The following is a 144,179-nucleotide window of genomic DNA, read 5'->3' on the forward strand; positions in this document are numbered from 1 at the left end:
ACGCTCCTTTTTCGCTACAAATAGCGACCTGTCACTTGATAACAAAATCCTGCTCTACAAATCTATGATAAGGCCTGTTCTTACATATGCGTGTCTCATCTGGGGCCCATCTGCACTGACTAAGAGAAAACATGTTCAAATTTTTCAATCCAAAATGCTTCGGCAAATTTTAAAAGCTCCGTGGTTCGTACGGAACGAAGAGATTCATAATGACTTCAAAATTATGCCCATTAATCGTTATATACAGCGACTTTCGGAAAAATTTTTCAAAAATATTCAACATGTTGCTAATCCTGTGCTTCATATGCTACCCGTATATGATCCTGCTGTTGCTTCTTCCCGGAAAAGACCCCGAGCGGTTCTTAACCAGGAATATTCAGCTCTCCCATTTAAACGGGCTAGATATGAGCACACTGACGGCCATGTGAATAACTACCTCTTGTTCCTTAATCCCCCCCCGCCTCTAAAGTTCTTTAATGCACACAGCATTAACCCGAGGAACCCACTTTAACGTTTCTTTAATAAGAAACTCCACAGTCTAAAAGGAATGAATCAAATTATTTTAAACTTTTGAAATACCTTAAACTGAAAAAGATTTTTTAAATACAGCACCTTTCTTCCTTTAAAAAGGAACTTTCTCAGGTGTTTAACAACGTCATTTTCGGCCTTTAAATACTGCATTGAATAGCGGACAAAAAACGAAACTTCTCCCTCCTAGCTGATCACTGGCAGAACTACTTTTTCGACCTGTAAACAGGTTCCCCCTCCCTCCCACCCCTGAAGGACGCTAATCGGAATTTCCCTGCGTATTCTTCGCTTCTGACGTATGCAAAACACGATTATCAAGGTTCAAGGAAACTTCACTTTTTATTTATCTAGTCAAAATTTTATAATGATTGCCCCAATCTAAATTATTCTGGCCCTTTTTCGGCACAAAATTAAGACTTTCTGAGTTTTTTGCCTTTTTTTGACTCAGTATGAAGGCACTTATTCCAAGTCATTCGGTATCTCAAAATTTTTACCCTATTAGACAATCCCCTCTTTTTTGATGATGTAAATTGCTTTTGAAGATGTGGAGGTAAAGGCGTAATTGCCTATGAACTCCGTAAATTGCACTTCCTTGATCCTTGGTTTCTCATTGGAGGAGCAGGATCCGCGTCCGTCACCTCGTGGTAATGGGATTCTTCCTGTGGTTTAGGCACATTTTGGGCTGCGTCCTGCGGTTTGGGCATAGGTAGTAGAGCTGGCTTGGTCTTGGGTTTCATTTTAATTTTTGGCGATGACGAGGGAGGCTCCCCTGAGTTTCCTTCATTGCTGGGATAGTCTGGGTCATCAGAGACTTGTTCCAGGATAGCAAATTTGTTGTATGTGTCCGGTTCCGGAGTTCTTGGTCGTTTTCCACTTGCGGTAGTTGTCATGGCAATCTGCTGCTGGTTTTCAGTTGGAGGGTGACTTCCAACTCCGGAAAGGTAGTGGAGAAGAGTGTTTTAAGCTGCCTTAAGTCATTCAGATGTTTTATGTCTGAGTCAAAAAGTTCAGCTTTTCTGGACGTCGTTTCCAGCTCCTTGATGGCGTGGTTGATGAAATCAGACATCATCTTTGATGTTAGCCATCTCAAAATCAGTATAGTACAGCAACGAAAAATCACGCTACTACAAAGTAAAGCAAGAGTAAATATTCGCTGACCGCCTACGGGACTGGGTCAACACCGCACTTCTTATTCCAAGAGATAGCCGAGTGTCTCGTTTTTCGTTAGTATTGTCTAGTTTCGTTAGTAGCACGGTTTATGCTTCACGCATGAGCAATGACAAGCTTCGTTAGCGTTATTGGCTGGCGTCCGCTATACAGACTTGGCAACGTATCATGGAGATTGGCAACTAAAGACATACTGCTATTTCATTAAATTTTGTCACTTTGCAGAAATTAAACCTGAATAAGAAGCTTGAAGCTTTGAACAAGTTAAGCTGTTACTGATTTCCTATATCTAGCGTGATTAGTATGGAAGGTAATTTTGTATGTTTGGAATGTTCGAAGACCTATTTTGGATTATCTTTTAGATTACCACTAAGGTAAAATAATATAATCAAGAATATGAAAAGAAAGGACCCATTTATGTTATTTTGCTGAATGCCTGTTCAAAGATGAACTCTTATGTTAACTGTAAATATGAAATAAAAATCGAATTTGTAAAATGAGGTTAAATTAATTGATTATGTTAAGCTTTCAAGAATTATTTGCCTAGGATGAGACATAACTTTGTGGAAAGCATGAATTTGAAAAGAAATTTTATGACATCAGTAAATATAAGATGAAATATCAAACAAAAACACATTTGAAAATAAATGTAAAATACGGTTAAGTTAAATGATTATTGCACGTTACAAAAACATATGATATTAATTTAAGCAGCTCATAAACATCAACACGAGTTAAAAAAAATAAAAACGTCTATTTCTCCATACGCTTTTTCAAGTCCCAAGTAAAAAATGGATCCCCAATTATATTCAAATCAAATCTAATCAAAAACCTGCCAGTCGTGTTTCAAGAATTCTGTTAAATTGCAAGCTTGCCTTACTTCGGTACATCATAAGGGATACACGTCAACAATTATCCAAAATTCAACATGAGCTCTATACGTTTCATCTGGAACTCGCTAATTCATATCCAAAATTCACTGCCCTTGAACAAAAGTCTTGGTCTAGAACGGAGAATGCAGTTAACCGTCATAAAACCACACTTGCAGTTAAATTCGAAAAACTTCTTTTACAGTCTTCCAGTTCAAGTAGTTCAAAAAATCTTCCCATCGTAAACATTAAGCCAATAGTTAATATTTCTAATAATAGTCTTTCAGAAGAACAAGAGAGAATTCTAAAATATAATTTTAACTTCTCACAAACCTGTAAACCCTCGATTACAAAGATTTTGGCTCCTATCGAAAAAGCTTTCAAGTTCAGTAAAGTTTCATGTTCACAGAAAAAAATGATTAGGCATCTTATCGCTCATAATGTGAAATTCAATAATAAACCTTTGAAACTAAATTTAACTGTGAGAGAAAGAGCTACAACGCGCGAAATTCATTCTAACCCGGATATTATCATTTCAAAGGCCGACAAAGGTGGCCAGATAGTCGTCATGGATAAGAACACTTGCATCGATGGTGTCACTAAACTCTTAAACGAAGGACCATATAATCCGATCTCTAAAGATCCTTCACCTTCGGACCTGTCAAAAATAAAAACTGCCATCAAATCTTCACAAATCATTTCAAGCAACTTAAAACATTCGCTTATCCCATCTGTTGCGAATTGTGCCAGATTATATGCTCTTCCCAAAATTCATAAAAGTGGTGTTCCTTTCCGCCCTATTGTATCAAATTTAGGTAATGCTTCGTATCCATTAGCTAAATATTTAGTTTCTAGATTTTCAAATCTATTAGACAATAACATTTATACCATAAAAAATTCAATAGAGTTTGTAAAAAAGGTTAAAAACATTTTCCCTAGAAATTTACTCATGGTTTCTTTTGATCTAAAATCATTATTCACCAATGTTCCAGTGGAGGGTGCATTAAGATATCTAGAAACCAGACTTCGCGAATTTCATTTCTCTTGCATCGAAATTGATGAGCTAATTTCTCTCAACCAACTCTGTTTAAAACAAACACATTTTGTTCTCCAAAATAAATATTACAAGCAAACTGAGGGATTAGCATGGGATCCCCCTCAGTCCCATCCTGGCTGATATCTACATGTATTATTATGAATCAAAATTGTTTTAAACTTTAAACTTCCCGGCATGGTTCCGTTACGTAGACGATACTTTTACCCTGTTTGAAGGTAATAAAGATGATTTAAATAAAGTTCTTTCAACAATGAATTCTATTGATCCTGCTATTCAGTTCACTTTTGAACTTGAGACTTGCGATTCTCTTCCGTTTCTCGACATTCTGGTCACACGTAACACATCCAACTTCAGTACTACGGTTTACCGTAAACCTTCATCGGTTTGCCTTCCACCACACTTTAAATCATGTCATACGACTAAACAAAAGTTAGCTTCATTTTATTCCTATGTTTTTCGTGCTCTTCAAGTTTGCTCCTCACAACTATCCCTTGAGGAAGAACTAAATTATTTAAAAGCAATAGCTATTGGCAGGGGCTTTTCACCCAACATCAAACAGTTAAAAAATTCTCTTCTCAACACACTAAAAGACACACTCTTGTTTTAGGAGATTATAAAAATTCTGTTGGCATTCCCTTCTTTCCATCAATTAGCTATAAAGTTGCACATAGTTTGCAGAAATTTAATTTTCGGATTGTTTATTCTCCCATCAATAAAATTCCGAGTTCCCTACTCAAGGACCCCATTCCGGATATGAATACCTGGGGTATTTATAGGATTCCTTGCCAGTGTGGTTTAATTTACATTGGCCAAACTAAGAGAGCCTTAAAATTTCACGTCAAGGAACATGAGGCATATGTTAGAAAATAGGAAACACAGAAGTCTTCTGTTGCTCAACATTGTTGGTCCGAAAATCACACGTTCAATTTTTCTGCTGCCAAAATTATTCAAAAAACATCTTCCATTGGAGAATTGGATTTTCTAGAGGCATTTCACATAAAAAAAAATCTTTCTGTTCTAGTTACCGATCCTAATTCCAATCCATCTTTACCTTCGGCTTTTAAAGAAATTATGTTTTAGTTCTGGTTTCATCAACAGATGGCGCCACTTGCTTATTCTTGTCCAGGCTTTCTTATTTTATCTAATCATTATTTCCTATCTTGTTCATTTGCGGTTTTGCAGCTGAGGATGGTGGTTCGGTAAAACCATCGAAACGAGTCCTGTGAAAATTTTGAAAATATAACGCTGATTTTTGTTTTTAGACTTCTGAATTAGTATTTGTTCGGCGTGTTATTATGTCTTACTGATAGATATCTTGTACAGAATTATAGTGGAGCACTTGACTATAATTTTGACTTCGGTTCTGCGAAAATTTTCCAGGAAACTTCTTCATTTGGTGAACTGAATTTCCTTGGAGACTTTCCAGATTTACAAGGCATTTTTTTTTCTGCTAGAAGAAATGGACCTGGGTCATATTCCCTCTAAATCAATAGAGTTTTCAACAAAATATACACCAATCAAAGTTTTTACCCCCGAAAGAACTGTAAGTCTCGAAACACGATTTTTCGTTGATTCATTTTAAATGTCGTCCTCTGTAAATGTGTTGTTTTACTTTTCATTCAATTCGTTGCCATTTGGTAAAATCTGAGATATATATTTTCAGACTGACTCTGTATACTATTGACTAATTGAAATCCCTGAAAACGATAGATGTAGTTCTTAAGAATATCATTTTTAAAAATAAAAATGCATTTAATTCATGATGCATCTGTCAATTAAAAATGTTACATATCTTTACAAAATTTGTTACATGGATGACGTTTCATACGTTTTCGCTTTTCAAATACACAGAAGATATATAACATTTCCATGTTAGTTTAAATGTCTCTTCATCAAGTATCATATAAAATGTTTCGCTGTTCCACTTGGACAGTTTTTATTCATAATCTCTACTGATGAACCATATTAAACTTTAAAGAATCCCTTTTGAACGACCGTAAACAACTGCACCTTTCCAAAATTTTTATTCGTTATGTTTTTATTTGCCTAGTTTTAAATGCACAAAAAAGTAAGCACTAGAAATCTTACCACAAAAGCACACAATATCGTAATTACATGCCACAAGTAATTAATTGTCATCTTGTACGCTTTTTGCTGGATATTTTTCCTGGTGTACTGTTGGGCCCAATAGCGGCCGAGTGGTAAAGTCACTGAATACTGGTAATTTGACCTGGGATCGATTCCAGGCGAACAAGCTGGCTGCATGGATGTTTTCGTTGTTTTTGTTGTGAAATCAAAACAAGCCCCACTATATTCATCGTGGCAAGAAGTGTAAAATTGCACCTGTCGCTGGCAATAGATGACAGTAGCACTTTGCTCAGTTTCACCCCTAATTTTGAAGGAGAGCATCCCGGGGGGGGCTGGGTCCGAGCGTCTCCTACCCCTCTTTCCCTACCACCAACCTCTCGAGAGGACTTTCGGCTCCCCGCATATTCAAAGTGCTCCCATGCAGCATTGACAATATTCATTTACAAACATCCATGCCTTCTCCGAGATTCGAACCGAGGCTCTTCGTTACGGCAGTTAATGTCGCTAAACACTATCCCGGTCGGGAGGCGATCGGTTCGTGGTTTTCCTCAAGTGTAACTTGTATACGATCCAGTTTTCGGTAAAAATTCCTCCACGAAGGCATCTCTCCTGTTAGGCAGATAGTCCTCGCGTTCTTTACCATAATCAAATAAACCAATCCAAATCTGATATATTTGATATTTTTCGGGTCATAGATTTTGGCTATAGCATTTGCTATTGCGATTGAAATTTAAACAGTGTATGTGTTTTCTTCGCATATATAGTGACGTAAAAAGCAAAACAACTTTACAGAGTTCATAGAATGCTGTCAGTATCAAAAGCCGAAAGCGGAGTTGTGAGGCACTGGCGCCCTCTATGAAGAAGAAAGACTCCAACGCCAGCGAAATGCAAGGAAGGGGGGAAAAAAAAAAAAAAAAAAAAAAAAAAAAAACCAGTAAATTGGACTACGCGAAACGATTACGATTATTTATATATTGTACTTCAAAATAGATCACGCGCTGAATGGTTTAAAAACTAAACAAATATCTTGAAAACAGTTTTATAAGTTACCTAAACGATGTAGTTGTACTGGATTACTCTGAATAAAAACATTTAAAAAGCAATAGTTTATTTGTTGTTTGACGCCGAAAAATAAAAGAACCCGCAATCGGTCACGACACCACTCGACAGGATTTTCGGGTTGCCGTATATTTAGCGTGCCTTCATGCCGCACAGACACTATTCATTTACAAACATCCATGCCTTCTCCGGTACTCGAACCCGGTCCCTTCGGTATCCGTCGCTAACCACTATCCCAGTTGGGCGGTTTTCCTCATGTGTAACGTGTATATGAGCCAGTTTCCTGTAAAAATTCCTCCATGAAGGCATGTCTCCTCTTAGACAGATAGCTCTAGCATTCTTTGCCGTAATCAAATAAACCAAACCAAACCTGATATATTTGATTTTTTTTAGGGTCATTGTTTTTGGTTATTGCATTTGCTACTGTGCTAGAAATTTAAACTGTGTATGTGTTTTCTTCGCATATGTAGTGATGTAACAACCAAAACAACTTTACAGAGCCCATAGAATGCTGTTAAAAACAAAAGCAGAGAACGGAGTCAGAGAATTAACAGGGAAATAATTAAGTCAAAGGACAAGAGGTACTAATTACTAGTGAGAAAAGGGTAACTTATTATAACTAAATTCTTACGCAAAAAGGAAATAAAAATAAAATATTGGGATCTAGAAATGAAAATAACGAAAATTGAATTTCTTCAAGTTTATTAAGGAAAATCCAAACTGACAGTAGACAGAACAGACACTAGTCTGTTAAGTAAAAAGTGAAAAATTATTCTGTAGCTTATATCAAGTAGGATGCAAAATGCTTTAGGCTTTACTCAGACAAAAAAAATCAAAGAAGAAATAAAATTGAATTAAATTTATGAATTAAAATTATAAATAAAATTAAAAAAATTAAAATGAATTCCCCTTTAAATGCATCATTAATTTTATTAGGATTTATCTAATTTAAGAAATACTCCAAAATCTAATCCTTCTTCTAAGTGCATTCATTCTGTATGTGTGGAGCGAAAAAAAAATGGGTCTGCGGCATAAAATTCTCGATTTTAAAAAATTGCTAATCAGTTATAGATAACTGAATTTATAAATTTCGTGTATCAAAGAGAAATGCTTTGCAGTTAAAAGAATTGTTATGCTAGGGTTTTGTCAGAGCTGGGCATGTTTTTAGTATTTTAATAAGGCGATGAAATGTTGGAAAATGGTGGCGCCATCTATTAAGTGCTGAATGTAACATTTGTTAAACTTTTAACACGAATTCATTCACGGCGGGAAAGTGAAAGTGAGAAACACTGACATCAGGTCCATTGAAAATTCAGGAATCAAAGCCCAGTGAAAACAAAACGTAATAATACATGTTTCTGTTAAAAATAAAAATCGTATTTTGATTCTTGTAATTTAAAATAATCACTGAGTTAAAACTGATACACGTGTACCTGAATCCGAAACACATCTATTAAAATATTGAGTTCTTTAGCTATCGATCTGTGAGATAAATAAAATATTCCTTTAAATCGCTCAAATAATTTGAAAGCTTACCAGATTAAACAAAATTCTTTTGGGCCATATTTTAAAAATCTTTTTTCCCTTCTCAGTTTTACAAGAATTGAAACTTTCATTTGAATTTCCCCTAAAACATTTATACTTTAAAATTAAAATACGCAAATTTAAATTTAATGCGCAGAATTAAAAAAAAAAAAAAAAAAAAAAAATGGTTCATGAAAATGACGTTAGCTAGACTTACATTACGTATAAAAAATTGCGTTAGCTAAGCGTCAAAAATATTTCTTTCACAATTTCTCCGTCCCTCCCCACTCCCATCTCATAACGTTCACTTCAATTCAGAAAAGAGAAATTTCTTTGAAGATGTCAAATCTGGGGAATAAGGTAGGTGGTTTAAAAACGTGATTTTTTAGTAGCAATTGTTTAATGGGAAGGGAATTTAGCGACTGTACACTGTTATGTAGTATAAACCAGTTATTCGATTGAGCTTTTTTAATCGTACTGTGCTGAATTCGGCTATTCCGTCTTTATTAAATATGAAGCAAATCACTTTTTGAACGGACGTTACTCGAGATTTCTGAAACCGAAGCTATGGTGAACTTCTCTAACCCAAGCTAACTAATGTTTTCTCTGAAGATAATACGCAAAGTACCAAGTTACGCCTCCAATCCCAGCATGTTTGAAAAATAAGTTGTAATGTCTACCATTTTATAACATCATTGCATAAAGAAGTTTGGTTTTCTTTCTGTTTTTTAGCAAAGCGTTGGAAAGACACTAGGAATTTTTGGAAGCAAGAGAGATTGAAAAATGAGCAACCGCCTTCGGCGGGAATCGAACCACGGACCTACGAACAAAGAAAGTCTACGCAAAGAAGGAAAGGCTCCATAGACGTAATGTAAACTAGTTTGTCTTCTACGCCGCTAGAAAGAAGAGGGACAATTCGCCAAGGGATTTGGCGACGGAACCTGTCGGCGAGAATTTCCCCCTTTGTGATGTACCTGGCCGAGATTTTCCACCTCCGCCACGTGTACGGAAATTGAGGAACACGGGTTAAGATGAATCGTTCTTTGACTTTTCGCGATAATTTAGACTCGAATTTTAGTGCTTTTTTGCTTTACTAGTTGAACTTGTATTATCCATATCGCAGTTTGATGTCTGATTTTATATCTATCAATATGTAGGGAAAAAAAGGGAGTCACAAAACTTTTGATAAACGTGACCGTCGAACCTGTTCGAACTTCATCAGCTTCGAGCTTTGGCCCTTTTCGGCGACAGATATTTCAAGTATGCGCAGTTGTGTTCCTTTTCGTTCGGAGGGAGCCACTCTTGCTGCTTCGAAGCTTTCCTTCTTAACAATTCATATTCATTGCTATGAAATACCGGCTCTGTGTGCTGATTACGACACCACGAAGGCACGCTAGGAAGGCGGGAGAACTACCTTAGTAGATAGAAAATGACAGTTCTGCGACAGGTGGGTCAGTGGGTCAGGGGGCGTGGTCAATGACATCACAGAGGGCGGGGCCAAAGGCAACGTCATCACACTAGAGGGGCGTGGTCTCGAGTTGAGTTGAGTTGTTATTAGACTGCTGGTTGAGTTGTAGACCTCCCGCTTTTCATTTAAAGTTAGTTTTTTTATATTGGCAACGGGAAATATTTTCTGCATCTTAATTTTGATGAAATGGCGATGCTGCCCTCTATTAATGAAAAAGTGAATGATATGTTTTAGAAATATATTTTTACGTCTGGTGTTAAAATTATTCAATGCACGACTCTGAAAACAATGTAAAAGAAACAAATATAAAAAAAGACTTTCCTTTAATGAAACTACAAAATAATTTTTTTTTATTACTCAATTTTATTCTGATGCTTTTATTCTTTCTAGTTTTTCCATGAAACTTTAACTTATTTCTCAGGTTTTCTGTTCATAATAACATATTCATTTACTGTCATATTTTTTTAATACTTAACGTTTCTAATTTGTAATATTTTATTTAATTTCCACATACTAGTTTTTTTTCATACCTTTCATACCATTTCAGCATACCCTGATTTTTAACTTATATATTATATTTCACAAACGTTCCCGCACATGCTGTTTATTTGTTACACTACTTAATTTTAGATGTAATTTCACACTTTTTTTAACGTTATAATGTTCAATATATTCTGAATTTTAACTTCATTTACTTTTTTTAAACCATTCTAGTATTCTATACACACTTTAACTTAGTGGTTTGAAATTCTATTTAAAAAGAAACGTTTATTTTTCGTGATCTTAGTTCTTTTACTAAATTTTCTACAGAATTTCTAATTTCTTTTACATGTTTAACAATATCTTCCTTACATTACCGAATATTTTTTTTAAAAAACTTAAGTCTATAACTGCTAATTGCTTTTCTTACGTTCATGATTTCCCTTCTGTGTTTATATTTCTTAATTCTTATTTAACTTATTTATTATAATGTTTTTATTTCCGTCTCATCACTCGTAATTCCAACATTTTATCCCTTTTTATTCATTTTAACGATATGGATTGTTTTCATTTACTCCATATTCAAATATTTGTTTTCCAGATGGGAATTACCAGTATTCTTTGGTTTTACTCTGTTACATCTTTTTAAATTTTAACATCTTACTTTTAATTCTAACGTACATCTTTTAAACAGTTTTTTCTTTTAATGATAGCCTTACCTTATTTGTTCAAATTAATTCTTTCATTCACCTTCTTTACTACCTTTCAGTACCTTCATAATTCACTATGCAAACGCAATGTCTTTCACTGACATTCTGTTTAATAATACCACAAGTTTCCTTAATTGACAAAAAGCGAATTATTTTTCATTTCAAAATAGAACTACTATATTTTTGCACAAACATTACCTTTATCCATTCAAGCCACCCCTTAACCTGTAACTGACGTAGCGATAGGAAAGGAGATTCTTATCATATGCTCTTTCGACATTTGAGGTTTCTAGAACTTCTTTGACAAGTATATCAATACCATCAGAAAATATACTTAACACTTTTACCCAGTTTAAAGGCAACATACTGTTATAAGAATGGTTTTAGTTAAATTTATAACACAAAAAAACGCATTTTGTGCTAAATAGGCATAAACATTTAGATTCAGAATATTTCTTTTTAATCCGATTTAAGACTTGAATTTCATTCATGATACGGATTGTCTCTTGATTTTCTTTTTGTTTACCTTACACTAATAGAAAATTTTTATTTTACAAGTTCAGCTTTTAATGAAATAGAAATAAAAACTACGATACACCTGCTGTTTTTAAGAAAAGCAACTTTGATATATTTCTGGAAATGTAAATGCTTTTAGAGTTTTCTTTCAATAACGTTGATTTTCATTACTTTACTAACTTCAATAATTCTCTTATTAGCTAATATGAATGAAAGAAGATTGTCAAAAATGTGACACAGTATAATTCTTACGAACATACATACCTTTACCAGCATACAGATATTACCGATTGAAATGAAGAAAGATACAGATATTTTACTCCAATCTACATTAAATTAAAAAAAATATTTAAACTTTCATACATTCCAAAGAATAAACGAAAACTCAATAGATATTGTCATGTTTGTATATATGAGATAAAAGTTTTATGAATGGTATTTAAAGTAATGCTTAGAACTTCATAAAAGCGAACATTCACTATGTTAATACACATATCATCAGTTATTTACATTAATCAATATAATATTAATCATTACATATACTATATGCATATATATTTAAAGTTTAATTTTCTTACAATTGAATAATTAACTATTGAGAGAAAGAGGTTCATATCTTACACTATTTAATTCACATGGAACAAATTTTTCCATCAACCACATTGAACCACGTTTATTAAATTCGCCAAAGCTCTTTTATTTCTGCATTTTCACACTCACGACACATTTTAAATGTAACTATTGATTACCATTTGAAACACCGATATCATAACTCAGTGTAAAACTACATCATAACTCATTTTTTCCCTACTAACTACAATTTTATATGTTCAAGAAGTACATCTAAGACATGATCATTTTCTATGTTCTAGCAAATCGATTCAATTGCGAACATACTATTAAGACTTGCGATTTTAGAAGACTTGCATGTATTAACGATGTCAACGTTTCTTCGTTTTTGTAAGATTCGCATCAAATCATGTCGCATTCGAATGTGGTGTAAGAGATCACTTTTTCTTTTAAACACTTGTAAACAATGGATGCAATTTATAAGAAGAGAAGTATCATGCTGTTTCAAAACATCATCATCAGCATATTTCTGTTTCTTTTGACACCGGCAACATTTAAAAAAAACAGTTTCGTGAGATATTCTTCAAATTCTGTTTTACTTGAAAAAATGTCCGAACTTTCAATACGATGTAAAGTTTCATATTGTTTTAAATTCTTATGCTCACTAAATATTTTTTATCACGATTTACTCTTAAAAGTAACTTTATAAGTTTTCATATCCTTTTTACATGAAAAGAACTTGTGATTATTCACTACAAAATTCTAAGGCGACTTTTCAAACTACAAACTTAAATTTCTTAGGACATACACTACATCTGATGTTTCTTTCATGAGATTTCAAATATCTCTTCAGATTACTCGTATTCAAGAAACCTTACAAATATATCACATAAGTTCAGCGAATAATCGCTTCATAAACTCTTAAATTTTCAACACGAATGAATCACTTGAAGCATATACTGCACTGTAAACATACAATACTTAAAAAAAATGTTATAAAAAATAAAAATACATTCATTTCACCAAGAAGCTTTTCTATTTAAATACATTTATTTATTTCCAAAGAACAAGTTTCTGTATTATACATAAAATATACTTAGAATTTTCTTTCATTAGTTAATATCAAATTAACAAAAATATTTATTTACTGATATTTGATATACATGTTTGCTTTAAAATTAAAACTAATATTTCAATATATTTCTATTAAAAAAAACATAATGGAAAAAAAAATACTCATAACATCAACCAAAGACAGAAATTTAAATAGAATAGCTGTACTTATATTAGTGCATTTTTATAATCTTTATAACATTTCGATTCAAAAAACCTATTACAAAATAAATGAAACATTTTTTTCTACCTTAAAGAATCTCTTATATTTTTAAAATTAATACATAAAAATATATCTTCACCAATATATTTAATTCTGTCCTCAACACTTATTATAATGCAATCATGTCTTGTTTGTGAAGGATGATTTACAATGCAACCTTCGCATTTATATAGCTTTTTTATCACTGAATTTAATTCAGTTTTGATAGAGTTTATGAGTTATTTAAAAAGTTCATCATCACTTACCATATCCGAACAATTGTTTTTACATTTGATTTGCAACGGTAAAATAATTTCAAAAATACTTTTATATAAAGTATTAGATACATCAGGAATAATTTCATTCAATTTTTTTAAAATATCACAGTTTACTTTTAGGTATGTAGGTTTCAGTTTAAAAGAATTTTCATCTTGTTTAAAAACTTGTTGAAAAATACACTCACCTTCTTTGTTGAAAACTACCAACTCATTATTGCAAATGATGCTGGCAGTCGTATAGACAAGATTAAATTCATATATTTTTGAGGAAAATTCTTGCCATGTTGCAGGAGTTATAACAACACCGCGTGTAGTAGGGTATAATATTTTATTTTGTTCCACACATTCACGTAGATGAATGTTCATTCTGTTTTCAAACTGATTTATGGACACAAAATATCCCCAACCAAGAGTCCACTGTGCAATCAACTTCGAACTTTCTTTTTCCTGTTCTCGATTATTCGGCATGAAGATATTTTCAGGAACAGACTTCATATAGTGGGCAAACCAGTCATCCTCTGAAAGTTCATCCTCATTATCTTCCAAGCGTCGTTTTTTAATTTTCGAAATTTTTATGTTTCGGAATGTGATACTAATTCTAGGATCTTTAACGTCAGGTTGAGAGGGTATTCCGTGCATCCAAAATTGATTCGTTGGGTGTTTCATTACAAGAAGAGTTCCATGAGTTAAGTCCACGCTTCGAGATGTGAAATTTCGCCTGGTAAATACCATTTGACGTTTTGCACCTAAACTGATGATAGGTATATCACTTTCAGGTTCGAGACAAGTTTCATTGTCTTTATGCGTTGAAATTTTCGCCACTCCGTCAGGATAATAGTTCAATAAAGCAAAATTATATTTTTTGCCAGTTATCGTTTCAACATAATCTTTTACATTTAGAAGAGTTTGAGTCCATGGTTCTGCACAAATGCTCGTTCCAGAGAATTCGTAACTAAGTCCTTCATCACCAAAACCGAGTACTTTTCTTCGTGGAACATACTGAGTCCCATTAATTTCAAAACTAATATTTTTAAAATAATAATTTGATAGTTCATCTAGCAAAATATCAGCTTCATTTCGTGAATAAAATTCTTCGTATAATTCCACATTTAACTCTGTATCACATATATTCCTCATATTCGCTTTTGAATCTAACGACAATTCTGAATGATATAGAAATACGTAGCATTCTTAAATAGCAAAAATTATCTAAAACATACATTAACGAAATGATTTCATCAACACTTATCGTAATACATTCTTGTCATGTCTTGTTTGTGAAGCCAGTCTTTCCGGCGTCATATGTGTAAAAATAATCATGATAGGATAGTGGGAAAGAGTTATAGTGTCCTAATGTTGTTATTCTGAACCTCGATATTACATATATGCATAAGGAGAATCTTAAAAGCATCATCCACTTATCATGATAGAGTAATGGAAAATTTCTAAAACTCTGATAATCATACGCGAAAGAATGTATTATCTTAAGGTTGTTGTTGCTATTCCAAATTTGACAGTACATACAGAAGTGAAGGAAGATCCTTGATAAGCGCTGTAGACTTCACGTTATCATGATAACGTGCAGCACTCATCAAGGGTCTTCCTTCACTTCTGTATGTATTGTCAAACTTGGAATAGCAACAATAACCTTAAGATAATACATTCTTTCGCTTATGATTATCAGAGTTTTAGAAATTTTCCATTACTCTATCATGATAAGTGGATGATGCTTTTAAGATTCTCCTTATGCATATATGTAATATCGAGGTTCAGAATAACAACATTAGGACAGTATAACTCTTTCCCACTATCCTATCATGATTATTTTTACACATATGACGCCGGAAAGACTGGCTTCACAAACAAGACATGACAAGAATGTATTACGATAAGTGTTGATGAAATCATTTCGTTAATGTATGTTTTAGATAATTTTTGCTATTTAAGAATGCTACGTATTTCTATATCATTCAGAATTGTCGTTAGATTCAAAAGCGAATATGAGGAATATATGTGATACAGAGTTAAATGTGGAATTATACGAAGAATTTTATTCACGAAATGAAGCTGATATTTTGCTAGATGAACTATCAAATTATGATTTTAAAAATATTAGTTTTGAAATTAATGGGACTCAGTATGTTCCACGAAGAAAAGTACTCGGTTTTGGTGATGAAGGACTTAGTTACGAATTCTCTGGAACGAGCATTTGTGCAGAACCATGGACTCAAACTCTTCTAAATGTAAAAGATTATGTTGAAACGATAACTGGCAAAAAATATAATTTTGCTTTATTGAACTATTATCCTGACGGAGTGGCGAAAATTTCAACGCATAAAGACAATGAAACTTGTCTCGAACCTGAAAGTGATATACCTATCATCAGTTTAGGTGCAAAACGTCAAATGGTATTTACCAGGCGAAATTTCACATCTCGAAGCGTGGACTTAACTCATGGAACTCTTCTTGTAATGAAACACCCAACGAATCAATTTTGGATGCACGGAATACCCTCTCAACCTGACGTTAAAGATCCTAGAATTAGTATCACATTCCGAAACATAAAAATTTCGAAAATTAAAAAACGACGCTTGGAAGATAATGAGGATGAACTTTCAGAGGATGACTGGTTTGCCCACTGTATGAAGTCTGTTCCTGAAAATATCTTCATGCCGAATAATCGAGAACAGGAAAAAGAAAGTTCGAAGTTGATTGCACAGTGGACTCTTGGTTGGGGATATTTTGTGTCCATAAATCAGTTTGAAAACAGAATGAACATTCATCTACGTGAATGTGTGGAACAAAATAAAATATTATACCCTACTACACGCGGTGTTGTTATAACTCCTGCAACATGGCAAGAATTTTCCTCAAAAATATATGAATTTAATCTTGTCTATATGAGTGCCAGCATCATTTGCAATAATGAGTTGGTAGTTTTCAACAAAGAAGGTGAGTGTATTTTTCAACAAGTTTTTAAACAAGATGAAAATTCTTTTAAACTAAAACCTACATACCTAAAAGTAAACTGTGATAATTTAAAAAAATTGAAAGAAATTATTCCTGATGTATCTAATACTTTATATAAAAGTATTTTTGAAATTATTTTACCGTTGCAAATCAAATGTAAAAACAATTGTTCGGATATGGTAAGTGATGATGATGAACTTTTTAAAGAACTCATAAACTCTATCAAAACTGAATTAAATTCAGTGATAAAAAAGCTATATAAATGCGAAGGTTGCATTGTAAATCATCCTTCACAAACAAGACATGATTGCATTATAATAAGTGTTGAGGACAGAATTAAATATATTGGTGAAGATATATTTTTATGTATTAATTTTAAAAATATAAGAGATTCTTTAAGGTAGAAAAAAATGTTTCATTTATTTTGTAATAGGTTTTTTGAATCGAAATGTTATGAAGATTATAAAAATGCACTAATATAAGTACAGCTATTCTATTTAAATTTCTGTCTTTGGTTGATGTTATGAGTATTTTTTTTTCCATTATGTTTTTTTTAATAGAAATATATTGAAATATTAGTTTTAATTTTAAAGCAAACATGTATATCAAATATCAGTAAATAAATATTTTTGTTAATTTGATATTAACTAATGAAAGAAAATTCTAAGTATATTTTATGTATAATACAGAAACTTGTTCTTTGGAAATAAATAAATGTATTTAAATAGAAAAGCTTCTTGGTGAAATGAATGTATTTTTATTTTTTATAACATTTTTTTTAAGTATTGTATGTTTACAGTGCAGTATATGCTTCAAGTGATTCATTCGTGTTGAAAATTTAAGAGTTTATGAAGCGATTATTCGCTGAACTTATGTGATATATTTGTAAGGTTTCTTGAATACGAGTAATCTGAAGAGATATTTGAAATCTCATGAAAGAAACATCAGATGTAGTGTATGTCCTAAGAAATTTAAGTTTGTAGTTTGAAAAGTCGCCTTAGAATTTTGTAGTGAATAATCACAAGTTCTTTTCATGTAAAAAGGATATGAAAACTTATAAAGTTACTTTTAAGAGTAAATCGTGATAAAAAATATTTAGTGAGCATAAGAATTTAAAACAATATGAAACTTTACATCGTATTGAAAGTTCGGACATTTTTTCAAGTAAAACAGAATTTGAAGAATATCTCACGAAACTGTTTTTTTTAAATGTTGCCGGTGTCAAAAGAAACAGAAATATGCTGATGATGATGTTTTGAAACAGCATGATACTTCTCTTCTTATAAATTGCATCCATTGTTTACAAGTGTTTAAAAGAAAAAGTGATCTCTTACACCACATTCGAATGCGACATGATTTGATGCGAATCTTACAAAAACGAAGAAACGTTGACATCGTTAATACATGCAAGTCTTCTAAAATCGCAAGTCTTAATAGTATGTTCGCAATTGAATCGATTTGCTAGAACATAGAAAATGATCATGTCTTAGATGTACTTCTTGAACATATAAAATTGTAGTTAGTAGGGAAAAAATGAGTTATGATGTAGTTTTACACTGAGTTATGATATCGGTGTTTCAAATGGTAATCAATAGTTACATTTAAAATGTGTCGTGAGTGTGAAAATGCAGAAATAAAAGAGCTTTGGCGAATTTAATAAACGTGGTTCAATGTGGTTGATGGAAAAATTTGTTCCATGTGAATTAAATAGTGTAAGATATGAACCTCTTTCTCTCAATAGTTAATTATTCAATTGTAAGAAAATTAAACTTTAAATATATATGCATATAGTATATGTAATGATTAATATTATATTGATTAATGTAAATAACTGATGATATGTGTATTAACATAGTGAATGTTCGCTTTTATGAAGTTCTAAGCATTACTTTAAATACCATTCATAAAACTTTTATCTCATATATACAAACATGACAATATCTATTGAGTTTTCGTTTATTCTTTGGAATGTATGAAAGTTTAAATATTTTTTTTAATTTAATGTAGATTGGAGTAAAATATCTGTATCTTTCTTCATTTCAATCGGTAATATCTGTATGCTGGTAAAGGTATGTATGTTCGTAAGAATTATACTGTGTCACATTTTTGACAATCTTCTTTCATTCATATTAGCTAATAAGAGAATTATTGAAGTTAGTAAAGTAATGAAAATCAACGTTATTGAAAGAAAACTCTAAAAGCATTTACATTTCCAGAAATATATCAAAGTTGCTTTTCTTAAAAACAGCAGGTGTATCGTAGTTTTTATTTCTATTTCATTAAAAGCTGAACTTGTAAAATAAAAATTTTCTATTAGTGTAAGGTAAACAAAAAGAAAATCAAGAGACAATCCGTATCATGAATGAAATTCAAGTCTTAAATCGGATTAAAAAGAAATATTCTGAATCTAAATGTTTATGCCTATTTAGCACAAAATGCGTTTTTTTGTGTTATAAATTTAACTAAAACCATTCTTATAACAGTATGTTGCCTTTAAACTGGGTAAAAGTGTTAAGTATATTTTCTGATGGTATTGATATACTTGTCAAAGAAGTTCTAGAAACCTCAAATGTCGAAAGAGCATATGATAAGAATCTCCTTTCCTATCGCTACGTCAGTTACAGGTTAAGGGGTGGCTTGAATGGATAAAGGTAATGTTTGTGCAAAAATATAGTAGTTCTATTTTGAAATGAAAAATAATTCGCTTTTTGTCAATTAAGGAAACTTGTGGTATTATTAAACAGAATGTCAGTGAAAGACATTGCGTTTGCATAGTGAATTATGAAGGTACTGAAAGGTAGTAAAGAAGGTGAATGAAAGAATTAATTTGAACAAATAAGGTAAGGCTATCATTAAAAGAAAAAACTGTTTAAAAGATGTACGTTAGAATTAAAAGTAAGATGTTAAAATTTAAAAAGATGTAACAGAGTAAAACCAAAGAATACTGGTAATTCCCATCTGGAAAACAAATATTTGAATATGGAGTAAATGAAAACAATCCATATCGTTAAAATGAATAAAAAGGGATAAAATGTTGGAATTACGAGTGATGAGACGGAAATAAAAACATTATAATAAATAAGTTAAATAAGAATTAAGAAATATAAACACAGAAGGGAAATCATGAACGTAAGAAAAGCAATTAGCAGTTATAGACTTAAGTTTTTTAAAAAAAATATTCGGTAATGTAAGGAAGATATTGTTAAACATGTAAAAGAAATTAGAAATTCTGTAGAAAATTTAGTAAAAGAACTAAGATCACGAAAAATAAACGTTTCTTTTTAAATAGAATTTCAAACCACTAAGTTAAAGTGTGTATAGAATACTAGAATGGTTTAAAAAAAGTAAATGAAGTTAAAATTCAGAATATATTGAACATTATAACGTTAAAAAAAGTGTGAAATTACATCTAAAATTAAGTAGTGTAACAAATAAACAGCATGTGCGGGAACGTTTGTGAAATATAATATATAAGTTAAAAATCAGGGTATGCTGAAATGGTATGAAAGGTATGAAAAAAAACTAGTATGTGGAAATTAAATAAAATATTACAAATTAGAAACGTTAAGTATTAAAAAAATATGACAGTAAATAAATATGTTATTATGAACAGAAAACCTGAGAAATAAGTTAAAGTTTCATGGAAAACTAGAAAGAATAAAAGTATCAGAATAAAATTGAGTAATAAAAAAAAAAATATCTTGTAGTTTCATTAAAGGAAAGTCTTTTTTTTTTATTTGTTTCTTTTACATTGTTTTCAGAGTCGCACAATGAATAATTTTAACACCAGACTTAAAAAATATATTTCTAAAACATATCATTCACTTTTTCGTCAAGAGAGGGCAGCATCGACATTTCATCAAAATTAAGATGCAGAAAATATTTCCCGTTGCCAATTTAAAAAAAACTAACTTTAAATGAAAAGCAGGAGGTCTACAACTCAACCAGCAATCTATCAACAACTCAACTCCACTCGAAACCACGCCTCCTAGTGTAATGACGTTGCCTTTGGCCCCGCCCTCTGTGATGTCATTGACCACGCCCCCTGACCCACTGACCCGCCTGTCGCAGAACTGTCATTTTCTATCTACTTACCTTATATACTCCCCCTTTTAAAGGGTTAACCAATTCTGGGTGAGAAGAACCATCATCCAACACCCATTTAGTTCGGGCGCCACTGTAGAGACATTAGGATTTTTTGGAAACAGGAGAGATTAAAAAATGAGCAACCGCCTTCGCCGGGATTCGAACCCCGGACCTCTGAAATACCGGCTCATTGTGGTGACTGCTACACCACGAAGGCACGCTAGGAAGGCGGTAGAAATACCTTACAGCGTAATGGTAAAAAAGAGGACAAACATTTTTTTCAAGATGCTCCATGACAGTTTAGTGAGAAGTGTCTAGATTTAAACTTACGAATACTCAGAAGTAGTAGATGATATTTTTTTTAGCAACAACTGTCAAACATTTTAGATTTTCTCATCCATTCAAGACTGAAAGGCAACCACTCCTTGATTCATTGCGAACCCATTAGCATCCATCAAGAAATCGCTACTAACTTTGGATTGTGTTGAACCTAGTATGCTTCATACAGCATTTTAAATATCTCCGTTGCTGTGTTTTCTGCTTGTAAGTAAACATTCTTGCTATTCTTTGTTCAGCTTTCGAATCTATCACAACAGATGTTCATTGGCTGACAATTAACTGCATAGAAAATTCTGTCCCTAAGCAGACAGTAGTTTACGCATAAGGCACTTTCTGCCTGCTTTCCGCATGCCTTCGTCTGATGATTGGAAGCATACTCAACGAATATTCGAGACGCCCAGGCTTCGAGTTCCGGCGAAAGCTTTCAGATTTTATATTACGTCTAGAGGGTCATTTTTTGACGTTTTATGAGTTACCTTTTTTATTAAATAGCATGTTCTTCGCACTTAAACCATAAAATTCAATTCAAAAGCAATATCGCAAAATAATTTTAAAATGAGCGTATCTTTAGAATTTCCGATACAGAAACTCACGCGCTGGAAATAATTTTTTTTTTCTTTCCCCGTAGATTGGTGCCACATAGTGGTAACGCAGGGCGATAATATTTAGTAACAACAATTTAAAAATATAACCAACGTTTATAGTGAATCAACGCAAAGTGCCAAAGCGAAATTAATAGTCCTTCGGGGCAAACTGCCCGTTTGAACTAAAACTAATGACTCTACAGTGGTTTTTGAAGAAAAAGGTGGTGGACCACACTTTATCACCACCAGGACTTGTCGATTGGGTTCCCTCGTCCGTAGTCGCGCTTTTAAAGGAAGTACATAAGGTATTTTCTCTCTTTTTCCGCATGCCTTTGTGGTGTAATTGGAAGCATACACGACGCGTATTCAATAGATATAAGGTTCGAGCCCTGGCGAGGGCATTGTCCACTTTTCACGTCTCCTGCTTCAATAACTCTACATAGGAAATAATAGCTCTACATAGATAATAACTCTACATAGGAAAAACATCGTAGACATGCGTTTTTCATCGCATAATGATATGTGAGCGCAAGATGGAAAGAAGGATAATTTTTACTTTCATATTTTTTGTAAAAGTAAGAAGGAAACTTAAGCATAGAAAATTCATGCAACTTACAGCACTTAATACAATTTTAAACTGGCATAGTTAACTAACAAAGTTCATTAATAAATTATTTTTATAAAGTTTTACTGGTAATTTTTCATGAAAAGTATAATCTAAAAAGAATACAAAAAGAAAGATAAGTAACTGCATGACCTTATTTATAAAAAAATTGCTAAGTTAATAATGAGATTATTTTCTCCACTTTTGTTAATCTGATACTCTTATAGTGAAAATTATTTCCGGTTTTGTTTAAATTTCTTGTTCTGTTTTTAAAAATTTATTAGTTAATAAAAATAATGAAAGTAAAAATTAACCTCCTATCCATCTTGCGCTCACAAATCATTATGCGAATATCCATTTACAATTATTAAAGAAAAGCGCATGTGTGCGATGTTATTGTCAGCGCTGATTTGTACTGTTGCGTTTTTCCTTTCTGACACCAGTTGTTACGTTATTTTCTTCCTTCACGTTCGTAAATAATAAAGCAAATAGAAAACATCGTAGTTCTAAAACATCGTGGTACAATCGTAGATTTGGAGTGAATAACGACGACACTCGATAAAGTATTGAAATAAACTTTATTTAGCCAATATTAATCAGGACAGTTCCAATAACACTTTTTACAGTCATCGAAAATCTACTCTAAACACGCTGGAACAATCAGTGACACAGCCTTCACACTGTCAGGCAATAACGGTGGAGGCAGCTTCACTGCAAAGCTCCTGACTCTCGGTCGTTCTCGGAACTTCACGTACTCTCGAGACTCTCCACGCTACAACGATGTCGTCTACAACTACGTCGATGCACTCGTACGCTACAACTACGTCGATGCACTCGACGACACACGAGCACAACTCCCGACTCTTCGGTTCAGTCGTTCCCGGAGCTCAACACGATGCACGACACGATCTCGACGATGCACTAACCGCGATATACTACGAGACCCTTGCGGTGCACTCGACGACTCACTCGGCACTCGCTGCCTGGCCATCAACTCGATCCACTCCGCAGGAACTGACTCGCTAGACGAGACACACACACTCGATACTAACTCACTCTCCGCATACCAGCAGGGTTTATATAGCTTTTGGCTGGTGTTCGAGAACATTCTAGGCTAAACCGGTAAGAAAGCGTTCCAGAAAGTTCTCCATCCGTCCATGGCATATCGCCAATTTTGTCGCCAAATATCGCCAAATGGGCGATTTCTCGGCAAATGTGGCAACCCTGCCTTCCTTTGCCATTTTATGGAAACCCTAAAACTGCTTTGCGGGGAAGCCATATTACCGCGTCTGTACATTTCGTAACAGTACTTTATTTTTTACCTCGATATCTTCGAGGACGAAGTTTTTGAACCACTTAAAGTTTCGACGACGATATTTTGTACCACGATGTTTTAAAACTACGATGTTTTCTGTTTGCTTTATTTTCTCCCGCGATGTTTTGTACCACGATGTTTTAGAACTACGATGTTTTCTGTTTGCTTTATTTTCTCCCGCGATGTTTTGTACCACGACGTTTTCGCCTTGCGTTGTTTTCTCTTCGACGTTTTCGTCCGCGATGTTTTCGGCTCTGACCCACATTAGGAAGAAAATTTCTTTGCAGTCTGCCTTTAAGTTCACCTTTGAGAATATAAATGAACTTCATTGTGGTAAAATATATAAAATAGCCTGTTACATGAGTTAATATAATAGTAAGTATTTTTACGTATCTTGTAGGATTTCTTGCGTTCCCCCTGCTCTTGTGGTGTAAGTGATTGACGCATACATCTGACAGTATGAAGATCCATGGTTCGAATCCTGTCGAGGACAGTTTGTTTATCATGTTTCTTGATTCGAAAAGTCTAATAGAAGATTCTTCACAGTGACATGTGAACATAATGCGCAGCGGATGTAAGTCTTTACCATACGCAGCGGATATGAGTTGACTAAATCTAGTGCTTCTCTATACTCCCTCATAATCGCATTCCTCCGTGAGTGTTTTCGCTTTGTAAGTGGTTAATACATCCAACTGTCAATTGGAAGTCCCATGTTTCGAATCTCGGTTTGGGAATGACTCATTTCTCATACTTTCTGTTTGAGAACCATAATAATCACTATTATATTGCATAATCCTGTTTATACAGTATTATTAATAATATAATTTTACTTATATTTGCCTTACATATCTATCCCTACTCTATTATGTTTTGCGGTGTGAAATGGATATTATAAGTTTATGTAAATTTTTCTTAAATATATATTTAACTGTTCTATTAGATTCCGGCACGAAATTTTGTATAATAAACTTGTATATCTTTGTATTATTTATCTAATTATTCTATTATTTTTTAAGTAAGAAACTGTAAATTAAAAATTTGTGTATTTTTTATTTAAGTAACTGTTTTTTATGTTTTGGTGTACGAAATTTGATATTAAAAATTTCTCTAACGTATAAAATTGTTTTATTATACTCTGGGGAAAGAAATCTAATATTATAAATTTGTATATATATGCCTGATATACATATCTATCTACCTATTTGATTATTCTACTATATTTAGGGGTTAGAAATTTTAAACATAAATTTATGGTGTGTGTCTGTTCTATTATGATTTGGGGCTCAATTGCGAAATTTAATATTATAAATTTCTCTTTTATATATAATTGTCCTATAATGATTTGAAATACGAAACTACATACAATAGAATAATAGAATATAATAGAAGATTATATATATAAGATAACAAATTTATCTTATATATATAATCTTCTATTAGATTTTGGGATTAGAAATTCAACGTTATAAATTTATGTACATCTATCTTACATACATGTAATTGTTCTATTATGTTTTGGAGTATGAAACTGTATATTATAAATTTGTGTACATACTCCTTATATGTTGTTAATTGTTCTGTTACGTTTCGAAGTAAGAAATTTACTGTTATAAATTTCCGTATGTTTGTCTTACATATTTATATATATCATACACAAAATTTAAAATAGAATAATTTTTCTAGATCACAAGTGCATGGTACGGACGAAACGCGATGTCTGAACAATTGGGGAAAGAGTAAGATAAGCTAATTTACCCGGAAGAGTCGACATTATCAGTGACTTTTCAGTTGTTTATTTTTCTAAAACTTTCATTTTTCTAAAATTTTTATTTAAATTGCATTTCCTTTTCTAATACTATTAGCTGTTGCTTGACAAACAATTTTTCTTTACCTATTTACGTCTATTCTTCACTTCATTTATTTTTCTTTTCAAAAATTTTATTTCCTTTTGTAAAAATTATTTAAAAAATTATTAATCTTTTAAAATTTGCATTTAATTTTTTAGCCCAAAGGGGCAGTTTGCCCAGAAGGGTTATTAATTTTGTTTTGTCATTTTGCGTTGGTTCACTGTAAAAGTGTGAATAACTTTTCAAATTGTTGCCACCAAATATTACTGCCCTGCACTTGTGTTTCTCTCACTATGAAAAAACAACGGTATTTAGAGACATCAAATTTTGAATAACATAGTCCCCCACTCGAATGTTGGCATCTGGAAGCCTAAATTTGGCATTTGTTTTATTACCTATTTGTGAAGAAAAGCCCCCTTCGGGCGTAATATAAAATATGAAAGGCAGATTTTTTTTAAAACTTTTGTAATTGGTTTTTAAATTGCATAGTGTGCGGAACTGCTGTTGACTTCAAATTGAAATTTTTAGTTTTTGGCGATTTGCACTTTTAATCGGAGTCATTTTCATTTAATTTATTATATTATACATATAATTGTTCTATTATTTTTCGGAGTAGGAAATTGTATATTTTCTTATAAATGCCTAAATTTGGGTTTTCCGGATGCCCACATTCGAGTGGAGGACTATGTTATTCAAAATTTGATGTCTCTAAATACCGTTATTTTTTCATAGTATGAGATACGCACACTCATTCATGCAGATTCTTCATTATTTAATTTCTTTAAATCTAGTGCAGGGCAGTAATATTTGGTGGCAATAATTTGAAAAGTGATTCACACTTTTACAGTGAACCAACGCAAAATGACAAAACAAAATTAATAACCCTTTCGGGCAAACTGCCCCTTTGGGCTAAAAATTAAATGCAAATTTAAAAAGATTAATAATTTTTTTAATAATTTTTTTACAAAAGTAAATACAATTTTTGAAAAGAAAAATAAATAAAATGAACATGTCGAAGTGAATAATAGAAGTAAATAGGTAAAGAAAAATTACGAAACTGTATATTGTAATTTAGTGTATATTTATCATATTTATATAAATGTTCTATTATATTTCGGAGTACGAAATTTAACATTATAAATTTGTGTACATTTGTTTTATATATAACTGTTCTATTATGTTTACGACCTTGTGTTTGGCGTAGATTTTAATCAAGACTCTGGGTAAGAAATTTAAGGGCAGGACAAATCCCTCTTCATCAGGATGAAAGAAATCTGCAACTAAGGACTTGGACATGGACTTGGATGCTGGTACTTAGGCTGACGTACAGCTGAAAATTAGCTCTTTCCAGCTCCTCAAAGATTCCCAGGAAGGGCTTGACAAACTAAAGAACATGAGTGAAGATTTCTCTAACAAAAGGTCGCAATGTAGAAGAAAAGAGGCAACAGTTTGAATAATTCCAAGAATAATTCACTTGGGGAACTTCTTAATTTATAGCCACCTATTTTCCTTTGCTTTTTTGCATTGTACAGGAGGAAAAAAAGGTCATCGTCAAAATTATTTGAAAGTATCAAATAATTTTAACAAAGTGGTGCGTAAACCACATATTATCGCTTATAACATATATGCCAAATTTCAAAACCCTCCAATATGTAAATTCACGGATATCTTAGGAAATTTTGAATACAAAACTCTAATTTTTTGTAGATATGCTTAGAAATACATGTGCATTAAGATGATGATAACCATTTCATAGGCTATAATTCAATTTTTTTTTCGAAAAATTTATAAAAATTATTTAAAAATAAAACAAATTTGTGAATTTCATTTGGAATGAACCTAAATTTCGAAATGGGAAAGGAAAAATAAAAAAAGTTTAATATAAAAAGATATATTAATAAATATATACCAAATTCAATTAACATGGAGGAGCTAAAACTTTGAGAGCTAATTTTTTAAAAACTGCTCGGGTGATTTTTACAAAACCTGGGAATCTGGCATAATTTGAGTCGTAGAATCGAAACATGGAGAAGAAAAAATGGCATGCCATTTCAGAAAAAGTTCGATTTTATGTCAGAATACCTATATTAGAATAATACTATATATAAATCTAACACATATCCTCAGTTGCTTTTTCGAGATGTGAAAAACGCAAGCGGCTTAGTACATAGAACGGAAGATATAGAACTGTTCCCTTTTTTTTTTATTTTTTTTATTTTTTTCAAGTCCAAAGGGATTTGAGTCCCGGAATACTATTACTTTCGTTTTGGCATTTGCGTCGGACTCCTATAAACGTCGGTTCACTTTTCAAACTGTTGCCACAAAATGTTCCTGCACAAAAGTCCTGCATTATATTTGAAGAAATTAAATAATGAAAAATCTGCGTAAATGTATGTATATTTCCCGCATTGTGATAAAACAACGGTATCTAGAGCCATCCAATTTTGAATGACGTCATCCTACTGCGAATATGGGTATCTGAAATCCCAAATTTGAAATTTGTTTTATTGTCGATTTCATATTTTGTAAAACTTTAACGAATTTTTGAGTAACTAACTCAACGACTTAAAAGCGAGCAATGGCAACACTGTACGGGGGAAAAAAAGCCAGCGCGTCGAACTGTGTATCGGAAATTCTAAAGGTATGCTCATTTTAAAATTATTTTGCGACATTGCTATTGAACTAAATTTTATGGTTTAAGTGCAAAGAACATGATATTTAATAAATAAAGGTAATACACAAAACGTTAAAAAAAAAACGCCCCTTTGGACGTAATTTAAAATCTAAAATCTTTTTTTTTTTTTTTTTTTTTTTTTGTATTGTACAAGATGCAAAATTCCAAAATATACAAATTCATGTCTGAGCCAGAGTAAATAAAATAATTCCATACTGGTTGAAATCCAAGACGAGCAGTGCAGTGGTAATTAAAAATACGTAGAAAATTAAAATACACTGCTAAAAATATAAGAATACAGTCTATTTCAGTAGAAGAGCGCAAAACGTAAATCGACAGAGTTGGAACTCTCGACGTCCAGGAATGTGGTGAAAACCCCACGAAATAACCAATCGGCTATACACTTTTTAATGCGAGTTTGTAGAAATTCATTAAATAGAGTTAATAGAGAACTGTAGTCAACTAGTAATTTTGGATTCGGAGCTGGTGAGCTGCAAAAGGCCTGATAAGATCATCATCCATAAGAATCTCATAATTAAGGTGCAGCGAGAAATTTGCTACAGGGCAGGCTGCAGATTTGTTGCTAAATGCGTCGTTTAGTTTGTTAAGGTAATTTTGAACATATTTAATTTTTTAAGTCCCTGGGCAGAGGATTGTTCCTGACAAGGAAGGGAGCTTGAGTGATGACGCCTAGATATTTATTTTGAATAACTTGAAGGTTATGATGTCATTAGGCGGGAGAAGCATAGGCAAATATATAGAACGGATGATGGATGTGTAAAGGCTTCTTTTTCTTTGTAGACTGAGTTTTGTTTTGGTTGAAAGGAGAGATATATGCTTGAACATGATTTGTAATGTTTTTCCTCTGATGTTCCTGATATGGTTTGACCATGTGAAGGTAGAGCTTAGTGTAACACCCAGATATTTGGCGGCGCGAACCATCGGAATGTCGATTTCAAAGAGAATGTTAAGGCAGGTGATTGTCCACGGTCGACAACTAAGAGAAAGCCACGGTTGTATTTATACCTAAAAGGAGTAAAGCGAACGAGAAGATAGCGCCATCTGTAGACAGAAATATTAACGAAAATGCAATTTTCAATTTAAGGGAAACATTCCTCAACCTTATTACGTTTTATAAGGTATTTCTCCCGCCTTCTTAGCGTGCCTTCGTGGTGTAATGGTCAGCACGCTCGGCTCGTATTCGAGAGGTCCGTGTTTCGAGTCCCGGTGAGGGCATTGCTCATTTCCACATCTCCCGCTTCGAAATAACCTAATGTCTCTACAGTTTAACAACCATTGCCTCAAGGAAAAGAGACGGGAAACGCAGAAAAGAGGGGAACTGTTGTAAAATCTTATACAAAATGATTCAACTAAATGTACACAATCTTCTTAAAGTCGCACAAAGACATACCCCTTCTGAAAGTTTATACGCCACTAGCTGCTGAGTTAACTTATATTAATAATTTTGCAAATGCTATCTTGAAACTAAACAGCGGTACGCTGATTGGAATCTGGGAAGTTGCGAAGTGAAGTTCTGCATGAAGACTTCATGTCCGATGGACAAAATGCTACTGTTGGCATTTTGATAGAATTTTCTGTCATGTTTATGTTAGAGAACACAGCGTATGATCTCAAAATATTTAAGAGAAAAAAAAATCAATCTTTATTGCTTTCCTTTCATGATAATGTATGTTTCTAGAAGTCAGCTTGGATTAGTTTCTAGAAGTCAAATGGTATGATCAATTCTTCAGATCAATTCTATCTTCACGCAAAAAATTTCTGGCTTAAAATACAATATAAATTTCCAACTTTAAATAAACTGATTATATATTTTAACAATATTACAGTGCAGTATAGCATTCTGTAATATCGTTACAGTTTAGTAGTTTCATGCACGCAAAAAGGGTAAAAAATTATTCTATAGTTTATTTTTCTGCAAAAAGGTATATTTTATATTATGCTATACTGCTTTATTACATATATTTTATGTTATTTTAAATTGTTACGATATATCAAGGTTTGTGTCCGCTAGGTACCATGTCCGTTATCAGAAGATCATAAAGCCACATGCATAATATGCAGCCTCACGTTTTTTCATCGTTACAGGCCCACTAGAGGCAGAACGGTAAAGTCACTGAACACTGGTAGTTCGGTCCGAGGTTCAAATACCGCGAACGATCCTGCTACATGGGCGTTTTCGTGGTTTTGCCGTGGGTAACGTGTATACGAGACAGTTTCACTTAGAAAGTCCTCAACGAAGGCATCCTTCTCCTTAGGCAGCTAGTCCTCGAAGCTTTGCCGTAATCGCATAAACCAAACATCTTCAGCGTTACTCTTCTGACAGCTAGCACTTCATTAATGATATCGTTACCGGAACGAAAATTGGAACCCTCATCATCATTTCATCCGCACAATCCAAACAACCATTATGGAGTGGAAGCAGGCTGGATCGCCCATGAAAAAGAATTACAAGACTATATACCCTCTGCCGGTAAAGTTGTGGCAGGCGAATTCTGAGATTCATGCTCATTACCTTGATGGAGTATCTAAAGCGTGGCCATACTGCTACTTCCGGTCGTTATTTAGCCACTTTGACAAGATTACGTAAAGCCATCCGATGCCACCCTGCCATGTTGAGTGATGGTGTCATCCTCCTGCGTAACAATGGCAGGCCCCATACTGCTTGCCAAACTTTAAAATTTCACGTGGGAATCCTGCATTCATCCCCCATACAACCCAGATTTGGCATCCACCGGCTATTTCCTTTTTCCAAAATTAAACGAACACGTACCTGGAAGAAGATGATCTTTAGGAAGTGATGGGAAAACAACTGCCTAGAACTGGCTCAGTGAACAGGAACAAGATTTCTACTACACTATGTTGAACGAGTTGGTTCTGCGTTCAGGTTATAGAGTTCTTCGGTTATTTTGAAGTAGGAGGCGTGAAAAATGAGCAATGCCCTCGCTGGACTTCTCGAATACGCGTTGAGTGTGGTACCGTTACACCACGAAAGCATGCAGAAAGGAGGGAGAAAATATCTTATACACTCCTCCTTTCAAAGGGCGATTCGGGATTAGGAAATCCCATTCGCCAAATCCTGGTGGTGAAGAATCATCATCCACCACCTTTTTTTTGTTCGGGCGCCACTGTAGAGAAATTAAATTATTTTAAAGCAGTAGACTTGAAAAATGAGCCATGCCTTCGTAGGGACTCGAACCTGGACCTCTCGAATACGCGCCGAGTGTGCTACCGTTACACCACGAAGGCATAAGGAGGGAGAAAATACCTGATAAGGGAAATATCAAATAGATTTGGTGACTGTAGGGAAAAATGCTCGGCAAGTATGCCTCTTGATTACCTTTGTATTTTCTGTCAGTTATTAATAAATAATTTCCTTGAACCCTTGCAACTTTTTTAATTCATCCTCGTATTAAGTTTCTATTATTATTTTGATAATAGTAAAAAATATTTTTTTAAAATTTTTCTCAAAAAAGGTATATTTTATATCTTGTTTAATGGTAAAAATATGTAAATTATAATTAATGTATATTTTCTTATAAATAATAAATATTTTGCTGTAAATAGACAAATTGTAAATAGTAACAATAACACCAAGTAAGCAAAAAATATGATAATAATTTATTTTTTATCTTGATTTAAATAAATTAATAATAAAAAAAAATCGCTTGCATTTAGAAGCGGTCAGAAAAGTTCCGCAGAAATGTGAGTTTCCTCACAACTCTTACAAAAGTTCTCTAAATTAAAATCAAAATTCGAAAGAATTTTTTAATAGAGCGCGAATCTCAAAACTAAACATTTAAAATAATTAATTAAATAATATATTTTGTATTTTGAATTTAGTTATAATTATCCTCCATGATAATGTGAAGTATCTCTTTTTTTTTTTTTTCCCCTACTCATTTCGAGACGTGGCAAACAAAAATAAAATCGATGAAATACTGGATGTTGATTGGTTTGGTTTATTTAACATGGCAAGGCACGCGAGTGCTATCTGCCTAAGGCGAGGGATGCATTCGGGGATGACTTTCTAAGGAAAACTGGTTCGTATACACGCTACGGAGAAAAACATGGAAATGCCCATGAAGCCAGCCTTTTCGCCTGGAATTTAACTCAGGTCGGAACTACCTCCTAGTGTACAGCGATTTTCCCGCTCGGCCGCTGAGGTATATGGATACTGGATGTGAAATGCTCTCACGCATAACGTCAACAGAACCAGATTTCTACATTTTGTGTTATGAAAGGCAAATACATCTCAGCTACTAAATTTACACAATGGAGAGCAATTAATAAATTAAAAACTACATTTACGAAACATACATTAAAATTTTTAATAAAAATTGTGTTGAAATGATTTTTTGCATATGAAATGCATGCACCATTCACATATTTTCGACACTTTTTAACATATGCTTTCCTGATAATGATGCGTATTCTCCAATAAATTCAGAGAGAGAGTCAGAAACCCCCTTACATTTTTAGTAATATTAGCTTTTTTTTTTCTTTAATGTAATCCTTTTTTTATATTTCAGTTTTTTAATTAAGCGGTTTATTTATTTATTTATCTTTGAATTATGCTAAATCTTGCGAGTTTCAGGATTATCACTGTTCATCATCGGTCTACTGAATTTTAAACTTTTCATGAATTTATCAAGGGTAAATTATTTCATTTTTATATTAAACGTATATATATGTGTGCGCTAAAATAACCGATAAATAAATGAAATAATGTTAAACTACTACGCCGAACAACGATTATTTTAGAAGTCAAACAACAATTTGAACAAAACAAAAGCAGCAGTATATTTGCAAATTTTCCAGGACTAGCTTCGATGGTTTAACTATCGAACCATCTTTCTCAGCTGCCAAAGTGTAAATGAAGAGATAAGATATAGTGATAAGATAGGAATGGCTGGACAGGAGTTAAGCTACTGACGCCATCTATTGATGAAACGAGTAAACGAAAACAAAATTTTCTTAAAGGCTGAAGGCAAAGATGCATTGGAATTAGGGTCGTTAACTAGATCAAAAAGATTTTATTTAAATGTGTAACGCCTCTAGAAAATCTAATTCACCAATGGAAGATGATTTTTGAATAATTTTGGTTGCAGAAAAAGGGAAAGTGTGATTTTCGGACCAACAGTGCTGGGTAACAGAGGACTTCTGTGCTTCCTTTTCCTTAACATATGCCTCATCTTCTTTAACGCGAAATTTTAAGGCTGTCTTAGTTTGACCAATGTAAATTAAACCACGCTGGCAAGGAATCTTGTAAATACCCCAGGAATTCATATCCAAAATGAGATTGTCTTGTCTCGTTCATTTGCTGTTTGCAGCTGAGAAAGTTGGTTCGGTGGTTAAACCATCAAAAATAGTCGTGGTAAACTTGAAAATATAACCCTGATTTTTGTTGTTTGACTTGTAAAATAAAAGAAATAAGATAAACTATTCAGTGAATAGCTGCGAACCAAAATTTGTAGTATATTTAGCAGAAATAACAGAAAAAAGGGAAGGAAAAAAAAAAAAGAATCTTTCTAGAACAGTTAAATTTGACGCATCAAAGAATACAAGTCATCATTAAATATTTTGGCATTTTTATACCAAAATATTTGCGTAAAATTTACGTTAAGTTTAACGTTAGTAAGGCTGCAAGTATAGGAAGCGTCGGAACGTTGTCATCCAGAGTTCAACCTGAATCATCCAGAGTTCAACCTGATGATCAAAGAAGCTCTCGTATCTCCAGAATTAAAGTCCACATTTAATGAAATTATTGTAATAGTAAATGTAGTCAAAAATTGCCTACTTCAATCGTTTCCTTTTTTTTTTTTTTTTTTTTTTATATATATATATATATATATATTCCAACACTGTGTGATGAAATTGGATCAGAGCACCAGCATTCGTTGTTCCGTAACTCAAGTTTGTTGACAGAGAGTGAAAGTTCTGTCCAGAGCTCATGGTCCAGAGCTCAAGGTTGGCAAGAAAGTAATTGCGGTTCTTTTAGGGTGAAATAAAACTCGATTTTTCTATATAAAAATGAACTTTAATCAGTCAAGTATCTTCTATTATGTTCGATGACCTTTTGCCATCTTTCTGCTAACATCATGATTCTGCGCTCATAGAACGTCTGGTTTTTATCAGCAAAAAACTCAACCAAGTGCGATTTGAGGTCATCGTTATTGCTGAAATTTTTAGCATTTAAGAAATTTTGTAAAGTTCAAAATATGTAATAATCCAATGGTGCAGAAGACAGCACTGTATGGGCGATGCGACATCATTTCCCAGCCAAGCTTCCAGTAATTTCGTATGTGTTGCTGAAATTGTGTGGTGTAGTATTTTTCGTACAAGGACGTAATAAAACACATCTCGTACGATAAAAACTAACCGAGGTATTTGGTATTAAATTCGAACGTCATATATAGATGCAGTACACAAATTGAAGAGCGAAATATTTGCATTTGTACGTAAAAGTAAAATATAAATTTAGGAAAATGTTTCTGATGTTAAGAGATTAAGCGACGAGCATTTCAATTCAGATTATTATGAAAAGTAGTCATCAATATAAATTGTTTTCAAAATGGACACTTATTCCTTGAATCTTATAGAATTCCTATCCTTGAAAACAATGTCAGGCTTTATTATTGGCACTCAACAAATTTGTTGTATTATTTGCACCAGTTTAAAACGAAAAATACTTGTAGCTTCATGAATTTTTCGTATGATTGATTAGAAGGTCGATTCGTATGATTAATTAAAATAATAAAGCTTCAGGAAAGTATTAATAACTTTTTAAACTTTGAAAACTTGAAAATTTCTTGTGCGAAAATTCATTCGGCAGACCAAATGCAACAAAATTAAAAATTACAGACACTAGTAAATTACGGAGGAATATGATTGAATATTTTCCAATGGAAAAAACTCAACCTGGAATTCCAATTTATTTAACGGATTCCTCAATACAAATTGAAAATGACGTCAAAAATCGCAAATTTTGGAATTAGATATTTTGGTTCAATGAGAATCAAACTTTTTGTGTTTCTTTTTTATAAAGAGTTTACATTTTCCTGAATATAAAAACAAGAATTGGAGGAACGTATTAAGAGCTGATTTTCGTAATTTAACTGACTTAACCGATTCAGAATTTGCCCCGAGACAACTTCGTCGATTTTAAAAATGCCCTTAATAGCTTTGAACGATTTTAATAATTCAAATAATATCAAAAATTCAATGGCTGTCATAAATGTCCAAATAATTACATGAAATATATATCTATATATATTGCATTAAGGCTCAGAGCTACTGACGATACTTTTCAAATCGGACGAGACACTCTCTTGGAATCAAACGATTCAGTGGTTAAATGTAAAAATGCCAAAACAGGAACAAAGGCTGGGTAAGGACTTTTGTGACTATCGGCATTGTGCAGATATTCATACTTAAAAGTATAGTAAGTAGTACTTAAAATGTCTAATTGCGTCGTGAAAATATTATTATTAATATATTTATGCGTAATAAATACGTTTAATTTATCTTCTGTATTTTTACATCATACTTTTATAGTCGCATGTTCACAAATCAAATCTGATAGTTATAGACGCGATACAAAATGTGTGCCAAACATCAATGTCAGAAGATGTACGGATTATGTATTTTTATTCCATTCATTTCGCTTATCTCATGCTTATGGCAGCGTATCAGGACTTACCTGAAAGAAATGTGTAGCTAGGGTGTTGATACATTATAATTAAAAAATGTTTGAAAAGGAAGATCTTATTAATTGAATTCCGAATCTGAAATAGAAAAAATGATCATGTCAGTAGAAAGGCATTCCTTCGTAGTGTGTTGTGCTATTATTTATGTTTCTGAGGTGTACCGCGAGGTTAAAACGGTTACGCAGCACTGGAATAAATAAAATAATTCAAAAAATAAAATGAGGTGTTATATGTCTGGTAACATGGGGTTGACGCAGGCGGTTAAGTGCAAAAAGCATTCATTTAATTAAGACACACTTTTGTTGTTTGACTTCTGAATAAGCATTCATTTGTTCATTCGAATTTAATTTTTGGCAGTATTAAATTATTCGTTATGTAGGTCATAAACATTTTCTCATGTTTCATTATCTCGTATTATCAACACCGTGACGAGATATGTAACACTTCATTTTACTTTTTTAATTCTTCTCTTTATTTTCTTCTCTTTTATGCATCGATCGCTGGTTTAATTTTTGGATTTTTTTTTGCCTTTAATGTGTCTAGCTGTTCCGAAAAGTTTTTAACACTTGCGATCTCAATTCATACTTTTTCCCCGCATCATCTTTGTCCCTGTATTACTTTTCAAATAAAAGATGTCACGAAACGTTATCGCCATGTGTTATTTTTTAAAAAACAGCATAGAGTATAAAAACAAATTGTTTGGTAACACAAATAAAAGAGCGTTGCCACCTAGTGTTACAGCCATGTATAAAAAAATCGTTAAAGAAATCTTGAAAGATACCGTTTAAATAATTAATCCAACAAATATTTTTAAAAAATGTGTGGCAACATTTAACATTCTGTCGAGAATTCTAAAAATATGCTGCTTTTAAAAATTTGTTATTAAAATTTGTAGTTAAAAGACTAAAAAAATTGTGTTAGAGATGAATGATAAACTGGGAGCTAAGAACATAAAAAAACCTCAACAAACTTTCTGGTGCGATGTTCAAAATTGAATCTTTCAAGATTTTCTTTTCTTTTACATATTGAAAGTGTTTTTTTATTTGTATGCGTATAGTTTTACGCATTTACTGAACTGACATAGTGTATAATAGTCAATACATATTTGGCCAATACATTACTGTTAATAATCATTGGCCTAAACGGAGAAGGAAACCTTAAATTATTCAGATTTTGCAAATAGCCGAATGGATCGTAGTATCGTTTAATTTGGATACTTCGTTTTCCATTGTTGAGCGATTATGACCCTATTTTTAGAGTACACAATGTAGTAACCATAAAGAAGAAAGCAACTGCGTGTGGGTAAAAAATACTAAATTTATAAGACAATCCTTCGTTATGACTTTAAATTAAATGTACACTTCTCAATGCATGGAGAGCTGGTGATTTGCTTTAGTACAATTCGTACTTATGTACTCAAGTTCATATTTGATAGCCGGGCACATACACATTCCTTAAGATGCCCGGAGGCAGCAGGCAGGCTGCGCTTGCGCTGGACGTGGGCACGACGCATGCGCCGTAGTAGGTGGCAGAGACGAGAGGGCCATCGAGGGGATGTGGAGTGGGGCCCATTACTGGCCCTGGGACATCCTTAGAAACCCCTTGAGACTGCTGTCGCAAGTGTTCTAGTCGCTGGCTGTTTTGTCGCTTCCACTTCGTCCTGTTGGTGAAATATAAATTGCATTAGTTTATTATTTTAGTTTATTAAATTGCATTAGTTTATTATTTAGTTTAATACCCTAAAAATGTTTGTTTCAGAGAGTTCTATTGCCCGCTAAAGGTTTGTTCAATTAGTTTTGAAATGCCTAGCATATGATGAAGCAAAAATTCTTACTTAAGAGAAGAGCCCTTCTTACTTTTCGAAAGAAAGGAAAATAAATAAGAAGTTTAAAAGATATATTCTTCAAAATCTCTTTAAATCAGATGTTTGTTAAAATTAAATCTAGATTAAATGGATTTGCTCGATTCCCAGGTCATTGAGAGTGATTGAGGAGAAACTGTTGATAAATTCGCTGTTTACGAAAAAGGCTTCATTTTCTTTCGTAAGGGGAAAAGGGACGTTTAGGCAAATAAATAATAAATAAATAATTTACATAAAATAAACAGGCATTAAGTTAAACTTATTATACAGCGATATTTCAAGAAATTCAGTTCAATATTTTTCAAATTTTTAACATATTTCATTATTCAATAAATTAAATTACTTCGTAAGTTATCAATTAGTTGACTTCATTTAAATTTTTAATTTATTTAAATATTTTTTAAAGTTTCAGCAAACTATATATGGGACTGTTTCATTAGGGTGCCTCGTTATAAAAGTTTTGGCCCCCTTACGCAGGTGGGCCGCAAGTTTAAAAGACCGAAACCTTCATAAAAATGCCCAAAATCAAGATGCGCGCCCTTTTACAATTATTATATGTTTTAAATGGGCTGTAATTTATAATTAGGTTGGATTAGCTATAATTAAGTTGGACTGGTTATAATTAAGTTGGATTTATATTGACTATGGCAAAACTCACGACAGCTAACTACCTAAGGACAATGAAGTGTTCGTGGAGAACTTTCTAACGGAAACTGGTTTGTATTCGCTTTACACACATTGAAAATCATCCACGTCGTCAGCCCCTTCGCGTGGGCTCGAACCAGCGTTGAGCTACTAGTATTCAGCGGTCTTCGCCTCTCGGCACTGGTGAAGAGGGCACGCTTAAAGTCTTATCACACATTCAAAAAATTTTGAAAGAACAACTGTTTAGTTCTAATTTTTTCTGCTTTGTCACACCATATGAAACAGACAATCACCGCGAATCGTTTTGGGGTTACCATGTATAGGGAAAAATAGTACCCCTATACAAAGGAGGGTTGATAACAGGGCATTCGATGCCGATAACTAATTCGTTGTTGAAAACGACCAACTTACAATTTTTGTGAAAGATAGGAAAAACTCGTGCGTCTTCCTTTTAATGGTAAAGCAGGTAGAAACATTTTCTGAAACAGTTGTTCGTCTGAAATAAATGAATGTGTGATAAGAGCCTTAATGAACCTCAGCCTGTAATTTGGAGAAAGACCGTATAAGGGTGCGGGCATCTTTATGACGGGGCACTGTTTTGATATCTTCCATAGAAGCTTTCAAAGATTACTGCATTTTGATTTCTTATATTTATTTTTTTCTCCTATTTCGTAAATATAATTAAATAAATATTTGCAAAAATTTGCCTATATGTTATCGACCAGGAATCTTGATTTTTCTCTTCCTCCTCTCTCCTCTTAATAATAATAATAATAATAATAATAATAATAATAATAGTTATAATGATAACAGTAACAACATAAATAATGCTAATAGAAAGTTTTTAGTCATTTTCGATGCAGCATCTTAGAAATGTGAAGTTGTTATAAAATTTCTTTGAACGTTTCGTACAGCAAAAAAAAAAAAAAAAAAAAAAAAAAAAAACAGAGGGAGTAAAATTATTTTTCGGATTTCAAGCATGGAACCCATATAGCATTGAACCGACACTGTGGAGGATTTAAAACTTCATAGGAACCACACCATGGAATCGACACGATTATACGACCGACATACAAATACATACTTACTGGCATACAAATGGACACGATAAGAAAGGAATTGTTACTGTATTGTAAAAATGAATAAGAGAATTAATGTACATTTGTCATCTGCATAGTGTAATCATAGGCATACGATCCACAATGCGTAACGTCTACGACATCGTTACGCCAAGGTGCAAGACTAATACATGCGCATGATTGAATCTGCATAAAATCGATACTGGGATACAGTGTATTTTTGGCGTAACGTAGACAAGATTTATAATTAAGAAAAGCTCATAATCAAGAGAATAAGAATTTGACTAAATTTATTATTTTTCTTAGGATACCTAATCAGGATCGACAGCAATGAATCTGTTTACATTCACAGCAAGAATACTCCGTAAGAGTAACAATGCGTAAAGTCGAAATACCATAGAATCGACACTGCATAGAAGGGAAAATTCCTAACGTCGACAAGTAACGTAGAATTGACACTGATACAGGATTAATGCAAGCATATGATGCACATGATAAACATTTTGATTCTAATCTGATAGTGAGTAACAGAATTAACGGAAGTTGCCACAAATTCGAGACTCCGTAGGAGCAACAATGCGTGACGTCGACTTGGCGTAGAATCGACACTGCATAAAAGCGACAATGCTTGACGTCAACATGGAGTAGAATTCACACTGACACAGGATTAACGGCAGCATATGATCCACATGATAAACATTTTGATTATAATCTGATAGTGAGTAAGAGGATTAACGGAATTAGACACTGAGTCCAGGTTCCGTAGAAGCAACAATGCGTAACTTCGACTTGGCGTAGAACCGACACTGTATAAAAGGTACAATACGTAACGTCAAAAAGACGTAGAATTCGTACTGACATAGAATCAACGGCAGCATATGCTCGACATGATAAACATTTTGATTATAATATGATAGTGAGTAAGAGGATAAAATCAATTTGCCAAAGAATCGAGACAGTAGGAGCAAAAATGCGCAACGTTTGGCATAGAACGCCTAATGCCGACGCAACGTAGAATCCACACTGGCACAGGATCGACACCAGCATATGATCAACATAATATTTTTTTTTTATATAATGAGTAAGAGTATTAACGCTATTTGTCATTGCACAGAATCGACACCGTATATGATAGACACCAGCGTTTAATCAACATTTCCGTAGACTTATATTTAGGAAGTGGATTATCGAGTATGGATCGAAACCGGTTTCTGAATTGCTATTTCGATCCCGTACCAACAGAGAAGCTGCCCATCCGACCCAGTGTCGACCATTTGCCGCATTCTTCCTTTTTCCTGGTTACCATGGTAATCTAACGTGTCAATCAAAACAACCGAGTTCTCAGATTTTCTGCAATCGCAAATCCATATCTAAGCCAAGATGGCCAATAACACTGCTGGAGGAAAATTAACTATTTGTTTCGCCGTTAAAGCTGAAAGCGGGAAAATCTGAAAACCTACACATAACAAAACAAACTCCCTCTTTACCTTCTGTTCTGGTACCAGGTCTTGACCTGGGTCTCGGTGAGGCTGAGAGCTTCCGCCACGCTCCCCCTATCGGCCACCGAGAGGTATTTCTGGCACCGGAACTTCCGCTCTAGGAAAGCCAGCTGAGCTTGCGTGAAGGCGGTTCGCCTGCGCCGGGGTTTCTTGGCCTTGCCGCCGGAGACGCCGACGTCCTTGTGCGGCTGAGATGGCTGCGGACTGCGTCCGTCGCTGTAATCGGCTGGACTACGCTGGTTGCCGTAGTAGGATTGGTGCTGAGACGGTGGCTGTGGTGACGTACCGATAACGGCCCGCGAGTCATCTTTTGAATCATAACCTGGAAAAAAACAGAATTAATACCTTTCAGTCTGTAGCTGTTTTCTGTTTTTATTTGCATTAGGGAGAAAAAATCTGCCCTAATTATAGAAACTAAAAGCTTGTCATCCTGTAACCGAAATACAGCATTGATGAAGATTAATTATGATCGTCTACAATCTACATCAATTTTTCTGTGATCTACCTTTTCCAATCAACTCTTAATTTCAGTGGTAATATCGAGGACGGCATCAATTTTTAATCCAACAGCAAGTCGGGAAAGAAATAACCCATATCATAATTAGCAGGAAAAAAAATATAATTTAAATGTTTTTCAAGTAGTTTATCTGGAGGATAATTTCATCTGGTTACCTAAATTAGTATTTTAAAAAAAACTCATTGTAAATAGCGGAAGAATAAACATTATTAGAAACGAAAAACATTAAGTTTTAATTAACATCACAGACGTTCTGAACTGCGGATAAGTGAAACCGCGGATACTGAATCAGCGTATACCGGGTTAATTCGTATATGTACATATGTAGCGCAACCGAGGGAGAGGCTACTAAAAAAGGACTAATGGGCTACCAGCAATGTTTTTTCTTGGGTCACTTGATTTTACCGTGCTTAAAGCAAGGTGGCCGGAAATTTTTTGCCGCTCAATTTTCTGTACAAAATAATGAAAACGTGGATTTCTCGTGAAAATTTGCAATAGGAAATTAAATCAAATATCCCCCCCCCAATGGCGGGCACTTGCCTATAACGGCATTGGCCACTCCATGGTGGCCATTTTATTGTGGAGGCACCTAATAGGCAGCCACCGTTACCTCCTATGAAGGAACGGACAATTTTACATCCAATGCCTTCTCCGCGATATTTGAGCCCGGGCCCTTCGATATCGCAGTCAGGATCCCCTAACCACTATACTCTTTGGAAGGCCAATAAAATGTAAGTAATTGGAAGATTTTACTGGAAATTGCAAAATAAAACGCAAACAACACCTATCAAATATTCATCTTCACAAAAGCATTAGTAGACCGTTGGTCCGTATTCAACATACCTTCTTCAACTGCGATATCGATCTTCTTCAATGGCGATATTCTCGATGCGATTAAGTTCGAAAAAAAAATATCGTAACGAAACGAGAAATTCACGTAGAGACAGACGTAGAGACAGATTATGACGAGAAAAATTACGTATTGCATATTAGATGAAACAAAAACTGATGTACAGAAGCATTAAATGAGTTGTTTTAGATCATGCCGGCAAGAATTAACAGCCATTTGGAAGACATACGTGTAATAAAAATGATGAAAATGTGCGAAATGAGGTTAATACAAAATAAAATTAAAACTAAAATATTGATTCATTATTGTTTTCATTTATAAGCTATTATAAAAAAGATAAATCACGATAAAAAAAGTATTGTGCCGATGAAACCACTGATTTCTCTTAGTTATGTTCTCTTATTCATAAAATGGGTGTAAAAACACAGAGTGTGTTGCAAATAATATCGTTTGGTGTTTCCCGGTCGAGCTCATTTGGGAATAAAATGACTGATGTCTCCTCTCTAAGGCTGAAGTGAGAACAAAACTCGTGAGGCTGTTTTGGGAACAGGCTCAGTCGGCACTCACCATCTTGGCAAGCAGCATAGAGGCACTTGAAATAAACGGCGAGCTAAAAGTTCTGTTGAGTAGTAATGGAAGAGGACTGGGAGAAACTTGTCTCCGTCCTCCTCCGTACTGTCACCTGTAAGGTGCCCAAAGCACATGCCTGCGATAGATGTCATCCTTCACCCTTCAGCCATGATAAAATTCGTAGATATTATTCTGATATTACTGTCAAGCAAATGAAATAAGTCATAGCAACTTTAATAAAGTTTGATTCCTTCATCAACCAACATCATTAAAATGAGGATATCCTGTCTCGACGGGACTTAGCTGTTTGCCATTATACGAAAGATATTATGACCTATTCAAGTAATCCGAAAATTGATTCCTATTTGCGCCTGAATCGAAAAATGCCGCCATTGTACCCCAAACTAGAGATATTGAAAAGTTTGGAGGCATTATGAAAGCCACCTTATTTTACTTCCGTCTGTTAAAAGCCAATTTTTAAAGAAAGAGTACAAGCATGCATTAGGAGAGTCAAGCCAAATCATCTCAAGATTGACCCCCCCCCCAAAAAAAAAAATTAAATATGTAGACTGAAAAATAAATAAATAAATAAATAAATAAATTAAATTAAAAAATGAAAACGTTTAGAAGTAACTTTCATTTCAATATGATTTATCATAAGTTTTAATAAATCTCATATTTCTCTCATTCTTTAAAAAAAATGAAGGAAAACTTAAACAATAACTTCTCTATAATAATTATTTTTTCTATACATTTTTGTATTTTCGCATAGTGCAATACATCAAAAAGCAGTTTTTTTAATGCAGTGAAAAATTCAGATTAATGATTAAAAGTGTTAAGTTAGAACAGTGAAAAATTCAGATTAATGATTTTCACATGATGTATGTGATATATTGTAAAAAATAAGTTATAAAACCTTTACAAATAAAAATTTTTATACAGAAGTTAATGATATGAAAATTTTTATCGTAAAATATAGCTATTTTTATCGTATCGAATACATGAACGTAAAGATTAATGTAAATAAACAAACAGCGAATAAACAACTATTACGGGGCAAAAAACTGGGCATTGGGGAAAAAAAAATCTGTATGATAACATGGGATTTTAATTTTGTTGCAAATTATTTTACAATTAAAAACTATAAATAAAATAAGTTGATGTGTAAATTAATGAATAATAGCAACATTAGTTTGTAAGGATTATGTTAATTTTATTAACAGTTAAATTTTAAGATAAAGTTCCTTTCCTGTCAAAAAATTCTTAATTTCAACTTACTACTTCCGGTCAGAACGTAGTTTTGGAATCTTTCTGACTACTTAATGAGGAGGAGCGGTATTTAAACCGCGAAGTTACTTACAGAGTCAGAGAGAATCAGAGTTTCTGATTTACGCTTTTGGCTACTCTCTCTCTCAAGGCTGTTATTACGTTCGGCCGTACTCAGGCCCTTGATAAGCTTCGTAGTCAAATAGAGTTAAGGGGCCAACTTGATTAGAATATTTATAGCTTCGGCTATATTTCTTTAGTTAATCTTAGTTTTAGTTTAATTTTTAGTCTCTCAAGTTCAAGCCCAAGTGTCGGCTTTGATTGTACACGCCAAGACGGAGTTTTGTTAAATCTTATTGGAATAATAAAGGGTTAGTTACCCTTCCATCTTGTTGTTTCTTGTCACACGAACTTAAGCAATTATTCGCTAACTAGTTCTTAAGATTCATCACTTTCTACAGTAACTGAGAATTACACTAGTGAGAATTTTACATTTGGCCCTCGAAACGTTTTTCAACGGATCATGTCGTTAGAATCCGGGAAGTTTACGTTGACCCCTCCGACCTTTCAGGTCCCTCAGACATTCACGAAACCTATGGAAGGGTTTGGATTTATTTTGGAAGCGATGCGGGCCTCCATGAAGCCAACAGTACCACTTAATGGCAAGGGCTCAGTTCTGACGTTTTTGGAGCAACTGGACCTACATTTCACCTTACATCCTGTGAATCAGCTGCAAAAGGTGCAAAAGGTGACTTAAAAGGTCAAGCCCTCAGCTGGTATAAGGGCATAGGAAAGTTTTTGTTGGGGGACCCAGGATCGGACTCGTATAACTGGGAAAATTTCAAGTCTGCATTACAAAAAGCATTTTCAGTCGTTAAAGATCGTGCGAAGCTTGAATCAGAATTGTTTAGTAAATATCAAAGCAATTTCGATGAGTTGACGAAATTTATTTTACGAAAAATACAAATTTCTAATTTATTATACGGCAAAAGGCCCGATAATGAACTTGTTGAAGTAATTTTACTGCATCTTCTACCGTCAGCACAAGATTTCTTCGAAGTCCGTAATCCGCAAACATTATAAGTTCTATTTCAGCATGAAATTCCAACGTAGAAGAAACTCGGAGAAAGCGCGTGCAAGTCAGTTTGGCCAGTACTCAATATTCACTCCTCAAAAGAAACCTAAAAAAACTCAAAGTTCAGTACAACGCGTATCGGCAGACGAGTAAAAGTGAAAAGTTCAATAACAAGAGCGCAGATAAAGCAAAGGGTGGCAGAAAGAAAAATCAGCGTAAAGAGACCGGAATTTAAACGCAAACCGGTGATCGAGAAGGGGCAACGATCACCGAGGGGGAAGGAAGACCCCCTCAGAAATTTATTTAAATACAGTGGTGGTACAAAATCTAGCTATGCCAGAGATACAGATTCTGGTAAATAATGTACCAACCACTGCAATCCTGGACACAGGGGCGCAATTTTCATTCTTCTCAGAAGATTTTTTTAGAAAGCATTTCGTCGTTACAGACTGTTTAAAGCCACGGGACAAAAAGTAATTGCCGCCAAAGGCAAACAGTGCATATGTTTGGGAAAAACCGCACTGTACGTTCAGATTAAAAACGAGGTGTCAAAAGTTAATTTTCCAGTCGTGAAAAATTTACTCACGACCGTCATATTGGAGGTCGATTTTTTACGCGCATCCGGCGCAAATCTTAATTTCCAGAATTCTACGTTTCAGGTCCACACGGATCCTGTAGAAGAAGAAGAAGAAGGGTGTCTGCCGGAATTGGGCTTAAAACACCTGAAGTTGAAGAGAAAGGGAAGATCGAAAGATTTGTAAGAAAATTCAATTCTTTGTTTAACAACAAACCTGGTTTTTGTCAGGTAGTTAATCATTTCATAGATACAGGTAATGCCCCTCCAGTCCGGTCGAAGCTGTACAGATATGACAAAGTGAAAGAAGCAATTATTGAAAAACATATTGAAAAAATGCTATAAAACAAAATAATTGTGCCAAGCACGAGTCCGTACGCAAGTCCGGTGGTCCTTTGTAGAAAAAAGAACAGGCTACCGCCTGAACACTCGGACGCGTATAGGTTTGCAGTTGATTATCGTAAGTTAAACAGTATAACAAAATATCCCACGTGTTCCCTACAAATAATTGACGAAATAATTAGAAAAATTCGCTGGACTAAATTCATGATAACCCTAGACTTAACTTCAGGTTACTTTCAAATCGCCGTTAAACCGGAGGATGTCCAAAAGACAGTGTTTATTACAAAATCAGGCGTCTATGCCTTCTTAAGAATGCCCTTTAGTTTAAACGGAGCGCCAGCTACATTTCAAAAAGTTATGGACATAGTCTTGAAGCCAGTGTCAGGCAAAAGTACAATTATTTATCTTGACGATATCATGGTTACCAGCGAAACATTAGAGGAACATTTGAAACATTTGGAAGAAGTTTTTGCGAAGCCGGTTTCAAAATAAATGCAAGAAAATGCAAGTTCGTGGCAAAGGAATTGCGATACCTTGCATACAAAATTTTTAATGAGGGCAGAGAGACTGATGACTCAAAAATAAAGTCAATTAAAAGTTATCTTTCCCCAAATACGGCTAAGAAATTGTCTTCATTTTTGGGCTTATGTTCCTATTATAGAATGTTTATAAAGGATTTTGCGAAAATAGTTGAGCCTTTTCTAGTGCTAAAAAGAAAGAAAAGTCGATTTTCTTGGACAGCCGAGGCGAACACCGCTTTCGAACAACTAAAGAATGCCCTAATCAATGCTCCAGTCCTTAAATTCCCAGAAAGCGAACAAGGTCTAGAGATTTCAGCGAATGCATCCGATTATGCAGTTGGAACGGTGCTCTCGCAAAATGGGCAACCTATAGTTTTTTTTTCGAAAACCTTGAATGCTACCCAGAGGAACTATTCCACTACTCGAGCAAGAAACACTCGCTGTCTTATTAGCAGTTCAGAAGTTTCGTATTTACTTCGGAAGTTCACCGATAACGGTCTACTCAGATCATGCGGCAGTGGGTCGCTTGTCATCAGAAAAAAAATTATCGCCTCGCTTGATACGGTGGACTTTAAAATTACAGGAATTCAATTTAATCATAAAACACACACACCGGGAGACGCCGATGCCCTTTCATGAGTAAAAATTGATGAAGAGGGAAACACAATCAAGTGTGCTATGCTCACCTCAAGAGTTATTGGGTCTCGTGATACCATAGTCGAAGAACTGAAAAAGGACCCAGAATTTAAAGATATTTACGCATACCTGGAAGACCCTGAAAAGTTTGAGCATATAGATTTAACGGCTATTCGCAATAGAGAGCAGCATTACGAAATAATCGACAAATTGTTATTTTATACAAAGGTAACAAATGAAAATCAGGAATACCGACCAGTGATCCCAGCGAGTCTACGTTTAAGTATCTTAGAGGAGTTGCACGATCTACCTTCTGCAGCACATTTCGGGATAGGAAAAACACTAAAGAGGGTACGCGAAGCGGTTTATTTTCCGCAGTTACAGAAAGTTGTTACGGCGTATGTTAAGTCGTGTCATATGTGCCAGTTAATAAACGATGTTAATTACAGCCCGGCCGAGTATTTAAAAAACATAAAGACCACATAAATGAAATAGTTGGCATAGATTTGCTTGGACCCTACGCTAGGACAAAAATTAATAAATAAAAACAGATATCTATTAACAATTGTTGACCATTTTTCAAAATGGGTAGAAATAGTCCTTTTTAAACGAGCTTCAGCTAAAATAGTGGCAGATTCGTTTTTAAATAAATATATTTTAAAATACGGGGCCCCACTAAAAATAATATCAGATAACGGAAAACAGTTTGTTAGCAGTATATTTAAAAATTTGTGCACAGGACTTGGCATACGCCATCTAAAAATGGTACCATATAGACCGCAATCGAATATAGCGAAACGCGTAAATAAGAATACTGTTAAAATTATTAGGGGATATGTGAAAAATTTTCATGACCGCTGGGACAGCTGTGTCAATGAGTTAGGTTTTGCCTTGAGAACCGCAAAGCATGATACGACGCAGAAGACCCCCGTGGAGTTATTTTTAGGAAGAAAAATCATAACGCCCTTGGATAAGCTGTTCTTTGTACAACAGAGACAAGAAGAATTCAAGTTAAAAGACATTCAGAAAATTATCTACGAAGCAATTAAAAGCTCTGATATAGCAAGACAAAAGCAAAAAATCTACTATGATAAAAATAGAAAGAAAATGGAATATAAAATGTGACAGAAAGTTCTTAAGTTGAAATACTCGTTATCATCTGCACCCGAAAACAGAGTTGCGAAGTTTGAGCCCGGGTTTGAAGGGCTGTACATGGTGGAAAGAATAAGAGAAGCCACGTTTTATTTAAAGGCCAAAAATGGCCAACAACAGGTTGCAAATATTGACCAGATTAAACCTTTTACAGCCGTAATGATTTTAAATTTTTACAGGATTTATTACAGGATCCTGGAAGGAAGGAGAGAAGCCAGCCAGCGCAAGAGCACAGCTGGGGTCCCCCAACACAAAAAAGGAAGCACAGCCAGCAATCTTGGACCAGGGGAATCCAATCCAGTAATCCTACAAGCGCACGAAAACGGAGGAAGTTAGCACCAACAGATCAACGAGCCAGAGCCGAGGATTCTGCGAAAACTCCACTACCACCGACTAGGAGAGGGAGGCCTGCTGATAAGGTTCCAGTAAAGGAGAGATTTCAACGACGGGTAGAAACTACGACATGTAAACGAGTTTCCAACAGCAACAACTACAAGGGAGGCCCAAGGAGGTCCAGCATGGAGAACGAAAAGCGAGAAAAGACCTGTGGAAACAACCGTGCCTGACCAAGAAGTTAGAAGGTCCAAGAGAAGGTTCAAAGACCCTGAAGGACGGATATCCCCACCGGAGCTAAATAGGAAATTGACGTTCCAAAACCCGCAACCCTCCCGCAAGAGTCCCAGATACCTAGACAAGGGGAAGAAAAGGAAACGGAGCGATTCAAATGGCACGGGGCATCAAAGTTCCAGAAGAAGGTTGGAGGTTCTAAGGTACCCTACATTTGAAGAATTTTGCCAGATCAGAATGGAGGAGTACAGAAAAAGATAAGTGAAAATTTCTTTACTTACTTTACTTTGAAAAAAGATTCAAATTATATCATCTTGTTCTAAGTTGCTAATGTTTAGAAAAGTTAAATGGCAGATAGCGAAAGCTTGATTGTAAATGTTCGTAATCATAGATTTTTATGTTAGCAATTTGGCGAGAAGCTACTAGCGTTAAATACTTTTGTTAAGAACTCGCAAGTTGCGAGAAGTAAATTGTGAATAAGTTTAGTTGGAAGACTCTTAGAATTCTAAAATCTGTTAACGGTAAAGTTAAGATTTCGTGCAAAGATGGTAAATTGTAGTTAAGCAACTATGACTGTTGATGTAAAGTGAATTCAAAAGTGATGTGTAAATATTTAAATGTTCCTGTTAAAGTATAAATGTTTAATCGGTTGATCTTTACATTACGGTAACTGGTAGTTTGGCGACATTTTGGAGGCGATAAAGGTTACTACCTGGGACTTTGGTAATAATGTGAGCAGTACTGAGTTCCGATTACGCATTATTTTGTGTGGGGGAAATGAGAGATCATGGGATATGTCATGTGATATTAATGGACGAATTACGGTTCTTTAATCGGAAAAGGGGGGAAATCGGGAAAAAATCTGGAAATTTTGTATTTGGCTTTATTCTGTGTTGTGTGAAATAGTGTTTGTGAATTTTTGGATCCCATGGCCGTAAGTAAAGTGAATTCGAAATGGGTATTTAGTGGTATTGAAAAGGATAGTAAGAAATGTTTTTTAAGGTTGTGTGAGAGAGAAATAAACATGTTTTATTATGTTATTTATTTTACCTGGTATCTTGCTTTGAAAGATAAGTATGATTTTAAAGATTCTGAAAGAGAATGAAGAAAAGTGTATCCGCCACGTAATGAAGATTCTGAAGGAGATTAGGTAAGTTAGTATTTTTAATTATTTTTATGCATTGTTGGAAATGTAAGGTGGAAAGGAATTTGGTATTATTGGGAAAATTGTTATTAGCAATGATTTAGTTTAAAGTAATTAGGATTGTAAGGTAATTTTTATTAATTGAATGTATGTGCTCATGTATATTTTAAGTGGTGTTTTTGAATTTAATTATATTTTAATGAAATGATAGTTATTCTGGGAATTTTATACTTGTAGGAATTTGGTGTATGTTTAAGTTGAAATAAATGTGCATGGAAATAATTTAAATATTTGATAATAAATATTTGTAATGCTTCATGTATGAATTCGTTGGTGACGTGTATAATGTAATAGATGATTTAGAGGTAAAAGTTTTGGATATTTTATTTATTTTATATGTGGAAATGTTCATATTTGTAAAGGGTAAATACTTTTTCGCGATCATGTAATTTCATATATGTTCTTTTTACCGGGTTTAAAGATTGAGAAAATTGTCATGTATTTTCGTGAAATTTTTTTAATTTATGAGATAAAAGCAGTGTACATGGATATAGTGAAGAGTGTGCGGAATGCCATTTTTGTGCAATTCTGGGATGTTTTTTTAAGTAAAAATAAGTCGACGTGTACATGGTTCAGTGATATTTTAATGAAATGATAGTTATTTTGTGAATTTTATGCTTGTAGGAATTTGGTTTACGTTTAAGTTGAAATAAACGTGCATGGAAATAATTTAAATATTTGATACTAAATATTTGTAATGCTTCATGTATGAATTCGTTGGTGACGTGTATAATGTAATAGATGATTTAGAGGTAAAAGTTTTTGGATATTTTATTTATTTTATATGTGGAAATGTTCATATTTGTAAAGGGTAAATACTTTTTCGCGATCATGTAATTTCATATATGTTCTTTTTACCGGGTTTAAAGATTGAGAAAATTGTCATGTATTTTCGTGAAATTTTTCGAATTTATGAGAAAAAAGCAGTGTACATGGATATAGTGAAGAGTGTGCGCAATGCCATTTTTGTGCAATTCTGGGATGTTTTTTTAAGTAAAAATAAGTCGGCGTGTACATGGTTTATGTGTATGTGTTATTTTGAAAAACGCGTAAGGTGTATGGTATTGTGCACTTTTTCCGAATTTTGCAGTGAATATTTGTCATGATTAAGCAGTTTTGTTTGATAAAATTTCTAGCATAAGTGTAATTCGGCTAGTAGATTGTTGGAAGAAGTGTTCAGTAGATAAGAAGAAAAGAAACACGTCTTTACTTCGTGAAGACAAAATGGCGGCGGGGAAAAAAAAATAGAGGGTTGCTGTAGGGGAGTTGGTCGCCAAATTTTCGCCAAAAAATCGCCAAGTTACCGTAATGTAAAGATCAACCGTTTAATCTACGTGTTGAAATGTCGTAAAGTTAAAATTGTACAAAAGATAAATTTTGGCCTCGGTGTATTTGAATTGTGAAAGAATTGAATGTTTAGTATATATGTGTGTTTAATGTTAGGCTCTCCAGTTAACACTTTTAAAAGTAAATATAAGCTTTCGCTTATTACATTAGGAAAGAGTTTTCGTGTAGGGTGTCTTGTAAGGTCTGGAGTGTCTATTTTAACAAATTTAGATGTTGTGTAGCAGTAGTTTTGTTCGCGGTAAAACAACATAAAATACCCGAAGTACATTTCAGTACATTTGCTGGAGAGCATGGGGGAAATAAAACTGTAGTATGAATGAAAGTGCATGAGAGCCAAATGAGAAAATAAAAGCGTAATTTGAGGATTTATAGAAAAGCTTTGTAAAATTTCTTACTAATTACATTTCCTTCCAGATATGGAAGGATCAAGACCTGACTTAATAGTAGCTGAATAAAGTGTCCATTCAAGAAGATGATGTATGTACAGAACAGAGGATTTGTTGTAAAATTTTAAAATTTTTCCTAGCTTTAGTCTAGCTTTTAGAATTGTTGTAAAGTTGGCCCTAAAAACAGAACTTTAAAGTTACTTTAGTTAATTCAAAAGTTTGAAGTGTGTAGTTAACGTAAGAAGTTTTTCAGACTTTAAAGTCTTGATCAAGGTCGTTTTGAGACCTTATTTTTCGAGTATTTAAAGTCTGGTCGGAAGCTATGTAAGGATTATGTTAATTTTATTAACAGTTGAATTTTAAGTTAAAGTTCCTTTCCTGTCAAATTCTTAATTTCAACTTATTACTTCCGGCCAGAACGTAGTTTTGGAATCTTTCTGAATACTTAATGAGGAGGAGCGGTATTTAAACAGCGAAGTTACTTACAGAGTCAGAGAGAATCAGAGTTTCTGATTTACGCGCGTCTGCCTTTTCAAAGCTGTTATTACGTTCGGCCGTACTCAGGCCCTTGATAAGCTTCGTAGTCAAATAGAGGTAAGGGGCCAACTCGATTAGAATCTTCATAGCTTCGGCTATATCTCTCTAGTTAATCTTAGTTTTAGTTTAATTTTTAGTCTCTTAAGTTCAAGCCCAAGTGTCGGCTTTGATTGTACACTCCAAGACGGAGTTTTGTTAAATCTTATTGGAATAATAAAGGGTTAGTTACCCTTCCATCTTGTTGTTTCTTGCCACACGAACTTAAGCGATTATTCGCTAACTAGTTCTTAAGATTCATCACTTTCTATAGTAACTGAGAATTACACTAGTGAGAATCTTACAAGTTGAAATGTAAAAGTAATAATTGCAACAGTTTTAGCAAAACATACAAAACAACTATCATGTCGTTTGGTTAGTTTTATTTAATTGTGACAAAGCACTCGAGGGCTTCCTGCTTAAAGGAAAGGGTGCCTTCGTGAAGGACTTTCTAAGGGAAACTTGCTCGTATACACGTTTAACATGGGGAAAACCACGAAAACGTCCATGCAGCCTGCTCGTTCACCTGGAATCGAACTCAGTTCGGAACTACCAATGTTCAGCAACTTTACCGCTCAGATACCATGGAAAGTGGACCATTAAAGGTAAGTGGGAAAGCACTATTTACTATAACATATATTCGTGAAATACTCTAGAAAAACGGAGATCTCTCACACGCTCACACGGAGATCTCCCACTTACTCACTCAGACGGAGATCTCTCACATGCTCACACCGGAGATCTCTCAATACTTCGATCTCAGTCCTGAACTAAACAACTGAGAGACTGATGCTCTCTTGTATAGTTATCTGACTGAACAACTGAGAGACTGATGCTCTCTTGTATACTTATATTTCTGGTCGCCGAGAAATCTCCAGTGCCTTTCATTTCTCGAAATTACTGGAAGGCCTGTACAGTTAAAGTTACATATGAGGACCGGATACGTTTACAGGCACACATAGGGATCAATTACACTTATTCAGTTACGGTATCAATTCTAGTTATACAGGGAATTAAGGAAAATGTAGCCAACTTTGGCGACTTTTGGCGATTTCTGGTCAAATTTGGGGACAAAAACTTAGTTACTAAAACTATCGCTAGCTCGGCGGTATCTCGCCTATTTTGCTATTTACTCAATGTTAAATAGATTTGAACCTGTAATTTTATTTTTGCCCAAAACTTCGCTTCTTCAGACTTTTCATGTTACATTATACAAAAGACTCTAGAATTTCACATATAATATCACTAAAATTATTTACATATATACAAAATTCGTAAAAATACATTTCTTAGTAATTTAAGTCTTTATTTTTATGCCTTTAATAAAATATCTAACTGGTTAATTTAAAATGCATTTCATTTACAGTATTGTGCCATTTAGAGGTGTTTCCTTTTTAATCAACATTTTCAGTATTGGTATATTAAGATGTTTCTTATAAGGTATATTACGTATCTCAGAACAGAATAAGTGGATTTTTTTAAAAAAAATTTAATAGTTAAAAAAAGTTGCACTTCAGTATATATTTTTTAAGATAATATTAAATTATCGCAGATGAACCTGTATGATAGGCAGATCGGTGTGCGTTTCTTTAGCAAATACGTAACATATGAACATATATAAAAAAGGTATTACTAAACATTACATAGACGTGATAGCCTTTGTTTTCTCTGTGAGTCATTGTTTAACTATACCAAGTGCGCTTAGACTATGCTTATCATAAGCATAGTCTAAAATATAAGGCACATCATATTATCTCTTCATCGAAAGAAAATTTTTGTCTTAAAATATACAGCGTAATGTTTTACAGTTATTGTCTGCTCTTAACATTTTGCTGACCGTCAACGATTTTACTTTTTTATTTTATAACACACAGCGTAATGGCTTTCAGTTATTGCCTACTATTAACATTTTGCTGACCGTCAACGATTTTACTTTTTTATTTTATAACACACAGCGTAATGGCTTTCAGTTATTGCCTACTATTAACATTTTGCTGACCGTCAACGATTTTACTTTTTTATTTTATAACACACAGCGTAATGGCTTTCAGTTATTGCCTACTATTAACATTTTGCTGACCATTCAACGATTTTATTATTTTTTATTAACCAATAAGCTCCCAGTTCTCAAACGAGTAAAATAATGCTTTCAATTAAAATAACCAACGAACGTACCTGCGTCCTGTACAACTCGCAACTCTCCTTTTCAATCCCCAGTCATTTGTCTCCAATTTTTTTTTCTTTGATGTGTTAATCTGACGTTAAATTTCGTTCAGTACACGAAGAGAACTACACTTTTTGACTTCTCTCAGTATTGATGTCACCTCGCCAAGTGCACAGAGAGAACTGAAATTTTTGTACTGCTCGATGATCTTTCTCGGATACTTTTTTGATTACTGTCACTTTCGAAAATTAGTTTTGTAAACCTAAAAACTGATCAGCCCGGTACAGGTCAGTTCGACGCCAACGTTTCGATGCCAACGGTTCGACGCCAGCGTTTCGACGCGTGGTCAGTTCGACACGGGGTCGTTTCGACGCGGGGTCAGTTCGACGCCGTACTTTTTTTGCTTTTGTTTGCGCCATACTTTTCGTATTTTTATTTATTTTTAGAATAAGTTTGCATCATCATTCAAATAAATTTGGTGTCATCGTCATTTGGTGTTTCACACCCCACATTATGGGAATTCATAGATGGTCTCAGGCGTGTTCAAAAATCAATTGATCAATGTTATGAACAATTTGTACGTGAAGATGAACCGCCACCCAAGCGGAATAGGTATCTGCGAGCTGATATGAGAATTAAAGTAATAGTTGAAGATTTTGAAAATCGAGAAATAATGGAATACCTGAAAGGTGTGGCGCATAATTTTGCAGTGGATTAGTATAATAACAGTTCTGTGATGTAATCTTATTTATGTGTAATCTTATTTATCTGCAATTATATTTGTCTGCAATATAATATAACTACTTTGTAACCATATGTTTATTTACCATTTGTGTATTTTGCCTTTTTGATGCTGTTTTATGAAATAAATAAATAAAAAAAACCCTCCCTCATGTCCCGGGGCCTTGACGTTGGAGAGGGGGCTTCTCACTAATCTGGGACACAAACAAAAATCTAGAACACTTTCACACATATACATACATATATTTATTTCAAGTATGCATGCAAACAATCGCTAATTGAATAAATAAAAATCGGTCATATTACTTATTAAAACTATTGACTATTATTCACTGATTTTTATTAAGTCATATTACTTAATAAAAATCAGTCAAATTACTTCATATTTATTCTAAAAATAAATTAAAATACGAAAAAAATACTGCCCCTGCGTCGAAACGTACGGCGTCGAACTGACCCGGCGTCGAAAAGTTGGCGTCAAACCGTTGGCGTCGAACCGTCGGCGTCGAAACGACCTGCTTCGGATCAGCCGAGTGCATCTGTAATGATTTAAACTAGAAATGTCAATTTATATTCATTTTCTTAGGTACGTCTACATATTTTTAAATGTAATCCTTTTTCTTTTGCATGTAAAATCTTTTGCAATCTTAAATGGGATGATCTACTTGCGGCCGAGCGGTAAAGCCGCTGAACACTGGTAGTTCGGTCCGAGGTTCGAATTTCGTGAACGATCTGGCTGTATGGGCATTTTCGAGATTTTCCCCATGCGTATGGTGTATACGATCCAATTTCTCGTAGAAAATCCTCCACCAAGGCATCCCTACCCTTAGGCTGACAGCCCTCGAATGCTTTGCCGTAATCGAATAAACCAAAGCATAATCTTAACTGGTATCGAGGTTGAAATAAATGTTTTAGTAGCTCAGAATAAAATTAGAGTATAATAATAAGGCAAAATCTTATGGATTTTACTACTGGAATCTTAAAATTCACAATTTTAAATAAATAAAAATAACATATTATCTGTTTAAAGAAAAGGTTTTTACTTTACGAACCGTCTCCGCCCACTACTTAAAACAGATTAAGTTAAATATTTTAATATTTTCCAGTGTTGTCAGGCTTTCCGATACAGAATTAATATTCTTGTGTGTTACCAGGTTGTATAAACTTTGCGAATAAACATGCCAAACCAGAAATAATAAATAAATAAAATACACAAGAATTTGGAACCTTTTTTACAATTCCATGTACTAGCAGATTTTACAAGTGTAGATATCAAGAGCAAATCGTTGGTATACTTTCATCAATTTACATCCTAAATATAGATGAGTATAGCGGGGGGGGGAATAACCCACCAAATTTTGAAAAATCTGAAAGCTTTCAGATTTTGCATTACGCCCAAGGGGCGTTTATTTAACGTTTTGTGTGTGAGCTTTATTAAATATCCTGTTCTTCGCACTTGAACAATAAAATTCAATTCAACAGCAGTATCGCAAAATAATTTCAAAATGAGCATCTCTTTAGAATTTCCTATACACAGTCTCGCGCGCTGGAGATTTTTTTTCCCCCTCGTACAGTGTTGCCATTGCTCGCTTTGAAATCGTTGAATTTGTTAATCAAAAATTCGTTAAAATGTTACAAAATATAAAATCGATAATAAAACAAATTCCAAATTAGGGCTTCCAGATGCCCATATACGATGGAGGATTACGTTATTCAAAATTCGATGGCTCTAGGTACCATTGTTTTATCACAATGCGAGAAACATGCATACATTTATGCAGATTCTTCATTATTTAATTTCTTTAAATATAACACAGGGCGATAATATTTGGTGGCAACGATTTAAAAAGTGAAACGGACAATTAAAGTTTTTAATGCAAAATAGCCCTTTGGGCTAAAAATATGACAAAACTTAAACGCTGATCAACTGACTACTTCAAAGGCACACACATTCGTCTTTTCTAATATCTTATTGCTGAGAATAGAGTATAATGTTTTCCTAAAGATGTTCTCTCGTATCATTTCATCATGATGTGTCTCATGTACAGATGTGATGAAAAAATGTCTTCTGAGTCCATTTTACAATCCCGTTTTGGAGAAAAGGGTCTTTTATTCTCTCCGTACCTACAGATGTCACGCAAAAGCACCGTTTAGTTGGATTTATGAGCGGTCAGAATGGATATTTTGTTGAAATATGATACCCGAAATTTTTCCCAATTACAATACTTCCTTTTCTTTGTACAAAGAACTGAAAAATAATTACGTTATAGTTAAGAAAGCTGTTAAAGAATAAAGTTAATATCGTTTAAAGTCTGAGATTTTTAACAAAAGGATATTATCATCACTCAATAAACGACAAACATCTCATGCATATTTGTGCAAATAATGTTTTCCCCATTGTTTAATTTCACCGAAAAATACATATCTTGCATTTTGTCTTACAAAATTAAAAATCCGTTTTTTAGGCTGGTTGTAATCATTGTAAAGGTAAAAATATGAAAAAATAGCTGTCATCTGGTATTATCCTATTAAATATATATCTGCCCTGCTGAAACAAAGCAAATCAATTATATGAATCAAAGATGTCGTGCTATGAATCAAAGAAATCGTGCTGACAGATTTAACACTCTCAGAACTGTTTTCACTTAACGTATTTAAAATTATCATTTCATTCATATTTAATGTATTTACATTTTAATATTCTACGTACTCTACTTTTTTCCCTCAAGCGTGTTTTCGCTTCCTTGCACCTCTGCTCCGGTTTGTTCAAACAGCCAAATCGATTCTGAACCGACTTATTCCGTATATCTAAAGTGCGAGGTTCTTTTATTGCTAGGCAACACTTCATTGGGTTGTATCACTTTTCAAATTGTTACCACCAAATATTATCTCCCTGCATTATATTTAAAGGAATCTGAATAATGAAAAATCTGGATTAATGTATGTATGTTTTTCGCATGGTAATTTGAGTATAAACAGAGTTTTTGCAAAGCAATAACAGTTTTTACTCCAAGACAGGTTAAAAGACAGGTTTTGTTAAGCAATAACTGCTTAGCTTAACCTAGGATACCCACTTCTTCGAACTGCGTATTTGTTACATTACTTTTGTATTTGTTTAGCGCACAAGGCTAGAATCCTCATTAAACGGACCCGAATTACATACGGTCGTTAAAGGTTACCTTCTCTGATGTACTTATTTAAATTTTTGAGTTTCTGAAAATCGCAAGTAATGATGGGTTAATACTTTTTAGTTTTTAGTTGCACTATAAGATATAGTTTTTAATAAACCTTTTAGTTAACCGTTACCTCTCGTTTTTGTTTAGTTAGATTTCTATTTAGGGACGAAGAGGAAAATTTGTCAGAGCAAAGGTTAGATTTCTATTTAGGGACGAAGAGGAAAATTTGTCAGAGCAAAGGAAGGTTAAATATGTGTAATTAGGATAGAAATTATATTTAATCCTACAGAAAGTTGATTCATTTACTTTTAATGCGAGAATTTACTATAAAGTGAAACCTTGACACAGTTCCCACAAGAAACAAGCAAATAAAAAAGTGTTATTCTCCCCCCCCCCAAAAATATCGTACAATTTCCTTTCTTACGCTTTCTTTACTATCACAAGAATTTACATGAATTTTGATGCGGTCATTCTCAAGACACGTGTTTCCTCTTTCTCAAGCACTACGTGCTCCCCCGCAGAGGCCGCGAGGTTATGTCTTGGGGGGGGGGGGAGTTTTTGTGAAAAGTGTTGTTATTGTGCGCGTGAAGACTATTTTCTCATGTATAGTAAACAACATATTTATATAAGGGAGCATACAGAATAAATATTTTCTTCTCCCACTTAATTGATTTGCTGATAAAACTCTTCTATAAGAAATTAATGGGCATTTATTATTATATAGGCGTGTTTTTTCAAATGGTGATTTCCAGAACGCTGAGGTGTTGTGCAAATTTCTCTATAGGCATTCCGCAAAATTGCAAAGATATTTTGAATTCCATATAGACCGTAAAACTAAACACCTCAAAGAAATAAAAGAATAATATTTTTATTTCTTTTCTAATCGTTACTTAAAATAATACAAAATAGATTAATTTTCATTAATTAAAATAAAAAATTTTGAATTAAAATTAAAATGAAAGAAGATTTTCTTTTTATTTTCCATGCAAAGAGTGCGCAACACTAGTACGTTTTCAACCTTTTTACTTCCTTGTACGAAGAATCACGAAAAAATTCGGGTATCATATTTCAATGAAAATATGCGTTTTGTCCGCTGTCGAATGCATTTGAACGATGCTTTTGCGTGACATCTGTACCTAAGGACAGAATAAAAGACTCTTTTTATTTCAAAACCGATTGTAAAATGAATTTAAAAATGGATGTTGGTGCACCAGCTTCAGTGTCTTTTCGCCCAGTAGGACGAAAGCTAACTTTACATTGTGTGCGCCGAAACTTTTGTCTTCCTGCCCACTGGCCGAATTGCTTGTTTTCGCGTAGGAGCTCTTTCTCGTTTTGCAACAAAACAAGGAAAATTGAGTAAAAGATGCCGTTAAAGTAAAGCGCTCCTTGCGTCCGCAAAGCTTTGTCTTTCCCTTCTGTAAAAATAATGTGAATATGTTGCTTTTGTATACTAATTTAGACCTTATTTCAACCTGGAATTTCTCCTGTTAAGTTTTAAAATAAATCTAAAGAGACAACATGTCTTCCATCTTAATGTCTTAATGTCTTCCATACCGAGAGTGACGTTAGAACATAAACGCAGCCATAGATAAGGCATAATTTGCTGGACAACTAGTTCTTGAGACACATATTCTCCTTGACGCATCATCATGGGTTCGTCATGCACCCAGTCTTCATAACATTGCTTCAAATTTACATTTTAAGACATTTGATGGCTTATAAAGAGAGAAGCAAGAGATATCCTGGCATGAAGCAAGCAAAACAGAAAAATGCGTAGTTATCCAATACGGAAGCTTAGTTTAAAATAAAGATTTCGGCTGTGTAATTTTCAAATTCCTAATTAGCTGCATCATAATCATTATGCAAAGGATGGAGAGGGGTAGTACCCAAATTAAAATGGAGAATAAAGAGGCTATCCCAAAATTAAATTTGGTAGTTAGTTTTCATATTTTATACCTTACACATACACACACACATATATATATATATATATAATTTGAGAAGGAGCTTTTTATCTTATGTTAAACTTTAAAAAAAATCTGTATTTTAATTCAACAATTAGTTAATAAGCAACACAACTATAGTTGGATTATTTATAAAAATGCTCCAGTTTTTAACAAATTTAAAAGTTTAGAAATCAAGAACATTAACTACTATGATTTTGAAAACCTTTAAACTTCTCTACCATTAGAAGAAATCTTTACTAGTTTAATGTAACTCCCACAACTTTTTCCTGACATGCTTAACATCCTTTGAGTTGAAAGATGGAAAACTTGCCTGAATTGTGCGTTATTTAATAACTATACATTAACTTCAATAATAAGATCTTTCAGCAGGTGAGAGGAATACCAGTGGCAGCAAACAGTTCTAAACAGATATGTAATCTATTTCTTTTTGCTTATGAATATAAATTCCAACTAAGTTTGAATAAGAATGAATTAAAGTTAGTCGCAAATACATTTAGATACATTGATGATATTTTAACAATAATAATTCTGTTGTTGAACAATTCAAAATTTATCCAAATAGTTTAATACTTAATAAAACTAGTACGAATCAAGTTCTATTGAATACCTAGACCTGCTCATAATTAAACACAGCAAAATTAAATTATATGATAAAAGAAGGAATTTCCAGTTTAATACTATTAAACTAATTAATTGGAACTCTAATATCTCTAGAAAAGTAATAGGTAGCCAAATAATCAGAATAAAAATTATATGTACTGAAATAGAAGATTTAAAGGAAGAAATAATAGCGCTAATTAATGTTCACGTTAATAACAAAGTCCCAACACAATTTAGTAATTTATATATTGAAAAGGTAGGCATTAACTTTTCCCTATAATTTTTTTACTTTTTATGGTATTATAACATTAACTTAAACCTTGACTGGAGGGTAATGGAGGATTTTGAAGAGTTAAGGGATTATAGTGTAAATATTTATTGTAAATATTAATTTGTAAAAATGTATATTTAATCAGTACTGGATTCTTTCCTTTTACTAATGAAGGGCCAACTCTTTTCAAAAGTCTCAATTATAGCCCGAATTGAGTGAAGATTCTCTTTATCTTTTTCTAATTTTCCTTATTTTTTGGCCAGTATTTAGTAAAGTTTTGATTAAACCTGTTGAAATTCAGTTTAATAAATTAAGACTATTACAATAAATTTCTTACTTTAAATTATTAAAATTTTTTCAAAATTAAAATATTTAATTTAGTTCAAAAATTTTTTTTCGTACTTTATTTCAAAAACATTTTCGATTTTTTACAATTATTAATAGTTTGCAACCATTTTTTCACATAACGTTACAGTTAGCATTTTTACAATTTTTTACACATTTTTACAATACTTCACAGTTAGCAAAATTTTTGCAACAGAACACACATTTTATATTACTTAGAAATTTACAGAATAGTTTTTTTTTTTTTTTAATTGATCTAACAGATAGCAACCTAACACTCAATTTGACCTTATATTAACACCCTCTATTTATAACGTTAGAAGAAACACACTACTTAACATCACTTAGTTTGGGAAATGCTGCTCCACTCTGCAAATACAGATATAGTTGGTAAGTTAAATTAAAACTTGCTATTTACTTGCCTTTATAGTATTATTTATGTATTTTTTATAAATAGTATCTAGTTTCTTTGTGATTTATTTGCATAATTCGTGTCGGGGAAGTTTTCTGTAGGCAAGAGTTTCTCAATTACTTTGGTTTTCTACTCTTAATTGACCTTTTTTTATTTTAATTCTAGTCTTTAGTTACTAATTTCTCAAAATTCCACGTGTTTAAATTTCTCTTTAGGGTAATTCACAACATTTGGTTTTACTTTTGGTTTTGAACTTTACTTGTATTCTTGCCTACATGGGTGACGAAACACGAATTGGATAATTGAAGAGTTAGCTTTGGAGGCAACTTCCCCTTGATAAGTCTGTCTCCTGCCTGCTCAACAATTATTCACTTATACATTTTTATAAATTTTTACAATTAAAAATTTTTTTGTAATTATATATTTAATCATAGATTTTGATACTTGCACTTGATTTACATATGCTCTCAGAATTTAAATGATATTGTAGATTAGTTCGCAGCAATAATTAATCATTTATTTGTAATTCAATTTCATTGTTTAAAATTTAATTAACTTTAAATTTGCTTTTTACGAATATAGGATGTTTGTTAAATTCAAATTTCATTCCTTGCAGCAGTGGCGCAAGAGAATTATTTAAATTAAATTTAACTTTACTATTTATTCTCATGTATATATATAATTTAAAGTAAAGTAGAAAGAACAAACGACAAAAGACCTTATGTGGACCAAAAATTTTGCGCATCGTGTTGCAAAATTAAAGAAATTAAAAGATAAATTCTAGTACGAACGCTAAAAAGCTGCTTAAATACTGTGATTCCGTGGAAACTTTAACATAAGCAAAATTAGTTGCAATGAAATGTGTAAAAGACAAAAATATAACATTTGATTACTTACTAGTAAAAATCAATAATAATAGTAAGCTATATGTTAAACTAATTAACTAAAACATAGTAAAAGTATTAATCGAGTTAAAAATAAAAATTAAGAAGCGGTAAATGGGCGATTAGCCCAATTCGAAGTTCACTCTGGCACGTCAGGGGAAATAATTTTTAATGAATTTCGAACTAAACTAACTCCATCACGAGTTTCGCCGAAACAGACAGTTGAGACTGTAGGCGACACATTTTTCAATTAATTAAATAAACTTTGTCAAAATCTTGAGTCTCAATTCTCTGTATATATATATATAAGAAAACTTTCCATGTACCATCTCCAAGGAACACAAATTCAATTTAAAACCATGAAGTCCATATTTGGTCAGAATTTAGTGACCATATTTAGTCAGAATTTTAATTAGAATTTTAAATTAGTATTTTCAATACCTCCTTGTTTAAAAACATAAAAATCTGCTAAGAAAAATCTTTAATCGCAAAAATATAAAAACCAAAACATTTTAAGCATTGAAAAAGTAGCTATTGTTATTGGTCGCATATTAATCGACTTATCAAGGGGATAAACCAATCTGCCATCAATTAAAAACAATTAAATTAAGAGAGTGTTTTATCTTACTTCCAAGTAAGCATCAATTTATTTGCTAGTTCCAAATCATAAGTCACAATTAATAGTCAATCCAAATAAAGACATTAGTCCATTTATGCCAAAAGAGTCCTGTTAAAGAAAATAAATAGCAAATAATATTTAAACACTCACTAAGAACACAATTAAACTGACCGGGATGCTTACTATAGAAGACATATCTCCTACACTCTCAATTTCAAACTCGAAAACAAAAGTAAATATTTTAAAACGTTAAAAGGTAATTCGAAATCATAAGAAGATCAAAAATGTTACAATCCTTAAAATTAAAGTTTAAAACAAGTAGTTAATTAGAAATTTAAAGATCAAACTAGTAAGTTAAAATTAACTAACTTGCCTTCAAAATTGTAAAACTAAATGGCTGTAAATGCAAGTATTAAATGATGGAAGTAAAAGGGTTGTCGTAAAGTGTAGTTTTTTATTTAAGAAAGTTTAGCCTAAATTGGCGAGGAAACAGGAAATTTTCTTGGAAATAATATATAGAGAGTAGGCTGCTACTAAAATAGCGCTAAAACCTGCTATTAGTTAGAATATAAATTCAAAATTTAGATATATATACATAAGATAAAAAATTTCTTCTTAAATTAACAATTATTGAATAATAGCTATATTCTTACATTTGAATAATTGCCTAATAATTAAGAGAAAGAGTAGAGATTCAACACAATTCGATTACTTAAATTGTTAACTTTTTCATTTGAAAACAACGAACTCATGTCTTTTCTGAACCTATTGAAAATAATTTATTTATTAATGTTGTCGAAAAGAAAAGTATACAAAAACTGCTGAAAATATGTAACTTAGCGTGATAAAAGAACGACTAAATGCAGGATGAAAACAGAACATCATTATGAAAATTAAAAAGAAGAGAAAAGAAAGATCTAAGACTTCGTCGAAATTTTGGCTTTCTCCCATCAATCAGTGTTTTCCAAGGTAGTTCGGCTTTTAATCAATGCTCAATTGCCAATACCTTCAGAAATGGGTTATTGAGAAAAAAAAATCCCGGTATTCAAAACTGTTTTCCTACAGAAGAAATCATTTATGACATATTCTGCCTTGTTCTACATAAAGAATCAACAATGTAACACATCAGTATGTTGGCTCTACTTAAGGAATCATTTAAGTAACACATCAATATGTTGGTTCTACATAAAGAATCATTTAAGTGACACATCATATGTGAAGGAATTATTTGCTTATTAATTTGAATATTTGAGCTTAGGGGCAACGAACAATCATTGATTGAAAAATATAGATTGGATTGAGTTATCTGAATATGATAAAGCACACGAGGGTTATCTGTTTAAGAGAATGAATGTCTCTGTGGAGGATTTTCCAAGGAAAACTCAGGGTTTCTTTCCAAGGATAGGTTATAACATAGGACAGGGTTCGAAGGATAGGTTGTAACACGATAGTCAAATCATAAAGTATTTCTCCCGATTTCTTAGTATGCCTTCGTGGTGTAGTGGTCAGCACACTCGCGCGTATTCGAGAGGTCCGTGGTTCGAGTCCTGGCGATAGCGTTGCTTATTTTTTTATCTCTCCTACTTCAGAAAACCTAATGTCTCTACAAGGTGATATTCACATTCTACATGGGGAATGAGAACTAACTATGCTGCCAACTCTCTCGTTTGCATTCGAACTAGGGACAAATTATCAATATTCCGCGGTCTTTACCCCTCGACCACTGGTGGGGCCTGGAGACGGCCTCTAGAATTAAAAGGAACCCCTATCCAGAAAAGTTCTTTTTTTTTTTTTTTTCAAAGATTATTGGGACAAACAGAATTTATTTTATATAAAATTTCATATAGAAAAGTGATATTAACCCAATATGTAACTTACTTATCATAATAAATACAATAAGAAGGTTTAGATAAATATTTGATAAGTAAGGGAACATTGATATAGTTCATGAATTTCTTTAATTTTTAAATAATGTCTCAATAACAGTTCTTAAAACGGGTTCAGAATTGAATATGTAAATACGTTTAATTAGCAATCAGTAGTTTATTAAATAAACTGTTACTAATAAAATTCAATTAATTTACTACGATAACTGAAATAATATTAATTCATATTAATTAATGTTAAATCATCTAATTCATATTAAAGCTATGATGATTAGATAATAAACTATGATTGCAGAACTGTTAATAATCGCATATTAATAAAATTGAAAACTGTTAACACTAAAGTTTTAATCAGCTAACTAATAGTTAATACTTTGTTGTTAACAATTACTTTAAATAGTTTCCAAAATGTAAAAAATATATATATAATTATTGTCTTTTAATATTATTGGAAAAATCTCTTTGTATTTGTTCATCCATCAAGATTTTTTCTGATGACCGATGCGTTTTGTTTGATTTTGATCGCGTTTTGATGATATAAATTAGTAGGTATATACAAAGTTTTCTTATGGAAGTTATTAGAAGTTTCTTATGGAAGTTCCGATCCAGAAGTTATCATTTATCCCACTATAGATGCTTTATAAAGGAGCGGGAAAGAAAAAGAAAAAAAATACTCTTATCTGCAAGATTAGAATTGAAAATTTATCAAATTTATAGGATTTAAATAATTTTCCTCTGACGAAAGAGAATAGTTGAAATGTCAGTTTTAGCGAAAAACTGAATAATAAGCTAAATTGGTATATAAAGTACATCAGTCATATATATTTACTAAAAATTGACCCTGTTTTTAAAGATTAAAAGCAGATGAATCCTCATAGGGGAAAATTTTTTAATATTAGTTCATAGAAGTTGAGAAAAAAATGTACAATTGGTCCCAAGTTACGCCATCAAAATTAGTCCTCCCACCGTGCATTCGAAATGTCCCTGAGTTCCGATTAGGGTTTTCTATTTCTTTCGATGCACGCCCTCTGATTTCCTCCCTTTTCCACTTTAAATAAGCATTGACAGAAAGCGAAAGCTTTGAAAAACTGCTGTGATAACTTCATGAAAGGTATAACGCAACAAGCCGCAAACCTCACAACAAATCACGTTAACAATCGGCAAAAAAAAAAAAAAAAAAAAGTTTCAAAAATCTCATTTCAAAGTACCATATTCTCATGGATTTTCTCTCTCCCCCCCCCTTCTTGGAAAAGAATAACGTGCTTTGATTCTACCCTCTTTTTCAATCTAATCCGACGGATTACGACTTGCACCTACCTTCCTTTGCCGACATCATCATCACGTTCGAGGGCCCTTCACTTCTTTTAAGGGTCACCCATCCGTTGCCCCCAGCTGCCCCTCGTTGCTCAGCCCCCCTCCTCTTAGTACTCTTGCTTAATATACACTGAATCATTCGCTGGGGTAGTTCTTGCTCACCAGAGCAAGTCGCTGCACGAGCCAATTTGTGATCCGATTTTTGACGATTCGTTTTCATGCTTTTTGGAGTTGAGAGGTCAGGTAAAAGCATACTGTGCGCCATTGCTTGGATAGTACACAATGGGGAGTGCATAGCGCATTGTCAAGTGGGGGTTTGTCGCTGGAGATGCATAATTGCCCCCCAACAATCACCAAGTGCCCTCGGTTTTGTGTGGGTTTTGTTTTGCGGAGTGAGCCCAAGTCTGGTACTCGTATGTTTTACCGAAGAGTGGACGGACGATTTGTAGTCGTTGGTTCACGTGAGTGTCGTGGGAATTATAAAAATAGAGGCGGTTTATAAAATGTAATTGTTCTGTAAAAACCAAATTAAAAAATGGATTTCTGTGAAATTTTTCTACCGTGAGACTCACTATACATCTCTTCTCTAAGGGCTGTAAACTGGCAAAACCGTTTTACCGGCAATTTACTGCATTTTTTCCACTGCAAAAATTATATATCTTTTGTCTGGGGATTGGAAAATCATTTACCTCTTGTCTAGGGAATGCAAATTTATTAACTTTTCCCCTTACCGATAATTTGGTAAAATTACTAGTTAAAACAGATTTACTGGTAATTTACATAATTTTTCTTTTTAGAAAAATGATCAGAATGTAACAGTAAATAATGCTAACGCCGACGCTTTATTGGAAATTGATCGAGCACCTTAAAATATGTATGAAAATAAATTCTATTCCCTGGTAACGTTATATATGTATATGTTATATATTGTACAAGATATAAAATAGCCAATTATTTTATATTTTGTATCATTACTGTCACTTCCCCCATCCGTTTTCTCTTCCGAATGCAAATTAGTTAGCGGGTATTTAAGCTGAGGTTTTTAGTTTGTAAGAGAGCGTGTTCTGCCTCTCCAGGCCCCGTTACTAGGCTGCTATTATCGCAGATAAGATTTGTAGTCTTCGACCTTGCATTATAGTTGCCGATATTTGAGTATGTAACGCCGGTTAGATGTGAGCCGACTTGGCGTTAAATTGATCTGTGCAACCCAAGGGTACAGGCTTATTTAAATTTAAATTTTACATTTGTCTGTCACTTAAGTTACATCTGCAGAAGTGCTTGGCTGAATTGTAAACACTAGTCGTACATTTATGTTTAAATTCCGATTTGGTAAAAACGTTTGTTTTAAAACCTTCTTAAGACTCTGCTGTTAACTCTTAGATTCAGTGATAATTCGCTGTCACACTACCTTGAGTTTGGTTCCAATTTATGATAGCTATGAAGATTACCAAACTTTATACCGTACTAAGTACATATAAAACAAGGCAGGAATATGCACCAAAATTAAAATTCAAAATAATTTGTTGCCTGTTATGAAATTATTTATTTATAAATATATTATAAATTTATGTATAAGTGATTACATATTATTTATATATATGTGAAAATTAATTGTATAAAATCATTTATACATATATCTTCATCACCAAAATACTGAGAAAATTGTTCACGTACATTATAATTCAATATTTTATAATTTAAAATTTTTGTAAGTAAGACCACGGGTAAACATAATTGGTAATCATGTAGCGTGCGATCTACCTTTTGTAATTCGTTACTTTTTTTTCAGAAGGCGATCATAAAACTGTTTGTTATTTTAATCATTTCGTATTCGCGCCATTTTTTTGCCTGTTCGAATTAAAAAATAACGTTTCAGTGGCGGCATCTAAGAAATAAAAAACTATCTAAAAGCGATAGATTGCATATACATGATTATCCATATACATATTTTTTTTAATTATACTCTCCTAACTGAAAATTTAGTTGTGCAAAACACGCCAATTATTGAGAAAGCTGTTTTATATATTTTAAAATTAGGAAAAAAAGCAGTTCTTTTTTAACATAAATTTTGAATAAAGCTCTATCAGTTTTGAAACACAAGACTCATTTCTTAAGGAACTTGCTTAAAAATTTACATTGGCGAGTTTCTCTTCGATTTGACTCTTATCCTCTTTTTACTTCCTCATCCGGTATTCATTAAAAAATCACATATTATTTGAATAAATTTCCCCTTAGTTTATCCTGATGAAAATTTTATTTAATTCGTTAATTATTTATTTACTTCTATTCATTCCTTAAGTAATAAAACAATTTTAATCTTTACTATGAACAGAAGTTTCTCGTTTATTGCATTGTAGGAAAGCATTCTGTAAAAAAGAATTCTGTGTACTGAGAAAACTCATGGAAATGGGATGCCACATATTTTTGAGTAATTATAACAAGGACATTCTAAGTAATTTTACAGGGATTATACCTATAAAGGTTACAAAAGTTGAACGTGTGATGTTACAGGATGTAATTATGTGAGCAAAATATAGTTTTCATACGTGTTTTACCAAAGGATGTATCTGTAAAAAATGTTACAGATGTTTAATCTATATTGTTATAGGAAATAATTGTGTGAGCATAACATAGTTTTCGTATGTGGAGTATCGAAGAATACCTCTTTAAAGGTTGCACATGCTTGGTCTGTAATGTTACAGGAAATAATACTGTAAGCAGAACGTATTTTCGTATAGCAGAACTACAGTCAAAATAGTATATAATTCTATATAGAGTTATATACTATTGACTGTAGTGGAATATGCATTAAATTTTTTGCGTAAAAGAAAAGTACGTAATTTTAGCTATTGTTAAGTTGTTTTAAGAAATCATTACATTGTGTACTCTAAATGACTGCATTTTCTCTCAAAATGTTCCCAATATTAAGTTTAACAAATGTTCAGATATGCCTCTATATAACTTTTCTTTATTGAATTTTTTAAATAAAAACATCTGAAAATTCTATGCCCATCAATGTAATATCTGAAAAAAAAAAAAAAAAAAAGAATACCATGTGTATTATTTTCGTGCAAATAAATGTGTAATGGCTCTAGAATTCTTCTCCCCAACATTGTAATTTAAGAGTGCAGTTGCATTTAATTCTCAAATTAAAAAAAACAAAACAAAAACCTTCCAGATTTTATATTACGCTCAAAGGGACATCTTTTTTATTTACAAACACACACAAATTTCGAGAGCATTTAGGCTAACGTTCCGTTGGGCAAAAAATTTTAAAACAACATATCTGATAGACAATCTCGTGAACTAGAGATAAAAGTATTTTATTCCACACAGTGTGTTGCCACTGCTAGCTTTGAAATCATTGAGTTTCTTAATCAAGCAATTCGTTAAAGTTTAAAAAATATGAAATAAATAATGAAACAATTCGAAATCCAAGATTCGAGCTTCCAGGTGCCCATATTTAGGTCGAGAGCTACGTTATTCAAAATCTGATGGCTCTAGGTATTGTTGTTTTTTCACAATGTGAGCAACATACATACATTCATGCAGATTCTTCATTATTTAATTTCTTTAAATATAATACAAGGTGATAATATTTGGTGGCAACAATTTTAAGTGACGTAGTCGTTTATAGTGATTCGACGCAAAATGTCATTTTGAGACTAATAGCCCTTTTGGGTAACGCCCCTTTGGGCTAAAAAGATATTTAAGACAAGATTATAAAAATAACTCAACAATGAACCTAATTCAATTATCACTAAGTATGCAAAATTTGTTATTTTCGTGCTTAATCATTCATTTAAATTATAAATCATGGTAATACACCAGTTAAAAAAAATAATTTGCCAGATGGGTTGTTCCGTCTAATACTAGGGAAGAGAAATAGAAGCAGGCTTAAGAAACTTTATAATCAGTACCTGTAAATTAAATGTTAAAGCAAGGAGGAAGCAATAAAATACATAATAAAATAAGAACTGAAAGCTTTTTAGATTTTATAAAAATCTTAAACGAGCGTTTTTTCTTTTTCTTTTTTTCATTTACAGACACATGCACGTTTCGATACCATTTGAGCTAACGCCACATTGGGCTAAAAATATTTAAAAGCAATATATCTTTAGAATTTCCGACAGACAGTTTCGCACGCTTTAGATAAAAATGTTTTATTCTCTACAGTGTTCCCACTGCTAGCTTTGAAATTGTTGAGTGTTTTAATGAAAAATTCGTTAATTTTTTACAAAATATGAAATAGAGAAATTCGAAATTCCGTATGCAAGTTACCAGGTGCCCATTTTCGGGCGGAGGATTAAGTTATTCAGAATTTGATGACTTTAGGTACTGTTTTCTTTTTAGTAGGTACTGTTTTTGGCGAGAAATATACATACGTTCATGTAGATTCTTCATTATTTAGTTTCTTTAAATATAATATATTTGGTGGCAACAATCCGAAAAGGGATATAGCTGTTTATAGTGATCCGACACAAAATGCTGTTTTGAGCCCTTCTGGGCTAACGCCCATTTGGGCTAAAAAAATGTTTACAACAAGATTACAAACATAACAATGAACCTAATTCAGCTATGACAAGGTATGCAACATTTCTTATTTCCATGTTTAATTATTCATTTAAATCATAAACCACGGTGATACAACAGTAGATGTCAATGAAATTACGCTCAAAAGATTTCTGAATATGTAGCACATGCTGTTATTTATGATTTAAAGGCGTCTTTTTTTTTAATTATTATTATTTTGCTTATGTATACTTTGAATTAAATTCACGAATTTTTTCATAATTGTAGCTTTAATGGGTTTGTTAAAAATTTCCCTAATCTTCTTTCAGTACCTGAGGTCAGAATCGTCGTCTTTCTCTCATATGTTGCTACGCAGACTTCTTAACATCGTTGCTTGAGACTGCATTTTTATTTGTTAGTTCATAAGGCATGAACTTCAATGTGACATCAGCGCATTCTTGCACCCAATAAATGTTTTCAAAACTAAATAGCATAAACTGCAAATGAAATTTCAAGTGATGTACTAGTAACAGTATAAGGGTATCCATCATCTGCAGAAGTATTTTCCCCCGTAATATAGTAAGGTCTAGAACATTCCGCCGTCTCCGTTTTGCCGTCGCCTTTTCGCCAACAGGACAGCTGATTCGTCGTGAGCAATTTTACCGTCAAGTAGAAAAGAAACAATAAAGGTTCCTTATAAAATATATAATTACTTGTTTACAGATATGGAATATAAAGAAATTACACATAGTTAGAAAAAATTATGTCAGTATCAAGATAATTTATTATATTATCGCTTCGTTCTAAGATAATTTGTTATATTATCGCTTCGTTCTAAGATAATTTGTTATATTATCGCTTCTAAAATTTTGTTGATACTGTGACACTATTCGTCAAAATGTTTTAAAATTTTAATTGGTCAGTCCAGAGAATCACTCATGCAAGCTGGAAATTCCCATCTTTATGAAATTTTAACTGAAAATGGAATTACTTTGGAATCGTGTGAGCTAATTAGTTTATTAAAATTAATAAATACATAGATAGATATACTAATAAATTAACTTTTATGTCATGCGTATGATATATTTGTATAAAATTGCATGCAAAAACATTTTATATATTATTTAAAAGGATTTATACGAAGAATTTGCTGAAAGGTAAAGGTTTAATAGACCATCCTGTTTTTTAAATGACAAAAGTTTAGAGAGATGTTTTGCCATAGCTTGGTTGTGAAGCAAACGTTTGCATGTGATTTGTTTTAAAATGTTTGCAAGAAATAGAATTTTGATATAAAATCAAAAACAAAATCCGATTTTTTTAATTATATAAAGACAATAGCTCTTAAATATTATCTTCAATCCCTCAAAAAGTAAAGCTGTGATTTGTTCCTAGAAAGTTTGATGCACAAAATATTGCTCCTTTGATACTCTATGATTTTCCGTTGGAATTTGTAGAAAATGTTGAGTATCTTGGGGTCATTCTCGACCAAAAATTTACAAGGAAAAAGCACACTGAATTCCTTTCTGCGAAATGTGAAAATATATATTAATATAATATATAATATTATGATAAATAAATAATTAATATAATAAATAATATATGATAAATAAATAATTAATATAATAAATAATATATGATAAATAAATAAAATAATAATGATAAATATATAATTATTATATCAATTTGTATATATAATATAGGTTAAATGCCGTATATTATTAATGAATTTATTATTTCCGTACATTTTAGTAATTCTAGAAGATGTGTTTAAATACAATAACTTTTTTATTTTGAAGTTTAACTCAGCCAAAGATATACAATAAGTAAATAAAATAGATATAATATAGACTTGTAAAGATATAATATAGGTATATAAAGAAAACGTGTCCTACGACGAACTGACACACACGGATCAAATACGCCCAGTAAAATTCTTTATTTTTAGAAAATGGGAAGTACTTTTACGTGCTTATAACGGGTAAATGTTCCGATTTAGGAATTTGGCAAATGTCCTGCTCGATGTCCTGCTTGTTCTGCGACACCACATTCTTTCGATGAAATCGTAATCACTTTTTCATTGCCTATCTAATAGTGGCTATTAAGACATTCAATTTCTGTGACCTTATACACATTCAGTTTTCCGTTAAAGTGTTTTTTTATAGCCTAAAAGGGCGTTAGTCCGAATGGGCTATTAGCCTTGAAACGGGACTTGGCGGCGTATTACTTTAAATGTCTGGATCACTTTTCAAATGGTTGCCACGAAATATTAAATACCTATATTACTTTTAAAGAAACTGAATACTGAAGAAACTGCATGAATGTATGTATATTTCTCGCACTATGAAAAAACGACGGTACCTAGGCTCATCAAATTTTGAATAACGTAGTCCTCCACACGGGCACCTGGAAACCCGATTTATTTTCCAATGGCAGATTGTGAACAATTTCAAATGTAACCCAGTCCATTAATCTATACAAGGCCGGATGTGGTGGTCTCTTTATTATGGAGGCACCTAACAGGTGGGCCACCATCGCCTTTCCTATGAAGGGACCGACAGTTACAACCATGCCTACTCTGGGATTCAAACCCAGGCCCTTCGGCATCGCAGTCAACTTCCCTGACCACTATACCGACTGGGCGGCGGAAACCCGAATTTTTGAACTTCGAATTTTATGTTTCATATTTCGTAAAACTTTATTGAATTTTTAACAAACTCAACGATTTGAAAGTGAGCAGGGGCAACACTGTACGGATTAAAGCATTGTTATCTCAGTGCACGAGACTGCCTATATCGGAAATTCTAAACATAAGCTGTTTTTAAATATTTTGTTATTTTGCTCTTCAGTTGAATTTTATGTGGCTTTAGGGCGAAGCAAGTGATATTTAATTAATAAATTTAACACACAAAAACGTTAATAATAAAAGGACAAAAAAAAGTTTTGCAAGCCATCTGACTAAGAAAATTGTACATTGCTATGATAAACTGAGAAAAGACTGAGAAAAATAGAAAAACGTATACCAACACTGAATACTTCATTGGGAATTCTAAACAAATCCTGCTTTTAATTTTTTTTTTTTTTTAAATTTTGCTATTGAACTATATATGACGTAAGTGAGAAGAAATGATGTTTAATAATAAAGAGACAAAAAGAAATGGCTTAGCAGGATGGGTTGCAATTTTGACTAATCTGCGAAATGAACTGGCAATGTCATTGGGTCAAATTAAAGGCACATTCATAAATCGTAACAATAACCTGTTATAAGTATGTAAAAATATTTAAAACTTTTCCGAAAAGAAAAAGTACTTTTTGGATATTTTAAATCCGGCGCTTTTCTTCGTACACCGTATCTTCCCTCTCTGGTATATAGCAATTTAAAAGTTCACAATGAAAAGTTCTAACATCTAGGGTCTCTTGAAGATATAGTTTTGCAGCTGTTTAGTAAAATTTCATCGCAGCTGGCTGAACATTTCATGATTTAATGATAAAAAGAATAATTTTCTACATTTATAGTTCCTTCATTTGAATAAAATATCTTACAATTTCCGCGGCATATAACTGGCATTCATCCATAATTTGAGCCTGTATAACTGGCATCATTTGCAAATGAAAGAAAATCTCTCTCCTCCTTAAAATTCCAGCTTACTTTACAGAGACCCCACTTATTGTCCATTATGTCCCTACTGCGAAGGTAAGGGCATCCTCAAAGAGTGGAAAACAGCAAGCGCATACATGTCTGTCCATAAATCAGACTACGGCAAAAATTTAATAGTCTCCCAAATGCATGATAATCATAAATCCATTCTCCACCTCTATTCGATTCAAAATCAAATTGTCCTTCCTGTTACTTTTTCTTCTCTTTTCAATTGCTCCAATCACTGACTCCCCCTCTCTTCCCGAAAGGTGTCAGAAGTTAGAAGAAGGGGGTCTTAATCCCCGCCAGGGGGTTAGTGGGATGGCTAATAGTGTGATAAAAAGCCTTGAATACACTCCTCCCTTCCCTCCTGAACACCCTCCGACCACAATGAGTTTTCTAATTTGTAGGTCTGTTCCATTTATTCCAGAACGACGCGTAATATAATCTCGGTATAGGTCAGATTTGGGTGGATGGAACTAATGGAACGAAAGGAAAGGGGGGCTGGGAGGGGAGAGCTTTGAACTGGGACCGACTGGTGGCGCGGATTTTTGTAATGGAAATTGGAAGTTCCGCGCTAACAGGATGCTGGGAGGTTGTTTTTTTTTTTTTAACCCTGGTAAGATTTTATTTTATATCAGCCTCTTGTTTTGTTTGGGATAGAATGGTTGTCATTTTCACTTTAATGTTGAGAGAGAATTCAAATAAATGTTTATGACAACTGAGTGTTTCCAATTTGAACAAATGTCGCTGCGAAATATTTTAGACGCAATGCTTAAAGCTATACGTATAGTAGAATTCCATTTATCCGAATTCAAGATGTTCCGAACTCCAATTCCCTTCTTTTTCTTAAGCCAAGAGAAACTGATGTTCATTCATAGAATCAACTTACTGAAAATCAACACTACTTGCGATCGATGTTTGATAGCGTCAACATAGCGTTCCAAGCACCACGGGAATCTTCGTAGAACATTTACAGAACGTGTTATTCATTCTAATGGGCTTATCACATCTAGAGACACGCGACACTAGGAGAAACGTTTCCGAGAAACGAGCTTCTCCTCCTATCACTAAGGAGTTCATAGCCGAAATAGTTTCGCAAGAAACGATGCCCCAGCTATCTACGCGGGGCATTTTGCAAATGATCAAATGTTTCGCTTGGAGCTTTGTCTTCGTAGGTTTTCCCCCAAAGGTAATACAACAAATTTTCGCGTAATACAACAAATCAGATATCTCAAAAGCGAAGATTCTTAGAAATGTTTCTTTCGACTCGCTGTTGAGGGAAGCTTGTAGATAGAACACTGGTTTTAGACGATCGATGTATGGTTTGGATTAGTTTGGTTTATTTTATTATGGCAAAGCACTCGAGGGCTATCTACTTAGAAGTGATGCTGTGTTACAATCTGTAACATGTTACAATTACCTACTTTCAAATAATTTTAATAAAGTGCCTAAACCCCATTTGATGTTATTATTGCATTAAACAAATATACCAAATTTCAAAACGCGCCAATATATAAATTTGCGTATATCTTCGGAAATTTTGAATAGAAAATTGCAATTTTTTGCAGGTATGTTTAGAAATGCGTCTACTAAGACGATGGAAAAATTGTATAGGTTATAATTCAAAATGTTTTCGAAAAATTTGTAAATATTATTTTAAAAGTAAATCATAAAAATGGACGAATTTTATTTGGAATGAAACTAAATTTCGAAATGTGAAAGAAAGAATCAAATAAGCTTAATAATAATAATAAAAAAAAGATATTGAAAATATATATCAAATTCAATTAACATCGAGAAGCTAAAATTTTGAGAACTAATTTTTTAAAAACTACTCGGGCGATTTTTGCAAAACTTAGCAGTTTGGCACAATTTGAGTCGTAGAATCGAAATATGGAAAAGAAAAATTGGCATGCCATTTCAGAAAACGTCCGATTTTGTGTCAAAAATCCTATATTACAACAATGCTATATATAAAGCTAATACATATCGTAAGTCGAACTTTCGAGACATGAAAAACGCAATTTGAATTTCGTAACAGCCCAGTAGAACGGCAGATATAGAACTGTTCCCCCCTTTTTTCCTTCTTCTTTTTTTTTTTTTTTTTCCCCGCAGTGACATGTGCAAATCCTTAACACGCGCACACACATGTATGTATGCAAACAGAAATGCATAAAATTTAATTAATAAATGCCGTAAATATCCCCAAAATGTTGTAAAATTAATTAATTTATAAAGAGATAAAATAAAGAATTATATCAGCCTAAAGTGATGAATATTCTAAAAGGATGGCAGAAATGAAAACAGTTAAATCAACAGCCTGGAAAACAAAATTGAAATAAAATAAATTAATGCGAAAGAATTTCATCAGTATTGAAAAATAATTCATAATTCTTCAGTCTTTCTCAAGGAGCAGTTGAAAAAATCATCCACTGAGCTACGTTTGTGAATTATATCTGGACGAATTGCAAAACTAATCCAAGAATTCTTAAAATTTAAATAATTAATTGAGAATTTGTAAACATAAAATTAAGAATATAAAAAAAAATTAAAAAACTTAATAACTTTTTTAAAATTAATATAATAATAAAAACTTGCTATTATCTGAAATCAGTCTCAAGATATAAATGTCTTCGACGACAATCGAAATTAGGTACTACATATATACAAAACCGACTAAAAGTCAAAAATTGTTTAGTAAGAGGAAGAAAATTTATTAACATTCTTTATTATATCGGCTACCAAGATGGTATTGCTAATCAACTCAGATACTTATATTTCGATGCATGTAACATCTTGGTTGATTTAGCACTTAAATTTTGGGGGTCGCTATGATAAGGAAGTACCATTAAAATTTTAAATCTTATAATCCCAAAAGGGCGTGAAAATTAGTATTACGAGTAAATATGCTAATTTTATTTAGTATATCCAATTAGTATTGAGTTGTAATATTTTAATTACTACTGAATATATTAATTTTGAATAAGATACTTGAATATTCAAGTATAATATTCAAGTGTAAAAAAAAAAAAAAAAAAAAAAAAAAGAGAGAGAGAGAGAATATATGACCCATGATATTTAAATAATATTTTAACATTAATTTTTTAAAAAAATTTTAACAATTAATTTTTATTAGTATCGAAACGGAATTGGACGGCGCATCACTTAAATGTCCGAAGCATTTTTCAAATTTCAAAACGAAATGTTATCTCTCTGTATTGCTTTTAAATAAATTAAATAATGAAGAATCTGCATGAATGTATGTATCTCGCACTGTGAAAAAACGACGATACCTAGGGCCGTAAAATTTTGAATAATGTTATCCTCCAGCCAGACATGTGCACCAGGGAGTTCGAATTTTGAATTTTATATGCCATATTTCGTAACACTTTAACGAATTTTTGATTAACAAACTGAACGATTTCAAAAGGAGCAATGGCAACACTGCACGGAAGAAAAAACATTTTTATCTCAAGTGCGCGAGACTGTATCGGAAATTCTAAAGATATACTCATTTTAAATTTATTTTGCGATGGTGCTATTGAATTGAATTTTATGATTTAAGCGCGAAGAACATGATAAAACATTTTTATCTCCAGTGTGCGAGTCTGTATCGGAAATTCTAAAGATATACTCATTTTAAATTTATTTTACGATGGTGCTATTGAATTGAATTTTATGATTTAAGTGCGAAGAATATGATATTTAATAAATAAAGGTAGCACACAAAGTGCTAAAAAAAAAAAAAAACGCGCCTTGGGCATAATGTAAAATCTGAAAGCTTTCGGATTTGAGGTTATTTATTTGTTTATTTTTATTTATTTTTTTTTCAAGCCCAAAAGAGTTATTAGTCTCGAAAACCGGCATTTTACGTCGACTCACTATAAATGTCTGTTTGACTTTTCAAATTGTTGCCACCAAATATTATCGCCCTGTATTATATCTAAAGAAATTAAATAATGAAGAATGTGTTGTTGTTCTTGTGACTTAGAATATAGCATCCCGCAGTCTATACGCTCTTTGTGTAAATAGTTAACAAACCCAGTTAACTAATTGAAAGATTCGTGGTTTGAATACCGGTGAGGGTGAGTGCACAATTAATTTCTTTTTACATATTTCCTGCACCAGAACAGAATAATAAATAGACTCCAAAATACGTAAATAAAATCTTGTTTTAAATCTTAATGCCTTGAATTATTTCTTTTAGGTCAGTGATCCACAGCTCCATAGATAAAATGCATATCGCAAGCTTGGCATTCGTATAGCGATGCATGAAACTCGAAAATCTGCTCGGGAAACCATGATTTACGCCAGTAGTAGGCCAGTTGTGTCTGCAGCTCAACAGCGCGCGGTCCCACCTCCATCACTTCCACACGCGTTCGTTCCATTACAAAATTTCTCTATTTCGTTCTCTTCAACTTGTAGAGACATTAAGTATTTTTTTAAAGCAGGAGAGATGGAAAATGAGCAACGCCTTCACCGGGACACGAACCACGGGCCTCTAGAATACTCGTCGATAGTGCTGACCACTACACTACGAAGGCATGCTAAGAAGGCGGGATAAATAATATTTTTTCCAAATATTTTTGGATTACCCTATATAAGTAATTTGTTAGCCTACTACACAATATTTTTAATTCCTTTTCTATACATAAGCTGAACAACATATGTTTGACGAACTACAGCCTCTCTGGATTTTTGCTCCCCCCAAAAAACAACGAACTAATCAGGTAATAAATATATGTGCTACATCATCTCATGTTTCGTAATTCAAAATATAATTTCTTTTTTTAGTCCAAAGGGGCTTTGTCCCTTCCGTTTTGAGATTTTGCGTCGGAACCCTATAAACGGCGTATCACTTTTCAAATCGTTGCCACCAAATACTATCGCCCTGTATTGTATTTGAAGAAATTAAATAATGAAGAATCTGTATTAATGTATGTATGTTTCTCGCATTATGATAAAAAACGGCACCTAGAGCCATGCAATTTTGAATGACGTAAATCCTACTGCGAATAGAGGCATCTGAAAGCCCACATTTGAAATTTGGAATTTGTTTTATTATCGATTTCATATTTTGTAAAACTTTAACAAATTTTTGAGTAACAAACTCAACAATTTAAGAACGAGCAATGGCAACACTCTACGGAAAAAAAAAGAAAAAAACTTTTTATTTCCAGCGCGCGGAGCTGTGTATCGGAAATTCTAAAGATATGCTCAGTTTAAAATTATTTTGCGACATTGCTGCAGCTACAAAGAAGATGATATTTAATAAATGAAGGTAACACATAAAACGTTAAAAAAACGCCCCTTTCGATGTAATTTAAAATGTGAAACCTTTCAGTTTTTTTTTTTTTTTTTTTTTTTTTTTTTTTAAGTTTAAAGGGCCAGTTTGCCCAGAAGAACTATTAATTTCATTTCGGTATTTTGCGTTGATACATACAAGCGTTGTTTTTTAGTCCAAAGGGGCTTTGTCTGTCCCTGAAGAACTATAGTTTTCGTTTGGCGTTGAATCACTATAAATGTCCGTTTCACTTTTCAAACAGTTGCCACCAGATCTTAGAGTCCTGCATTACATTTGGAGAAATAAAATAATGAAAAATCTGCATCAGTGTATGTATATTTCTCGTATTATGATAAAAGAACGATACATAGAGCCATCGAATTTTGAATGGCGTTATCCTTCTGATGCGAATATGGGCGTGTGGAAGCCCAAAGTTGAAATTTGGAATTCGTTTTCGATCGATTTCATATTTTGTAAAACATTAACAAATTTTTGAGTAACAAACTCAACGATTTGAAAGCGAGCAGTGGCAAAAAACTACGGAAGGGAAAAAAAAATAAAAAATAAAAAAAACTTTTTATCTCCAGCGCACGGAACTGTGTATGGGAAATTCTAAAGATAAGCTCATTTTAAAATTATATTGTGACATTGCTATTGAACTGAATTTTATGGTTTAAGTGCGAAGAACATGATATTTAATAAATAAAGGTAATACACAAAACGTAAAAAAAAAAAAAAAAAAAAAAAAAAAAAAAAAAACCGCTCGTTTGGACGTAATTTGAAAAATCTGAAACCTTTCTTTCTTTTTTTCTTCTTTTTTTCTTTTTTTTTTTTTTACTGTACTATTTTTTAGTAAATTTTTACGAAAAAAATACCCGTAAATTACTGATATACCAGTAAATAGTTTTACTGCTTTAATCAGGCACGTTGTTTTTACATTGCTGATAATTGGAAAAGTGGAGAGATTTACGATCCTTAGATATGATTATCTTTGCAAGGTGAAATTAATAAGAATATTAATGATTAAATGTATAACGAGAGGGGTCGCTCAACGACACAATTAACCTGGAAACAAAAGGCGTTGCTCTCATCTTAAGCGATTAGGTAACCTCTATTATATTTTGGAGAAAAATATTACATTACTTAATTATTATTAAATAAGTAAGATAGCAATCGATGTATATTTTTACGTTTTCGCTCATTACCTTAAAGCATCAGGAAGTGGTTGTTACTAATTATTTTCCGCGATAATAAAAGCTTGAATTTTTACCTCTCAAAATCAGGAAAGTTTATCCATTAATAGTATGTGTAACAGAGGAAGAAGAAAAAGAGTTAACTTTCCGTGTTGTGAGAAGGTTACATCTAAATATTTTTTCTTGAATAGATCAATTCACAGTAACAAAATTAGTTTAGCTTACTTCCAAAATAGAATAGAACTTCGGTTATTAAAGTTTCAATAGTTATACATTCGCGACAGATCAAACTAAAAAGTTCCCAAATATGAAATTTATTAAAAATTTAAGTTTTCGGGTGTTCGTACTATTAGCGTTTGTTTTTTCAGAGATATTGAGTTTTTTAATGAGCTTTTACAGAGGGTGTTTATACATTTTTAGAACGATTTCGATAAAGAATTTTAAAAAAATTGAAATAAAAATTTCTGGCAGTAGCTTATTATTTGAAATGAGAAATAGAGTCTGCTACTTTTAAATCTATTCTTCTTTCAAACTGTCGTATGCAGACAAAGGCTATGAATTGAAGGACACGTTTTTTGCGCTTTTCGAAAGGAAATTTTCTTATTCCGTAATTCAAAACGTTATGAAATGCATGACAGTATTAAAATTTCTAAGTGCGAAATACGCAACATTATTAACTGGAAAGGGAAAAAACGTCAATCATTACTTCTACATGGAAAGAAGCTTCCAAACGAACACCCGAAAAATGAGCGTATTGTTTCTAATGTGTCTAAACTTAAACAATTGGTAGCAAGAGAAACGTCTTCGACGCATAAATCAATTGCAAAATCTTTAAATATATCAGTAGTAACATAAATAAAATAATAAACCAATATTTCCAGCTTAAAAAAAAAGCTAAAAAGAATAATGTTAACAAACTCAAAGATTTGAAACCGTGCAGGGACAACACTGTACGGAATAAAACATATTTATCTTTTGTTTTTATTATTTATATTTAGCTCATGAGACCGTTTATCAGAAATTCCAAAAATAGGCTGTTTTTCTAATATTTTGTGATATTGCTGTTGAATTTACTTCTTCATGGCGTAAGTGCGAAGAACGTGATATTTTATAAAGTTAACACACGAAAGGTTAATAATAATAATAATAATAAAAAAAAATTTTCTAGTCATCTTGTAGAGATATTAGGTATTTTTTGAAAGCAGGAGAAAAGAAAAATTTGCAACGACTTCGCCGGGAATCGAACCGCGGACCTCTCAATTACGCGCGGAGCGTGCAGACCACTACACCACGAAGGCTCGCTAAGAAGGTGGGAGAAATACCTTACACTCTTACTAAAAAAACTGAACGCTGATACGATAAACTGAGGAAAAAAATGAAAAAAGTATAAAAATACATTCCAACACTTAAGACTAAATCGGAAATTATAAATTTTGTTATTTTTTTTTTTTTTCTATTCAATTGTATATGAAGTAAGTGTGGAGAAAAGGATGCTTAATAATAAAGCTAAAAAGACAAAAAAAAAAAAAAAAAAAAAAAAAAAAAAAAAAAAAAAAATTAAAAACCCTTTTGAGCGATCGTTAAAATCTGAAACCTTTCAGACTTTTTCTCTTTTAAAAGAAAGAAAGAATAAAAATCTGTCCAACGAAGGTCACTTTTCTTCAATTATTTTGCATCTTAAAAAAAATAACAATAAATAAATAAATAAATAAACGGGTCCTATACTGCGACTTATATAGAATTTTATAAATATATATAAGGGGCAGTATAGTAATGTTCTATGTTATTAAATAGAATTTTATAAATCTTTTGACATTAAAAGATGTCGTTACTCGATAGTGAATAAGATCTTCCGTTATTATACAAGTACGTAGTAAATCCAGTATAATGTTAGTAAAAATAAATTCTTAAGAAGATTTTGAACTAATTCATACTTTTTACAAAGCGTATAACATAAATAGGCTAAAAGAAACAATAAATTTCAGTAGAATATTACATGAGTTTATATTGATTACATGAGTTTTCAAAAAAGTTTTTAGTCCAAAGGGGCAATTTGCCCATAAGGACTATTGATTACGTTTTGGCATTTTGCGTCAAATTACGATAAGCGTTGACTCACTTTTCAAATTGTTGCCACCAAACATTATTGCCCTGTATTACATTGAAAGAAATTAAATAGTGAAGAATTTGCATGAATGTATGTATGTTTCTCGCACTGTGATAAAACAACGGTACCTAGAGCCATCAAAATTTGAATAACGTAATCTTCCATAGGATATTGGCATGTGGAAACCCTAATTTGAATTTGAAATTTGTTTTATTATCGATTGCATATTTTGTAACATTTCAACGAATTTTTTGCTTAACAAACTATTCTTTAGTTTGTTCTTTAGTTCTTTAGTTTGTTAGAAAGGTTTGTAAATTATTCTTTAGTTTTCAAAGCGAGCAATGGCAATACTGTACGGGAAAAAAATATTTCCAGCCCACGAGACTCTGTACCGGAAATTCTAAAGATAAGCTCATTTTAAAATTATTTTTGCGACATTGGTGTTGAACGGAATTTTATGGTTTAAGTACGTAGAACATGATATTTATTAAATAAAGGTAACACACAAAACATAAACATAAAAACATAAACATAAACATAAACATAAGCATAACTTAAAACGTTAAAAAAACGCCCGTTTGGACGTAATTTAAAATCTGAAACCCTTCAGTTTTTATTTTAAGCTTTTTGTTGCTAAAATTCACGTCTTGTGAATATGTTTACTTTCATGATGTTGTAACAATAGTAGAATGTTAAAATACGATTCCAGTGGCTTTGACAAACGAATTGCATCCTTTAACCCTTTCAGGGTGCTTATTTCTCTTTACTTTGCTGGAAAGTATTTGAACGTAACTCACATTGCAGATTATACTAATAAATTACTGAACAACTAATGAAGTAAGTAATATTTGCATAAACACGCATTTTTAATTATAAATAAAAAATTTAAAACAGGAAACAAAAATATGAGACAAAAAGTAACTAATAAGTAATTTTAGCACAAAAATGTGGTGTTGTGTTATTCGTTCATATTTACTGAAAACTCGCTTTCAAATTTTGGGAACGACCGCATTACCTCCCTTAATTATGTATATAGTTTGGTTGTGCGTGTGAGGGGGTAGGAGGGTAAAAGCAAATTTTAGTTATCTAATTGATAATGGCTTCGTATTTAAAACTGGAACTAGTATAAACAGTTTTTAATTAAGTAAAAAAAAAAAAAAAATAATTATTCTTTCAAGTGCTAGTCTGAAACCTAAAATTTTCAAACTGCAAGTCCTCGCATGGGGTCCGCAAAAAGGGGGGAAAATGAAATCACTGAATTTACAGATTAATAATTACATCAATAAATTTTTAGTGAATTATTAAATTCTGAAGGGTTTACAAGTAGATTATAGATAGAATATATATCAACAGAAATACACATTTATTATATAAGCATAAAATACGAAAACAATCTTTACTGGATTCCAGAAGGTAAGAATCCCATCTCCCCAGTTCCTTCAAGTTATTTATTTGGATTTATATTTGATACGTCACCGCATTGCCGCCCAACCGGAATAGTGGTTAGTGATTCTGACTGCCGTACCAAAGGACGTGGATTCGAATCCCGGAGAAGGCATGAATGTTTGTAAATGTATGGTGTCTGTGCGGCATAGAGGCACTCTAAATATGCGGCTAGTCGAAAATCCTGTCACATATATTGTGCTCAAGGCTTTTGCCAACGACAGGCGCATATGACTCAAAACTTTTTTTATATTCGTGCGTGTGTAGAAGATACAACACAAATGAGAAGGGTTAAATTTACACTTTATTTCTCACAGCATGCAGCACTTCTTGATAGAGAGACCAGCACTTATAGTCTAAAACGGTGAAAATAAGAAAAAAACTAACTAAATAAGAACTAATATGCTTTAAAAAGAGTAGTAACGCAAAGACTGGCTTTTTGAAACTATGTATGTAGTGAACGAAATACAGAAAACTACAATACGTCTTCAAATATCAGCGAGAATTAAGTTCTGGCCTTAAAGGCAGACAGACATGAACTGACTGAAAAGCACGCACCTGGTAAAGCGGCGAGAAGTCTCTTTCTTTCGGTTAAAAGCCATATCTTAAATACTTACACAGTTTACAAGCTTATTTGCATGAACAAATCTAATCGCGCTTCTTCTGGCCGGTAAAGGAAAATAAGAGAGGATAGCAAAGTTTTAAGATAAAATAAACATTAGTAAAACTTAAAATCCTTACACAAAATGAGCTTCATAAAAATTTTCATTACATTATTTCAACTTGAGAAAAATTTCAGGTTGAAATTTTCGAAACGTTAAGTGAAACGTAATTGATTAACTTAATGCAAAGTTCAACCTTCCCTGATGACAAATGTATCGATATATATATATATATATATATATAATAAAAATATTAATAATTGCGAGGTTTCAGTAACTCATATATGTAAATAAATATTATAACACACTCTAACTTTCAAGTACTGAATAACTCGGCGAGTTTTGTTATGTGTTACAGCGAAAGGAGATAACACATAACAAAATTCGTTCATCGAAATCCACGTCCAGATGGGGTTCGTCCACCTGGCGTGGGCAACTGGAAAAAGTGCCGGCACTTTTTGATGTTCTTCGCAAAGGCTCAAGGGGGCCACAACATGTAAATACAAAGGTGCCGTAACCATTGGTGAAGCTCAGTGCCGTGAGAAAAGCGACCCTCGTCAATACTGCCAGAGCGCACACGTAGAGGTCTTAATCTTGGCAAACAGTCGCCACCTTGCGGAAAGTGTGCCGGCACATGTCTTTCTTTATAAATTGGTAATCTCTCGCCAAGACACAAGTGTGCCTTGACATAAAAGCACAAATGTGTTGGCACTTCTTCCGAAGTTCGTTGTCATGAAGAAAACCGCCTTCATCAAGGCTGTTGGGATACCCATGGGAAGGTCTTAATCTTAGCAAACAGCTGCCCACTTGCATCAAGGGCCGGTATCTTCATAACATTTTATGAAATCATGGCATGCAATCGGGCATTAAAATTCTTGCTTATATGCAATGGAATGAGATCAAATAATTACGAATATTCGAAGAGTTAACGATGACGGGGTTAAAACATTGAACTTAATAGAATTACCATTGGTTTATCTTTCAATTACTTCAATACTTTCAGTTCTATCTTACAGTGTCCTTAATTTTTTTTTTTGTTTGTTTGTTCTTACGAGTTCATTCTTTTTCCCGCTTAAATTTGACAATTATGAATAATGTTTCATCTTTCCTTAATCATCGATAAAACAAAACATTGCCATAGACACCAGGGCCTCCGCAAACTTCCAAAACTTCGGATAGCTCCATATGCCCCTGATCGAATCCAGAGGTGGCTAGGTGGGCAATTCGTCGGGTAAAAGAATTGCATTAACAGCTGCTACAGACATTTTTTATAAACTACAGGTTTGCTCGCTATTTAAATTAAAACCAGTTTAATTTTAGAGAAACTGGGGGAAAAAAAAACAGAAAAGGAAAGAATTAATATAAAAATAACACTTTTGTTAAAATAAACCAGATGTGTCGGGGCACTATGAATGGTTGCCAGAAAAGAAAAAGAGAAACAAGCGAATAAAATAATCTCTCTTTATACATATATATATAAAGAAGAGTATCAGTTTGTTCTCAATTCATAGAAATCTACAGTTTTATTCCGATCTTGATAAAATCTGGCAGACTTGACCTTCAAAACAAAAGAAAGGTCATTGTCTACGTAAGATTTCGGAAAACTGTCCATTGGGTCCACACTCTTTATGTATATAGAGATTTTGTGCGAATTTAATGTGCTTTTAACTGAAAAATTGCCGATTTAAAAGCTTTGTGTTATTTAAAATCATATTATCAAAATCGCAATAAATTTATGTTTAAATTAAATTAAACATAAATATATTACACTCTGCCTCTTTGCAAAATGTAATATATTTATGTTTTAAATTTAATCGGAAAACTCAGCGATATAAGAGAAGTGTTGCTACCACTCAATTTAAAAGAATTTGCAATTTAAAAGAAACGTGTTGCCACTGCCCAGCCTAAAATATTTTAATTTTTCTAGCGGCAGTGTGTTATCGTTCGGCAACGCATGAAATATTTAAATTTTCTTTCCAACTTATTCTGTTATTAATTAACAAGCTAAGGCGATTTAAAAGCAATTAATGTAAATTCATTTTAGTTATTATTAATTAAGATTTAAACCCGTAAAACTACACTAGAATTATCTGTATGTACAAAGAAATGTTTGCTTGCTTGTATGTGTGTAATTCATAGACAGTTATAATTTAATTTTAATTTTGATGAAATTTTGGATAGCTGACCTTCAAGCGGAAGGTCACTGTCTAGATAAAATTTCGGACATCACTCCACGTAATCATGCAGGGAATATATGTTAGAAAGCTGCGCTCACCAAGACACGCATCTTTGATTAACGTCGCCGTTGTAGCATTTTCGATATCACTGGAAATCATACAGGCTAAGGAAGGAATTTAAAATAGTTTTTGTTGCAAAAAATAAAAATTAATGTTTCGGCACAGCTTCAGTTTCAAAAACCATCCAATCTTAGCTTCACGTTACCGTTGTTCCGTTCTCACTATCAATTCTTACTAAAAGTGTTCGCCGTTTTCATTTACTCTTCAGAACGATGTAAAACATTCCAGAACAACGTAGAAGCTTTAAAGTAATATGTAAATGCTCTCCCTAGAAGTACCTCAAGGCTATTTCAAAAACGGTGAAGAAATTGACCAAAGTGGATGCTGATTTCCCCAACACTCCTTCCTGAAATATTACGCCCAAAAGGACGTTTTCGTAACGCTTTGTGTCTTATCTTTATTTATTAAATATTATGTTCTTCGCACTTAAACCACATAAAATTCAAATCAACAGCAATAGTACAACATATTTAAAAACAGCATAACAGCATATCTTTAGAATTTCCGGTACGCAGTCTCACGCGCTAGACATAATTTTTTCCTCCCCGTACAGTGTTGCCACTATTAGCTTTGAAATTGTTGAGTTTGTTAATCAAAAATTCATTAAAGTTTTACAAAATTTGAAATGGATAATAAAAAAATTTTGAAATTTAGAATTCGAGCTTCCAAGTGCCCAAGTTCGGTTGGAGGACTACTTTATTCAGAATTGGACGGCTCTAGGTACCGTTGTTTTTTCACAATGCGAGAAACATTCATGCATTCATGAATTCTTCATTATTTAGTTTCTTTAAATATAATACATGACGACAATATTTGATGGCAACATTTTGAAAAGTGAATGAACGCAGAAAGTGAAACTACGCAAAAAACTAGTACTTATCAGTTCTTACTAAAATCATTACATGGCAATGTCTTAGTTCTATTCTATTCTACTTTATTCGAACTTTACCTGAAATTTCGAAAAAAAACTAACCCCATCGTCCTAAATGAGGCCTCTTCACTCAAGCTCTGAAAATGTCATGTACCTCCGCTAATAAACAAATAAAACAAACAAATGGTAATTGAACTTAAATAAAATGAAAACAAAAATGGCAAATAAAGTATTTGTGAACTGCCATACAATTAATCATAATTTCAGGAGTAATAAGTCAAATCAAACTAACGCATTCAAACAATAAAATGGAAGGCGACTGAATTAATCATAAGAAGGCGTGCTAAGCGAAGGCTAAAAGAAAGATTCTGAACAATATTCCGCGCAGTTAGATAAAATTACTTTCTTAGTTTGTCTTCTAATTCACTTAAAGCCTCCTTAACCGAATGGTTAAAGTCCATAAATACTCCCCTTCCTGGAAGGGGGGGGAATCTAAAAACTTTCACATTTTACATTACTTCCAAAGGGACCTTTTTTTAACCTTTTGTGCATTACCTTTACTTATTAAATGGTCTTGGCACTTAAACCATAAAATTCAATTCAACAGGAATATCGCAAAAAAAATTTTAAATGAGCATACCTTTAATTTCGAATTTCCGATAAACAGTGTCGCGCGCTGGAGAGAATTTTTTTAAAATTTTTTTTAAATTTTATTTATTTATTATTTTTTAATTTCCGTACAGTGTTGCCATTACTGGCTCTGAAGTCGTTGAGTTCGTTAATCAAAATTTCGTTGAAGTGTTACAAAATATGAAATCGATAATAAAACAAATTTCAAATTCCAAATTAGGACTTCCAGATACCCATATTCAATGGAAGATTACGTTATTCAAAACTGGATGGCTCAAGGTACCGTTGTTTTATCACAATGCGAGAAAAATACAGACATTTATGCAGATTCTTCATTATTTAATTTCTTTAAATATAACACAGGGAGATAATATTTGGTGGCAACAGTTTAAAAAATGGAACGGGCATTTAAAGTCTTCAACGCAAAATGCCAAAGCGAAATTAATAGTCCTTCTGGGCTGACGACCTTTGGGCTTTACGGAAAAAAAAAAAAAAAAAAAAAAAAAAAAAAAAATTGCAATCAAAATGGGGGAGTGAGTTATTCTTTGATGGTGCCTGTTTATCTGGATATTTTGTTCTTTCTGGAAAATGTAAGGTACACCTTCAGTACATAGTATCAATATCAGTTTTATTAATTCCTAAAAGAAATACTGTATTAGTAATATAATTTCCTGCTTACACTGCGATGCAGTTATAGCAAAGTATGCAGCTCATCTTACTTGTCTCACCTGACTATAGACTCGAATTACGATGTTGCTCAAAAACTAAGATTCATTTTCCATTGAATTTCAGTCCCACTTATAGCTTCCGTAAAACGAACGAAAGTAATATTGAAAATGAGATTGATAATAAATTTACCTCTATTACCTCTAAATTTCCAAGTGAAAGGAAAACTCAACTTTGGTGTATTTGATTTGAAACACTTTCAAATCAAGTACACCACATTTCAAATCAAACAAGTTGTTAATCTTACACACAAAGGAATTTCAAAATCGTACGCAGACAAGAATTAAACCCCCGGAATCATACACTTAGCTTCATTCTTCCTGATCGAAAGTAAAGCAAAAATGCTACTACAGGAAACGTGGCAAATGATAAAAAAACGAAAGCAGGATAACATGAATAGCGAAAAAACAACAATTCTTTTTGAGCGCTACTTCCGGAAACACGCCAATGATAAGAAAGAAAAGAGAAAGAGGAGAGGAAATGAAAGAAGCATGGCATATGTTGTGAAAGTGTTAGAAATCTTATCTCTTCCATAAACTGATAAGAGTTGTAGAATGCACTATAAAAGAGTAAAGAAAACTTCTGTCAACACCGGGGAACTTGAACTTCACGAGATAAAGTGGGAAACTAGAACGTCTTCGTATATCACGACACAATCAAATCAGTAGTAATCCGCACACAGTTAATCGGTAATATCAGTGACGACACTTTTGAAGGTCTAAATTTACACACCGAAGTTTAGGACTATGTTAAAGGTTGAAAACATTTTTGTTATGTGTCGGCCGTCCACGGTAACAAGTCTTATTCAACTAGTGAATCGAGGAATTTTCCGGAATCTAAAGATGAACTACGGAATCCTTTTTATGCCATTACCGTCCATGCGCGAATTTTAAACGTAGTGTTCCCGATTTTCGGAAACAATTCACAAGCAAGGACGGCATATTTACTTTGTCTCCTTCTTGGAAAGATATAAATTACTTTATATCGCTGTTGGTATAAATTGTGGCCTGATAATATGCGCAGATGACGAGTCGAGTGACAAAGATTATAAATACGTCCGGTGCTAGTGTCAGGCATCTTGGATTTTCCGTGTAGTATTCGAGTAACCGTGCATGTTTAATTTAAAAAAAAAATGGCATTGATATTTACGGCTGCGCTTTACACGAGGATTTTAAAATTATAGATTTAAAAATAAGGAAAAGTTGCGCATACAAAAATTTGATTACTACATGTACCTAACTGCTGTTATTGGGGGTTTTGGCGACTTTCTGGGACCCAGTTCGCTAGTATCAGTTTTCTAGGACCATTTTCTTATTCATTTCCGCAAAGCACATTCATTCTTTGGCAAATGAATCATATGATATCATTTTTCTTCCACTCACGTGTGGAGCTTTCACCATACCAAACATCCTTGCTGCAGCACGATCTCCCTTTTCTTTCGCAAATTCAATGAATGCGCATTTGAAACCACCACTATGTTTGTTTCGTTTGGATTTCAGTTAAAGCTAATGGCGATTTTCAACTAAAGCTAATGCGATCTTCAGATAAAGCTAATGCGATTACCTCGATGTTCACTTCAAAATCACTAATTACTTTATTATCAACTGTATTTCAGCTAAAGTTAATGCGATTTTCAGCTAAAGCTAATACGATTACTTCGATGTTCACTTCAAAATAACGGCTTCAAATAACTACAGAAAAAGAAAACATCTGACTTCCGGCGAATTCATTCGAGTGAGAAATATATTCGTATCCCAAATTATTTCCCCTTTTTCTCGAAACCTTAGAAAACGTTCTTCTGCATTGGATACAACCCACCCGCTTTGCAGAATTATTTACTTTCTCAAGCATTTTCCCCATACACATAGTGTTCTCATTACCCTTATCAATTCAGTATACCATTGTTGGAAAACTTACAAAAAATCTTCTAATGAACGACTTCACAAGATAGCAGCATCGCACGTATATTTTTCGGGTTTCATCGCAAACAAAAGAATGAGTTTTATACGGCGAATATTTATACAAATTGGAAAATGTAGTTTGAAATTACAGGTGCGTGTTATATACTGGAATATACGGTGCTTACATATTCGAAGAAGGTCAGTGTTAGTGAAAAGGAGGTGAAGCTTGGATGGATGTAGATAATTCTGTTCCCGTCTAACTCTCACGAGATTACGACTTACTAATGGAACATGTACTGGGAAAGGAAAAAGAGGATGAGGAAGAAGGGAAGGTTGAAAATGAAGATAATAAGCAAAGCAAGAAAGTTTCATGGAAGGAAGCTGGCGAAAAATTGAACGCTTTCAAGAAATTTTTCCAGAAATGTTCATTTATGTCCGTACGTTATGTTACGGATCTTCGTAATATACGTAACAAATTTTCAATACGACAGCAGTTTCTTAAGCAGATAGACATTCGTGCAGTCGTACTAAGATATTCGTAACTTTCAGATGATAATAAATATGAACATTTTAAAATGTTATTTAATTGTGTTTTTCTGAAGCATAATATTCTGTATATGTTTTTCATTTTAAATAATACGCACGATTTTTGGTATTATTTATTTAATTGTGGCCGACAGATAAAAAAAACCTGACCGACGCACTTCGCACGCTGCAGTTTTTACGGATGGCATTACACAACATGAGCAAATAAGTTCCAGAAATATTTATTTCATTATCCGATAAAATCTCTTATCCAGAACCGATGAGTTCCCGTTGCAGCCGGTTAAAAAGCATTCTATTGCATTCATTTTTTGCTGTGGATTGGAGGTGAATCCGCAATATCTCAAAAATATGCCAGCATCATAAACTTCCATTTAATCCGTTTACAGATTTATATCACATATTCTCAATGTAAAACTAAACTGCCTACGTAAAATACACACACACACACACACAAAAAAAAAAAAAAAAAAAAAACTCTGTGGCTTATAAACAGTGATAACACATAATGTTCTTAATATTCTTGGAGTTGCACTTATAGAGTAGGCACAGTTGTATATAATTCGGAATAAATAGACATTGTTATATCATTTTCAAAGTAAATTGTTTAGTCGTAAAAGAAATCACAATATTATTGCGATTTAGTTTTATGACTTATGTCAAATTTTAAGTACAGCCATTACAGTTTCGTTAGCGTTAATCGCAGCCTCATTTTTAATGATGTTTATTCTGCTGTTATTTGAACTGTTTTCTTGTGAATATTTACTTATTTTATATTTACGTAACCAAATGATTTTGATTTTGATAATTTTATATATGAGATTTCATTTGCGTCATTATTATTATGTTGTTATTTGTTGCTTACGTGTATTACGAAATTTACGCTCATTTAATTTGTAACTTACGTAACCAAATGAACTTCCTCTCCAGCTTATACTGCATGTATATACGTAATACAGGTAAATTTTTGATAGTATTGTTTTGTTATTTATAACATCGGTTATTTGTCTTTCTTGCATTTTTCAACTGCCATCGAATTAATCTTGGAGTAATAAATATTTCATTTCGATATACCTTTGCATTTAGAAAAGTATATGAAAAAGTAAAGGGAACATCTTTTTAAGGACTTCTGGCAGTTCAAATTTAGGAGTTTAACTTCTAAACTCACATTAATTAAACTAATGCTAAAAATAGTACAAATTTTACATAAGTAGATTTCTTTCTCTCTCTTTCTCTTCCCCTCCCCCCGCTCTCTCTCTCTCTCCTTTTAGGCTAAAGGGTTGTTAACCCAGAAAGGCTATTAGCCTCGAAATGGCATTTTGCGTTGATTCACGATAAGCGTTGTTTTACTTTTCAAATTGTTGCCACCAAATATTATCGCCCTGTATTATATTTAAAGAAACTAAGTAATGAAGAATCTGAATGAATGTATGTATGTTTCTCGCACTGTAAAAAACAACGATATCTATAGCCATCAAATTGTGAATAATGTAGTCCTCCAACCGAACATGAACACATGGAAGCCGAAACTTGAATTTTGAATTTGTTTCATTTAAAAAAAAAAAATTAAAGAAATTTCCATTAACAAACTCAACAATTTCAAAGAGAGCAGTGGCAACACACTGCACGGAATAAATTTTTTTAATCTACAGCGCGCGAGACTGTCTATAGGAAATTCTAAAGATATGCTGTTTTAAAATATTTTTAGCCCACATGCTCTCGAAACGTGTATGTACGTGTAAATGAAAAAAAAAAAAAAAAAAAAAAAAAAAAAAAAAAAAAAAAAAGCTCCTTTGGGCGTAATATAAAATCTAAAAGCTTTCATTTCATTATTATTATTAGGGCAATAATTTTTTCCTGGAGCAAATTTCTGATATTTTTCCTCCAAGTTTTATTTTAAATAATACGTACATATTTCGAATTTTCTGATTCACATATTTCGAAATTTTCTATGAATTTCAAATAAATTTGCCGATTTTGGAGTTTTTTTTATTCCCATCCCGTTGTTACTTTTACGCAAGACTTTTTTTTGATTGAAATAATTTTTATGTAACTTTCGTTAGAAATTTTGCAAAAAATACACTGAGAAGAAATCCTTTTCCGAAATTCAAATTTGAACTTTGATTTATTCTAAATTCTGCTGGATTTCTGAAATAGACGAAAAAAATCTTTCTGAAATTATATTCTTTTACTCTGCTTTGCTACTACGACGAACAATTTTGATGTGGAATTCTTTCTCCTTTTTAGTCCAAAGGGGCTTTGTCCCTGAAGGAATATTGTTTTCGTTTTACGATTTTGCGTTGGTTCACTATAAATGTCCATTTCAGTTTTCAAACTGTTGCCACCAAATGTTAGAGTCTTGCATTATATTTGAAGAAATTAAATAATGAAAAATCTGCATAAATATATGTATATTTCTAGCATTGTGATAAAAGAACGGTATATAGAGCTATCGAATTTTAAATGACGTAGTCCTACTGCGAATATGGGCATGTGGAAGCCCAAATTTGAAATTTGGAATTTGTTTTATTACCGATTTCATATTTTGTTAAACTTTAACGAATTTTTGATTAACAAACTCGAGGATTTCAAAGCGAGCAATGGCAACGCTGTACAGAAAAAAACTTTTTTTATCTCCAGCGGCGCGAGACTCTGTATCGGAAATTCTAGAGATATGCTCAATTTGAAACCATTTTGCGACATTGCTCTTGAACTGAATTTTATGGTTTAAGTGCGAAAAACGTGATATTTAATAAATAAAGGTAACAGACGAAATGTTAAAAAAACGCCCCTTTGGACGTAATTTAAAATCTGAAACCTTTCAGATTTTCATCTTTTATTTTATTTTATTTTATCTTATTTATTTATTTATTCTTCTAAGAATGTGTCATGTATGAAATGAATACTTAGTTAAATGGTAATTGAAAACAATAGGTCTGAATACATTTTCAGAATTCCATTGCTATATAAATTCAAATTTCGATTAAAAATGCATAACTTTGATTTGATCACATACCTTTTATGTGTGTTACTTTGTTTCTGGTGCACATTTGTTTCCCCGAAATGTTAATCTGAATCCTTCCCTGAAATATTTTTTTGCGAAGTTTTTAGACTAAATCACAGACCGTGAAAATTTTGCGAATTTTCGTTACTTATCCCTCAACCACACGGCGGAGTTTTCCTTTTAACTTCCGAAATAAAATTGCAGCCCAACATATGATAGAAGCAATCACAAAATAACTTTATTTAGGAAAGATAAATATTCTCCATACGCTGTTGCCAGCAGAGAACAAAATATTTTCATTTCAAATTCTTATTAATTAATTTGTTTGAAGTAATGAAAACTGTAAACTAAGCGAAAAAATTTCCATATTGTTTTACAGGTATAAAAAGTTTCTTAATTATCAATCCTTAATCTATACTGCTTTATATAAAATGTCTTCTACATTTTGTTCTTTTAGTTTGCATAAAATGCTGCCTATATCTTAAACAAAGTTAAAATCTTTGACTTAAAAAATCTCAAGATTTTCGTAATTTATTTACTAAAGAAACATTGATTTTATTATCTCCTAATATAAATTTAGTAGAATTATGAAAAAAGGGAGAACCCATTTTCCGAAATTAATTCCGAAAATTGCACTTTCTTTGCAGCTATCGCGCAAGTATTAGAAAAACTTGTTTTCGAAATAAGTAAATTTTAGATCATTCAATATTTTCGTTTGTGTCTTCAATCACTCGTCTTGAATATCCGCCCCCTCCACCATGAACCTCTTAACCATAGACGCAGATATTTATTTTTTGGTTAAGAAAAATTCTACAAATATTCACTTGACACATAATTGTTTTCCTCGGTATCTTAAATAAAATTCAATGAACCGAATTAAATTTATGAAAAGTTTTCTCATTATTATTGTGGCAATTAAATAATTTTCTGAATGTTTCTGTGCGATGCATTGCATCTTGAAAATAAAGTGAGATTAATTTAATATCCTTCTTATTCCACTAGTTACATGCTCATTAGAGGAAATTACTTAAGATATGAAATGTGAGTGTGGCAAAAAATAATGTCGAAAATAATGTAGGTCTTTATGAAGACCGATTAAACGGGTCTTCATAAAAGTCAAGGCAAAAACGACAGTCAAGACAAAAACGGCGTCGAGGCATTAAGTCAACGTAAATCAAGGCAAAAATGACGTATTGTGTACCGTATAAATGAAGTATATAATTGAAATCTTTATGTATCGTATAAATGAAATAGTTTGCTGTTGACATGAATAGAAATGAAAAGGAGCAGAAATGAAACGACATATAAACGTAAAAATTGCGTAAGTGAGAAACTTATTAGCGTATTTCACTGCATCTGAAAGCGAACTGGTATTATAATTTTATATTAAAAATTTGACTTACCATTGGAGCATCTAGCTGCATTGGCCTCTTGATGGTGTAAAACGTCACATTCCTTTGAGCTGATTTCCTGCTGATCTTCAAGAGATCCCAAAATGTCCCGTATGAGGAAGGACCTCATGCGAGAGTTCAGCATTTCGCCGATTAAGAGCGCTCCGTGTTCGCCGTCACTAAACATTCATTTGGTGAGAAATCCTCTGATACCTTTACACTTCGGTTTAGACTGAATTTTCCCGCTCTTTCTGAGATTTAAAACACTCGACTACATTTCAACCTTCACAGTTTGTTGCGATTTGATTTTTTATTTGCGAGAATATTTTTCAGAAGAAAAAACCTTCTGAAATATTACACAATCATAGGAAACATTAGGCTATATTTCGTTACTCAGTGATAAACACTAAGAAGTTGTGTATTACTCAGTTGAGTATTTGATTTTTTCAATTCAGTTACGTAACTTAATATCATTTAAAAATTTTAATTGTTTCTCATCTGAATGAATAATTAAAAAGGAAAACAATCCAAAATGCTCTTTTATTGTTGTTTCATATATGATACATCCTAACGAAATTCTACAGAAAAGGTAATGCGTCCAAAACTCTTCCCACAGCAATAATACTTCATAGACACGTAATATTTTTACACATTTTTTAAGATCACCCAACAGAATAATGTCATCAACTACAGGTAATTATATTTTATCGTCTTAGAATAATAAAATGAATTATTCATCAAATTTAGTTCTCACAACTTGTATTCGTTGAAATACAAAAAGCGAAGTAAAAGTTTTAATTTAAAATGCATGTATGTTGATTTAAAAAAATAACGATTGCAAAGTTGTCCTAATTTTTTTCATTTTACGAGCATGACGATTAAATCAGCATTATTCTACAAACTCATTCCTTCTTATTACTGTATTTCATTATTAGAAGTTAGCAACACTAAAAGAAAGAAAAATGAATCATCAGAATAAATGTTTCCTAAATTCTGTTTGAATCGTTTAAATAATCTTAATCAAAGAGTAAAGAAAGAAAACGAATTCGAATCTGCTCGACAAAACGATTCAAATAAAAGCTGTCTAAATTTAACTCGAATCCTATTGATAATCTTAATCGAATTACAAAACTTCCAATCGATATTTTAAATCCTACAGCTTAAGTTTCACAAATGTATAACAGCATTTTCAAAACACTGCAATAATTTTTTTATCGGTTTCAAAGATTCTTCACCTCATTAAATAAATAATTACATCTCATTTCAGTTTCAAACATCAGGAAAACGCCGAAATATTTTTTCACTCTTCAATCTAGCATCAGAAAAATCCTCATTTCAAGCAATAAAATCAACATGACAATTACTTAACTTAATTAACCCTAGACGCTTAAAACACTACTTCTCCGCAAATAAAAACTTCTGAAACCGAAAGGAGCAGACGATCGAGTTCCGAAGCATTAAACAGCTAAACTCTTTCGCCGATTAAACCGGTCTTAAACGGTAGTGAAAATGTGTCTGGTAAAAATGTTTTTACCGCGTTTACGAATCATAAGGCAGGCCTTACACTGACGATCGCCGCTCGCTATTGGTCGTCATGGGGGTGCTCCTTAATGACGTAACGGATCGTGGGATGGGCTTGTAGGTAAAATTAAACACGCCTTATTAGAATACGGGGGTGGGGTAAGCTCTCCCGTTATTGGTCGGAGAGAAAGCAATCTCAAATTCGGTTACGTTTGCGTTGGGTTATTTTGCGTTTAGATCTGCGAGCGTATATAAATGCATATAGAAGAGTTATGTATATACACGGTTGCCCCATCTGGTATCCGTGGTTTCATGTTTTTATTTGTGTTTGTTTATTGTGGATTGATAAATCGCGAAAATGTTTCGCGGAGATCTTTTACCATCCAACCTGCAGTTTACACTTAGGGGGCCATCCTTTATTTATTCGCCAGGCTTGTCAGATGTAGAGCAGTCAGAAAAGCAGATAAGTGTTAAGATATTAAATCATACACATTTTCATTTCAAAATACAGGAAGTTTGGGACTTTAGTAATATCGAATTACCTAATAAGGCGGGTTGCAGGATTTATCAAGAGAACGCGAATTTTTAGCCCAAAACGGACGTTATTCCCGAATGGGATATTAATCTCGAAACGGCTTTTTGCGTTAATTACTGAAAACGGCGTATCACTCTTTAGATTGTTACTATTAAATGTTATCGCCTTGTACTATACTTAAAGAAATTAAATAAGGAAGAATCTGCATGAATGTATCCTTGTTTCTCGTATTGTGGAGGGGAGGGGGAGGTACTTGGAGCCATCCAGTATAGAATAACGTAGTCGTCCACTCAAATATGTGTACCTGGAAGCTTGTTTCATTATCTGTTTCAATGTATTTTAATTAACAAACTCAACGATTTCAAAGCGAGCAGTGGGAACACCGTACGGAATAAAATATTTTAATCTCCAGAGCGCTAGACTCCATCGGAAATTCTAAAGATGCACTGTTTATAAATATTTTATGATTTTGCTGTTGAATTGAATTTTATATCACGTAAGTGCCAAAAACATGATATTAATTAATAAATTTAACACACAAGACGTTAATAATAAAAAGACAAAAAATTTTCATGCCATCTTACTAAGAAAACTGAACATGGATATGATTAACTAAGAAGAGACTTTTCCTTAGAAATAAATAAATAAAATTAAATGTATGCCAACATTTAACGCCACATCGGGAATTCTAAAAGAAAGAAATTTTTTTTAACTAATCTTTTAAAATATTTGTAATTTTGCTGTTGAATTGTATACGGCGGAAGTGCGAAAAAAATCATGCTTAGTAATAAATCTGAAAAGAAAACAAACAATCAAAAAAAAAAAAAAAAAAAAAAAAGGGGGGGGGAGGGAGGGTTCAGTTAGCGTGAATGTAGCAGCAGAACTGTAGCTGCGAGATCAACGGGAGCGTAAAAAACCTTAACAAACCACATCGGGAATTCCCATGTTTAGGCAGGTAGCTATAGAGTGCTTTGCCATAATCAAATAAACCAAAACAAACCATTTTTTGATGCTTAGGTGAGTTCCACCAGTGGCTGTAAATGCTGCTATCCCACATCCATTTGTTTCAGACGAACAACAGTTTCAAATAATTTTTTTACCTGCTTTACCACTGACAGAAAGACGCACGATTTTTTTTCTTCCTTTAGCAAGAAGGAAAAAAAAAAAAAAAAAAAAGTCTGATGTGTACACCACATGACTTCCTTATACGGAATATTAAATTATACGCAATTTTCCTGCATTTCATATAAACATATTGAATTAACGGTTAACGAATTTCGATACAATATGCGAGATACATTTTACTGATATAAATTTTTGATTTTATTGTTGACTTATTAAAATGAGTAGACACATCAAAATCACGTGGACTGGGGGTAGCTGAAAATTCGGACAAACAATGGAACGTAGCCGCCCCCCTTGAAAAACGGTTATTCGTTGTTTCACATTTCATTCGAATCTGTTACCATTCGGGAAAACGTAAGATATTATTCTTTCATATTTAATCTGTTTTTTGTTAATTAACAAATTGAGCTATTTAAAAGCAATAGATACAGTTCTTAATAATATCATTTTTTTACTTTTTCATATGATTGATATAAATAAAAATGCTGTTGAATGCTTTATATATCGAATTAAAAACATTATATATTTTTTACAGAATTACATTATATATTATTTCACTTTTTAAATACGCAGGAGGTATATAACATTTCTATATTTAGTGGGCTATATTGATCAATAATTTACTGTTATATATTATGTTATGTTTACAATATTATAGTTTAGCAGGGTTATAATGATAAACCCACCCTATTAAACTTTAAAACAGCCCTTTCGGGCGATCGTTAAAATCTGAATATCTTTTAGAAAACTTTTTTTTTTTTTTTTTTTAAACCAGCTTAACTTTTTTTTTTTTTTTTTTTAAACAAGCTTAATATTTTTCCTTTTATCTACTACTCTATCACATTTAAATTTCTCTTTTTAGTGAAATAAAGGTTCTATTTAAAAGGAAAAGTTTATAAACTCTCTGAGAAGGCTTGCAAACTATTATTATGCTCCGCGAAGTTTTCTATTTTTTTTTTTTTTAACAATAGTGCAAATGTTTATCAAGAATTTTAAGCTGGGTGCATTATAAATGATACGAATCAGATGTTTTAATAATTAGATCAATTATGGATGCCATTCAAAATAAAATCAAGATGTAAATTATTAAATTCTTTTAAATTCCTCAGTTAATTAAGAAACGTATAGTTTTAATTTGAAAACCAAATTAGAAAACATAAATTGCATTGAACAGTAACGTCTCCGATCATTATAAATTTTGCCAGGTAGCACAGATTGTAGAGACATTAGGTATTTTTTGGAGGCTGGAGAGATGAAAAATTAGCAAACGCCTTCGCCGGGCATCGAACCACGGACCTCTGGAATACCGGCCCAGCGTGCAGAACCACTACAACACGAAGGCACGCTAGGAAAGTGGGAGAAATACCTTATAAAATGACAAATGAAAAACCGTTTGCCTCTCGGAATGTGAATATTTGCATTTCAGAGTTGATTATAAATATCTTGTTAGCGTCACAGGACGTAAAAAGATGCAATATAATGAGAAAAGTAAACTACAGACGTATCTAATGTTAAATATAAACTTTCATCCTCTATATTTGTTGCTCCAAATCTTGTTAACAGGATTACAGTCAGTCCAGTTGTCTAATTTTTTTTTCTCCCACTTCATTTCCGTCTAATGTGTTTCGCTTCTTGAAAGGGGCGCATATGAAGGCTGACTTGAATTATAGTCTGAAATGAGGTGGAGAAAATAAGTAGATGACATGCATTACGATTGTACGCAAGGAGCGACGACCCTGAAATGCCTATTTTGGTCTATTTTATTATATTATTATTGGCCTATTATTATTTTAAACGGACTATAATCGGATGAGGAAAGGGAGAGATTCACTGGGTCTTCTTAAAGGAAAAAAAAAAAAAAAAAAACACGCTGAGTTTATTTACTGCAGGAAAAAAAAAAAAATATTACTATCACAAAGAATCACCATTAAACAAAACTGTCTACGAAAAGTATAAAAAAGGAAAAGAAAAGTGATTAAAATAACTGCAGGGATAGCAAATGATAATATATTCATCTTTAATGAGGTTTATCTTACGGTTATTTAGAGTCTAGTTATTCTGTTCCGAATACTGATTTAATTTAATGAAATTAATTTATTCTCTAGATTAAACTGCTTGAAAATGGAAGTATATTGTTAACAGCATTTTTAAAAATTATCAGATAAGTTATTCTCTGTTCTTGTGCTTTTTTAAGTGCTCCGGAATTAACCATAGTTTTGGATTAACCATAGATATTGTCACCAGTATCACCGCGGTAAACCGAAAGTATATTTATACAAATATATGTAACATAAAAAATATATAAATCAGAATTTACTATAATAGCAGCTCTAATTTACTATAACAGTTCCTTATTTTTTTTTAAATTTGATTATGTTTTCTTTTCTATAAAAATAGTAAGTGCATAATCGTTCTGTCTCTGTCATTTCAAAATTAATCCTTATCGGCTTATTTTTACATAACACTAATGATGCAGACACTTACATAATACTTATGTCAATACAATAATAAAATACTTCAGTCAATGATTATTTTAAATTTGAGAACCTAAATTTAAAATTAATAAAATTTGAATCAAATTTGAAGTCATTCCGAAGCCAACTTTCATCCTCAACTCGTCGCTCTCTCTCTTAGTACTGCTAGCTTGCTAACACGTCCTGCTGTGTTTATCTTAAAGCCATTTCAAAAATCTAAAAAATGCTAGTGTGATTCTTCAAGAACAGAGCGCCAATTTACAAATTAGCCAGGCTTAAAAACTAGGCTCTGTTGTGGCTTAAAATGTGTCAACGAAAACAAAGAACTATTATATCAACCATAATTGCAAGTATCCCAGGCTTTGCTTCTGTATTATTACGTATATATATTTAGACTCTTTCTGCAAAATAAATACATTTAATTGGTATTTTATTTTACCTTTGCTGAAAAATTTCACTAATTATTGGAAGAGTGTGCCTTTTTAATCAAACAAAATATTTATTTAATATGAAATTCTTCATTTTAAATCAATTTTGATAAGACTATATTTTATCAATTGTTATATAAGTCGAGTAAATGTGAAAGAATAAAAAATTAACCTTGAAAAACTGCGCACACGCATGCATGGCGTATTAGCCCGAATATAAAATGGCTTTGTATGGGGATGCTTTAAGGTACGATAGAATCTCTCATAACCGAAGGCAATGAGACTTGGTTACAGCCGAAAACATCGCGGCAAAAACATCGCAGACGAAAATGTCGCGGAGAAAACAACGCAAGGCGAAAACGTCGTGCTACAAAACATCGTGGGAGAAAACATCGCAGTTCTAAAACATCGTGGTACAAAACATCGTCGTCGAAAATAAAGCGGTTCAAAAACATCGCAGTTTAAAAACATTGTCGTCGAAAATATCGTGGTAAAAAATAAAGTATCTACAAATCATCGCATGACGATAACATCGCAGACATGCTTTTTTCAGGCATGCTTTAATAAGTGTAAATGGATATTCCCATAATGATTTGTGAGCGCAAGGTGTAAAGAAGGATAAATTTTACTTTCACATATTTTATTAATTAATACATTTTTGCTGAGAAAATAAAAAGGAAACTTAAGCATAAAAAATTAATGCAACTTATAGCACTTAATAGAATTTTAAACAGACATAGTTAACTAACAAAGGCCATTAATAAAACATTTTTATAAAGTTTTTACTGGTAATATTTCATGAAAAGTATAATCTATAAGTTACATTTAATTTTCTATGCTTAAGTTTCCTTACGTTTTCAGCAAAAATTTATTAGTTAATAAAATATGTGAAAGTAAAATTTATCCTTCTTTACACCTTGCGCTCACAAATCATTATGGGAATATCCATTTACAATTATTAAAACCTGAAAAAAGCATGTCTGCGATGTTATCGTCATGCGATGATTTGTAGATACTTTATTTTTTACCACGATATTTTCGACGACGATGTTTTTAAACTGCGATGTTTTTGAACCGCTTTATTTTCGACGACGATGTTTTGTACCACGATGTTTTAGAACTGCGATGTTTTCTCTTTGCGATGTTTTCTCCCACTATGTTTTGTAGCACGACGTTTTCACCTTGCGTTGTTTTCTTCGCGACGTTTTCGTCCACGATGTTTTTGCCGCGATGTTATCGGTGGACACCATGAGACTTTACCACTTCCGAATAAGATTTTTTTCGGGATTACTGAATATATATTTTCAGAATTGTTCATGGTTTGTGATGTGTCTATAGAGTTTGCAGCATGCAAAGTATTTAACATTAGTTGTATTTTTTGAGTTACCGTCCACCGATATTATTAAGTAAATAATATCGAAAATCGTGCAGATTATTCAAAATTACAACAAATACATGTGATATATTTTCACATGAAAGTTACGCATTTCTTAGTGACATGACATGTAACTTGGAATATCTATTCGCTTACAAGGGTTTTTAAAGTTCGCTGCGTTTACAAATGAAGCTTCATAACATCATGTACCGACAGAGATGGATGATGTTGCTTTGCAAATCTTATGAAATTCTGCAGTTCTTAGTCAACTTCCTTTCTAAGCAACTCTCTTATTCTAGATGTCTTCTTCATCTCCATCTTCCCCTCTTCCTCCTCATCACCTTTACATCCTTCTTTTGCAATATATGTACGATTGCTTAGGCGTCATAATGAAGGAGTATGACGAGAACCAAATTGTTTACATCCATCCAAGCCTACACCGCCTCTTCACTAACACTAATCTTCTCAGAACACGTAACTAAATTCAAGAGGTTGGGTTGTGGGTGCGATTTAAAAACTAAAGATTTTTGTTTCTCGACTCTTCATCCACGATTCTGATTGTAGACCGCAATTTAGATTGTAGACCAACAACGTCTGATTGTAGACCAACAATTTCTGATTGTACACCAACAATTTCTGATTGTAGACCAACAACGTCGTAACTTAATGTTCTTTACATCTTTCCAGATAACAGCAAAAGTAATTATGGTGTCTTTTAAAATAAATCTGTTTCTGTAATTCATATATTTCTGTAATTCATATACTTCATATGCTTTCATATACTTTTAATTTTTCATGATAATTCATTGTTTGAATTAGACTTGTTACGTTAGGCGAGAGAAATATAGCCAAATATTTTACACGTTTAAGACGCAACTTCAGACTTTTAAGCTACGATAATTCATTGTTAAGACAACAGAATTATTAGAACCACCTTTTTTTTACTGCGTCAATTGGTACGTTGGGCGGGAGAAACATGGCCAAATAGTTCCCACATTTATGCCTTCAGATTTTTAGCCTATGATTTTGATAAGACTTGCTATGTTGTGTGGAAGAAACATAGCTAAATTGTTTCCTCATTTAATTCTTCAAACATTTAGCCTGTGATAATTCATTGTTTGGATAAGACTTGTTACATTGCGCGGGGAAAACATAGCTAAATGGTTTCCACATTTAAGTCTCAAGATATTTAGCCTGTGATAATTCATTGTTTGGATAAGACTTGCTACACTGCGCGGGGAAAACATAGCTAAATGGTTTCCACATTTAAGTCTCAAGATATTTAGCCTGTGATAATTCATTGTTTGGATAAGACTTGCTATGTTGTGCGGAAGGAACATAGCTAAATTGTTTCCTCATTTAATTCTTCAGATATTTAGCCTGTGATAATTCATTGTTTGGATAAGACTTGCTATGTTGTGCGGAAGGAACATAGCTAAATTGTTTCCTCATTTAATTCTTCAGATATTTAGCCTGTGATAATTCATTGTTTGGATAAGACTTGCTATGTTGTCCGGAAGAAACATAGCTAAATGGTTTCCACATTTAATTCTTCAGATATTTAGCCTTTTGGATAAGACTTGCTACTTTTCGCGGGGAAAACATAGCTAAATGGTTTCCACATTTAAGTCTCAAGATATTTAGCCTGTGATAATTCATTGTTTGGATAAGACTTGCTATTTTGTGCGGAAGGAACATAGCTAAATTGTTTCCTCATTTAATTCTTCAGATATTTAGCCTGTGATAATTCATTGTTTGGATAAGACTTGCTATGTTGTGCGGAAGAAACATAGCTAAATTGTTTCCTCATTTAATTCTTCAGATATTTAGCCTGTGATAATTCATTGTTTGGATAAGACTTGCTACATTGCGCGGGGAAAACATAGCTAAATGGTTTCCACATTTAAGTCTCAAGATATTTAGCCTGTGATAATTCATTGTTTGGATAAGACTTGCTATGTTGTGCGGAAGGAACATAGCTAAATTGTTTCCTCATTTAATTCTTCAGATAGTTAGCCTATGATAATTCATTGTTGCGTTGGGCAGAAGGAACACAGCCAAATAATCTCCACACTTAAGACTTCATATTTTTAGCCTATGATAATTCATCATTTGGCTAAGGCTTGCTAAGTTACGTGAGGGAAGCATAGCTAAATGATTTCCACGTTTAAGTCTTAAGATATTTAGCCTATGATAATTCATTGTTTGGATAACACTTGCTACGCTGAGCGGCAGAAACTTAGCTATATGGCTCCAAGTTTTAGTTTTCTGATTTTTAGCCTAGAATAATTCATTGTTTGAATAAGATTTGCTACGCTGCACGGGGGAAAGTTAGCTAAATGATTTGCGCATTTAAGTATTCAAATTTTTATCTTATTTCAAATTTTTTACCTTATGTACCTAAATTTCGGATATATGAACTGAATATACTTTGAGGCAAAAGAATGTAATTTTTTTTTAATAATGGAGGTTAAATAAACTCTATTAATTATAGGGTTTTATTAAGTTTGATTTCTTTCTTTGTTTCTTTGCTTTGTTTGAGTCGAATTTCGAAATTATTTTTTGAATCGCATCTACCTAGCTCACTTTCTTGAAATTTTGGACGCATACGTAATATTGATAGTTATATAATATTAATTTTTTAAAATCTGATGTGGATTTTTTTAAAATACACAGTTTAACAATCAAATTGTGAACTTGCTTAACTATTAAATTAATCATTGCATAATAACAATCATCATTCTTTTCACTATCAATTATACTGGGAAAAAATCTTCAAAGCGAAGTTTTCTCGAAATATCTAATGTAATTTATCAAATTTTATTGGTTTATCAAAAATCATGTCTGATTTCTTTAAAATTGCCTAACTGCTGCTAATTAAAGAAATGAAAGATTTAATGTGTTAAATGAAAGATTTAATGTGTCACAGTTAACAACCAATGACTGTTGAGTAATCAAGAAGAAATTAACTGAATGTAATCTTACGCCATCGGATAGGTTGGAAGGCCTGAAAAAGAGAGGACATCATGTATTTCATTGCTACACTGATTAGAAAGGAAAAATTCCTTACATACAGAAGCAAAGTAAAATATTCTTAAAACTTTTTAAATTATTAGGTTTCAGTTAAATACTTTGAAACTGTAAACTGTAAAATAATAACAATAATAGTAATAGATAAAATCCTAGCTTTTATAATATTCTTAGTCTTATGCGAATAAAAGTAAAATCATGAGGTGCCCGTATATGAACAGCATTGGGGTGCTGATGGAATTTTAAAGAAGAATAAAATAGATTACTTAGAAATGACACAGATAAGTAGGATTACTTTGAGAATTTTTATTTATATCCATGTTTTTTAGCTGTCCTGCTGTTTTGTTTATAGACATGTATAATAAAAAAATATTTGTGATAGCTAAAATATTTCTATCCCCCCCCCGTTATTTTAGCTGTCTATTGTATTTAATTAAATCTTTGTAATTCAGAAATATTAGGCTTTGTTTATTCCCATAAAATGGATGTATTTCGAAAGACCACTTTTGTGGGAAAAACAGAGAATATCTAATATCTGTTATCTTCGAGTCAGCTTCATTGTAAAGTCATGAATTTTCATTAAAACATCTTGGACTGGTGTGAAGGCCAATTTTTTTCTCATTTAAAAGCTGAGATTCAGAATCTCTTCTTTTTACCGTGTTAATTGTTTATTGCATTATACTATTTTCAATTAAACATCAAACATTAAAACATCATACACGGACTGGTGTCAAGGCCTATATTTTGTTCCTTTAAAAGTTGAGATTTAGAGTCCTTTTCTTTCAGATTGTTAATTGAGTATTGCATTATACTAGTATTTTCAATTAAACATTAAACATTAAAACATCATACATATGGACTGACTGGTGTGAAGGTGAGTTTGTTATTGATTTAAAAGTTGAGATTTAGAATCGCTCTCTTTTAGTGTTAATTGAGTATTGCATTATACTAATATTTCCAATTAATCATTAAACATTAAAACATCATACATGGACCGGTATGATGTCTTATATATTATTCATTTAAACTAGGTGGATAGCTCTCGAGTGCTTTGCCGTGTTCGAATCAATCAGTCAATCAATATTCATTTAAAAGTTGAGATTTAGAACTCCTTTCTTTTACTGTGTTAATTGAATACTGCATTATACTAAAATTTTCAATTAAACGTTAAACATTAAACATCATACAGGGGCTGATGTGAAAGCCATCACACATGGCCTATATGTTATTCATTTAAACTAGGCGGATAACTCTCGAGTGCTTTTCCGTAATCGAATCAATCAATCAATCAATATTCATTTAAAAGTATTTATAATTCTTTTTTCTTACTGTATTAAATGAGTATTTTATTATACTAATATTTTCCATTTCAAGATCGTATTTTTTATGTAAGTGATATTTTTGAGGAGCCGTTTTCGTCAAAATGGAATCGAAGGAGGGAGGGTGGCAAGGGGGGTTTGCAAAGACATTTTGCTAATTTATTATTTATAAATGCTAATAAAATTAATTTTTAAATGCTTCCTTTTATCATTCTTGTAGAATTTAGAATATGAATTCTAACAAAGAGAATGCAGTTCTAATTCCATGTTACAATACTTGCCGTCAGAAAAATGCTTCGCGCGCAGCGTTAAAATCAATTGTTTAAAAATTTATATAGCAGATGGGTGAAAATTTAAGGTCTTTTACGTGTAAAGGCTGAATAGTTAAAATTCTTATGTTCTGCTCAACACCAATACTTGCCATATAGCATCGATAAAAAATGTCTATCGCGTATATGATAACCATCATGTATCGTAATATAAATCCGAAGAGAAATCTCTATCACGAAACTATAACGATTGTTATTTTATTTTACGGAATCGTATAACTATCGTTTTCTCTGGGAGTCGAGATTATCTTTAAATGAACTTCGTATAGTCTTCATTTTACATTTTAGAACAGAATTCAGAACTTTCCTCCGGAATTTTAGGATTCTTTCCACTATTGATATACTGTTATGTTATATATTATTATAATATACTAATGTATTGCTGTTGTACACTGTATAATAATATAGTTTGACATGAAACATTGGCTACTCGATGACGCTTCCTAACTTTCAAATCTCTAAGCATTTTAAAAATAATCCAATATTTAATGTAGAATATTTAAAACTAAAATATCGAATCCTAATCTTGTCATTATATTCTACATACAGGCATTTTTCACAAAAATAAAATGCATTTAGATTCATTAAAAAAGATTGAAATTTTTAAAATTAGAATAATAACCTATAATGTAACCAATAAACTTGGTTTAATATAACAATAACACTCCAAGTTGGGGTAAAAAAAATAGAGCTGCCTTTTTTTCCCCTCTTTTTTTCCAAACTCCAAAGGAGCATTAGAACAGAAAAGCTACTAGTCTCAACACGTGATTTTGCTTTGAATCACTAATCGCTATAAAAGTCTGAGTAACTTTTCAGATTGTTGCCATCAAATATTATCCCCTTGTATTGTATTTAAAGAAATTAAATAATGAAAAATTTGCACTAATATATGCATGTTTTTTTCATCGTGAAAAGCAACGGTATCTAGAACCATCCAATTTTGAATAACGTAGCCCTCCACCCGAAGATGGACACCTGGAGGCACGAATTTTGAATTTCGTATTCGCTTTATTGTGCATTTCATATTTTGCAAAATTATAATGAATTTTTTATTAAAAAACTTAATTTTTTTTTTCAAAGCGATCTATGGCAACATTGTACGGGACGCGAGACCCTCTCTCGAAAATTCTAAAGGCAGGCTATTTTAAAATATTTTATTGTGTGTTTCAAATTTTGTAAAAGTTTAACGAATTTTTGATTAACAGACTCGGCGATTTCAAAGTGAGCAATGGCAACACTGTACCGAAAAAGACATTTTTATTTCCAACGCGCGGGACTGTCTATGAGAAGTTCTAAAGATAGACTGTTTTAAAATATTTTTAGTCCAAAGGACAATTAGCCCAAATGCTTTCGAAACGTGTATATGTACGTAAATTTAAAAAACATCCCTCAGTCACAGAGAAGATGAATGATCAGCGCGCATAACTTAACTATTATATGACGTAATATAATTTTCAATAAAATCCTCTGAAAATGACGCCATTATTAGGGTTCTTGGAACCTTGGGAGTAAGAAACAAATATATACACATTTCCGTTTTTCGAGTATTTGAATTTTCCTGTAGGTAAGTTTCTCAGCTTCGCTTGCCTTACCGTGTATTACGTTCTTGGTCTATGCGTATATTGTTTAAGCATGTTGATAGAAACAGCGCGAACATTGTAAAAGCGTTAGTGACTGAATAAATTAGTAATAAGTGTCTTTGAATGCCGTTAATAAGCATGGGGCATAATTAATTATGAAGAAGCTCAAGTTGGTATGACCAACTAAAATATGTTGTCCTCCCTCCCCGAACTACGTTAAATGAAAACCATTTGAACGAAACTGCCTCTAGAAACCCATTTTGCTGTGAGTTGGGAAACCGTTGGTATTTCGAAAGTGTCAAAAGAATATCAAACTCATCACCTATAAAGACATATCTTCTGATTTTTGTATTCTCCCCTGGCATTTACAGCTTCCCACTCCCTGCAAACGAAGTTACCCTTTCCAAGGGTCCGTGCTCTCCACAAACAAACACCCGGGTAAACTCGTTTCTCTACCCGACCTACCCATAACGCGGCCTGCTTTCTGCAGATATTGGACTAAATTGCCCCAAAGCTATGTGTATTGCGAATCGCAGTGAAGTAATAAGCAATAAAGCCGCGAAAAGAGGGCCCGGGCCCTAATTGGCGGGCTGGCGCTCAAAGGGGCACCCGCCCCCCGCCAACCTTTTTCGCCAAGATCACCCCATCTGGTGTTTGGCACTCCGAAATTCGATTCCCGTAGCGCTTAGGGATAAATTTGGGAGAAACAGAAACACCTCCTGCGCTCTTTGGGTATTTTTTTTTTTCTTTTCTGGACATTTTTTTATGGATAGTAAGGATCGGTATTTAGGATTTTTTCACATAGCTGGAGGTGGATATATTACCTTTCTACTACTGTGTTCTTCGTGATACGTAAACAAGCACGTCATCTTTTACATTAGTTTTAACTGTCGTGCATCACTTTATGTAGTCTGCTTTAGAAGTCTCAGAATTATGAATTCATATTTTTGCAGAATAAAGAAAAATAAGTTAAAACACAGCTTGAAATTGTACGAATGCTACTAAATTAAGTTACTGAAACATGACAAAGCTCACGAAGGCTCTCTTCCTAAGGGAGAGGATGCCTTCTTGTAGGATTTTCTAAGGCAAAATGGCTCGTATTCTAGTTACACATGGGGAAAATCATAAAATCAGCTATGCAGCAGCCCGTTTGAACTACCAGTCTTCAGTTGTCTTAACCTCTCGAGCACTTTTGAACCATGAAGAATGATTAAAAGGGAAAATAGTTTAATGCCTATTAGATTACATGAATGGATGGCTTCGAGAAGGGAAACAATCCATTCGCCTGGAATCGAACTCGAGTTGAACTCCCACTTTAACTGTCTTAACGACTTCGTTATTGTTGGGCCCTATAATATACTAGTATCTAATGCAAAGAAATCATCTTGTAACGTACTGTTGTCATGAAAGTTCTCTTTTGGGGTGAAAATTTGAATTTCTAACTGTAAACGTTGCGTGTACAAAGTGTGAAGACTAAATTCCTAATAAATCGAAAAAAAATCTAAAAGATTTCAGATTTAATATTACGCCCAAAGGGGAGCTTTTTTTATTTACACACACATACGCTTTTCGAGAGCATTTGAATTTGCGGTAAAAGTATTTAAAAACAGCATATCTTTAGAATTTCTGATAGACAAGCTCGCGCGCTGGGGATAAAAATGTTTTATTCCGTACAGTGTTGGCACCGCTCGCTTTGAAATCGTTGACTCTGTTAATCAAAAATTCATTAAGGTTTTGCAAAATATGAAATAGATATTAAAACAAATTGTAAATTCGGATTTCCAGGTACCCATGTTCGGGTCGAGAACTAGGTTATTCAAAATTTGATGACTCTAGGTACCGCTGTTTTTTCACAGTGCAGAAAACATATATGCATTCATGCAGATTCTTCATTATGTAATTTCTTAAAATATAATACTGGGCGATAATATTCGGTGGCAACAATTTGAAAAGCAATTCGAGGCTTTTAGTGATTAGACTCCAAATGCCGTTTTGAGACTAATAATCCTTCTGGGATGACGCCCCTTTGGGCTAAAAATTATTTTTTTACATCATCAATCATAATCTTTTTAAGTCAATACAATGCTTAGCACGTTTGTAGAGACATTAGATTATTTCGAAGCAGGAGATGAGAAAAATGAGCAGTGCCCTCGCCGGGACTCGAACAGCGGACCTCTAGAATACGCGCCCAGCGTACAGACCACTACACCACGAAAGCACGCTATGAAGGCGGGAGAAATATCTTATACGTTCGTACAGCTGCTTGATTCTTCGTGGAACTTATATTTTGGGATGTAGTCTAGTTAAGTGCCTGGTCAATTTTGAGAGTTTACTTCGTGGTACAGGAAGTAATCTACCGTTAAAGAAGGTGGAATTAAGAACTGTCGTGTTTTTATACATTTTTATTTTATTAAATTTAATGTTGAACAGATTTTTTTCCCTTCACATATCTTCGTCTAGCCAGCAAACTAAACTTTTCAAAAATTTACTGCCCACCTTCGGCTGAGCGGTAAAATCACTGAACGGTAGTATAACTGAATGGTTCGGTCCTGGGTTCGAATTCGGGCGGCTCACCAGAAGTCAAACGGTAAAGTCGCTGATTGCTGGTAAGTAGATAGAATACGTTGGTTTGAAGCCACAGGGCGCTGGGGCTCTCAGAGAGGGGGATCTGGCGAGAGTTGCTACGTCACCAACTACGGACGCGTTGCATCCTGTTCGGGATGTCATCACACATTGTCACCTCGGATTATCTTGCTACGTAAGCCACATGTTTCATCCTGTTTGTGTTGTAATCCTGTTTCACGTACACGTTTATCGATTGGCGTAGAACTCCCCGCTGCTCTGATGTCATACTAAATCCGCAACCTGATTGCAGCATGCAGATACATGTTAGAATTTCTAGTGCATTCTTTTTAGTTCAGCAACGACCGCTAGAGGGCAGTAGTCTTACCCATAGTGCATTCTGATTGGTACTCGTGGATCCTGACGAAGTTATAAACCATTATTTTTAATTGATTTTACTATTTGATTTAATATAGTAGTATTTAATGAAAAAGGTTTATGTAAATTTCATGTATTTGTCCATCTATGGCATGCCAAACGTGGACGATAACACAAAGAAGTGCTTTTATCTCTTGAATCCTATTATTTGATCGTATCTATCCTCTTTGTTCATCTGACTTTGTCAGCGGAAACCAGCATGAGGCTGATGGATTGCACATAGGAAATTCTTTTCTAACTTGCTCAGACCTTTCTACATCCTCGGTAATGAATGAATTCATAACTTTAAATTTATTTTGTTTCTATTTTAGGTTAAGATATTTTAAATTTCTCATTTCTATATCTTACAAACATAATTTACTTAATTTTATTTTCTTCTCGCCGTTAAATTAAAAATGTACTAATTTTCACACCATATTTTTTATATACAAACATAAGATTTTCTTTTTTTTCCACATTTTTAAGTTTTACATTCTTTTCCCCTACGTTTAAATTGCAAAAGTAATAGATTTTATAAAAGTAATACGCTTACACAATTTTAAATTTTTTTCTCATTTTATTTTACAAAAGTTTTTTTCCCTTCAGTTTAATCTTTCCTTTCCGTGTTTTACATTTTTCACTTTATTTGTTTTACAAAAGCTGTACTTATATTCTCAGGAATTTTTCTTTCTTTTTTACAAACTCTCTCTTTTTTTCTATATTTTACTTCAAGAAGTAATTTTAAATTTTTCTTTTTTTATAATTTTTTTTTAATTCTTTGAAGAATTTTCTTCTCTCATTTCTTTTTCCTTTGTTTTATTTTCCTCTTAAGGTTTTTCTTAATGTTTTAAATACTTATTGATGTCACACCTCCATTTCTCGAATCGTAAAGTTACATATATATTTCTCTGTCTATGAAATTTAAGCTGGAACTTATACGCATATAATTTCCCTCTAGAGGCTTTCATGGATAATATTTTCTGTAAATTTAAACCAATAAGTATGATGTTCCTTCCATACAGCTTACTTAGCATATTATTATATTTCTTATTATTTTTTTACGCTACTAATACTTAAGATATACAAAACTTTCTCTCCTAATGTATTATACCATACTACTAACACTTAACAGGTGATATTTTGAACTTTCTCCTCTAGCGTATTATACTAACTTTTATCCAATAAACGTCGCGGATTCTCTTTTCCACATCTCATTTTATTCAATCGATTCACGAAACTTGTCAAATAAATGTAAATTTTCAACATTCTATTTTCCATTTAGATATTTTGCCTCACATTTAACCTTTATCATGTTTTTAAAACATATCCCTGTTAATATTTCTGATTCTTTTTTCCCTAAAAATAAATACAGACTTATACGGATTTTTTAAAGATCTACTGACTTTGAATTAAACCTTCTAATTACGAAATAATAAATTTTCATGAGATAAAATCTACTTGAACTAGTATATGGACATCTCTAGCCAGTTTAGTTCAAATACATACGAAACAATATGAAATTTCTTATTATTGTCTACCCCAGTCTAATACGTAGCAACAGCATTTCATTTCTTATTGACATTTCGTATTGACATTTCTTATTTACATACTACAGACATTTACATGAATATATTCAGAACACTCGTTTTTATTGAGCAGGAGGTTTCAGATATATTACTAACACAGATTGACTCTTTGAAATATTTTACAAAAATATCTTGGATTTTCTTGAACACATCGTATTTAAATCATCAAACATACGCTAAATCTTGATTTCTATCGTGTGAAAACTTCACTCGGATTATTAATGTGATCTCACCATTTACCGCAGGCCTTCATAAACACTGCTATATTTGAACTTAACACAGCCATAATTTTTTAACAACAAGCTAAAGAACTTTTAACTACAGAGAAGAATATCCACATTCTAATGTAACATTTTAAATTCACTATACAGCCATATTTGTGTAAAAAATCTAAAAAGAAAGCATGTCTGGACATGGAATTAATGTTCAGTCACGGAAGTGAAACTTTGTCATCTTTTTCCCCAACTTAGAATATAAAAATTTGTCAGCTCGGAATACTTTTCTGTTAAAAATATTATGATCATTATTTTTTCAAGTCTAAAAGCTTTTTAATATATTCCTTCTAATTTAAGATATGCATTTCAAATTGCAAACACTGAACTCTTACAGCTTTTTGAGAACGATTTTTAAGTTATGAGATATAGCAAATAAAATCCTGCATAACAGAAATATTGACATGAATTCCAAATAATAATACAACTTAACTTCAATATATTCTATTTAACTGAAGATCCGCCTTTAAAACTGACATTACTTTACTTAGAGTTTTTACAGATCTTTGGGTACATCTAATAATTAATTTTTCACAGATATCAAAAACATTTTGCATAAATACCATACAAGGCATATAATATTGACATGAACTCCATATCATGGGTCCAACATCGATAATTTAAATGAACTTTTAATAAATTTTAGTATGAATTAATTTTAAAAAGAAAAATTCAAATGCAAGTATTGAATCAGAAATGCTTCACAAATTTACATATTAATCAAACATTCAAGAGAATACCTATATATCTAGAGATATTATTTACACTAGTTGGTGATGTAATTTATTAGAACAGCCGCAGACGCATAGGAGAGGTATGCAATATCCATGAAAAAACGTCCTACCAAGCCAAAGAGCAATAGTGAAATATAACATATAAGAAGGGGAAAAAATGTCTGAGTATGGAAAACATGAACAAGGAATGAATATTTTTTCTGAAAATGTCCTGAATGGGATAAGTCAGGGGTAAGAACCTTAACCAGTTTCAGGAATAGGACCTGAAAAATAATGAAGTATTTTTAATCTTATTTTTGTCTATAATACATTTATTTATACTAAAATATTCTGTTTGAAGACTATATTCTACACTTAGAAGGAATTTGATAAATCAGAATGATTTCGTTTTCTGAAGATTCAGGTTCAGAAATATTACAACTTAAAAGAAAAAAGGTTAGAGCAAGAATGAAGTATACCGTAACCAATAAAAAATATTTTTCCTCCTAAAAAAATTAAAGTGAAACTTTTTCCACCCAAAAAAGTCTAAATGAATTTTTTTCAACTTTTCAAAATCAAAGTGTAAATTTTTCCCCTTACATTTTGAATTTAACATATGTTTTCCCACAGACAAAATAAAAGTGGTGATCTTTCTCCCTAAAAAAATTAAAGTGAAATTTTTTCGACGTAAAAAAATCTAAATGAATTTTTTTCGACTTTTCAAAATCAAAGTATAAATTTTCCCCTTAGCATTTTGAAATTAACATGGGTTTTCCCATAGACAAAATAAAAGTGGAGGTTTTTCTTCCTAAAAAATTTAAAGTGAAACTTTTTCGACCTAAAAAATCTAAGCGAATTTTTTTTTTCACGTTTATAAACTCAAAGTGTAATTTTTCTAACTACATTTTGAAATTAACATGGGTTTTCCCATAGACGAAATAACAGTGGAGATTTTTCGTTTCAAAATATTAAAGTGAAAATTTTTCCAACTCAAAAAAGCGAACTGTTTCTTTTGAATCCTAGCGGAAACTGCAGTGAATATTTTTCGCCTTAAACAAACAAACATATTCAGATATTATCATCAAGGTATTTACTCAGATATATTTTTCTGTAATGAAGATCAAGTACTCTGCAAAAATCTGGACGGTAGTTATACAAAACTAGTTATGTGGAAGATTTCCATGAAGTAGTTCCAGCGAAGAAAACATGCCAGCAATCTCCTGAAACTCTAAGTGGGTATTTGATCTTCGCTCTTACGTAGAATCTTCAATTCTACTTAACTTTTGTAAGAGCAAAGATCAGGTGCTCACTTAGAGTTTCAGGAGACTGCTGGCGTGTTTCCTTCGCTCGAACCACTTTTATGGGAAACCTTCCGTATAACAAGTTTTGTATAATTACCGTCCAGATTTTTGAAGAGTACTTCATCTTCATTACAGAAAAATATATATGAGTAAATACCTTGATGATAATATTTGAATATGTTATTGATTGATTTTCATTACATCTCTTTTGAGCAAATTTTAATTTTTATGCTGTGTAATTCCAAAAATGAGCTTCGAATAGGATGAATATTTGCACATTCTATTGAATTGCCTAGCTCTCTGAAGAATTTCTTTTACTTCCAGATTTTTACCTTATGTCTGCATAACCTGCATTTATTCCATTCGTCTTCCTATTATTGATAGGAAAAATTACAGTTACGTGAGAGATTTAGAATACTGAAGTTCATATGAATGTTGAATACTGGGAACAGATCCGGCATTCTATTATAATTGAGTAATACTCTGAATAATAAAATTTTAAGAAAATATCAGTTTCATTCACGTGAATAACAGAAATACATTTTCCAGAAGCACATTCAGGAAATCTATCACAAGTGTCAACATAAACGATCTACAAATATATTAAGTATTTAAATAACTCATAAGCTGAAGATAAACCAAGAGAAAAGTATCGAGAATTCATTGGCATATATCAACAGCAAAGAGAAAACAGTTTCGAAGTTTTTAAAAGAGTACCGAGAGCACATTCTCTCAAAGCGTTTGTAAAAAGGCAACGACATCACAAATTCGTAAATTTTATGGAACATGGCATTATTTAAAAATTTTCTTTCTTATATAGGAAAATACTCATTAAATTATTAAATATGGATATTCTGTACGTGTTTTTAAAGAAATAAATGTATACATTTTTAGGGAAATCTTGCATTCTATTTTGGTAATAATATTGATAAGTTAGAAAATTTTTTCTGTTTTGAACACATGTGTCTACGAAATTCTTTGCAAAAAGCTGATAGTTAATAAGCATTTCGATACTTCATTAAAAATCAAGTGTTATAGATGAAAACAATTTAAAATTTACCAAGAGTACAACGGAGTACATGTCTAAACTATGTTGTTAACCAGTTATGAACGTTTAAGTAGGATATATCCCGAATCTTCAAAATTAGTAATGAAACGTTCAGTTTAACGTTGAGATTTTACTAAAGAAGTCTCTGTAATAGTAAAATGCTCGTTCGAATTGTGCTAACTGAAGGAAAAATGTGCCTTTTTTATAACATTCGCGTTATGTATGTAATAAAAATGAAAGCACGGTCCCGGTTCAGCAATGCAATGCAAGGTGTCAAGTAAGAAAAGGTTCTAAACTGAGTTTTTGTCACATAAGAAAGGCACTGAAAAAGCGAAAATTAGCAAAAATTAGCACTGGACTAGGAAACAATTTTTCAAAGATAATCAAGTGGTATGAAAATTAATCAAAAAGTATAATATGTACAAATTTTTCTTCGCAATAACTTATGAATGTTTCCGTTTCAGTAGAATGAAGTCGGAAACTACAAATTTGGTAATGAAACACTCATTTCAGCCTTTGAGATTTTATTAAAAATGCAATAAACACATGTGTGCGTTAGTAAAATTGTAAAATGAGCATTTAGGGAAAAACATGACTTTCTTTTCATAGTCACTTAATACGCAAAACAATAAGTTAAAATATAACACTGGTTCATCAATACAATATATTACTTATGTACGGTTAGTTGTTCATTTAGAATCTGATAAAGAAGAAACTTTTGATATTCTTCTCTGTAGTTAAAAGTTCTTTAGCTTCTTGTTAAAAAATTATGGTTGTGTTAAGTTCAAATATAGCAGTGTTTATGAAGGCCTGCGGTAAATGGTGAGATCACATTAAGAATCCGAGTGAAGTTTTCACATGATCAAAATTTAGTGTATGTTTGATGATTTAAATACAATGTGTGCAAGGAAATCCAAGATATTTTTGTAAAATATTTCAAAGAGTCAATCTGTGTTAGTAATATATCTGAAACCTCCTGCTCAAAAAAAACGAGTGTTCTGAATATATTCATGTAAATGTCTGTAGTATGTAAATAAGAAATGTCAATAAGAAATGAAATGCTGTTGCTACGTATTAGACTGGGGTAGACAATAATAAGAAATTTCATATTGTTTCGAATGTATTTGAACTAAACTGGCTAGAGATGTCCATATACTAGTTCAAGTAGATTTTATCTCATGAAAATTTATTATTTCTGAATTAGAAGGTTTAATTCAAAGTCATTAGATCTTTAAAAAATCCGTATAAGTCTGTATTTATTTTTACTGAAAAAAGAATCAGAAATATTAACAGGGATATGTTTTAAAAACATGATAAAGGTTAAATGTGAGGCAAAATATCTAAATGGAAAATAGAATGTTGAAAATTTACATTTATTTGACAAGTTTCGTGAATCGATTGAATAAAATGAGATGTGGAAAAGAGAATCCGCGACGTTTATTGGATAAAAGTTAGTATAATAAGTTAGAGGAGAAAGTTCGAAATATCACCTGTTAAGTGTTAGTAGTATGGTATAATACATTAGGAGAGAAAGTTTTGTATATCTTAAGTATTAGTAGCGTAAAAAAATAATAAGAAATATAATAATATGCTAAGTAAGCTGTATGGAAGGAACATCATACTTATTGGTTTAAATTTACAGAAAATATTATCCATGAAAGCCTCTAGAGGGAAATTATATGCGTATAAGTTCCAGCTTAAATTTCATAGACAGAGAAATATATATGTAACTTTACGATTCGAGAAATGGAGGTGTGACATCAATAAGTATTTAAAACATTAAGAAAAACCTTAAGAGGAAAATAAAACAAAGGAAAAAGAAATGAGAGAAGAAAATTCTTCAAAGAATTAAAAAAAAATTATAAAAAAAGAAAAATTTAAAATTACTTCTTGAAGTAAAATATAGAAAAAAAGAGAGAGTTTGTAAAAAAGAAAGAAAAATTCCTGAGAATATAAGTACAGCTTTTGTAAAACAAATAAAGTGAAAAATGTAAAACACGGAAAGGAAAGATTAAACTGAAGGGAAAAAAACTTTTGTAAAATAAAATGAGAAAAAAATTTAAAATTGTGTAAGCGTATTACTTTTATAAAATCTATTACTTTTGCAATTTAAACGTAGGGGAAAAGAATGTAAAACTTAAAAATGTGGAAAAAAAAGAAAATCTTATGTTTGTATATAAAAAATATGGTGTGAAAATTAGTACATTTTTAATTTAACGGCGAGAAGAAAATAAAATTAAGTAAATTATGTTTGTAAGATATAGAAATGAGAAATTTAAAATATCTTAACCTAAAATAGAAACAAAATAAATTTAAAGTTATGAATTCATTCATTACCGAGGATGTAGAAAGGGCTGAGCAAGTTAGAAAAGAATTTCCTATGTGCAATCCATCAGCCTCATGCTGGTTTCCGCTGACAAAGTCAGATGAACAAAGAGGATAGATACGATCAAATAATAGGATTCAAGAGATAAAAGCACTTCTTTGTGTTATCGCCCACGTTTCGCATGCCATAGATGGACAAATACATGAAATTTACATAAACCTTTTTCATTAAACACTACTATATTAAATCAAATAGTAAAATCAATTAAAAATAATGGTTTATAACTTCGTCAGGATCCACGAGTACCAATCAGAATGCACTATGGGTAAGACTACTGCCCTCTAGCGGTCGTTGCTGAACTAAAAAGAATGCACTAGAAATTCTAACATGTATCTGCATGCTGCAATCAGGTTGCGGATTTAATATGACATCAGAGCAGCGGGGAGTTCTACGCCAATCGATAAACGTGTACATGAAACAGGATAACAACACAAACAGGATGAAACACGTGGCTTACGTAGCAAGATAATCCGAGGTGACAATGTGTGATGACGTCACGAACAGGATGCAACGCGTCCGTAGTTGGTGACGTAGCAACTCTCGCCAGATCCCCCTGTCCGAGCGCCCCAGCGCCCTGTGGCTCCAAACCAACGTATTTATCTACTGTGGTAGTTCAATTAGAGGTTAAAATCCCGCGAACGGGCTAACTGCATGGGCGTTTTTGTGATTTTCTCCATGTGTAATGTGTATATGAGCCAGTTTCCCTAAAAAAAGTCCTCCACGAAAGCATATCTTCCCTTAAGCAGCTAGCCCTGGTGTATACTTAGCCATAATATACCACACCACACCAAACCAAAAACTAATTGTTTACACCATGGGGGTATTATACGGGAGAAAAGATTTCTAAATCTTGAAAACTTGTACGAAATTTTTATCATAATTTCGGATTTTGTAGCTAATTTTAGAAAACCGATTTTTTTTCTACTATTTAACATCCATGATTTTAAAATTTCAGAATCTAAAAATGTGTCGACTGTAAAATTTTAAAATTTTCATAGCTTGTAAAACAAACACTTCATTTTCGCTGCTCTTCTCAAATTCATAACTGATGGATCTATTCTCTACTCCATAGCATCGAAGAAAATATTTTCTACATTTCGCCCCACCGACGATTATATAACGATGCCAGCACCTTTATGCAAATCGGCAAGTATTCACTTAAATCTTGGCAATGGCATCTTGATGAAGACTACCTTCTTCATCCATTTCGAACTTACCTGTGTTCAGTAATTTTACGGTTTGGTCGCTGGTGAACCTTAAAGGATAATAAGAAGTACAGGAGATCTTATCAAATATATTGTTGTAAATTTTTATAATAATTTGCATTTGTATGGCTACAATTTTTTGTGTGTTTCTATTTCTTTATATGCATATTTATTTAATTACTTTTTTGGAATAGTTCTTTAACGTTTATTTAATTTTGAGTCTGTGGCCATTAAATTAGATTGTATGTGTTTATTCAAGTATTAGGTAGCAGATTGTTCAGTTCTGAATGGATTGATACTGAACCTGTAAGAATGGATGAAAGAGAACCGGAGTTACGAGAAAAAAAAAAAAAAACCATTCCTACTCGCAACATTCGCCAAACTAGCGAAAAATTGGCGATGCTTCGCAAACTGGTAAGGGTTTTTTTTCTCCCCCCCCCCGTTTCGCTGTAAATGTCCGTATCACTTTTCAAATCGTTGCCAACAAATATTATCGCCCTGTGTTATATTTAAAGAAAAATGAAGAATCTGCATAAATGTATATATGCTTCTCGCATTGTGATAAACAACGGTACCTAGAGCCATCCAATTTTGAATAACGTAATCCTCCTCCGAATACGGGCACCTGGAAGCACAAATTTAGAATTTGAAATTTGTTTTATTATCGATTTCAGATTTTGTATCGCTTTAACGAATTTTCCATTAACAAACTCAAGGATTTCAAAGCGAGCAATGGCAACTCTGTACGGGGGGGGGGGAATCGTTTTTATCTTTAGCGTGCGAGACTGTGTATCGGAAATTCTAGAGATATGCTTATTTTAAAATTATTTTGCGGTATACCTGTTGAATTGAGTTTTATGGTTCAAGTTGGAAGAACATAATATTTAATAAATAAAGGTAACACAGAAAACGTTAAGAAAACGTCCCTTTGAGCTCAATGTAAAATCTGAAAGCTTTCCGATTTTTTTTTTTATCAAAATACTTTTTTTAAAGAAGCATTTTCGAAACCTCAGAGCAATTTTTCTCGAATCTTCTAGCAGAGTTTAGCAACTCTATACCCCTATCGATAGCTTAGATATCTACATAGGGTACTTTTCCGTTTTGCCGGCGCAAGCGATAAATTCGCCTGTAACGGTACAACCGATGCTAAATGAAATATTCTCGCTGGTAACCTTTTACTTTAACTTTTACATTTTCAAAACAAATCGCCGCCATTTCTTATCAGATTGATTGTTTCTTTCAATAGTGGCATACAATTACATAGAATTTTAACCAGATAGTTCAATTTTATGCCCTAAGGCCATTCACGGGCGGTAATTAAGTGAATTACCATGCAATCACACCGCTCACCCGATGGCGAAAATATAGAAAATGCAAAGTCAAGAGTTAAATTCATCAATTCATCAATGCACTAGCGAAGTAAAGCACTGTGGTTTTACAAAATTTCTGAGTAAGCTATTCGTACGAATTGAAATAATTCTTGCATTTAGACTTGTATTCCAAATTAAGATTTAACTCGAAATTAATGTGGATAATTACTGAGAGAATTAGATTTTTGTAGCGTAGTTTACGTGAGATGAGATCACTTGGGGTCACGTGATATGAACCGGCGAATCAGGATGTTGTACGATGAAAGCATAGTAAATTCTTAAATTAATGTCTTTTTACAAATTTATTGGCTTCTTTACAAAATTTTAAACGACATTAAAATGTTTACACCTTAAAAACAAAAAATTCTTAGAACTAACATTTGTCAACATTTTTTATGTATATATATTATGTGTTTTCGCCAATAAAGTGTGCTTGGCGAGATTTGCTCCGGTGAAACGGAAAAGTACCCTACGTAGATTCTAGATTCTTTTTTAATATGCATATATATTGGACAATACAGTATGACGTATATTAGAAAAATTATTTGCTAAAGCAATCTGTAGAACTGTGACCGCAGACTGGGACATGTCTTTCTCTTTCCTTAAAATCAAGCACAACTGTGTAATAGAAAAATTCACAACTTATGGTGCTTCAGTTTGGGTCATTAATCTTATAGGCTTTCAGTATTGAACAATTACAAAGCATTCAACGCTTGCTCGTAATAAAAATTTCTCATGGATTTCACACATCTCCCAAAAATGCTACCCAGGATCTCATAGGAATTTCTCCTGTCCATCTGACAGTACAAAAGGAAGTTTAAGAAGAATAATTGGTTTGCATAAAAATATTGTTACTGATTTTATATATATGTAAAAAACTTCAGTAATCAGAAAAGAAACAGTTAACGAGGTAAGAAGTAAGTACGGAAGTACTAAAAGTAAAAAGGAGGTTTTTTTTTCATGTATTACATTATGGTAGAATTCATGTCTTCTTGCTGATGAGTTGGATCACACATTACCTTTAAACAACTTCAGTGATATTATATGTAAAATTGCAGTATTTTTTGCATAATGTAGCATAAAATGCTTGAAAGAGATGATGCTCTGCCGGAAAAATAAGTTACAGGGAGCAAGTTTTAACCATGGAGGTAGGAAGTAAGATGGAGTCGCCCTAAACAAGTTTCTGCTCTTACCCTGCTCTGAAGCACCGGCGATCCCTACGTGGTGACCAAAACATTGGGTCATTTACCATTGAGTTCTATGGGATTTGACGCGTACGGATGTAAATATTTTGTAATTACGTCGTAAATATACATATAAATGTATATATTTTCTTTTTCTACAACACTTCAGAGTCCTAAGTATGTGAAAACAACATATTTTTAAACAACATTTCATTCTGAACGGAATTAAATGCTATACTTTTCACAGGACAGTTTTCTCAGAATGGTTTAATTTGAATTTCGTTAATTACATTAGAAACAAAATTAAGGTAATTCGATTTTATTCGGTTAAGGTACAAAAATTAAGAACAAAGTTTATTGTATTATTAATATTAAAATTGACTTTCTCTGAACATTTCTGAAAGGGAATAAAATAAGTTTTTTTTTTTTTTTTGAAGTATTATTTAAAACTTGTAACTGAGTTATTATAAAATGTAAGGGGAATAATTCTTTTAATTATACTTATCAGATATTTTTTACCCTTCATTTCAACAATACATAATCCAAAACTCTTTATCGCGTTCTTAAGTGCGCATCTCATAGCATTAGCTTCACAATACCTTTTAACAGATTGCTTTCCAATACGAACAATTCTTGCTTAAATAGTTTTATAACGTATTTGTCAACAGGATTTCAATTTATGTTTACAATTCAATATTAAGGTTATTATATATTTAGATAACATTTATAATTATTATAAATTAGATACATTTAATAATTAGATTTCTTCACAGTACTTTCACAGTTGTTTATAAGTGAATAAATTCTTCATTTCAAATACATTTATAAATAATTTAATGAATATTTATGTATTTTGTCAAAGGCAGATACATGGTTTTTGCAATAATATGCAACAATATATGGATGTGAAAAAATTTTGTTTTATTTAAAACATTTTGGCGTTTGGAAAATAAAATAAAAGTAGCGAATACTCTATCAAGGGTATCGAAAGAGGTATACAATTTTAAATGTACCGTAAGGTATTTTTCATTCTTTAGGCATAAAATTTTTCTTAAAATCTATATTTTTGTAGTTCAACAGCTTAGAATTTTATAAAACAAATTCATAATCAAAATCGCTGTTGTTAGTTATCGAAAAATAACCAAGATGTGATTTTTGCGTAAATGTCACTAAACTATACAAATTGCTATTATCCATAACACTATGAATGCTTCTTTCATGCGAAAGTGTCCCTTTTTCGATTTGTATGGAACTGTCGTGTGTCGAAATACTATCAGAATCCTGTCAAGCGAGCTTCTGAATGTAAAGAAAGAACACCCCATCTGGTGACCCAAGCTTCAAAGCAGTGCTTCACTTCTAGTGTCGATTGGCCCCTCCTTCCTTTCCTACCTCCATGGTTTTAACATTGAATAAATGTTATTTCGCTGAACTGGCGGGGGTTTGGGCAACTAATTTTCTCGCCAAATGTAGCGAGAAATCTTTACAATTCGCCAAGCTTGGCGATCATTTGCCGACATTTTGGTCTGATGCCGGTATAAATGTAATTGAATAACGGTAATTGATCCCTATGTGTAACTGTACCCGTATCCTGCCCTTATGTGTTTTCCTGTAATTTTGAGAATAATAGAGATTTCTATGCGTCCATGAGAATATATATAGGACTAAAAACAGCATCAGTTTCTCATCTGTTAGTTCAGAGTGGCTTCGGAGTATTGAGACATGCATGAGAGCTCCTTTTTTTGGATGCGCTTTGCATTGCGTTGTGTTTAACGTTCTTAGCACTTTATAGTATAACTAGTGATTCTGCTCTGTGATACTGAGATGAGCTGTACGAGTGCTCTTGTGGAAAGTTCCAGAACTGTAAATTGTTTCTTTTGGTAAAAATAAATTTTATCAAGGTATCCTCGGTTCTGTGTGCACTCAATCTACTACGAACTTGTGCGCACGCAACAGTATAGATATATGAAATTTAAATTTAATACATGGCGATTATGAAAAGAAAACATTCGCTCCAATTCCAATCCGTCCAGCCTCATACAACGTTGATCCTACCTTCCAAGAATCGCCCTTTAAAACAGAAGTTTATAAGTATCCTGTTGTAATTTTAATACTTAAATGATTTTCTACTTATAGTGCATAGAAAAATCACAAGAACTGCAAATAACTGCTTCAAAATTAATGAAATCTATGTATATGAAATTGTGAAAATGGTAACTGTACGATAGGGTGAAACCTAGACCCCCAGTGGAAGTTTCCACGTATTTTACGTAAATTTATGTCTAACGATACTTTTCTGAGCCTCTGGACGTTAATACTTGCCGTCATTGGAATTTTATTTAGCAATATGTTTCGTAAACTATCGGTACGCTGTATGACGGCCATAATAAGTCGTGAGGTCACACTGTTGACATTTCCTTGGTTTCATTTTTGTAACATCATGCTTACTGCATCAGTTCTAACCTCCTTGGTTCTAACGATATTAATAGTTTCCAGTCTTTCGACACTACGAAGTGTAGCACTGTGAAAAGGTCTTAAGGTATTATAAAAAAAAGGAAAATTTTTATAAATTTATTTTTAATTTTGAAGGAGAGAATATTCCATTCCCCAGAATCGAGGAAGAGAAGATATTTTCGAAAACATACGGCTACAATGCTTATTGATGATCCTAAAATTAAAAGGTAATTTTCCTTAGAAAATCTTCCCGAAGGCACTACGCCGTTAATCAGATAGCCTTCGGTTGCCTTGCCGTAATCAATTAACCATTCAATGAACTATAACAGAAATAAAAATAATAATAAAAAAAGAAAATCTGAAAGGTTTCAGATTTTAAATTACGTCCAAAGGGATGTTTTTTTAACATTTTATTTGTTACCTTTATTTATGAAACAACACATTCTTCGGAGTTAAACCATAAAATTCAGTTCAAGAGCAATATCGCAATATAATTTTAAATTGAGAATATCTTTGGAATTTCCGATACACACGCTGGAGGTTTTTTTTTTTTTTTTTTTTTTTTTGCAGTGTTTGCCACTGCGCGCTTTGAAATCGTTTAGTTTTATAATCAAAAATTCGTTGAAATGTTACAAAATAGGAAATCGATAACAAAACAAATTTCAAATTCAAATGAGGGCTTCCACATGCTCGTGGAAGATTATGTTATTCAAATTTTGATGGCTCTAGGTGCCGTTGTTTTATCTCAATGCGAGAAACATACATACTCTTGCAGATTCTTCATTAATTAAATTCTTTAAATATAATACAGGGCTATAATATCTGGTGGCAACAATTTGAAAAGTTATTCGCCGTTTATAGTTTTCAAAGCAAAATGCAAAAACGAAGTTAATAGTCTTTCAGGGCAAATTGCCCCTTTGGACTAATAGCAAAAGTTCGTAGCTGCTCAAATCAAGGTACTTTTTTTTTTTTTTTTTTTTTGAATGCTCGGTCTAAAATGAAAATTCATTTCTTGTCAATTTAACTGCCTTGCTACCCTCTAGTTATGCTACTATACAAATGGCGCTTGAAGTAAAATGCGCTATACCGTAATTTGTCACTAGTTGGATTTATCGACTGGGTATCCGTGTCTCCAGTCGCCCATTAAATGGGGGAGAGGGTGAATAATTTTCTCCCTCTACATGTGTTGTAATTCAGAGCACCTCCGGTTGGCAATCGGCAGGTTAAGTTAAGTTATTGGAATAGGACAAAGAACACAAGGGTTATTATCTAAGAAGAGGGATGCCTTGGTGGAGAACTGTCTAGGTATTCAGCCAATTTCTTAGGCCAGATAACCCCTGAACACTTTGCCATAATTTAAATGACTCAGTTTGTAAATAAGGGGAGATTTTGGAAACATAGGTAAGATAAATTCAAACTCTGAAACTATGAAACTAAAATAAATAAATAAAACCCTTGAAGTGAGCATCAAGACTAGAAGAAGTTAAACTTTGTGTAATGTTAGACATCAATTTACCTACTCAGAGCCATTTACACAGGAAGAATGCACAGAATAGAAATGATATCTCAGATATATTTTCTCCCATTTTCCACAGCACTGTCGATAACAAAAGGGAAGGAAGAAAAATAAATAAATAAATAAATAAATAAATAAAAAAGCAAAATTTGCTTTTTCCTGAATCGCTACCCTTCTAAAAGAACGCAATAAAATTTCAAAAACTCCGATTTATCCGACGTTCGGGTAGCCAATGAAGCCTTAAGAGGCCTTGTTATATAACACTCGAAAAAAACGCGCCTTTCCCACCGGAAAAACAATACGTCGGACCACCCTTATCCGAAACCGTGGTTAAAATAACACAAACAAAGAAAAATCGCAGTGCCTCAATATGGTCCATTTGTTTCCGTGCATATATTTCTCGTTCAGACGATATTATTTTTTTATCGTCATTTATATTTGTATCTCTCTCGCTTTTCTGAGTTTCCCCTCCCCTCCGACCCCATACTGTCAATGATAATAGAAGATGAGATAAAAAAAGAGGAATAAAAATTGTGATGATTTTCTTTTTCTTTTCGGGAGAGCAGGGCAAGGATTGCCAGCAGGGGAGGGAGATGCGATAGGAGGGATCGCCGTTCGAGTGGAGATGAGTTGTCGTGCGCTCGCCGAGATGCGTTTCGCTTGGTAGCTCTGAAGGACCTATTGGAACGGAGAATTGTTTGTCCGCGTTCGTTTCGAGGAGGCTGATAAAGTAGAGCGAGTCACGCGCCGCTGCTACCCTATTGTTACTACACTTAGTCAGTACTGTAATTGGCGCCTTATCGCCTAATTTGGCAAAATTCGTGAACAATAAATAAATTTAATTGCAGTAAAACCAGTCTCGTTTATGAATTTTTTCCACTCAAGAAGTTTAGGTTCCTGTTTCATAATGTTAAATTTTCTTGTATATTGAAAGATTTTCTTACTAAAAATTCAATAATCTTTCGAGAAATAGAGCTCTAAATGCTCCTGTGGTATTTAAAATGTGTAAATTGTAAGCGCTTTTTCAGTTCTGCATTTTAGAAACATAAATGAAAAAATGCAGCTCATCAGAATAAATGATTAATTCCATCTTTGGAAGGAACTCAACTACCTATTAGAATCTGGGCGCAGCCCGACCCACCTAGGAAAAATAAATTTACTTGATATGCAGAAACGGGCTGCAATCCCCCCCCCCCCAAACAGCGCAAGAACACAAATGGAAACAGGAGAAAAGTAAAGAAAACTAACAAAATATATCTGATAATATTCTGATGATTCACCGTATGACTTTCTTGTAAGGCCTGTTAAATTGCACACTTTTAGCTGTTTTTCATTTAAACTTATTTCCTCGAATTTAAATAGAGATGTATTTCTCATTCAATTAATTCAATTCTCTGTTCGCGGCAAGACAAAACTACGTAAAAACTCAAAACATCTTCCTTTAAAATTGCTAAATACAGAAAAACGTAGAACACCAAATACAGTTAGAAACACTTAAAAAAAATAATAATAATTACAATTAAAAGTAGAGTTTTTACTCAAAAACAAGCAATTCGACCAGCGGGAAGGAAGACAAAGTTTTCGGTCCACAAAACGGAAATTTTTTTGGTACCACTGGGGAGAAAGACATTGAATATGGTGCACCAACTGACTGAATTCACTGTTCTACTAAGATTTTCAAATGTAAACAAATAGTCACTTCGGTAGACTTACTTAAGCCCCCTTAAACTTTTAAATTGTTGCATGCAAAGAAACTTAAGGCATTAAAAAAATTAATTGGAACACAAGAACATAATTTGATCACTTTTAAAACAAAAAATGCACAATTTACCAACATATAAGAATAAAATTCACCGAGCAAAATAACAGAGTAGATATATATAACGTTTGCAATGGAGAAGGGAGATGCACAGCTACATGTTATAGCAGTCCCATATACAAAATTTCAACATTCTACGACTACTCGTTTTTGAGTTATGAAAAAAGTTGTTCTGAATCCATTTTAAATCCATTCTGCAGTCTGTTTTGGAAACAAATGTCCTTTATTCTGTTTGTACGTGCAGGTATCACCCCAAAACATTGTTCAGATGGATTCGAGAGTAGTCAAAATGGATATATTTTAGTTTAAATTTAAATATTTTAAGTTTTATAGTTTATAAGTTTAGTTTAAATAAAATATTTTAGTTTAAATGGGATACATGAAATTTTTCGCGATAACAATACCTTCATTAATTCGTACAAGGAAGTAAAAAGGGGTGCTATGAAATACAATAAAGTACTCGACCGTATTTACTCGATTATTCCCCTAATTGTTTCGCCTGAAAATTTAGAAGGAAAAATTATATAAATAATTTAATTTCCGAAGGACGTGTTTACTATACGAACATAAAAAATGAAAAGTAGTCTTATCAGGACTAGTGTCTCTTTTGACTTGCTTTGGGAACATGAATGGTCCTGAATAAGAACAGGGAGCTTACTCAAGCTATGTTCAGGAAGGTGTGAAATGGACAACACAAGCAGGAAGGGTATACGAAACTTTTTATTTTCTATCTTTTACAGGTATTTCCGGAACTTCGGAATACAGAGACCAACCACTTGTGGTCTGAACGTAAGAATATAAAAACTACTAACTAAAACTCTAATTAAAACTAACTTTGAATTAGTATACAAGTGCCTAGCATTAGGAATGGCCTTTATTTTAACAAAGGTCCGTATGTAGTACGCCGAGCTGCTAAAACTACGATACGTTTGCAATTATCAAGAGGACTAAACCTCTGGCCTTGAAGGCAACTAGCAACAGAGCGAAAACTCGTAAAACTACAATGGCAAGCGACTTGCTTCCAATAACTCCTTCCTCTCTCTTGCTTGGCAAAAAGCCACAACTTAAGTACTTGGCGTTAGCAAGACAATTTGCATAAATAAGTTAAAGCGTTTAATTCTGACCGGAACTAGAAAATAAGAAGTGACAGTACAGTTTTAAAATAAAATAAACGCTAGTAAAACTTAGGATCCTTACAGTCTTGGATGAACTGTCGCTAAACATTACAATATTATTTCTTTAAAAGAAACTTTCATAACTGTAAGAATGCATAGTTATATTAGCATTACAATATATAATAAAATATCTTCATTTTTACTTCCCCCTATATTCTGAATTCACCCGCTTTTATTGTTGTTGACTGGTACTCTGTAAGCCTCAAGTCATTTCATGTTGCTAGAACTGCAGTCTGTGTCGTCTACTATGACGTAGTGCCGATTGAGGCCGTTCCCAAAAGATCCTTTTGTTCCCGTTTGAGTCCTTGAGAGGAGGATTCAATAGTTTTAATCTCAATAGATCCCAACTGAGAAATACAGCTTCATTTTATTTGAAATGCAATTTGTGCTTTTAGACATCTTTCTGTAAGCAAGAGAACGTTAATTCAGTGTTTTCAGTGGTATAACACTTCTTTATTTTGCACTAGCCGCCACGCGACCAGCCTTTGTCTGACTTTTAAATGTTCCATAAAAACGCCTAAAGGGAACATCAAATGTTAAATTTAAAATATGCACAGAATTTTACTCTGCAGAAACTTTATAAAAAATCAATAAAAATGTATCACATATTAAAAAAATTATAATGAAATAAGCAATATCCCTTAATACAAATATTAATTATCCTAATAAATAAATTAACCAACTACCCGTTGCAAAATCTTGAGAATTCAAAAGGTATAAAGGAAATTAAGAATGTTGTTACTAAAAAAATCAAGCAAAACTTTTTATATAATTAAATTTATATATAATTAAAACATAATATAAAAAAATACAATGAAATAAGCAATGAATCTCATATTTTCAAGAGAAAATAGTCAGCAGTCCGGTATCCAAAGCAATGAATGAAAAACTGTTGCCAAAACCACATTTTTAAAAGAATGAAACTATCATCAGAAAGCAATAACCAATCAAAATTGTGCTTTGTGGATGACGTAATTCAAAATATACAAACCTCTTTGCCATTAGTTAATAACGTGAGGGGGGGGTTAAAAAAAAGGAAATTCTTTCTGTTGGTGCCTGACGAGATACATGCGTGTCAGAATAAGAAGACTGCGACTGTGTTGGGTGACCAAAAATAAAAAGAAAATAAGCAGCATGAAATAAGCAATATTTTATCTCATATTTTCAACAGTCATAAGTCCAGTCTACAAAGCATTGAATGAAAAACTGTTGCCAAAACCACATTTCTAAAAGAATGGAACTATGGAACTATTCAAAATGATGCGATTTCATCCAAAAAGATAAAATAAAAAAATCTGGTTCGAATTTTGAAAAAATCGTTTCGAGGTGCACTGGCTCTTATCTAGATGCACCTATGTACCAAATTTCGTAGCCCTGGGTCTATTAGCTCACGCGCAGCACGAACCAAAAGACACACAGACAGGCTCTTTCTTTTATTATATGTAGAAATTATTTTAGCGGAACCTTTTAACCTCGTTTCACACCTTCCCAAGATATGCCAGAAGGCAGCTTATTATCTTCTCTCAGAAATATGAACTATTGCAAATCTTTATCTTAATATTTGAGCTACAATATAACTTTGTTTAATTTCATCTTTTTGGAAATTAAAATGTCGAGCTCCGAAAGTATTTCCGTGTCTCGAAAGTTTAGAACATGAGAACATTATAGTTCAATGCAAAAGACATACTCCTAGATATTGGTCTGAAGATCAAATCCCAAGATCGGCTAATGCGAACCATTGATTAGCTCAAGATCGGCTAATAAATGTAGGGGGAAGTGTCATTTATAACGATTGTTGGAAAATGAAGGCTAATACGGGAAGGATTGCCCAGATTTATTTCAGGTTCGGGCTGAATCGGGAATTAAGTCGTGAACGCTCATTTGGGTTATGGCTATTTTGGGCCATCACCGTCTTTTATAGCTTACAGTTCGTGGTCATCATAAACATTGTCACTGTCTTCGTCACCAGGTCAGTCTGCCTTCGGACGTGCAATGATCATCAGGTCTTATCAAGAGCACTAGATTTTCCCGTTTCTTGAAGATCTTCAGTATTCTTTCTTTATCAATCAAACCCATGCATCCAAAATCCACGAGCAAATTAATTAGTAAGGTGAAAACGACTATTATGTAATTGAAATAATTTTAAAATTTAGAAAACTCGCCTTCTGAATGCCTTGAAGAAGTGAAGTACGTGAATACTTAAAAATTTTCAGAACTTTACACTAAAATGCGGAAAATTATGCGAGGGCCTCTTGACTTGCAATCTTTGGTTATTTGACACTGAAACAAATAGTGGTCTAATGTACCTGGTAATCCACAAATGCAATCATCTGTGTTAAGTAGATAAAAAAAATAAGTAGGCCACAAAAGGTCCATCAGCTGTAAGAAGATTGCACTATTTGTTGAAACGAATTTACGTGAGGGGGTTGGGTAAGAAGATAAATGTTCTTCCAGTGACTTCTTGCGACATAAAAATTTCCAGTGGGACATAAGATCTTTTTCTAAACGAGATTTTAAATTAAAAATTGGATTAAGAAATATTTGAATGAGAATATTGTGTTGCAGACCCGGGCACTTAGCTCTTCTTCCCCCTTGGAATCTTGCTTTCTCGCCATCCGTTAGTACATATAGAAAGTGCGACGCGTATAGGAATATGGTGTGGCGGTGTATTTAATTACGGCAAAGCACGCTAGGGCTATCTGCCTAAGGGAAGGGATGCCTTTGTGGAGGACTTTCTAAGGGAAACTAGATCGTATACACGTTACACATGGGCAAAACTACGAAAAACACCCATGCAGCCAGTCCTTTCGCGAGATTCGAACCTCGGACCGAACTACCAGCGTTCAGGGACTTTACCGCTCGGCCGCTGGTGGGTCCGTATAGGAATATGAAACTATATTTTGTGCTCAATCTCATAACATAGAACACAAAAGTAATGGAAATCACTAGATATTAAAAAAGGGGGAGGGGGAAGAGAATAAAAGAGAAAGGGAAAAAAAAAATAGTAAATACATTTCCGGATTCAGCTAAGCTAGCGCATTTACAATCAGCTTGAGGTGTCACATGGATTCTACGGATGAATTATCACAACTAGAATTTACAGAACTCTAAAACAGAGAGGCACAGAGTTAGGATACTTTTAAATTTATTCTACTTCACGATTTGTGAAGGTTAAATTAATATTAGACAACACAAATTACCAGTCGCTTTGATCTGGCTTAAATGCAAGCTTCCTTCAAACTACTATATATTTAGACACTTGAATGTATTTCTCAGAGCCTCTGTTTCTAGAGGTTACAAGTTTCACATAAGACCGGGATAAATATATACAAATTTTTAACTTACAATCTCAAATCTATCCTTGCGCTATATTATTTAGTTGAGACCAATGTTGGTTTGGTTTATGTGATTACGGCAAAGCATTCGAGGGCTATTTGCTAAGGAGATGGAGGCCTTCGCGGAGGCCTTTCTTTTCTTTCTTCTTCTCTTTCTACTGGCGCGTATACACGAGAGACCAATGTTGGGAGTCGCGAAGAGGGAGCGGAAATTTCAACAGCAATGCATTGTTGGCGGAAAGGCCAAAACTCTCGCATACAGCTTCGCACAGCTCTTCTAACTTTATATTAAAATTGCTTCCCACTTAGATCTAGATAAATTCTGGAATGAACGAAACTCACGACGAAGTTAGGCAGATAAGAAAAATGTAAATTAAATAACGCTTGGTTAGGAAAACTTAAACATAAATGCCACAAACACATTATTAAACAGATAAAAGTAGACGAAAATTTAATTTATTGCAGACATACGAGGGGAGTGTACTGCATATATGGAAAGTGACGAGGAAGACAAAAGGAGGTGATGTTATTGTTTCGGATGAGAAATATCCTTTCATTAAAATATCAAGTGATTGTTTTTCTGTGGAATCTTCCTTTGTCTTTTGTTATGAATATTTTCGCATATTCTGCTGTTCAAGTTTACCGAAGGTCATGGGCAGTAAGAGTGTCGAAACCACTTTGAGCTATATTGACTCATACCATTACTGAAAATACGGAAAGAAAATTGTTCTTTCCGCTTTATAGAAAGCTGTTAACTTATCTGATGATACATGTTCAAAAGAGACCATCAAATTATGATAATGATAACTTAAATCAGTATCTTCATCAGAATTCCCATGAAACAGAGACACATGAAACTACCACGGGTTACTGTAAATGAGACCACTCAAGCATTGTGTGCTAGTTGCATTCGATAGATAAAGTATAACTCATAAGAACGACTACGAACTTATGCACCGACTTATTAATTGGTTAATTAGGTTTAATGTTACATCTTTTAATAAATAAGAAAATATTTTTAAAAGCTGTTTCCTGAAATATTTTCCCATTAGACGCAATTTTAAATTTTTGCCTTAATTTCATTGAAGGCAACAATTTTTTCAAGCAAAAGTTGCTTGCTTTCTTGTTTTTATACGAAGGATTCGAGAGTCTTTCAGAATTCGGGTTCGAGAAAATTTAGGATTCATCCCACCTCTAGTGGTGGTAAAACATTATTTGGCCACTTCCTTGGCGACGGCAATTATTACCTTTCTCAAAACGTTCACTCCAAAATGATTTTGCAGCAACCCTAACGCCAACCAAACCACGAATCTCACTCTCTCGAGAATAACGACAGGTTGAGAACGTCCAGACGAAACTCTCCGCCCTAGAACTGCAGAATTCTGGGATATACCCACACAGACACCAACTCATCCGAACACATACGTTCGGGCGCCTGATCTCTATATTTATATTGCGCCTGAAGGCAAAGTGGTTGGTTTTCATGGTACAATGGCCAATTAACTACCGCGAACATAGAACCTATTAACCTCGCGTCTCCATTCAACCAGCTTCTTCAACCGTATGAGTAGCTGGTGCATTCGAATGTTTATCCACCATATTATTGGACGCTTTTTCCCCAGTTTGTTTTTATATCGAATGACATGTTTATTCTCGTTCTTGCTTTGATCTTACTTTGAGCTCTAAACGCAGAATGGGTGAACGTCTACCTCCACCCCTCCTCAAACCGCCCACCGAAACAAAATTGCTTGTTTATTTGTATTTATTTATCCATTAATGTTTGGATTTTTCCAAATAGCATCATTTCGCGTGGTTTAACTTGCGTCGTCGAATGCAGCGAGTTCAAAAGATAAGGTTACGATTAAATTGCCATTTTGGAGAGCGGATAAAAAATGCGTTGTCAGAGTAAAAATGAAAATTACTGGAAATTCGTATTCACGTGTCGTTACTCCTTTTGAAAGCGAAGTGGGGTTTATGTGATTTAGCTCTTGATTCCGTTTTCTGTGCGAGGGAAGGGGGAGGGGGGAATTAAGTATCGTTTGTCTATGCAAATTGAAAAGTCGAAAGTTTTCGATTGAATCGAATTTCGAAATTGCTTCGCTTTTGTTCTTGTGTTCTTAGTTCTTTTTTGTCTTAAGAAATGTTTTGTATTTGATTAGTTTGTCACATTTTTCGAAATAAAAGAATCCTTCAAAGTGGGTTCTTTCAACCGTGTATTCTCAGAAAATATTCTAAAATTTTGTTAAAGCGTTCGAGAGACATAGTGCACAATAGAAGGTTCGACAAAGAAAAGATTGAGAATGGAAAAGTGTAGTGTTCTTCAATTTAAATGCCATTAAAAGGAGAAAAGAAGAACGAAAATTTTCAGTGAGTATAATGTTTTGATTGAAGTAAAGGTATCTAATACTTGACAACTGACTTTCTTTCGCTTTTAATATATAACAATAATAACAATAACAATAATAATTTAATATATAATAATAATAATAATAATGCATTTCTTGAATGTTCCAAAGTTTGGAGGCCCTAAAGCTTGAGGATTTGAGCATACATATATATATTTATATACGTGGGTGTTGCCGATTGCAACAAAAAAAGAGACGTGCACAACTACATATTCTAGTAGTTCTGATACCAAATTTCAACGTTCTGCGGCTAACCGTTTATGAGTTATTCGAGATAAATTTATACACACGTACATAAAGAAATCGCGGAAAAAATTCCTTTCTGAGTCTATTTTAAATAATTTTTGCAATCTGTTTTTGAAAAAATAGTTCTTTATTCTGACCGCACGTACAGAAGTCATGCAAAAAAAACCATTCAAATGGAACGGAGAGCGGTCAAAATGGGTATATTTGTTGAAATATGATACTCGAAATTTTTCGCTATTATAGTATTTCCTTTATTTCGTACAAGGAAGTAAAAATATTAAAGCTATTTAAATATATCTGATTTATTTTACTGCCTTACCTTAATCAGGTTTCCTTCGTGCATGCTTTTATTACATAATTTCCATTACGTTTTAGAGACATTAGGTATTTTGGAAGCAGGAGACTTGAAAAATGAGCAACGCCTTCGCCAGGAATCGAAGCACGGACCTCTGGAATACCGGCCCAGCGTGCAGAACCACTACACCACGAAGGCACGCTAGGAAAGTGGGAGAAATACCTTATAACATATCAAGAAAAAATATTCTGAAATTTAGGAAAACGGTTTGTAACGTTAAAAGAGAGCGAAGTTATTCTGTGATAAAATAACCTCTTTTAGATAGCTAGACAGGAAAAGCTTTACCATTACGAAGGCGTGCTAGGGAGGTGGGAGAAATATAACTTTAAACGATTCAATTGAATTAAGAGATGAATTAATAAAATTAACTTGTTTTCAAAAGTTTTTGAGGTTTTATAGCTGCTTAGGTGCATACTGTTTTCTCAAAATCGCTACAACAGTTCTCATTTCGCATAGAAAGCTTTCCAAAGTTGTGAAAATAAGTATTGACGCCGACGCAACTGCCTACAGTTTGCTGCAGTAGATGTAACGCGAAAGTACCCAGTGTAATAGTATGGAAAAACTATCGAAGGATGTGTGAAGTGTATTATCTATTTTTGGTTAAATTTTTTATGAAAAATTAGCCACTGAATGAAACACGGGGTTCGAGATTTTGTCTTGTTGCTTTTCTTCATTGTACTGTTGGTTTTATTACGGTTATTTCTGTACATGCTGCCGGACAGACTGAAGTATCGATACACTATTCTTTTTTCTTTGTCAAGAATAGGCAGTGAATAGTGAAGAATAGGCAGTTATAGAGGATGTTCGTACAATTTTTAGAAGATTTTCATCATATTTACAGAAATATTTTACCTATTTGATAACTCTTCTTTTTCACGCAGTAATTTTCAAGACAATAAAGCCTTTTGAAGTATCGGAAGAGGTATTTTATCCCATTCATCTGGAACAGCTTTCCAAAGGCCAAGGAGGGTTGTAGATCGACGTTTAGACGATCTACTTTTTTGAAGTCCAAAAGAGCAAAAATCCATGGGTGATAAATCAGGAGATTTAGTAGGGATAGGAATGAAGGTTGTGGCCCGGATACCGGTTTCTTGTTTCATTTTTTCCAGAAAATTAACAGTGGATTTTGATGTGTGACTGCTTGTTTTGTCTTGAGGCAGTTCAGCTGATCGATAGCACTGTGGGTAAAGCTAAGGTACATCATATTTGAGAACTGAGTATGAAATATATTCCTGATAATATGTGGAGTTGGTCTTAACATTTTTCTCCATCTCTTTATTTTTAATTTGCGGTTTTATAAAAAAAAAAACAAGCAACAATCATAAATCCTTTACAAGAACTTTTTTTAGATTCTTTGAACCATGTTTCTTTGATGGTAATAAATGGATCTCTTTTCATTGCAGTCATTTAAATGCATCCAATATTCATCTGTTATAATAACATTTTTCCATTTTAATCCGGACAGTGTTTCTCATAAAGCCTTCTGAAATGCGTTCTGCATTATGTCGTGAAGAAAGATCACTTTAGAAAAATTGTTTTAAAAAATTGTTTGAAAAGAATTTTCTGTGTTATTTCTTTGGTTGTATGCTAATCTCCTTATTCTATATTAGTTTTAAATTTTTACCTTGAAATCTTGCCTAAAATCAAACGGCGAACCCTAGGTGTGCCCAAACCGGGCTCACCGATAATCTAGGACAACTGAGAGTCTGTATACTTTGTTTCCACGCATCTCATCGGTCAATTCATTGACAACAATGCTCGTTTCAGCACTCTTTTCGAAGCTCTATTCAATCAGTGTGCCACTTTGGGCACACCCACAGAATTAAAACGATAAGTGCTATCTTCACTTGTTTCACTTGTGCTTTACTTGTGTACTCCTCTAGGCCTAACTAGGCTGCCTACTTTTTTTTTTTTTTTTTTTTTTTTAATCAAAACTCCGAATTTAAACGGTAGCGTGCCGGAAAGGGTTAATCACTTTGTTTATAGTTGGCCCTGAGAATTTTAATGATTTTACAACTATCCTTGGGGAATTTTCTTTTATATTAAAGATCTTACTTTTGCAACATTCCACTTTTTCTTTGCATATGTATTTGGAATAATTTTTCCACACAAAGCCAAATTTTGCACGGTGAGTATCATCAGTTTCATAGTTTACTTACAGGATGCGAAACTTTTCATGAAATGTGTAAAGTTTTCCGGTGCATATATCGAAATATTTTACATTATGCATACATTTAGCCACAGATTTAAAGAGAGGGGTAATTATAAGGGAAAAGTTAGAAATTACATGTGACCTTGAAAGGCCTATGCAAGATGAAACGAGGCTGGCACCTTTGCATACATGTAGGCATGTTATGTATCACCGGACCTTGCTAACTGCTAAACTTGGCTAACACTCCAGTGTGGAATTCCGAGGAAGAACACAACTGGAGGGGGGTTTGAGAGCTTCCCACCCCTCTTTTCCTTCCACCAACTTCTGGAAAAGATTTCGGCTTCCCGTGTATTTTAAGTGTTTCTTGCTAACTTCGGAACCGCCCTCAGCGTCACTAATCACTATCCCGTCTGGGCGCACAACCACGAAATAATAATAATAATGATAAAAAGAAGAAACTCTAAAAAAAGCATTAAATACTAAAGTAAGATGGTACTAACGCTAATCTGACATTCTCGTCACGGAAAATTAGACAATTTTAGGTGGTAAATTGCTTAAATGAAAACAATAGATTGCAAGTACATTTAGAATTAGTTTATATTTGTTGTTGTTACTACACCTGTAAAGTTGGTTGCTGGTTTCGATAGTGACTAGGTGGTGAAGTTAAATATACAGTCAAACAGTCAAAGATTTAAATCAGGCCTTGGCAACCTACGACCCGCGGGTCACCGAGTGATACATTTCATAATTTCAAATGACCCATTTGAGTTCCGAAAATAAATATATAAAATAAATAATAAAGCATATATATGGAAAAAGCACTGGAAGAATACATAAAAAAAGTCCGAGAATAAATAATAACAATAACATTTTTGTTTGATTACAAAGTTGTAGTAGTAACGAACATACATTTTTGTTATTAAAAGTACTGTAACATAATTTCAGGAAGAAATTCATAAGTTTGGCAGCGTCGATCTACAATCCTTAATCCGAACAATTTGACTTTGCCGTTTTGTCCGCATTAGGTTCAACTTGTAAATGCGCGCAAATATTTTTTTCACACATGAAATTTAAGCAAGAACAGGAGCAGCTTAGCCACCCAGAACTCAGATGCTTGTATTCATCTTAAGACGACTGATTACCGTGTTTACTAGCGTAATAGTTGCTTTTTTTTTCTTTTGCTAATTTTTCATTGTGAAAGTCTAAGTGCGATTATTATGCGGGGAAATCTACCACAATATTGTACACTCAAATGCTAAAACATTATTGGTATTAAAAAAATATATTGGTATAAAATTAGTAACTTACCAAAAGTTTCCAGATTATGTGCTCTTTATTAAATAGTCTTTTCATCAGCTGCGCACAAAAAAAGAGGCATTTTTCTTTTTATGGTAATAATTTTACAGACAAAAAATTCACAAATAATCTTTGTGAAAATGTTGACAAAAAATTCTAATAACATAATATATAATTCGTAATAAATCACTTTCACTGAAGGTGTCCGTATCACTGTTGTAATGTGAATTGGTGTTTGAAGAATCTCCGTCATTCCATAAAATGTCATCTTCGCTTCCGTCCAAAGCGTTGGAGATAACGCACATTCATCTTTTCTTAATGCACGAACATTCTTAATCAATTTTCTTAATGCACGAAGTTCGTTTTCTATCATTCGCAAAATTCCATGCTTTGGTCCTCTGAATACTCGCCTATTTACATTTGTTTCTTGTAGCGACTGTTTGGATTTTTTCCAGTTGCTTATTAATTTTTCATTTACATTACGTTCTCTTTCAACAGCTCTGTTTACTATTCAATAATCCTTAGTTTAAATCGTACGGCATAATAATAGTTAACTTTCTCATATTCAAGGGAAGAAAAGACTTCCAAAACACGTCAACACGAAATTCCCCGCAAATGAAAACATCGACAAAGATTCTTTTTCTGCAACTTTAGATATGTACATCCAGTTGCATAGTTTATTTAACAAAGAACGAGTTGAAAACTAAAATAAGGGGGCATAAGAAATTTTGCCTTAGGAAGCTGTCTCGTCTTCCCAAGGAAAGCAGGAAATTCCTTATCTCGCTATGGAGTCACCGAATAGATGAATCCATTATGAGTACTAGTTCTGGGAAGAGTATAGCTGATAATTTTCTATTTTTCAAATACGTGACTGCGATTTTTATACGAGAAAAATTATTTTGAAGATTTTTTTCTGCTTCAAAACGGAAGTGCGACTATGACGCGGGTAAACACGGTGTCATGTGTTTCTCTTGATTAGCTTTGGAAACATGATGTGTCCTGAATAGGAACAGGGAGCTTACTCAAGCTATGCTCAACAATGTGGGGAGTAGACAACACAAGCAGGAAAGGTATACGAAACCCTTTATTTTCAATACTTTACAGGTACTCCCGAACTTTGTTTACAGTGATACAGAGACCAACCACTTGTGGTCTGAACGTAAGAATATAAAACTACTAACTAAAAGCTAACTTTGAATTAGTATACAAATGCCTAGCACTAAGACTGGCCTTTATTTAAAAGGGTACGTATGTAGTACGCCGAGCTGCTGAAACTACAATACGTTCTCAAATATCAAGAGGTCTAAACCTCTGGCCTTTAAGGCAACCAGAGTGAAAACTCTTTAAAACTGCAGTGGCAAGCGGCTTGCTTCCTAAAATCTCCTTCTCTCTCCCTTACTCTTGGCAAAAAGCCACAACTTAAATACTTGGGCGTTAGCAAGACAATTTGCATAAACAAGTTAAAGCATTTAATTCTGGCCGGAAGTAGAAAATAAGAAGTGATAGTACAGTTTTAAAAGAAAATAAACGTTAGTAAAACTTAGGATCCTTACAACGGTATAAGTCAGACTTGACTAAACTGACTTCACAAGTTCAGCATCAGGGACGTCACTGATTTGATATCGAAGAGCAAACTAAAGTTCATTCAAGTGAGTTTGTTTTCATGATAATTAAAATTAAAATTATATTTTTTATGTTTAAAATTCAAAGCGTATTGTAATTATTTTTTCAATAAAATTTAACTTGTTATTCACCAAAAAAGACTGTTCTAAAATGAAAATACCACTGACTCGAAACTTCTTAATACACACATTTTGCTTTATTTTGACCCGCAGCCGAAAAACTGTTGCCGACGCCTGATTTAAATTAACGTACAGTTTTTTGGCAAGTACTAAAATTTCTCTAAGTGGAACTAGCAGTACTACATTGTACATATCCGTGTCGATAGTATACTGCTGTCGAACGTACCCTTACGAAATTTTTTTTACAGAGGATAAGAGAGCTCTACAGGAATTCCTACTGAACTTCATACTTCAGTAGTAAGCCAAGATAATACGTTGGAAGTGACGTCACAGAAAAGGGATTTGGCCACCGCCATCTTGGAATCATGTAACGACTGAAAATTACGTAGAGAGGATAAATGACATCATATTTCATAATTTTTATTTTTAATAATTAAACAAAAACTGAAAAATATTGCCATGGCATTAAAAAAAATAAAAATCATCAAATATGGCGTTACTGAACCTCCTTACGTAACTTCCGATAGTCATATGATTCATACAGATCCGATAAGAAATAAAGATCCGATATTTCTGATAATTCTCATAAAGATTATAAAAATTCTATTTTGGTAAAGATCCGATATTTTCCGTCCATTCTAGTAAAGATTCTAAGCCGATCTGTTCTAAAAAAAAAAAAAAAAAAAAAAAAAAAAAAAAAAAAAAAAAGGTGAACTTATGGTTTTTTACGGTATTCCTTTCTTTCTCGAAATCAGGTTATCCAGCGAAAAATCATTGTCTCGTTCAATTGGTGTCATCTACAAGCTACCTTCAACAGCGCATTAAAAGAAATATTTCCCAGATTTTTTCCCCGTAATATCTAATTGCTGATTTATGGTAAAACCAGTTATGTGGAGAAATTGTACGAG

The 144,179-nt window shown here is 32.9% G+C and overlaps 1 protein-coding gene across 1 annotated transcript; it reads right to left on the reverse strand.

The window, feature by feature from the left end:
* Nucleotides 1-36,990: 36,990 nt before the first annotated feature.
* Nucleotides 36,991-98,471, reverse strand: LOC118184597 (homeobox protein MSX-1-like). Its single transcript, XM_035354299.2, has 3 exons — nucleotides 97,032-98,471; nucleotides 40,848-41,181; nucleotides 36,991-37,435 (listed from the first exon to the last, which is right to left on the reverse strand). Exons 1-3 carry the CDS (start codon nucleotides 97,204-97,206, stop codon nucleotides 37,198-37,200), a joined length of 747 nt encoding a protein of 248 aa, XP_035210190.1. The 5' UTR covers nucleotides 97,207-98,471; the 3' UTR covers nucleotides 36,991-37,197.
* Nucleotides 98,472-144,179: the final 45,708 nt, after the last annotated feature.

This window comes from Stegodyphus dumicola, chromosome 8 (genome assembly GCF_044657685.1).
Source record: "Stegodyphus dumicola isolate Sdum_Otavi_A_Nest chromosome 8, ASM4465768v1".
In the NCBI taxonomy this organism is placed as follows: Eukaryota; Metazoa; Arthropoda; class Arachnida; order Araneae; family Eresidae; genus Stegodyphus; species Stegodyphus dumicola.

Excerpts from the sequence above, each read along its gene's own strand:
- LOC118184597 (XM_035354299.2), bottom strand. The coding sequence starts at position 97,206 with ATGTTTAGTGACGGCGAACACGGAGCGCTCTTAATCGGCGAAATGCTG. Across the intron at positions 41,182-97,031 it reads TGCAGCTAGATGCTCCAATG|GTTATGATTCAAAAGATGAC; the intron begins GTAAGTCAAATT and ends GTTTTTTTCCAG. Across the intron at positions 37,436-40,847 it reads ACCTGGTACCAGAACAGAAG|GACGAAGTGGAAGCGACAAA; the intron begins GTAAAGAGGGAG and ends TTTCACCAACAG.